General features: G+C 38.1%; 17 protein-coding genes and 2 long non-coding RNA genes across 35 annotated transcripts; 14 read left to right on the top strand and 5 right to left on the bottom strand.

Annotated features, from left to right (window-relative positions):
- Window positions 1–2,024: 2,024 nt before the first annotated feature.
- On the top strand, window positions 2,025–4,896 carry LOC143468128 (GDP-mannose 4,6 dehydratase-like). The gene is made up of 6 exons (XM_076965129.1): window positions 2,025–2,218; window positions 2,462–2,856; window positions 2,947–3,169; window positions 3,534–3,627; window positions 3,773–3,887; window positions 4,013–4,896. Exons 1-6 carry the CDS (start codon window positions 2,143–2,145, stop codon window positions 4,214–4,216), a joined length of 1,107 nt encoding a protein of 368 aa, XP_076821244.1. The 5' UTR covers window positions 2,025–2,142; the 3' UTR covers window positions 4,217–4,896.
- A 1,036-nt stretch (window positions 4,897–5,932) lies between these two features.
- On the top strand, window positions 5,933–9,778 carry LOC143468277 (phospholipid scramblase 1-like). Of its 2 annotated transcripts, none has more exons than XM_076965387.1 (8): window positions 5,933–6,110; window positions 6,208–6,352; window positions 6,469–6,546; window positions 6,618–6,694; window positions 6,892–7,022; window positions 7,612–7,838; window positions 9,237–9,295; window positions 9,436–9,778. In XM_076965387.1, the coding sequence occupies exons 1-8, from the start codon at window positions 6,057–6,059 to the stop codon at window positions 9,475–9,477; spliced, it is 813 nt and encodes a 270-aa protein (XP_076821502.1). In that variant the 5' UTR covers window positions 5,933–6,056; the 3' UTR covers window positions 9,478–9,778. The 2 variants fall into 2 exon arrangements, with proteins under 2 accessions (XP_076821502.1, XP_076821501.1); XM_076965386.1 differs by having other exon boundaries at window positions 6,202–6,352.
- A 169-nt stretch (window positions 9,779–9,947) lies between these two features.
- On the bottom strand, window positions 9,948–25,006 carry LOC143468275 (superkiller complex protein 2-like). 3 transcript variants are annotated; one of them, XM_076965382.1, is made up of 28 exons: window positions 24,823–25,006; window positions 24,129–24,360; window positions 23,639–23,711; window positions 23,465–23,561; window positions 23,081–23,155; window positions 22,343–22,399; window positions 18,164–18,267; window positions 17,931–18,040; window positions 17,754–17,847; window positions 17,558–17,648; window positions 17,249–17,450; window positions 16,959–17,043; window positions 16,057–16,240; window positions 15,478–15,641; window positions 14,988–15,200; window positions 14,635–14,745; window positions 14,256–14,367; window positions 14,061–14,137; window positions 13,710–13,889; window positions 13,444–13,544; window positions 13,235–13,373; window positions 12,956–13,099; window positions 12,681–12,793; window positions 12,221–12,434; window positions 11,769–11,879; window positions 11,477–11,698; window positions 10,707–10,887; window positions 9,948–10,412 (listed from the first exon to the last, which is right to left on the bottom strand). In XM_076965382.1, exons 1-28 carry the CDS (start codon window positions 24,827–24,829, stop codon window positions 10,252–10,254), a joined length of 3,654 nt encoding a protein of 1,217 aa, XP_076821497.1. In that variant the 5' UTR covers window positions 24,830–25,006; the 3' UTR covers window positions 9,948–10,251. The 3 variants fall into 3 exon arrangements, with proteins under 3 accessions (XP_076821497.1, XP_076821498.1, XP_076821499.1); XM_076965383.1 differs by lacking the exon at window positions 22,343–22,399; XM_076965384.1 differs by lacking the exons at window positions 22,343–22,399; window positions 23,081–23,155; window positions 23,465–23,561; ... (1 more) ...; window positions 24,129–24,360; window positions 24,823–25,006 and adding an exon at window positions 18,489–18,549.
- Window positions 19,411–22,344, top strand: LOC143468276 (neuroserpin-like). Its single transcript, XM_076965385.1, has 8 exons — window positions 19,411–19,641; window positions 19,742–19,861; window positions 20,214–20,390; window positions 20,501–20,648; window positions 20,826–21,030; window positions 21,233–21,372; window positions 21,528–21,660; window positions 21,808–22,344. Exons 1-8 carry the CDS (start codon window positions 19,415–19,417, stop codon window positions 21,972–21,974), a joined length of 1,317 nt encoding a protein of 438 aa, XP_076821500.1. The 5' UTR covers window positions 19,411–19,414; the 3' UTR covers window positions 21,975–22,344.
- A 3,426-nt stretch (window positions 25,007–28,432) lies between the features above and the next one.
- LOC143469188 (alpha-catulin-like) lies at window positions 28,433–38,006 on the top strand. Of its 3 annotated transcripts, none has more exons than XM_076966792.1 (18): window positions 28,433–28,635; window positions 31,228–31,308; window positions 31,492–31,603; window positions 32,245–32,360; window positions 32,434–32,706; window positions 32,912–33,031; window positions 33,636–33,725; window positions 34,337–34,533; window positions 34,623–34,803; window positions 34,905–35,021; window positions 35,880–35,930; window positions 36,004–36,183; window positions 36,293–36,394; window positions 36,522–36,719; window positions 36,802–36,954; window positions 37,024–37,170; window positions 37,293–37,514; window positions 37,615–38,006. In XM_076966792.1, the coding sequence occupies exons 1-18, from the start codon at window positions 28,504–28,506 to the stop codon at window positions 37,948–37,950; spliced, it is 2,808 nt and encodes a 935-aa protein (XP_076822907.1). In that variant the 5' UTR covers window positions 28,433–28,503; the 3' UTR covers window positions 37,951–38,006. The 3 variants fall into 3 exon arrangements, with proteins under 3 accessions (XP_076822907.1, XP_076822905.1, XP_076822904.1); XM_076966790.1 differs by having other exon boundaries at window positions 36,799–36,954; window positions 37,024–37,167; XM_076966789.1 differs by having other exon boundaries at window positions 36,799–36,954.
- Window positions 38,007–38,152: 146 nt separating this feature from the next.
- On the bottom strand, window positions 38,153–45,637 carry LOC143469187 (SPRY domain-containing protein 3-like). 2 transcript variants are annotated; one of them, XM_076966787.1, is made up of 13 exons: window positions 45,494–45,637; window positions 44,518–44,621; window positions 43,088–43,201; window positions 41,977–42,086; window positions 41,788–41,884; window positions 41,570–41,720; window positions 41,287–41,481; window positions 40,739–40,888; window positions 40,393–40,502; window positions 40,019–40,134; window positions 39,426–39,652; window positions 39,115–39,261; window positions 38,153–38,883 (listed from the first exon to the last, which is right to left on the bottom strand). In XM_076966787.1, the coding sequence occupies exons 1-13, from the start codon at window positions 45,620–45,622 to the stop codon at window positions 38,749–38,751; spliced, it is 1,785 nt and encodes a 594-aa protein (XP_076822902.1). In that variant the 5' UTR covers window positions 45,623–45,637; the 3' UTR covers window positions 38,153–38,748. The 2 variants fall into 2 exon arrangements, with proteins under 2 accessions (XP_076822902.1, XP_076822903.1); XM_076966788.1 differs by lacking the exons at window positions 44,518–44,621; window positions 45,494–45,637 and adding an exon at window positions 43,499–44,250 and having other exon boundaries at window positions 38,155–38,883.
- Window positions 45,638–47,151: 1,514 nt separating this feature from the next.
- LOC143469212 (uncharacterized) lies at window positions 47,152–49,959 on the top strand. Of its 3 annotated transcripts, none has more exons than XM_076966824.1 (6): window positions 47,152–47,389; window positions 47,472–47,500; window positions 47,665–47,742; window positions 47,849–47,920; window positions 48,101–48,151; window positions 48,592–49,959. In XM_076966824.1, exons 1-6 carry the CDS (start codon window positions 47,325–47,327, stop codon window positions 49,491–49,493), a joined length of 1,197 nt encoding a protein of 398 aa, XP_076822939.1. In that variant the 5' UTR covers window positions 47,152–47,324; the 3' UTR covers window positions 49,494–49,959. The 3 variants fall into 3 exon arrangements, with proteins under 3 accessions (XP_076822939.1, XP_076822938.1, XP_076822940.1); XM_076966823.1 differs by having other exon boundaries at window positions 47,849–47,926; XM_076966825.1 differs by having other exon boundaries at window positions 47,849–47,926; window positions 48,126–48,151; window positions 48,592–48,757.
- Window positions 49,960–51,653: 1,694 nt separating this feature from the next.
- Window positions 51,654–54,322, top strand: LOC143469217 (uncharacterized). Its single transcript, XM_076966834.1, has 5 exons — window positions 51,654–51,817; window positions 51,900–51,928; window positions 52,096–52,170; window positions 52,355–52,405; window positions 52,905–54,322. The coding sequence occupies exons 1-5, from the start codon at window positions 51,753–51,755 to the stop codon at window positions 53,786–53,788; spliced, it is 1,104 nt and encodes a 367-aa protein (XP_076822949.1). The 5' UTR covers window positions 51,654–51,752; the 3' UTR covers window positions 53,789–54,322.
- Window positions 54,323–55,851: 1,529 nt separating this feature from the next.
- On the top strand, window positions 55,852–56,407 carry LOC143469039 (uncharacterized). Its single transcript, XR_013119057.1, has 3 exons — window positions 55,852–56,015; window positions 56,102–56,130; window positions 56,298–56,407. It is a non-coding gene; the product is annotated as an uncharacterized LOC143469039 (long non-coding RNA).
- A 286-nt stretch (window positions 56,408–56,693) lies between these two features.
- LOC143469038 (uncharacterized) lies at window positions 56,694–59,359 on the top strand. Of its 2 annotated transcripts, XM_076966572.1 has the most exons (3): window positions 56,694–56,765; window positions 56,940–56,990; window positions 58,088–59,359. In XM_076966572.1, exons 1-3 carry the CDS (start codon window positions 56,741–56,743, stop codon window positions 58,975–58,977), a joined length of 966 nt encoding a protein of 321 aa, XP_076822687.1. In that variant the 5' UTR covers window positions 56,694–56,740; the 3' UTR covers window positions 58,978–59,359. The 2 variants fall into 2 exon arrangements, with proteins under 2 accessions (XP_076822687.1, XP_076822688.1); XM_076966573.1 differs by lacking the exon at window positions 56,940–56,990 and having other exon boundaries at window positions 56,704–56,765.
- A 1,206-nt stretch (window positions 59,360–60,565) lies between these two features.
- On the top strand, window positions 60,566–63,447 carry LOC143469037 (uncharacterized). Its single transcript, XM_076966571.1, has 5 exons — window positions 60,566–60,741; window positions 60,828–60,856; window positions 61,021–61,098; window positions 61,294–61,344; window positions 62,292–63,447. Exons 1-5 carry the CDS (start codon window positions 60,677–60,679, stop codon window positions 63,179–63,181), a joined length of 1,113 nt encoding a protein of 370 aa, XP_076822686.1. The 5' UTR covers window positions 60,566–60,676; the 3' UTR covers window positions 63,182–63,447.
- An 843-nt stretch (window positions 63,448–64,290) lies between these two features.
- Window positions 64,291–67,572, bottom strand: LOC143469840 (uncharacterized). The gene is made up of 5 exons (XM_076967692.1): window positions 67,497–67,572; window positions 67,189–67,341; window positions 66,915–67,016; window positions 66,671–66,721; window positions 64,291–65,638 (listed from the first exon to the last, which is right to left on the bottom strand). The coding sequence occupies exons 1-5, from the start codon at window positions 67,570–67,572 to the stop codon at window positions 64,746–64,748; spliced, it is 1,275 nt and encodes a 424-aa protein (XP_076823807.1). The 3' UTR covers window positions 64,291–64,745.
- A 167-nt stretch (window positions 67,573–67,739) lies between these two features.
- On the bottom strand, window positions 67,740–68,569 carry LOC143469839 (uncharacterized). The gene is made up of 4 exons (XR_013119228.1): window positions 68,484–68,569; window positions 68,146–68,310; window positions 67,856–67,994; window positions 67,740–67,768 (listed from the first exon to the last, which is right to left on the bottom strand). It is a non-coding gene; the product is annotated as an uncharacterized LOC143469839 (long non-coding RNA).
- Window positions 68,570–68,913: 344 nt separating this feature from the next.
- Window positions 68,914–71,343, top strand: LOC143469178 (uncharacterized). 6 transcript variants are annotated; one of them, XM_076966772.1, is made up of 6 exons: window positions 68,914–69,013; window positions 69,161–69,326; window positions 69,400–69,428; window positions 69,590–69,640; window positions 69,804–69,878; window positions 70,008–71,343. In XM_076966772.1, the coding sequence occupies exons 2-6, from the start codon at window positions 69,253–69,255 to the stop codon at window positions 70,832–70,834; spliced, it is 1,056 nt and encodes a 351-aa protein (XP_076822887.1). In that variant the 5' UTR covers window positions 68,914–69,013; window positions 69,161–69,252; the 3' UTR covers window positions 70,835–71,343. The 6 variants fall into 6 exon arrangements, with proteins under 6 accessions (XP_076822887.1, XP_076822888.1, XP_076822885.1 ...); XM_076966773.1 differs by having other exon boundaries at window positions 68,932–69,042; window positions 69,593–69,640; XM_076966770.1 differs by having other exon boundaries at window positions 68,932–69,042.
- A 312-nt stretch (window positions 71,344–71,655) lies between these two features.
- LOC143468266 (phosphatidylserine lipase ABHD16A-like) lies at window positions 71,656–77,609 on the top strand. Of its 2 annotated transcripts, XM_076965368.1 has the most exons (15): window positions 71,656–71,809; window positions 71,922–72,123; window positions 72,802–72,925; window positions 73,356–73,442; window positions 73,849–73,937; window positions 74,160–74,409; window positions 74,475–74,515; window positions 74,617–74,693; window positions 74,808–74,988; window positions 75,129–75,240; window positions 75,397–75,513; window positions 75,590–75,709; window positions 76,152–76,322; window positions 76,566–76,708; window positions 76,883–77,609. In XM_076965368.1, exons 2-15 carry the CDS (start codon window positions 72,049–72,051, stop codon window positions 77,039–77,041), a joined length of 1,746 nt encoding a protein of 581 aa, XP_076821483.1. In that variant the 5' UTR covers window positions 71,656–71,809; window positions 71,922–72,048; the 3' UTR covers window positions 77,042–77,609. The 2 variants fall into 2 exon arrangements, with proteins under 2 accessions (XP_076821483.1, XP_076821482.1); XM_076965367.1 differs by having other exon boundaries at window positions 71,750–72,123.
- A 424-nt stretch (window positions 77,610–78,033) lies between these two features.
- On the bottom strand, window positions 78,034–81,437 carry LOC143468263 (toll-like receptor 7). The gene is made up of 2 exons (XM_076965364.1): window positions 78,495–81,437; window positions 78,034–78,392 (listed from the first exon to the last, which is right to left on the bottom strand). Exons 1-2 carry the CDS (start codon window positions 81,410–81,412, stop codon window positions 78,161–78,163), a joined length of 3,150 nt encoding a protein of 1,049 aa, XP_076821479.1. The 5' UTR covers window positions 81,413–81,437; the 3' UTR covers window positions 78,034–78,160.
- Window positions 81,438–82,607: 1,170 nt separating this feature from the next.
- Window positions 82,608–86,491, top strand: LOC143468264 (mucin-5AC-like). 2 transcript variants are annotated; one of them, XM_076965366.1, is made up of 9 exons: window positions 82,608–82,693; window positions 82,789–82,862; window positions 82,937–83,218; window positions 83,293–83,568; window positions 83,698–83,976; window positions 84,299–84,583; window positions 85,060–85,341; window positions 85,549–85,833; window positions 86,022–86,491. In XM_076965366.1, exons 2-9 carry the CDS (start codon window positions 82,811–82,813, stop codon window positions 86,348–86,350), a joined length of 2,070 nt encoding a protein of 689 aa, XP_076821481.1. In that variant the 5' UTR covers window positions 82,608–82,693; window positions 82,789–82,810; the 3' UTR covers window positions 86,351–86,491. The 2 variants fall into 2 exon arrangements, with proteins under 2 accessions (XP_076821481.1, XP_076821480.1); XM_076965365.1 differs by having other exon boundaries at window positions 82,646–82,862.
- Window positions 86,492–90,978: 4,487 nt separating this feature from the next.
- On the top strand, window positions 90,979–101,352 carry LOC143468595 (mucin-5AC-like). Its single transcript, XM_076965920.1, has 17 exons — window positions 90,979–91,113; window positions 91,199–91,301; window positions 91,372–91,653; window positions 91,728–92,003; window positions 92,133–92,411; window positions 92,563–92,847; window positions 93,587–93,868; window positions 94,145–94,429; window positions 94,618–94,939; window positions 97,835–97,911; window positions 98,136–98,411; window positions 98,601–98,885; window positions 99,310–99,594; window positions 99,681–99,968; window positions 100,094–100,378; window positions 100,541–100,825; window positions 100,971–101,352. The coding sequence occupies exons 2-17, from the start codon at window positions 91,226–91,228 to the stop codon at window positions 101,246–101,248; spliced, it is 4,146 nt and encodes a 1,381-aa protein (XP_076822035.1). The 5' UTR covers window positions 90,979–91,113; window positions 91,199–91,225; the 3' UTR covers window positions 101,249–101,352.
- Window positions 101,353–102,136: 784 nt separating this feature from the next.
- Window positions 102,137–105,879, top strand: LOC143469335 (glucan endo-1,3-beta-glucosidase-like). The gene is made up of 9 exons (XM_076966993.1): window positions 102,137–102,291; window positions 102,402–102,564; window positions 102,635–102,763; window positions 103,190–103,394; window positions 104,009–104,084; window positions 104,322–104,464; window positions 105,037–105,211; window positions 105,322–105,524; window positions 105,614–105,879. The coding sequence occupies exons 1-9, from the start codon at window positions 102,237–102,239 to the stop codon at window positions 105,827–105,829; spliced, it is 1,365 nt and encodes a 454-aa protein (XP_076823108.1). The 5' UTR covers window positions 102,137–102,236; the 3' UTR covers window positions 105,830–105,879.
- Window positions 105,880–109,347: the final 3,468 nt, after the last annotated feature.

Genomic DNA, 109,347 nt, shown 5'->3' with positions numbered 1-109,347 from the left:
AGGAAAAGTAAAACTTTTCAGGAACATCCACTTGCGAACAAAGATGCAAAGTAAAGTGCGTGCACAAAAAGGAACCGATACCGACCACATATATAACGCCATGAATACTACACTTACGAAGGCTTACAACAGTGTTGAGTCCAACCAGTAACAGCGCAGGAATTTAAGTTGTAAGGTCGGTAGAATGAGATATGCAGCCACGAATTGTTGATTGATCGATTGATTGACGATTGCAAATATGTTAATCAATTTTCTAACGTATTGCATACGCTGTATCGTATTGCGGTTCTAAGCCTGGACCAACTTTAATCAAGAAGGAGAGAATAAACCAGAATTGAGGTAACACGGTAAGAAAGTCACCTGTGTAGTGCACCGTTGTTATATGATTTTGCATGAATTAGCCCCTCTACTTACTGCACAGTATCTTGCATTGTGTGATTTGCAAAACGCTTGGTGTCTGTTGTGAGGTAACAATTCCACAAAACGTAAAACGCAACGTAGCAGGTAACAGCTTGAATTAAAAAAGGCTAGTTCCAAAAATCCGGCGCACAAATGATTGGATAAACTGGTGTATTCGTATACGCCTAAAAACGCCTGTCGTATATAAGCATCGGCCATGCACATACATTAGATATAACAAAAGATATAATTGTTTAATGTGGCATTACAATACATTACATTATACAGTAAAGGCACACACTAAATCATACAATCATGAATACCTGCGACACCCATGTGACGGCTGATTCACGGCATGTAAGATACAAACTCGGCTGGAGCAGGAGAAACTTCTACTTTTTCAACGAGAAAGTTGGCTGATTGATACAAACGTAAAAACACAAGAGTATTCGGGTGGAGCCAACTCAAGCGACCAACGTACGTTGGGCGCTGATGTGAGTGTTTTGAAACCATTTTATGGGTAATGCATTTGTGCGCTGAAAACAAGAACGTACTTAATCGTGAAAGTGCAAACAACGCTATAACGAAAATGCACTCTTGTGACCTGGGCTGCCCAAGTAAACGCGTAGGGCGATGTAACGACTTTGCATGACTTCGTTTAATAATAACAACAGTAAGACGAAAAATAAGAAGAAAAGAAAAAAGAACCAAATAAAAACTTGTGTTAATCATAAAAACTAAATTTTTAGTTTTGTTTTGTTGCTAAGCAACGCTGGGCCCAATAGAACTGCATCGCCAGCAACAGCCTATGAGCCCGGCTCTACGTGTAATAGGAAACATTGGAGCTGTCGTGATTTGCGAAAGACAAAGCGCTTGAGGAAATGATCGAACAATAATGATATCAAACCAGAATCGGATTTTTGAGTCTCGGCAGCTGACATAAAGCTATGAGGCCGATTCAGACGCAATACTGTGTTAAAATTTGTGGTAACGGTCGGTATTACGAGCGTTGTCATATGTGGAGATATGTAGCCCCACTGTTATTAAGCAATAAGATATCTTGAAACGATCGAGCATTTGAGCTTGTTGAATGTGATGTTAGCACTAAATCTGGATTAATCGGGTCCTCCTGAAATTTTTTCCTGAGAACTAGACCCCAGAAATGTACAAGATGTGTGAATATTTGACAGTTAAATCTTATAGCTCTGATACGGTAAAGGGCTTACCTATAGGCAGTCAAGTTATCAAATGGGCTTAACCATGGGCTTAGCCACGTCAAGTGAAACGCGTTCTCACTGCGTTGTGAAATATTTAGCTCAACAAGTTTAAACTGTGTTTATATGGAGTGGTCGGGACAACAATGATGGCCTCGGCCTGTTTACGCCAGTTACGAAAAGGTTTGATAACACCATTGGCATATCACAGCCAAAACAAAAATGTTTTTTCAAAAGTAAACGTAAGTCGCTTAGAAGTATTTGTGATGACGACAATGGGTGACGCCATAATAAACTGTAACTGGTAAGGGTTTTGTTGTAACACGATCTTACGTTGCAATAGATGACTATTACGTCAGTGGGAACTGATACCAACCGGGTAAGAGTTATACAATGGGATTTATCAGGTACAGTCTAACAATTGTAACACGTTGTTGTTGGTGTAGAATTCAGGGCTGGCTAATACGGCCACAATACATTTTGAATAACCTACTTGAGGCGAACATACCTGTAAATACCGTTCTCAATAATGTCTTCTGAAAAAAAACAGCAACAAATTAACGGAATCGGAGAAGTAACTAAAAGCAAAGTTGCCTTAATAACCGGTTAGTATGAATGCAATTGAATTAGTTAGTTAGTCAGTTATTTTATTTCAATCAAGTATTGATAAATTCAGAGAACAGCGCTTTTGCTGTTTATTAATATTGTATTCTTATCTAGTCAATAATAACCACAATAAACAAACCTAAATGTAGGTTATAAAGTACAGCAGCTACTGTTATAAGTAAATTGTTACTGCGCTGTTTCTTTTTTGTTAAGAATGATTTAAGTTTGAAAACTTATTCCAGGTATTACCGGTCAAGACGGTTCTTACCTCGCCGAACTGCTGTTGGAGAAGGGGTACGAAGTCCATGGCATTGTAAGGCGGTCAAGCCAGCCTAACACTGGCCGCATAGAACACCTTTATGCTGATAGAGCGACTCACGCGGAAGGTCGAATGATATTGCATTACGGAGATCTGACCGACAGCAGTTGCTTGGTGAAGATCATCCACCAAGTGAAGCCGTACGAAATCTACAATCTGGGAGCAATGAGCCACGTCAAAATCTCTTTCGATTTGGCGGAGTACACAGCTGATGTCGATGGCGTTGGAACCTTGAGGCTGCTGGACGCCATTAGAACATGTGGCATGGCGGACAAGATTCGTTTCTATCAAGCGTCTACCAGCGAGATGTACGGAAAGGTAAAATGGGTTTTAAAGTGATGTCACTTTCTTTTGTTTGTTTTTCTACGTTGCTGTATTTTTATGGACATTACTAAACACTTTTCTAAGGTCCAAGAGATCCCACAAAAAGAAACGACGCCATTTTACCCGCGGTCGCCATACGCAGCTGCCAAGGTCTACGCCTATTGGATCGTGGTTAACTACAGAGAGGCTTACGGTATCCACGCCAGCAATGGCATTCTCTTCAATCATGAAAGTCCGAGGAGAGGTAACAATTTTGTGACGAGAAAGATAACCCGAAGCGTGGCCAAGATACATCTAGGATTACAAGGTATTCAAATCGTACAAACACCTGGAAACAATCGTTACGTTTATGACGAGAAAATTATTCCGTCATAGTCGCCGGTCTGTGTCAAATGTTGAGGTAATTTTCCTTCTGGTTGTTATAAAAACTTATTCTCCCAGCAAAAGAATTGCTAAGCTACTGCCTGTGCCAATTTTTGGTTGTTTGGGTCGATTACAATCGTCTCTCAGTTGCGAAATTTTCTATTTTGATTCAAATAGCACGGAGAGCCATATCCATCGCCACCTCGTGGCGTGTAAAGTGCAGATTTGTTATCACTTAGTGTTTTCAGTCTTTCAGTAATTTTTATCAGTAATTATTATCCATTCCCAAACCTATTCTTGTCTCGTAGAAACATTTACTTTGGGAAATTTGGATTCAAAGCGTGATTGGGGTCACGCTCGTGACTTTGTGAAGGGGATGTGGATGATGCTTCAACACGACAGGTGAGCCTGACACATAGGCAAATATTTCTTTAAAAAAAATATTTATGCAATCGCCCTGAGCGTTGGTCAAACCCTGATGACGATCTTAAACACTAAGAACGACTGTTGACTTTGAACTTTTCAATAAACACCGAATTATTCACAGACCTGATAATTATGTGCTCGCCACGAACGAGACACACAGCGTTCGAGAGTTTGTGGAGAAGGCGTTTAACCATGTCGGAGTAACAATCGAATGGAGAGGCAAAGGCGTTGACGAGGTATGTATAGAAAGCGAGCCTTGTCTTATAGCCCGTGTAAATGAATGGAGTAACTAAACGCTAGTATTATGGCTTGCGCACCGGTAAGTCATCAGGTGGGCACCTCGATGTATTTTGGTGTTTAGTGCGGGTACGATGCGGCTACTGGTGCGAAACGGGTCACGGTGAGCGAAAAATACTACAGACCGACAGAGGTTGATTTGCTTCTGGGCGACTACAGCAAAGCCAAGAAAGTACTTGACTGGGAGCCGGAGATAAAATTCAACGCACTCGTCCGCGAGATGATGGACGCCGATCTTGAATTGATGAAGAAGAACCACAGCGCGTGAGCACTTTATCTACCTGTTGCTACGTCGAATCCCCGGTACAGAGCTTAAACGCAAACTCGTAACGCGTTAAAAGAGATCTACACGCCCTTCTTATATGTAACATAGACGTGTGTAATCATAGTTTAGTCTTTATGCTTTTGTGTATTTCATGCGAAACGTTACACTCCGCTCTTTACAAATATCACATCTACTTGCTTTGGGTTAACATCTTTAAATTTTCTTTCTTATTCAGAGAGTTTTTATTTTATTTCGTTTATTTTATTTTATCGACCTTGCGCTGAATTTATACCTACCCAGATTGTAATAATGGGATAAAATACCCAGATTGTCTTGCAAGTGCAAGGGATAAATATCTTGATTTACAATTACACAGAAGAAACTTTTTTTATCCCAGAAGTATCTTATGATGTCACAATTATCCATGTGAAAATATCGGTGCTCGTCAAACTATTGACATTGTACCGAGACCCAACTACATGACAGTACTGTAGTTTTTCTATTGCATGTTTAGTGGCCAATAGGAAAGCATTGCGTCCCAATTTAACGTAATTATACTGTAGGTGTCCATCTTAACACGTTTCTTATTGGCGTGATCAATTGTTTCCTGTTTTATTATGTTTTTCTGGTGTCTTTCTGAGCAGCAACATGGAAAATACAAGTCTACTGTGTGCGCACACATATTCCCGTTGTCCTGCTGTGGAACATTTAGTAACTTAAGAATGCTTTTACACAAATGCTTTACCCATAGGCATCAATGAACCTCACGTAGACTGTATAGTATATACGGCATAAAACAAGCTTTAGCCCCTATTAAATGCTTACACTTCAGTATTATTTTAACATACCCCTTGTTTGAAAAAATGTCGTTACCAATCGCCAGCTCCACTTGCCACGAGTTGAAATCTAACTCAGTAGCGCCGTCTAGTGCAAGTAGCTCTACTCCATTCTCAGAATTAATGCGAATCATTACGACTAAGTTTAGAAGTGGATTAGCTTGAGGCCGAAAATGTTTATAGAGTAAAAATTGCAAGCACTTACCGGCTTTACTGTCTTGTTATGGTTTTAGGATGACGCTTAAACTAACAACTCTCATAAAAATTGTAATGATAAACATACGGTACCTGCGACAATAGGCAATCAACATAAGGCTAGCAATATGCAAAACCTTGAGACCATTTACCGCAAATATCACCAAACGACGCGTGCTGAGTTCTACTATGAAGGAGAAAATAAATTTTATGAGGATTCCAGCCTATGTAAACAACAGTAGTCAACATTGATTGATCAGCAATTTCACAACTGCTCGTATTCTCTTGTTTGCCTATCCTGAAATATTCCCTGCTCAAGGTGCCATGACAACCAAGGGCTTCTTTGCCGTCTGCCCCATGCGCTTTATAAATGTGGATGGAAAAAAATATAAAAGAAATTATCAGCTACGTCATCGATTGGTCAACATTAGTGAAAGAGAGCGTAAAAGGTTCAACTAGATAGCCTAACGTTTTTGTTGCTAGGACCATTTCAGGTCACATGTTTGCTTTATGTGTTTGTACGCCCGTTTAAACCAACAATAGACAACCCGTCTACTTTGCAGAGCAGAACAAATGACTTTATATTGAGTCACGAGTTAAGGATCCGTATCAGATGACAGACCAGTGAATCAATATCACAAGTGAATAGGCTAGAAAAAGCAAACCAATCCCAAGAGTTTACAGCGAGTAGCAACAACTGATTGTAGCATTTAAAAGAAGGCTGTTATAACAAGTTACAAGCTCACTTTGTAGGGATAAAATTAGGAAGCAATTTACTTAGTTAGGTTCAATAAAAAGAACACTGATTGAACATGGATCACAACGACGAAACAAAAGCCACGCTACAGGCGCAACAACCTATACCGGTAAGTAAACTTATAAAATATCACATCCCAGTTGCGTTCATGGCCAGTTAGACTTTTATTGTATTAAATCATGCTTGTATCTAATTCTAAGACACAGTATGGCATGCAAGGGCTAGTAGCTCAGCAACCCCCGGCACAAAACTGGATGCCTATTCCTCAGGTGAGTGGATGCCCTCCAGGACTGGAATATCTAACTCAGCTTGATCAAGTACTCATACATCAGCAAATTGAACTGTTGGAAGGTATAGGCTAAAAGAAAATGAAACCAATACAGATGTCATCTTGTTCATTAGGTACCGGTATTTGTTGTTATTTAAACTTTCGTTTCTTACAATCTTGTGTTACTTTTGTTGAACAGTTATAACTGACTTTGAAACTCAGAACCGATACATGTTGAAGAACAGCTTGGGGCAACAGTGCTACTACGCCCATGAAGGTAAGATCCATCTCTTTAAACCCGAAGTTGCTTTTTAACTTTGAGACATATTTTAACTGTTTGTTCTTTAGAATCCGACCTTTGTATGCGATTGTGCTGCAAGAACGCGCGCGGCTTCGTCATGCATATAGATGACAACACAGGCAAAGTATGTCAATTTTGGTTAATATTAAAAACGCGCTTCATATATCACTGTCAACATATCATAGCTTACGCAAACAGTTGCTTGCTGAATGTACAGTAGCCTACATACCAATCAGTTAAAATACATAGTAGCTCTCTAGTAGAAATCATTCTCAACGTTATTGTTGTCTCGTCGTGATTAAAAATGGAACTTTCCCACAGGAAGTTATTCGACTTACTCGGGAGTTCAAGTGCTGCGCAGGCTGCTGCTGGTGCGCCAACACAGACCACTGCGCTTTCATGGTCAACGTGGAATCACCAGTCGGCAATCCCATTGGACAAATACGACAAGAGTAAGATACGTAATAATAGCTATTTGATAGAACAATCTAATTTGATCGGATTTCCTTTATGTTTCCACCCCACTTAATACCGCGATCGAATACATTGTTGACTGGTTATTACGTCATAACTACTTCTCTATTACCTGTTAATACTTTCCCCATGAAGCTTTCATTTTGGAGTGCATAGTTAAAAGTCCCTTTGATCTGACTACACTAGGTAGACCTACATTTTTTACAAAACAGCTGTTGAGGCCGTTTTGTGGAAAGTTGAGAAACTCAAAAATACGAAACTCAACCAATCGGTTTGTTTGGTGCTGGTTTTGAATGCAACATGAATAAAATTTTACCGCTTAACTCAAAACTTAGCAGTAACATTTGGCCTAAACTGTAATTGAAAAACAGTTAATTTGACCTTTGTTTGTCGAACCTTGGTTTAAAATAACTTATGTTTTGATAAATTAAAAAACTTCAAAAAAACTTACACCGTAAAATCTGGCACAAGAACGAAAGACCAAGCCGCTAAAAGCTACAGCCCAAATTTTCTTATAAAGTGAGTTTATTTCAAAGTTAAGCAGGAAGCTTTTATTTAATTTTCTAGCCACTACCTCTGGACTCCCTATTTCAACATTTTGGACGCAAATGGCGAGCAGATATTTAAGATCAAGGGTCCATGCTGCATTTGTACAGGTCCTTGTTGCCCCAATGACGTACCATTTGATATTCACCCCAAAGATACTTCAAACCCCCCGATTGGCAGGATAGCGAAGCAATATGGCGGATTTCTCAGGGAAGCCTACACGAAAGCAACCAACTTTTCAGTCAGCTGTGAGTATAATTTATCTTGCAATCAACACGATCTTCTCTATGATTTAACAGCTATCTATCCCACATGTATGGAAACTTGAAATGTCTTGTAGGCCTAAAGCGAAGAACAACTTTCTGTTTGATCCTGTGATAATATTGTGATTATAACCAAAACTAATATACAGATTATGTGAGATTTACAATTCTAATACTTATGTGTCGTTTTAGCAAAGAGTAACACGACCCGCAATCATTTCCTGTACCATTGTTGTGACGCAATATTTTGCCTTTCTCGCATGCGTTCAATTTGTCGAAAATAAGTTTGTTGGCGTAGGGCAGTAAGAAGTGACAAGTCTGGGAATAATTAGCAATCAGCAATTTAATGCAGTTGAATATAGCTAAGCCAAAATGCTATTACATTGACTGTTGAATGAAGTGTTGTTGATGTGCCAATGTTCTGTCAATTTGTAATCGTATAACGAAGAAACAATATAACCAGTTTATACAATCAACAAATTTGTGCAAACTACTGAACAATACAACTTAAGATAAGCTCAGTGTTAAGTCAGACAACTCTGCTTGTCGGCTTCACAAGACAATCAGCTTTTAGCTGAACAATCGAGTCTAGGATTGATTAAGCAAACAACGACCTTGAGGCTCATTATATCGATGACAATAAACATTCAGACAATCAAAGATTGTATTGATCTTGACTGCACCAGTCACTCCAATACAATCTTTGATTGTCTGAATGTTTATTGTCATCGATATAATGAGCCTCAAGGTCGTTGTTTGCTTAATCAATCCTAGACTCGATTGTTCAGCTAAAAGCTGATTGTCTTGTGAAGCCGACAAGCAGAGTTGTCTGACTTAACACTGAGCTTATCTTAAGTTGTATTGTTCAGTAGTTTGCACAAATTTGTTGATTGTATAAACTGGTTATATTGTTTCTTCGTTATACGATTACAAATTGACAGAACATTGGCACATCAACAACACTTCATTCAACAGTTAATGTAATAGCATTTTGGCTTAGCTATATTCAACTGCATTAAATTGCTGATTGCTAATTATTCCCAGACTTGTCACTTCTTACTGCCCTACGCCAACAAACTTATTTTCGACAAATTGAACGCATGCGAGAAAGGCAAAATATTGCGTCACAACAATGGTACAGGAAATGATTGCGGGTCGTGTTACTCTTTGCTAAAACGACACATAAGTATTAGAATTGTAAATCTCACATAATCTGTATATTAGTTTTGGTTATAATCACAATATTATCACAATCCGTTAATTAAAACCTGCTGAATTTTGTAAATTTGTTTCTTTTTACTTCGCTATCATATCAGACATGACATTTTGCTACCGGTTAAAATAAGACTTGGTGCATAACAAACCCTTTCTATAATGCTGCAGTTCCCATGGATTTGGACGTGAAGATGAAAGCAGTGTTGATTGGAGCGACATTCTTATTTGTAAGTGTTACTAACTAAATGTGAAACTGAATACTTAAAATAGGCAAAAATTTATGCGTTAAGGTATTAGTATCATAGATATGTCAATGAATTCCCTTACAAACATTAGATTCAGAACTAACTTCATTTATTTTTGACAGGACATGATGTACTTCGAACAACAAAAAAACAACAATGGTTAGGTTGCCAATACCGGAATCTGTCGCTCTTTGTCTACCGTTACTGAAGATGATTTTAGAGATTATTAATTTTTTACTAATTGCTCATTAGCTTATTATGTTTGTCTGGTGAAAGTTTTAATAAGTGTAATGATTTATGCAGAGAATTTAATTTTGAAGAGGTGTTCACATTTTACTCAACTGCAAACTTATTGATTTATTGTACGTGCGCTTGCACGTAAGTTACACAGTGCACAATCGTAGCCATTCAAATCTTTCTGTTTCAGCATTGTCGCTTTGAAATCTCAATATATACTCCACTGTACTCTGTTAATGCAATGTTTTGCAGGTCGCTAGATAGCATTATTGAGCGCTTTTCAAATTAGCAAGCACGGACTTGACTTGTTTACACGCCAACACTTGGTGGCGATAAAGAGCTTACAATGTCGACAAAAAATGTGACATCGGTGACGTACAAAAAATCGAGATCGTGATGCATACCACGACTTAATTCCAGTCAGGGCTTGTTTTATTGCACGCATTTGTAAATAGGACGAAGGCCATCCAGCTAAGTTACACTAAAAGCTTCTGGCAGAAACATAAACCAAGAATTTTAAAGCCAGTTGTAAATTCGGCAACCAATGCTTCAGCAAAGTGATCGTAGCGTACATCTTCTTAGTTGAACTCAGAAGAAAATTTCCTCCTACACTATGGAACGCTACTAAAGTACGCACGCTTGGTCGGCTACAGGGCAGACCATCAAGCATAATCACCTATATACGCCACACAGATATTCCCTCAGTGTATGTAAAGACTAGCGGCGAACACAATGTCTCTCTTGATGAGCTCGGAACACTTCTCCATCTTGGAATAAAGCACAGGATCGCCGATGACACGGGCAGCATTTCTCACGTCGCGACATAACTCGTTCAGCCTCTGTATGGTGCGCACGATCATTCCTGCGTGGGCATAACCAAGCAAATAGCAAGTTAGAAGCAACGATGTGGGGGTTAAGCTGTCACTTATGCAAGAACACGACTCCCGTGATCTTGTCATGACACCATTAAGTTAATTAACTTCGACTTAGGTTTCGAAATGGCAGAGCGGTGGTCCCCGACATTGGGGTTCCTGAGAAAGGAATTATTACAGCCGGGGGTCTGCAAGTAGGAAGTGTTTGGAAACCACCGCCATTGAACATGCAAACACCTGTTCTCGTAATGACGTAATAATAACAGTAAATTATGACGTTTTACCTTCTTGTACGTCGGTGAGGTTCGTTATGTCTTTGAAAGAGGTTCCTTTAGCCCACTCATACACAACTTCGACCAAACCAAACTTCAAAACAGATACGAAGTCGTCCACCGACTGACGTATTTCCACGTCATACTGAGTCTGCCCTATCATGGTGGCAACTTCGATGATGCGATTCATACCCTGCCAACAAGATTAAACAAAATAATAACACAGTTATTTAAGTTCTGGGTTACGGCAAAATTGCTGAGATTTTGGGGGCCACGACAGGATCGCGGAGTGACCTTTTGGGCCTCAGCGCTGAAAGAAACTTCATTATCAAGCGCTTCAGGCTTTAAGTTTAAGCATTAGTGGTCCCCTAATCTGGGGCTGCTTTTTACGAAACGTGAAAATGTGAATGGAACGTTTAGTGACCTACATGACCATAAGCTATAGTATATATGCAGAGGCCACATTGCACTTTGTTTGCGTTGTTTGAAGATACGCCCAAGCTTGCCTTGAGGGTCCCTGACGTCATGGTTCATGGACTCCACCCTGAATGTCCCCCGCCAAGCACGCCCCCTAACGACCAAGGAAACACACAGCCAAATTAGTGATGAAAACGTATACGGTTGGGCAAGGACCAAGGTACAAATCTGCGCCAATTTGACTTTGGTTTTATCTCTACGCCAGTCCCATTGCAATATTAGTCTCAGTGGAAGGACTGCGGGTCCGTTTCTTAACAATTTCAAGATGTGATTGATACGAGATTAACATTAGCACAAGCACTAACCTCCTTCAGGCGAGCTGTCAAGGAGACCGCCTCCATGTCGATCTTCTGTTGGAAGACGCAGCAGGATAGTAGAGCGACAATCTCCGTCGGTTCTAGGTGGGAAAGAACGTTCTCGAACACCAGTTCGGTGAGGATGAGTTCGTGGGTTGAAATTTCGCAAGCGACTCGACCCTTCATCTGTACGGCGCTGTTGTCATCAACGTAGCGCAGTTTTTGCAGAACCTTGAGACAAAAAGTCATTATGCCCTAACAGACACATACTATGACGAACAATTGACGTCATGATACCTACCATCACCCGCTGTTGATATTCAGGCAGGAGGAGTAAGCTCTCATCGCTGAGTAAGAATTTTATCTTGTTGTATTCTTCCTTCAGCTTCAGGTAACTTTCGACTTCAAGAATCTAAACTTTATTCGTTCCAATAAAAATGAACGAAACGCAACCACAGCTACAATGCTAGTGAGGAAAGCACTTAACAATCACTGTAAGTACACCTGATGAAGCGAGCTCATGCTTGCTAAGGTCTGTGTTGAGAATTGACCTTTAACCTTAGAGTTCCACCTCTATTCTGCATTTTAAATTTTTATTTACTGCGGTTTGAAGCGATTCAGTTGCAATCAGCAACGTTTGAGGAAGTTTTATCGTCTTAACAGCAACATCTTACGCAGGGACCTTACAAATTGCAGGACCCATCTTGGGAAAACTTTGAATTCTGTAAACCTTAAACTACGTCATGTTCATACCTGGCTTTTAAAGCTGGGTCGCTCCACGCATTGAAAGCAACTGTCAATCGAACTTTCCAACGACTTCATTCTGGTCACGTCCTCGAACATCTGAACTTGATTGACCCCCATTTCGGAGATGACGTCAACGGGAGAGAGACCTTCGGGATTTGAATCGACCAATCGCAGCAGTTGCTGACATGCGATACTGGTGGCTTGGTCAGGTGAGTCTGATCTGAAGGAAAAAGCGGAAGATCATCGAAACCGATAAATGGCGAAATGAATTTGTTGTTTGACAACAGAACGCTCCAAAAACGTCCTTTAATTGTTCAATTCGGCTTCGATCTATTTCATTGGAAATTTATTTTGACAAATTTTGCTTCATTTAAAAACAACTCAAATTAAAGTGGAGCTTCTTGTCAATTGTAAGTCTCAACGCAAACCGACACAAGAATGACTATGTTTAAGTATGAAGCCCCACCTGAACCGAGGAACCTGTCTCCGTTTGCAATCAGCGATTATGGTGTCGGCTTGCACGCGAAGTGTTTTGTTGGTGATGTGAGATATTTCATTGAGAGTGACATCGACCAATCCCTACAAATGAAACAAATTATCGTCAACTTTAATGGACATTATTGGTATCAACACAACTACTCAGTAATTGATGTGGTAAATAGTAACAAAGATAATGAGGTGCTATGAGTTAATAATTAAGTTTAATGAAGTCACAACGTACTGAGTCAATTATCAAGTCACCTGAGTCACTGACTCCGGTCGATAGAGTTTTCTTCTAAGAATGGACGCGGGATGCCAGATGGCGCCGGCATCAACTGAATCACTGGAGGATTTATCCAGCAGAGCCAGCACTGAGAAGGCCACGGTCGATTTAGCCGTGTTGGTCTGCGTTGGTTTTAAAAACAAACAAACAATATTAACAGTGTAACTAATCGCTAAAGACACGGTCGCATCCCGAGGGATGTGACGAAGTGATTACGTAACACGTTGCATCATTAACCATAGAAGTTGGTTTCGAACCTTGAGCGTAATGGCGACGTGGTGTTGGTACTTGCCGGCCAATACCACGACTCTCCCAGGGTTCATGACCTTTAGCGTGGCCGCGTTCGTCAAAGTTTGCTCCAGAATTCGATGACGTAATTCCATGAGCTCCTGGCAACTGCGCAAAAAACTGTGATGTCAACGATTCCAGAAAAGAGGACAGAACAGCGCTCGCCATGACGTCATACCATAGGAAGTACTGCTCGTAGTCGGTGAAGCGCAAAAGAGCCTCAACATCACTCCTCCGAGCAAGCTCCTCATTCAGCCTCCTCAGCTCTTCTTCTTGCGTCTGCAGATGTAAAAAAATCGCGTCAGGGTCATGAAAATGAGAACGAACAGTGATTAGCCGATCAAGTTAAGTAAACTGATACAATCAGCAGGAACGAGTGAAATGAAGCAACAAACAACAAGTAACCACAAAACAGATCGATCAAACACTTCACTTAATGTTTACTTTCGAGTCTTTCCTGGAATGGAACTCCGAGAAGCTTTTCCTCATCACTTCCTCGACGCGGAGCTGTTCGACCCGGAGCAGGTTGAGGATCATGCCGTAGGTGAGGCGAAACTGGGAATGAAGCTTGGTAACTCTTCCCAGCATCATCGTGTGAAGCTCCGATATGTCCGGGATGTCACCCTTGGTAATAAACAATGCCCGTTTTCAGAAGAACAAAACCCTCTATGACGTCATCATATTCTGATGTAATAGAAGCTTTTTGTTTTTCATTGAGTTTACTTAAGCTATGATTAATTTGAAATGAAACTGTTGTTGTCGGAACAAAAATTAGCAGGGAGTAGGAAGATTTACCTTGCACAGCAAGATGACGTTTCCGGTTGAATCTAAACCACGTCTTCCCGCTCTTCCAGCCATTTGGATGTACTCCCCTGAAAATGCAAGGCATTGTCAAAAAAACAAAAACTAAAGGAAGTCTATGACGTCATAATCATTTATCGTTGGGATCAATTTAACAATGACGCAACATGCTAAAGAGCTCAAACAAACCTGGCAAAAGATTCCTCATCTGCGTGCCATCATGCTTTCTCAGGCTGTCGAACACCACAGTACGTGCGGGCATGTTCACGCCCATTGCAAAGGTCTCGGTGGCGAAGAGCAACTTAAATTAGCACAAAAATAAACTTTAAAACCTCTCACAGAGGTTTTCGTGGTGAAACACGGTTTCTATAAATGACTGCGGGATGATTTAATGAACGCAACATAACCACAAAACACGTTAATCACATTTGATACCAAAACGCCAACACCTATCACGAAAAGTTTCAAAAACAGGATATTTTTGGGCATTCGACCTTAAAACACCTACGACATAGGTCCTACGTCACATTAATTTCGAAATCTCTTCAGTTGTTTTCCAGGTACTTACTTTCACCATTCCCCTCGTGAAGAGCATTTCAATCACTTCCTTCAGTATTGGAAGTACCCCGCTGTGGTGGACCCCGACACCGCGTTCCAATAAAGACGACATCTGAAGCACCTGTGTTGCGTCATAAACAAATAACTTGAAAACAAGCACCGATGTTACATTGATGATTACGTCACATTGTTCTACAGAAAAAGTGAAAAATGTAGCAAAAAGTGGCGGCCTTGTGACGTCACGGTGTTGTGGTTAACGAACTCGCTGTTATTGGCTGGTAAATTCGTGAGATTTCGACACAGGCCTAACAGCGCGGCACGTATTGCGTGTTATTTACAGTTGAAAAATGGCGCGTGATTCACCTGGGGTAACGCCCGGTCGCTTCCTGACAGCCTTTGCACACATTTGCGGAAAAAAACTTTGATTTCTCTTTTCTCCGAGCTCGACGTCAAGTCGAGCGATTCAAGGGAGGCCGCGTTTTCATCGCATCTTCTGCGGGAAAACGTGAACGCAACTACCGGGAGCTGATTTAATTTTCTCAGGCGAGTGATGAGTGACAACCATACACCTTTGTCCTATAGAGAAAGACAGTTTACTTTAAAAAACTGCACCTTAAAAAATTTAGAAAACATGAAAACAAGAAACTGGTGTCGTGATACGTCAGCGCAAAAATACCCTGAATCATAAACACGTTAAAAGAGAAATAACATATAAATGTCCTTGATGCCAGGCACATATGTAATAAAACATATTTGTGACCACACCATACGTGCGAAATTAATAAATAGACGACTAAGCCACGCGCCTCAAGGCTGGATTAACTTTAAAATATCGAACAACGTCAGATCTTACCGCTGAGGGACCACCGCCGCTGCGGTATTTTGCGCCGAATGATTTGTTGTATTTGCTCGTCCGCTGGTTCTTGGCATCTACGGCTTGCTTGTGACCAGATGTGAGGAATTTTCTGTTGCCGTCTACGATCATGAACATCTGGTCGCTGGTCTTGTTACTGTTGCCTGTGACGTTTGGAAATTAGAAGGTTATTCACAGGTGCGGTTGATATAATGAAGTAGTGGTCAAATAATGCGAACGATGACGTCATATCAATGCAAAACATATCTCCACCGCTTAGTTGTGTTCTGAAGTTGAGAGATCTGAGACTGGAGCGATGAACAATCATCGCCGGGTTTAAGTCGCGCAAATGCTTTCCTCAGTCCGAGGATAAAGATTATATCAAACCACACCATACCACCAAGCCGCTTAAAAACTTTGTGATACTCAGGTATAATAAATAAATAAAACGCGGAGTTCGAAACCCCTGGGATCAAAAACGCTGAGTGTTGCAAAGCGGTCTAAAGTAATTCAAGCGTGACCGGCACGACATCACGTGACCGACTGGATAAACTCACGTACAAGCGCGCACGCACACACCTGTGTAAAGGAAATGTTCGAGAGGAACCGGTCTCTTCGGAGTGCTGATGACGTAGATCTTCTTCTGCTTGGTCCGTCCGATCCAATTCGCGAATTCGAACGCGTTCGGGACAGTCGCGCTGAGGAGGATGATGTTGCAGTGCTCCGGGAGCATAATGAGGACTTCTTCCCACACAACTCCTCTCTGGAAGGAAGACAAATTAATTTTTTGGGAGTTTGATGGCTTCCGGAGTAGGACTAACAAGTTAATTGCAGCGGTTGTCAGACGGAAAGCGAACTCGTTTCAAATTAACGATCAGTGACGCAGACAACAGCACGAACGACGTGGAAATAACATTTAAAGTTAAAACTTGTTGCAAAATCTTCTGCCTAATACGAGAATACTAAAGTTGCGTTTTGAAAGTGATTTCTCCAAAAAGGACAACTACAAACCGGAAGTTCCACAAAATAATTATTTAAAAGTTAACCGGATTAGCGGATCTCAACAACGTTTAACATTTAAACTCCACAATATGCCCTGCTTAAGCGTACTAGCAAGTAATAAGGGAATTTCCAATACGTCATCAAGCGCACGATTCTTAATTAAAACGAACGCGCTAACGGATTATTCCGCAAAAAGATTATTATCTTTCGACGTCAGCATGAGCAGGAACTAATCTGTCAGGCAATGAATGCCACCACGTAGCAAACGAGAAAGCGAACTTTGCTTAAAATAACCAATTTATTTCATTTCAAACTCGCGCGCAGAGGAAGCGGTACTCGCACACGGTGTGGCAAAGCTTAGATTTGACTAGAGTTCGGTGAATATGTAAAGGAGGTTGTGAGGTTTTCTACAGCACGCAGATCTGGCAAGTCACCGCTGTGAAGGGAAAGTTTGTCAAAGGTGAGGACATCGGACCTACCTCTGCATCGTTGATGTAATGAACTTCGTCGAATATGACCCATTCCAAGTCCCGTATGACATCGGAACCGTTGTACAGCATCGATCTAAATTGCAGCAGTGTTACCTGTTTCGAGCTTAGAAAGTCAGTTATAGGGCTGTACGTGACGCTATGTTGATGCCAGAAGCAATTACGATTCACGTCAAAAAATGAACAAAAACAACAGGTCTGGTGGATCGTGACTTCCGCTTAATCATACTTGGGCAGCGCTGGAAAAGTAAAAAAATAAACAAAGTCTTCGCCTGGCTGACCTCAAGATCTCGGTGGTCATGATAAGACAGAAGGCTTCTGGATTAATCTGAACGTCACCGGTGATTAGGCCGACGTCTGAGAAGGTTTGCTTGAAATCTCTGAACTTCTGATTCGACAAAGCCTTGATAGGACTCGTGTATATGACCCTGGTCACGTGCTTCGCGGTCAGCGCGATTGCATATTCGGCAACCACGGTCTTTCCTGTTTGAGATGAATAAAAAACGCTAGGGCCAGATAGAAAAGGATTTGATACATGGGTGGTGCTATAGACTAGTGGGCGAGCTTATGTAAACGAGAAAGCCAAATACCTGCAGAGGTGTGAGCGGCCACAAAGACGCTCTGATGATCTTCCAGCTTGAGTACGGCGTGCTTTTGAAACACGTCCAGTTCAAACGGGTACTGGAGAAAGGAATGTAAAAAGTTAGTTGTGTGATGTTTTAGCATTGATGTACTGGACGGCACGTTGCTATGGGCGCTAATACAACTGCTGAATTTTAAACTTACCTTGTGGGCCATGCTAGGGACGGCTTTATGGAAATTAGATACAGATGTTTTCATGTCTATTTCCTCAGCCCACGATTCTTCTACCGGGCTGTCACTGCGAAATTGTAGACAAATTTATTCATTTTTAAAGTTACGGGAAGCTTTATGCCAATTACTCTGCACCACTGTCACAATAACCTGGGTTTCTTTTGATTTTTCGCTGTCTCTTTTTCGTCCGGTTTTGCGGCTGCTTTATTCACAGCTGGTAGTTCTTCTTCCAACGTTGGCAGGGCTTCCAACTCATTTTCCTAAAAGATGAAGTAAAACAAACTTGGGGTTGAAAATTGCACAGACAACGCAAATAGACAGAGATTTAAAGTTTCCATTTAAACCACAAGGCAAGAACGACGGCACTTGAATAATCCACCTACTTCAACAAGCACTTCGTCTGTTTGTGGTTGTGAGCCAAACTGTTCCGTGAATTCTTTGTTGAAAAGAACGCTTCCAAGATTGAAAGCAGAACTGGATTTCCCACCTGAAAAGGGGTCACATTAGAAATAAAGTGCGACAAAATTGACGACACTTCAATTTAATTATTTTCTTGCGTAAATAGACAATGCATAGAAGTATGTTCACAACCACGTATAAAATTAGTAAAACCTACTGCGTTTATTTAACAATAACAAATCAGTTCAGTATATCTCACTATATCAAAATATTTCATTAGTTCTATTTTGAGCCACATAGAAGAATTACTTCTGAAAACGCAATAACAACAACAGCTTAAGGCATCCCCCTCCATTTTATGCACAATATGTGACTGTACAACACACTACTGTGAGTCACACAATGCTTAAGTATTTAGCCTTTTAGCTGAAACCTTGTCAATTAGTATTTTGATGACGACCTTTGATTAGCCTGAAAGTATTTCGTCACGAATCAGGTTTTTATGAAATATCGTCATCGATTTAGGTTAGCAAAGCTTTAAAAAAGGACCTAAAAATTTCAGTGAGTCTTTAAAAAGCTACAGGCTTGGTTACTAGTTGATAGTCAAAATTTGTTCAAACTCTGATCAATGTTTTGTGCCGTAATAATCTAAAGGCATGAATAATTCAACTTTTTCATGCAAAGGAGCAAGACATGTTACAGATATGTCTCATGAATAGCCCCGAGCAATGCAGTTCCATTCAAATGCACAAGACCACCAAATAGCAACAGGGCAAACAAAGTAAGGTTTCGTGTCGATTGGTATTCAATCACTTCCTGAATTGAAACTTAGTTTAAGACCAGGACCAGGCCATTACAGAGCAAGCGACCTTGTACAGACTATGACAGCAATGGTATTATAAGAACTGATGAGTTAGAGGTAGGCTGTTGTCATGGTTACCTTTACTATGGTAACTTGCAGCAGCGTAGGAATTCACAGAATAATGCTATAACGTTACGCTATAGTAAGTATAAGCTAATACCTATTGTTGTCTATTCATGTTTATTCACAAAATGAATTTAAAATGTAAGAACAAGCTGCTTGAAAGTAACCTTGTACAAAAATTATCAGCAAGCTTTGACAATTCCTAATGTTTGCAAATTTAGGAATAACTCAAAATTTCTATTAGGAAAGGACCAAATAACAACAAGAGAATGAAGTAATGGCCTGCTAACACCTCGAAACATTTACATTCATGTTTTCTATAATTGCAGCTTTTCACCAAAAACAGAAATCTCAAAACATGAAACTGCTTATCATAGCAATTCTCTGTGCTGTTGCATGCTCTGGGCGTGCTCAAGATGAAAACGACAAAGAATGGAAGAAACAATTCACAAGGAGACTGCTAACTTTCTCCAACAACCTCCACGCACAATTCACATATCTTGGTGCTCAGGAGAATATCATCTTCTCACCAGTGAGGTATACAAACAACAAGGAATTGATTTAGACTCTGACAAGCTCACTTTTTGCAGATAAATCAATCTTTGATGATAAAATAACTCGTCTCATAACTTTTCAGCTTATACGAGGCGCTTGGGATGTTGTTGGCCGGAGCTGAAGAGACAACAGAAAAACAGCTTTTAAGAGGAATGCAATTGGAGCCGCTCGTCTTTCAAGATAGGGTGAAACGATTGATGAGGTAAGAAAATGATCTAGGAATTCTAGGCTGAGCATAAAAATGTCAGCTGCTTAGTTTTTGTTCATCTTGATCAGATGATATAATACATTCATGTAATGAACATATTCTAATTAAAATCAAGGAAATGTAATAAAATAACCTATTAAATAAATAATCATGTAATTGTTTTAAGACCACCATAGTAATGCTAGAAGCATGATAAAGTTTCAGAAAAATATTTCAGAATCATAAAAAGTAAGCAACAAATACCAACCACAAGCAGTCAGCAAGAACAAGCAATGTTTTCATTCGTGTGGACCATAAGATTCTTAACAGTGCTTTTGTTTACAATTTTTTGATTTATATTTTACAGCAAATTGCACTCAAATGCTGTAACAAGGAGTGACGAAGCAGTGATAAGAATGGCAAACGCCATGTTTCTTCAACATAATTATGATCTATTCCCAGAATTTAATAAAACGATAGTGGAAGATTATCAGGCATTGGTTGACCTTGTCGATTTCGGAGACGCACTAAATGCAGTCGAAAGGTTTGAAGACGATTTAATTAATTTAAAGATAACAATAAGCTATGTATGTATATGTAAAACTAAATGATATATCAGTAATAGTTCACACAAGATCTATTTTCACAAATTAGAATTAATGGTTGGGTTGAAAGTAAGACTGAAAACCGAATCCAGGATCTGGTGACACCAGGTATGATCACCACTCTGACAAGGATGGTCCTGGTCAATGCAGTTTATTTTAAAGCCAACTGGAAGACACAATTCTCACCTATGAATGAGGTAAAGTGGTGACAAACAACAGGTTACGCCTAACAACTATTACACAAAAGGACAAAATGTAGCGGCAGACTAATTCTTAAGACTTGTTAATTGACATCTATTGCAAAAACATCGTTTCTGTGTGCTAAACACAACAACACAAATCAAATTTAAAAAATGTTTTTTTTTTATCTTAAGCCACTAGAATTTACACTCAGTAGTGGTGAAAGGACAGAAACGAGTGGAATGCGAAGTTTATCAGCCATTAAAGTCCACCTACATGAATCAGACAATGGAGATGAAAGTTATATTGCGATAGAGTACGACTCTCCATACACAAAAAGGGAAGACGATAACAAGAAAATCTACTTCATAGTCGGAATGTCAAAACGTAATCTTCCAGGTAAACATTGTAGCCACCACATAATAAATTCGTGCATGGCATAGGACTGTCCTATAAGCACTGATAAACCTGTTTGTATTATTAAACATCTCGATGCTTTTGAATGCAAAGAAATAAAATAACCAAAAAAATCTAAGACTAACTAAACCTAAAACAACAAACTTGCTCTAACAAACATAACACGTACATGGTGTCTATGCAGCACCTAAAAGAATGCCAGACAATGTGTTGGAGCTTGGATATGAGAATGACAAAAGTCGTCGAGATAAATCATGGAGAAGATCAAGTGTTCTGCTTACTCTGCCCAAGTTCTCCATGACGCAGAGATATGACATGAAAAGTGTAAGTTAAGTCAAGTCATAGCAAATTTCTATCACTTACCAATGTGTTAGTTTTGTGTGTTCATGTTTGTTGAATCAATAATGTCTTAACAAATGCAAAGCGTTTGTATGTTAAAGTAAATAACCATAATTATAATATAGATCAACTTTTTATAGGTTTTGAACAACCTGGGCATCAGAAACATATTCGACGCCGGCACCAGTGAACTTTCTCTAATAAGTCCTGTAGAGAAAAATCTTTACGTTTCTGACTTTGTGCACAAAGCTTTCATAAAAGTCAACGAAGAAGGTACGAGTCAACTGAAACAAGTCATGACTCAAAATAACTTCAATTTTATATCAGATTCTTTGCAACTTCGAAATTTTTCTTAAAACAAAAACCTGAATGTACACTGAATTTTTCAAAAACATTGAGTTGCAATTTTTGGTATTTCAGGATCCGAAGCAGCTGCTGCATCAGCGATTGTTGTCAGTGGAAGATCAGCAGGACCACAATCAATTACAGTGGACAAGCCATTTATCTACGGGATTTACAGTGCACGGGCGAAAGCATTTTTATTCATGGGCAAGATAGAGAGACCAGAATACGAAGTTGATGAGTAAGACACAGAAAAGCAAGACTGGCTTATTCACTTCAGAAAATATATAGAAGTTAATTGGAAAAAATAGTATTTAAACAGAACTTGTTTTATGTAAATTCCATGCTTGGTTATTAAATGAAGAATCTTAAAGGCACTGAATAGAGTCAAGTTTGAAATTAAGCTTTTCCTGCGAATCGCATCGTATAATTTCTGAACTATGTCAGTTTTTGTTTTGTTTGAAAACAAAATTATGAACATTCTTATTGTCATTGCACTGATTGTGACGATCTGATTGATAAAATCTGTGTTGAGCTCTCTATGTTCTTCTTAAGTCAGAATTTGTACTTTTCCGTTTGCATTTACACTTTTACAAATAAAACTTGTACATACTTTTCTTTGCTTCAAAATGCATTCCATCGTCAAATCCTGGAGGACAAGTTAGAAAATCTGAACACGAAATAATACAACTTGAATGAGAAAAAGATATGATACAAGATGTCAACGTGCAAGCAGTAACATTATCTCTAGTCGTTTAAAACTCATTGCCGAACACGTATATACAGTTTATACGCTTCGGTTTAAAAGAAATCACACAGCTATGCATAACGACATTAATAATTATATAATTAATTACACCGTTAGCAGTAACAAGTGCGGATAGTATATGAAAACAGGCAGACATCCCTCTAGTTTTAAACATGCCATGCGCGGAAGACATGAACACTCTGTTGTGGATTTGGAAATGCATACACACCTCCATACAACATGAAACCAAACGGGAACATATTTGGGGGGTTTCCAGCACACAGTATTAAATATAGTTAAATGACTACAAATAATCACGAGATAAGAATGGGAGAAAGGGACCCAAGGACATGCACCATAATTCATAAATATATGAAAAGTGGGTCAAGCTAAGACAAAGTTTGGCGACAATCATTCTAAAGGAAACACTGGAAACAAGTTTGTGTTATCTGAATTATAAAGTCTGTTCTTAAATTGAATAAATCAGGTTGAAAAACACCAGGACCCAGGATACATGATACGCCTATAGCAATATTTGTGTTAAACATTAGCTTAGAACTATAAACGCATTCAGCTCATACTAAAAAAGCACAAATATTTTACTTGTTTCAAAGAGATCAGAATTAATTTCGTCAGGTTTCACAATGGTTTCCATGCTGCCACTTCCCATGAGAAAACCTGCAAGATCACAATCTTATTAAAAATGTCGCAGTTGTCATTTCTACGAATCAGAATTGAATCCTTAAGTCAATGAGATTGTCCTTTGCAACAGAATTACTTTTCAGGGATTTCGAATCATACTTCACTACGTGCTCTATGGTTGGGTTCAAACTTTTGACTTGGGTCTCTCAACTTGGAAGATGCTCTCGTACCCAGTGCGCCAGTTAGTGGACAGTAAATTGGCCAGGTAAGACCAAGGATACTTTATTTTCTTTTACTTCTCAAATTGAGCGCAATTAAAACAACGATCCGCAATAATATACTGACCGTCATCATAAAGCAGCTTCTTCCCAACCACACCTTCTTCCTTTGCCTCGGCTTCGTAAAAACCAAGCAATCGACCGTTTGTTTCATTTCTCTCAACCTTGAAGTTGAAATGAGTTAAAGTGTTTAACTGAGCAAGAAACAACCTAGGTCACACCGAGTATCCATTATTTTCACCTGTATTGATGTTCTCAGAGGGCAAAGGTCAATTGAGTTTAGTGAAGAGATGTCAGTCAGCCTTGTCCACACCCTGGATTGCATAAAATTTTTATTAAACTTCTCAAATACATTCAATGGTTAGCCTAGACAAAATTTGCCAAAATCACTATTTCACTAACAATCGCAGGGTTCAATGGTATGGTGTGGTCCTAATCTTAATTTTCGAACTGAGGAAAGTCTTTGCACGATTTAAACGCCATGATTCCTCATCGCTCGAGCCTCAATTACCGAGCTAGCCTGTGGGCAAGTTCCGATCGTCACACATATTTATTTGCTTTTTTGATCATTTTTTATATAGTATTGCCCAAATTTTGATCTATTCAATTGGACCACTGAACTGTGGCAAGCATCGTAAATATCTTGCCCAAAAGCATCATGCGCCGGAGGGTATCGAACATGGGAGTCATTATTGTAAACCCAGCACTAAGCGCAACACAATACAAGTCACCTTTTAACTGATGACGATGATACAAGATTTTCCTCGTTGTTTAATTTTTCATTAATTTTAGCTTCGATTTGATCTGGGACGAGCGAGTCCAGCACAGGAGGTATATCGAGAGGAAGTAACGACGGCGGCAAATTATAAAGTTGCTTCTTTTCTTCTTTAAATTCAACAGCAGCAAGGTTGCACCTGCGTCCATTACTCACCTCCAACAATGTGAAAGGGAACTCCAAGTTATCTGAAATAAAAAGAAAAGTATTAGCTTAATGCTGATTTCTTGCAGTGAATAAAGCCACTTCTTTCGGTATTCTCTGTGGGCTTTTTTGATAAGATTATTATAAGAAAACTCAATTATAATACATGAGAGAATGGATCATGCATCACCAAGAAAAGTTTAGAAATGCAAGAATTTCATCAAAGTAGAATTTCGGTAAATTTATCGATCGAATACTTAAGAGGTTATTGTTCCAAATTTCACAAGGCCTTTTACAAGCAGTCTTCAGAACAGCATTAACCTTGATGAATACGTATATTCATGATAGCATGATATATAGGAATTTCATGATAAGAAATTCATGATAGCATGATATATATTCATGATAGCATAGGCGTTTGATAAATAAATAAAACTAGAGCGTTTGATAAAATAAAAAAAAATTCAAGCAGAATACAATAAGTAAAATATTGCATATATATATACCATTCATATTTTCTGTTTTCAGGCATTCAACTCCGGGCTGTTATATTCTTCCCACGTTATGCCAAGCTGGTAGCTAACCATAGGTTGGAAACAGAATCCAAGTAAACTATTAAGTTGGCAGCAGAGATTTCTCACATATTTTCTACTTGCCTAAGCCTAAATCAACAAACTAATATTTTTGACGACTGGTTTATTTACAAACACCGCATCACAGTGGAAAGCATTGCAATTGCAACTCCTGATTAAAACAAAAGTTTCACTGCACTCCAATGCTGCTTCTGTAAGATCTCATTAAAAAGTGCCAGCTTATATACATATTACTGAGTCTGACAATTTAGCAGAAGATCCTAAATTTAAGTCATTACCTGGCGGACTCGACACCGAGTTATACTGTCAATAAAAGTTTGGCTCATTGTAGGTTGCAAAAACCACTTTCACTTCGTAATGCACTTATATTACTTCATTATATTTCAGTTAAAGTTAGCAAAATTTATTTCTGTAACAAATCCTGAGTGCCTTTATATTTTGGGGCAAAATTGGTGTAGCCTGCCAATTCACATCATGCCCGTTCTGCCATGAGCATAACTTTACTTAAATTGTTAAGACATCACATTATTTTGACACAATAATATCTGAGCAGACACAATTTGAAATTAATAAATCTGCCATAAAAAGTCATGAGAAAAACTGCCCAGTACCACCATGACCATGGTATTGTGTTGCATATTTGTCATCATTCTCAGTGGAGAAACGAATATTAATGCTACCCTATTATAGCGTGATAAAATAATAAATTCACCAGCAAACAATGAGCGTGAAAAAGCAACAAAGCCCAAAAGATCAAAACGTGCATGAATAAGTTTACCGAAGTTGCTGAATCATAATAAAGTGAACGGAAAATTTTCACTGAAATGGGTTTATCACCAACGTTTTAGATGAGGAGAAGAAAGCAATACGGTGGCAAAGTGGTTAGCGATGGGGCTCATATGGTGCCAGACAGCAGAGTTTGGCATAGCTGAGCTAGCGTGACCTCAAGTGCCGCACTTAAGTTACATTATTTTGTACTTAATGGCTTGGACAGAACTTATGTGCACTCAACTTTCAATTGATTTAAAGATTGAGTAAATTAAACTGTTTACATTTCTGTGTAATTGCGCAATTCCACTGCTTCTAAGCATTTTTGCGCACCGCATTTGTCATTTTTGGATGTTTGGCGCACCCAAGATTTTACTGAAAACGGCGATACTCTGCAGTCCAGTTATGGCTGAGGTCCCGGGTTAAAATCTTGCTATTGTTTGACTTCCTTTTATGTCCAAATTATTTCTGATCTAATTTAGTCATGAGAGGTGAGAGTTTGGGTCGCAGGGGATTAGTTTTAAATTAATTTATACTTTGTAAAAAAAATGTGATTTTAAGTTGAAAATAACATTTATTTCGGTAACCGGTAGCTGGTGAAATAGACTGACAGACGCCGCCATGCATAAAGTAACCAAATGATAAAGACATAGAGACGAATACTCGTCAGCACGGCCACCAAATCCAACTATACAATGCACAAAGCTTCAACAAGTCTTGTGCAAGCACAGTTTTATGTGAACGTATGAAGCTAATGAGCATTGAGAACCTTAACCAAATCAGCAACAGCATTTAGCAATCAACTCTTTTACAGCATCAGCAATGGCCAACTCCAAAATTCATCAAAAAATTGGAAGTCAGCAATATGGTATAGGTGATTCCCCAAATTAATAACCTCACTGTCAAAAACCAACCCAACAAAATCAAGTAAAGCGGCCAGTTTCTTTTTTAAATACATATTCTCTTCGGCATTATTTCTACTTGGAATGGAGAAGTCACTGGGTCTTGCTGTCATTTAAAAAACGCACACCTTGTATTCTGTGGAGGAAACGCTGCAAATGAGGCGATCAAATGTAACATAGTCTGCGGTTATCTTCTCCGGGTCAGACTTTCAAGCAGAAGTTTACCACTCTCCACTTGAGAGCTGACCAAAATCGGGCGACGCCAGGCCGAAGGTTATTAGAAGCTATAATTAGATTTTTCTTGAAAGCGATATTTCGAATTTGCTAACGTAAGGGTAGGTTTGCCGATTGTAAACTTTTTTCGGAACATCTTTCGAATTTGATATTGTTGTCCTCTGCTAACCTTTCTGAGACGATCAAATGTCCCGTAATCGAAGTTAGAGAAAGAAGTGACGTGGTGTGACAGTTAGGGCGACAGAGAGTTTTTTGGGGCCTACAGAGGTTAGAATTTTTTGAGAGGGGCCGACTAGAAGCATGAATTCTATTTACAGTTGTTACAACAAAAATAAAAAAGTTTCTAGCGCATTTAAGAGACAGGAAATATTGAGAAAGAGATGATCCATTAAAATTACTAACATTATAATTATCTAACATTTTTACTATACCACGCTCTCATGTGCAAACATAGCTTCTTCTAACTATAGCTTTCATTCATGTTTATAAGTTATAGCGTTATGAAAATAAATCGACACGGGTGGGCGTTAAAGAGCTATGGATTCCTGAAGGTACATGAGCGAGCTTGAAGAGAGAAATCGTCCGTTTGCTCTTGTCGTGGTCGTTTAAGAAAAAAGGAAACAGCAGCAAGTGAAATAGTCTAAGAATCAGTCCAATCTCTTGACACAAACGGATGGTGTTTGTCGAGCAGAATAAAAACAAAAAGACTGATGCGGTAACTTTATAGACAGGGACAGCTACGAGAGAGTTAGCCTGAAATACTTTCGCGTGCAACCTACAGGAGACATTAACAGAAATAAAGATCATTGTTTACTTAAATTACGAAACGGATAGAACGAAGGATAGAACGAAAGATAGAACGATAGAAACGATAGAACGAAACCTTTACATAGACAGTTATTACTATCCAACGAAAACGGAGCCAAAACAAGAAACAAACCGCCTAAAAGTTTATAACCTGGTTAATGTTTTCAAAAACATGCGATTTGTTTAATAGCTTACTAAAAGGCTAAATTATGTAATTTTAGTTGCCGTTAGCTTGATAAAAATCAGCGCATGCCAACCTGAAAATAAGCACTATCGATCGCCATCTAACTTATAGTAATCGATTAATTTGACAATCGACCCCTCTATTACCCCATATAAGATTATTTGATCAAACATGCATTTGCACTCTAATATTGACCAGACTGTTTCCTGAAATCCAGTTCGTTGATAAGTTTTGGTCCAGCGACTACAGATCTACGCCGCAAAATCCTAAAACGTTTCCAAGTACCGTATAATTGATAAGGTTGTAGTAACAGCAAGTTTAGACTGTGTTAGCTGAAGAAAATCAGCCTTAGAACCAGCGATCTTTTTACGAAATCTGTTCTCCATTTCTTAAGCTTTTTGACATTCACATGACAACTGTAGTCTACAGTATTGTAGAACATTCTTAAAACAAGTTGGGACAAAAACAGCACAAATATTTTTATGGAAGTACTTACCGTAAACTTTGTAACGTTAGTCAATGTAGAAAATAACGTAGCTGACTAAATTTTAAAGCACAATTCTTATTGAAATATTTAAAATGAAAGCAGCAAATTCATCTTATATACCTTGGCAAACGGCTACAGGACAGGTGCACTTAATGCGTGCAAATAGAACTGGTCTGATATATTCAGCGGTCTGATCGATTTTCGCTGTAAGCATGTGGCAAGAGACAAACATTGGAACTTCAGAGATGTCAAACAAAGACAATATTCGCGATGAAATAAACAAATGCATCGAATCGATTCCAACCAAGCCAATAGAAAATACCGTTCGACCAATCCTGCATCAGGTGATGTATTTCAACGAATGCTGTGCATGGGTTATTGTCATAAAAATAGTTCACGTGTGACATAGAGCTTGTTGTTTTTCTTAGAAGTGTTCTATGATATAGTTAGAAAGAACATTAGGTATCGTGATTTGCTTTTAGAATTACGTCTCGTTAATAAGGTTGCATTTCAAAACCAACATATTGTGTCCTTTAATTCGTATGATTGACGTTTCTAACGACATGTTTTTTGCGAAATCGGCAAGAACCGAAGGTCAAATGTAATTTTCTGCTCAAATATCATGCCAATAACCCGGCTCGTATAACATGCGTTGGCTTTGGTAGCTTTGTACTGATAAGGCCGAGATGTAAAGACTTTCTAAGGAGATATTTTATATTAATGGACATGTGATGCAGTTTGTTGTCAGTTTTGACATTTAGAAGACGTCACTTCTGAGGTAATGTGGTCGTTAACAAACAACGATGTTGACACATTACGCTGTTGATTCATATACTTCAGGGATTTGCTTAATATCGGAAAGTTACAACTTTATTACTTTGTGACTTTGTTTTCAAAGATTTCGTTGTAGCCAGTTGCAGCAACTTTATGACGTAAGCGTCGTAACATCTTGTGATAGGTCACAACGGGACAGCCCCGGATATAGGAGTTTATTATCTGTTTTTATTTCAACGCAAATTAGATTCCAGCGGGACAAATTTAAATGGCGTTTTCGGAAGCAGTAAATCGATATTTCGAATTTGCTTCGAAACGGCCTTCTCCTCTATTACGTCATAAACTCACAACGAAAATCGTCAAGAATCTTTCGCTTAAAGTTTTTCCAATTCACCTCACGGTAGTAAACGTTCATTCGCGTCGATTTAAAGGTAACAGCTGGTCGCAATAAAACAGAGAGATGTCTCGACCTGGCAGGTTTAATTCAGTCAAAGAGTGACAAAGGTCACGTGACCTGACGATTCAAAACCACTCCTAATGGAAATCACATGTCCGTTTTTTTCACATGACCCGGCAATCATGTTTGTGACGATGCAGCGGGATTATTACATCACAAAGCAGAAATCCTAATAGCGCACAACATGCGTTTGAACGATTTTCTTGATATGCATAAATAATGAAAACTAGAATGAGAGTTATGAGCTACCGGTACAAGCATTAATTGACCTTCTAAGCATACGGGGTCGTGTTATTACTGTTCATTAGTTCTGTTTGTAGCCTATACTATATGCTTGAAAATGTCGGGTTTGCTGCATATGAAAAATATCAATTAATTCTTAATCGGATAAAAGTTGAGTGTATATGTTGTCGTTATTTAAATTCAAATTGGATTAAGTGTTATAAGTAACATAATAAGCTTAAATTAAATAGGTTGTGAGAGAAACAATTATGGGATACTTTACGTACGCTCTCACTTACGTACGCCTAACTGAAATAAGAAGAAGCAATTTATTCAAGTGTATGATGCAAATACAACAGATGAATAGGCCAAGCAAGATCGGACGTAGTTAAACTTACGACTCCTAGAGAATAATCGTGTGACTCGTGTCGTCACAATTAAAACTTGAAAGACCATTTTTAATTGTAAATATCTTCGAAGCGCATTTAAAAAGCAATCTACTGAAAATCGATAAAAGTAATTCGAACTGGATAGAGACAATTATTGTCAGGTGAAAGTTACTTGTAATTACGATATTTCAAAAATGTCATCGGTTGAATTTTGTTATTTGAATTTGAATTTTGAATTTTGGAATAAAATCAGGGAAATATTTTGCTTATATGAAAATAATGGAGAATGGAAAGTATTTAATGAATCAATTAATTCTCGTTTATCACAGCGAACAAACAGCGGCTACAGCAGTTATACGATTATAACTGTCTTTTTGTTTTACTGTTGTGTACTTTTGAGTCAAACTTTATAAACGTTGGAACGAAAGGGTTCTGTTAATTTTTTTGCAGCTTAGAATAATCAACGTTCGCGCTTCTTCCAAATCACTTTACAGAATTTTCTTTCAGCGGAAATCCACAAAATCTTGGTCGCCTTTTTGTCAGAATCTCTTCTATTTCTTGTCCCGCGCTCGATTTTAACTCGTTTGTTTGCAAAAGTCGATTTTTATTGACGCAATAATCCCAATTCGAGCATCAAAGTATAAATGGTTTGTCAATGGCCAGGAAGCCGAAAAATTTGTGACCTAACATTTGTGTCTGTCACGTCACAAACCATCCAAATTTTGTTCTGCTCTCCATAAATCAATATTTTCGATGAAAGTAAAATCAAAATTTTTCCATAATTTTAAGTCGAGCCGACAAAGCGCAATGACAAACGTAAAGCTGGAAATTGTGAAATCAATATTTTCGAACTTGGCGCTTTCGTAAGTGGCGACAACACAACCACCACAATATATTTGTTGTAAATCTGTCCATTTTCTGTGCTCTTTCACATAAATAATAGATAGGTTTTATTTTTGGAGCAGCGTTGGTCCATAACATTTGAACTTGTTTGAAGAATGCAAAATAAAATAAAAACTAACTCGAAAAAATCTCTGAAAACTTGATTATGCAAAATAATTCTACAAAAATAATGCTTCATTTGTTATTTGTAGATAATAGCTTTATTACGTCAAAGAGGATGCATTGACACAAATCTTCCAATCAAGCCAGTCTCGATCGACCAAACAATTCATGTGAGTTTGAATAACAGCTACTGAAAATATTATAAAAAATTCTGTGAACATTGTTACGTTGACGTTCGTAACAAACAAATCCTTCAAGTGTATATAAATCTCCTTCGCGTGTGCCAGAGTTTTGTTCTTAAAACGTCATCATTTTTCTTTTAATTTGTGGATTGTGATCTTTTTGACTGACAGGTGGTGTCAAAAACGGTTACTGAAGTCATTCAGAGTGGGAGGAAGGCGGCCAACTCTGCCCAAAACTTGAAGCAGGAATTAGAGCACGCCTGTGACGTCGTTCAGTCGTCAGGTGCCGCAGTTTTATATCAAACTTTTCAATTTCATAATACAATTTCATTTCCAACCAAATATTGCAACAAAATTGCTTCACTAAACCTGCATTTTTTTTGTTTAATATTTTTTTATTCGTTCTACCGTCAGGACAATATATTTGATGTCATTTGAAGCCGCAGTTGTCGGGAGCATAGATCGCATGAGTTGTCAAGTAAAATTTTGCCGAAATGATTCCCAATAATGCTTCAAATACTGCTTAAATCAGCAACCGACAAAACCATTAAAAATTAACGCGTAAGATAATTTTTCCGTGTATCATGCAGTCCAATCCAAGCAACGGCTCTTATCCATGCGCACTTAACTCCTGGTAAATATTTACATCGACCACCGGGACATGTCCCCTCCCGACACCGTAAAATTCTGGTTTCGTTCCCAGGAGTCGAACAGGAGTTGATTCCCGCGTATGCTCGTGTGTTGTCCTAGCGAAGTGTCATGAATATTTTATAAGAGAGTCGTATTTCTACACATTTGATATATGGGCTCTCATAATGAGACAATTTACTTCAAGTCTTCTTGGAAATTATGGTTTTAAGTGATCACTGGTTAGCCTGTAATATCGAAATAACGCAGAAACGTGCAATTCTTTGTTTGTGGCAGGGGATACTTTGTGCCGTTTCTTGACTCAGAAGCCACGCCAGGGTCTCAGCCCAAGCAGCAGCCAGACCGGCACCGACAGCGGAGTGGAAGATATTGATGACGAATACGGAAGTGAGGTAATAAAGCGACATTGTTGAGTAATAATCAATCAACTGGGCAGAAATCTTACATTATTTAATTTTTAATAAGATTCTGCGCTATCTTTGCAAGGATGGGGAACGAAACAGTGTAAGAAACTGGATTTTGAACGAATCTAAAACGTCATCAAGACGTCACAACGCCGATTCTTTACTGAGATCGTTGAGTCGCGACGACGCGTCATCAACTAGGTCATTCTCCGACGACGATATAAAGAAGTCGGAACTCTCTTCCGTCTGCTTGAGTTTGATGACGTCACTAGTAGACGTGCTCATACTTGCAGACCAGAGTGCGGTCCAAGATGTCGTCACTTCCGTTAAAAAGGTGACAAAATATCGTGACTTCCGTTAAAAAGATATAGAAATGTTGGAAAGAAGCATTTTCCTGCATTGCACCGAGGCCAAGAGAGAATGAATTAGGGTCTTGGCTGCAGCATGAGATTTTCGTTCTCAGTCTCTCATAACTTGTTTCAAACTGCTGCTATATTTGCGTGAAAGTTCAACAAATTTACTTTCAAATTCTTCCCCAGGTGGCCAATAGCTTGGAACAGATTGAACAGAGTCGCGACTTTCACGATTTTATGGCGGAATTTCGCGAATTCGGGAACCGGCTTGTCACGCTGGCTCATGAGACGGGAAGCCGACAGAAGGCAAGTTCGTGTTAGCGGCCACAGATGGCGTGCGTAATCGATTTTCTAATAAGGAACTTGTCCGGCGAAGATTGGCCGTAATGCGTATAATTCGACCGACAGGAAACGAATGAACTTTTTACGAGATTCAAGAGTTAGCTGCTGCTTTATAGACCACCTCCTGCGAGCGAATTAAGGTCACTGCGATGTATCAGGGAGGAAAAGGATCTTTCTCTATCGTTGTGTCGTTTCTAACTATATACGGAAGCAGACACATCTGCTATTAATGGAGAATTTTGGTCCAACGCGATAATTGCTTCACTTCTCCCGTTTTAGACCTGTTTATCTCACCAACTCGCATTGTTTCGTCGTGTTTATTAGAGGGCTCGCATCCATAATAGCGAGACCTTTTTAAAATTTCATGGCCAAGGTGATTTTTTCCACCACATACTTCGCCTGTGATAGTTCAATGAACTTTAGTCGTTCGCCATCTGCGTTAGAGTCAATGCAAGCAAATTTTTAGATCATATGATTGACAAATTTGCCCGATCATACCTTTCCCGAGTTGGTATACAATCAAAACTTTTAGATATGTCTGTGTTGTAATGGCGCCAATTATTTTCAGGAACTTCGTCGCGACACTGACAGAGTCCACATGGAAGGTTCGAGATCGGTTTTAGAGAAAGGAACTTCTTTGCTTCTTTCAACGTCCAAGGTATAGTTTTTCGTGCTAAACGTCTAAGCCATAGCGGGCCGTATTTTGCATGACACCTTTCCACTTAATCTCGTCCCTGCTATTGATTTTCGAGATGTCCATAATACAGGAACGAATGACGTAATATAAGCAGGCGTGCATGGACCTAATATGACTGAAGACTAAGTTCTTTATTGCAGTTTTCGCGTTTTACTCCCGTATCTTGTACTCGCGCGTCACCTCGATTTTGTATTGGTACTATTTTGTGATAAAGTAGTGACGTCAATGCTTGTGTTACATCACAAAGTCAATCCCAGTTGGTTTTTTCTTTTTGCTTTTAACTAGGACATTGTTAAACAACAAAACGCGGGACTACAGTGAAATACGGGTTTAGGCATATTATAGTAGCGCACGCCACAAATCATCAACCGTTTTAAACATAACATTGGACCAAGATATTTTTTGTACAAAATATATTTTTAAATTTTTTTGTTGGTTTATTTATTGTATCACATTTAAACTTCTTATCTCAAAATCTTCCCAACAAACAGTTTAAAAATTTTGAGGTGATGGGTTTAAACTTGGAAGTCAGCCACTTTTGATTACGAAATCGTTGTATTATGATGTCATAGATATGCTTCAGACACCCAAACTCATGCCTGGCTCGGCAGTGTCGAAATCAATGCTTGGAACGAATGAAAACTGCCCTCGTGCGGATAGAAAATATAGTCTTATTGCCCGTCAGGGACCGTCAAGAAGAAGTCACGCCATCGTCCACAAAGAGGAAACTTTTGAAGATGAACAACTCGTTGACAAAGCAAATAGCAAAGTGATCTGTGGTTTTTAGAATTTTGCGAGAAAGTTTTGAAAATAAATTATATTTATCTAATATTTCCCAACTTTATATTTCTGTTGTAGATGCAGCATTGAAAAAAAGACTAGTTTTGTCGAAATGAATTCGGGAACTGCTTTTCAACTAATGACACAATTACAAGCTGAGATCAACCGAACGTCAGATGAAAGAATGACCGACGATTATGACCTCACACAGAGAAATGCGCCCTCGAAGTTTGTGCAAATCGAAAATCTTGTCCGAAAGGTTGGATTTGACAAATCACACAGATTTGACTTACGGTTGTCGGTCAGTAGAAAGCTTCAGAAAAAGCGAGAGAGATGATGCAAAAATTAATTTTTTGACAGTTGTTGGAAATTGCTGACGACTTTACAGACTGCGCTTACACAAGACACGAGCAAAGATTGCAAATCCTTGAAGCATCTACCTCCATCAAATCAGCTTTGAACAACTGGATCAAAGAGGTGGTGAACTTTATTGGAGTTACTTTAAGTCTCAGAGTACTCTTACTCTCTTTATAAAAAGTTTTGGGTTGAAGCTTGTGGTAACATGGCTTTTAGCGGTCTATAAGTTTCGGTGTCGTATCAAATAGTGACCCGCTGCCAAATATTTACCGCCCCCCCCTCCCCCGCTTTGTGACGTAATAATTTTATTCATTCAATACGCAATAAGCTCTATACACGAGTAACCTACAGAACTAACAGTTACAAGTAAGCCAATACCTGTGGCCTATAAAGTTTATAGGTATGTTTATACAGGTATGTGGGTATACTGGCAAACAAATTACCGTATAAACGGTAATTTGTTTGCCAGTATACACACATTCGCAAAAGTTACAGTGTCACATTATTCCGCCACTGAATAATTGCACGTTTTCTACTGAGTCAAATCCTTTATCAGACAATGACTTTATTACGTCATAGAGGGGATAATTATTTTGCACTACACCGGCACAAACTCCGTAGCATGAATTTCGGGCATAGTTTTTTTTTAAATTATCCAGACTTGATTTAATTTTAAAACTGAAATTTACCGAGGAAAGGATGAAAAAGCGGTTTTAAGTCAAGAAAACAACAAAATCAGAAGTTTCCAGAAAAGTGAAATGGTGAAAAAAATTTATACACAACGTGTTTAAACTCAACGCAACAAACCCACAAACGCATACGTCACAAACGAGAAAAGCTTCTCAATTCAGAGCTGACCCAATGAAACGGTTTCCAAGCTTTCCGAAATGAGGTCTCTGTAGTTTGCTATAAAGAGTTTCTGTATAAAAAAGTGGTTGTGTTCCTATTGTCTGATGCTGTTTATGTTTCGCTGTGCAGCGCGAAGAAAAAGCCGCGTTCCAAGACGCTTTGCAAGATTTCACAAATTCGGTGAGTTTATTCCGTATTCGATCTATGACCGTTAGCACTGACCACTTAGTTATTTTGTCTGTATCATTTTTAGTTGCAAATTGCCGCTCTTGTTCAACTAAACGAAGTCAACAACAAACTTAAAGTGAGAGGCACGCCAAATTGCGACGTCATAAACGCAATTGACCAGCTAATCAGTCACGTTCAAATTCCCGGAAGTAGAAAGAAAGGGTCAAGGCAGTATTTCGAAAAATTCCGAGAATTTACGAACGAGGTAATCACAACTTTCAAACTGATGGGACCTAATCAAAAGCAAGCATGGTCTATGACGTTTGCGAGCCCTTTATTGGGTAATAACCAGAGGTGGCATCGTGTATTGGCAGGTGTTCGAAGCTTTCTCCTTGGCCAGGCAGTGTTTGTCCAATCCTGCTGGATTAGTGGCAGCTGCTCACGTGATTGATTCGATCAACTACCTCAATCAACAAGTGAGTGACGTAACAATAAACCTGAACCTCGCCTGACCTCAAACCACCAACAAAAATCAGTAATTGCGAGAAACGCGTCCACCTTATGTCGCTTTCAAGCTAAGCGGTGACTTCTCATTTTTCCCAGATAACAACTTCCTACCACATTGTCCAGTCGTTGCCAGATAGCACGCCAGCAGTGGAACAGCTCTTGGACATCATCCAGCGGTATAAATCCACGATTGCGAGCGAAACTGTTTCAATCGCTTCTTCGATAACAAAACATAACGGCGAAGAAATTGTATCTTGTTCAGAAGGAAGCTCTAAAATTGAAGAATCAACAAAGGTATTTGTGACGAAACAATCACGTTGTCTGCTGCACGCAATCGTTGTCACTTTTTTCACTACAGCAAAACATCTTACAGCAGATTATTTCAAGCAACACCAACGACCAGGCAGACGCCGTAAAACTGGGCCTGGATATAAAACTCTTGTCTACTCAGTGCAGAGTCGAACATAGTCACTGGACGAGTCTACCAAAAATCGAGCAGACGACGAGTCTACTGCGACTCGTGCGGAAGGTAAGAGGCGATTGGCCGTGCTCGTCCAAACATCACCCGCGCAAGCTCGTTTCAATCGTTTAACCTTAGATTTCAGCCTCTGCATGGAGCGTCTACCATTTCACAAGAGGGGATCCCCCGCTGCATACAACTGCGGATCTTTTCCACTGTGCTTCCGAGCTGATTGCTGACGCCGAAGAATTCAGCCGTTCGTCTCGGCGCTATCTAGAAGAGGTGGTACGAGAGATCTGGTGGATCATTAACACGACTGACCGCGAATTTCTAACTATTTGAACGATGATAGTTAAAAGTTATGATATACGTTTAAGTCAAAAGTTGTGCGTCCTGTTTCTCCACAGAAGGAGGCCGCTGTCCGTGTACCGGCTTTATACACGGACGCGATATCCACGGCCCTGCTCATACCGGTCACGTGCCACCGATCGCAGGCCTTGATTTCGCGAATGAACGCGACCAACAAAGCCGCCATTTTTAGCAAGGTGATCGGCACACTGCAAAATGTGAAGAAGGTTCTAGAACTGGTTACGAAGCTGGCGATGTCTTCGCATTCCGTCGCATTGAAGGTAAGTTCAGCTTTACACAAGGAATTTATCTGTGTTGGTTGTTCGAGTGCATTAGCGTTATTTTCGTGGCATATTCTTAGACAAGCCTATGTCTTCCCAGCTTACCTTTTTGCCATCTCTTTCTGAACATCGAGCCAAGTCTCTAGTGACGCCACGTCGTACGCTATCTAGAAGTGGATCAGCCACGCCACGAAGTCGAACACGGAGCCAAAGTCGAGGGCGGCCAGTTCAATGCCAGTGTCGTATGGTGAAGTTAAACCAAAAGTGCACACGACCGAGCGAGCAGAAATGCGAACGCACGACCAAAAATGCGAACAAAAGCACCGGGCAGGGTTCATCTAGAAGTGCGAGGCTTCTATCGCGGTCTCAATCTCTTTCACACTCACAAAAGATGAGCAAGTTCCTCACCTGCGTCAAACTTTCCGCCGACGATTAAGCGCTTTTCGCCAAACTACCTTTTTCTGTTGTTTTGAAATAAAGTTATAGCAAATCTTTAAGTTATAACTATAAAACCGGTGTCGAATGAAGGTGACTTTATAAGTTTCCAGCAGAAATTAATGAATTAGATTTGATGATTATGCGGCCGATCAGGTTTTCAATGCACAGATGATGGGGCTTCATCTGACCTGTAGCAAAGTTGCGTGTTCTTGGAAGCGCAACCAAGCTGCTTCTACACAGAAGCGTGTTGGCCAACGAGTAAGAACTGATATATGTAAAATACGGCACTGAACATAGTACAAAACGCAACGGTATATAAAGAAAAGTAATTAACATAAGGAATGTAAATCAAGGAGGAAAACGGAAACTTGAAAGGAAAATGTCCAACACGTAGCACTTGCCGTCACAATTAGCCCATGCTCGATATGTTGAGGTTTTATGCAGCGGCACCAAAACAACAGAAGATTTATGAGGCTTGAAATATTCTGTCAAGGTCTTGTAACTAAAGTAAATGGCGAATCTAGTACCATTTGCAACTTCTCGGCGTTTGAAGTGGAAAGCAATCGCCTAATCCTGCAAGTTTTGATAAACCCTCCCCATGCTTCAAAAGCGGCGTTTATTATTATAATTATTTATTACGCAGAAGAAATGGGCACAGTGAATAAAGGCAGGTTTAGAGCAGATGAAAGAATCCATCAATAACACGTGGAATCTCAATGGAATCGCTGAGTTGTTGCAATGGTCAGAGATCCCCGAGCACAATCTAATGACGCTGGTCATTGTCGTGATTATGACGTCATCCTGACAAAGGTCGAAGGTCAACTTTGACTTTCTCGTTGTTGCTTAGCATGCCAACTGCGGGGTAGAAGCCACTCTTTGGCATAGTTACTTCTCTCTGACCGATGCGGCGGCCGTTCCGTGTGAAGAAAACCTGCAGAAAGCGGTTTGAGTTTAGCGGTCCAGCTAGTTGTTGTCAGCAAGTTAACACCATCAACAGTTTCATGCAGGTTTCAAGCCTGGATTTGTCGATTAATTCCCAGTGCACACCATTAACAACTAGCACTGATTTTTCGTCCCCACCGAGTCAACGACGAAGAAATTTAATAACTGGTTCAGTTGTATGTGACAATCCCTAGTGAGCCCAACAAGTCCCGCTGTGTACCTTGACTAACAAGCCTTGGCCTCCATCTTTATGACCATATATGGCAGGAGGTCTTCGATCCATGTCCCTGAGCGGAGGAGGAGGAGGAGGGAAGTCTACTGGGAAAATTCTTCTCTCGTTCATTCCTCGTCCACCTCCAAGCCACCGCTAAATCATAGAACTCTGTTGTTACTTGTGATTTTTATGAAAAAGTAAATGTTTCACTAGTACAATTCAGTCACAATTTCGTTTGTTGCATTGAAAGATATTTTTAAATTGCAAGCTTTGAAGCAAGAAAGGTTCCGGAATCAACAAAATCGACTGATGCATACCTCCATGTATCTTCTCCCCATGTCTGGATAAAGGACAAAATCCATCGGCACTGGTTCTTCCCCATCGACCACCCTCGGAGCCCAAGGTGCCTCAGCAAATCTTCGATTTCCCCCCCACAAGAGGTCCTCTTCATCCCCGGAGCCCCCGAAATCATCATTTAGCGGGTCGATGGGTTCCATGTCGTCAAGCAAATCCCCCAATATGTTGGGGTCCAAGGCATTAAGGTCTGATATAGAAGCATTTGCTTTGGATTAGCTGAACGATGTCCAAGGAATATTAAGCCTCAGAAAACTGACAATTCAATACCTCGACTGTTATTTTAAAACTTGCACAATTACGCCATCTATGAATCAGTAAGAAGGTTAGTTTTAATGAGTTTGCATTCATTTCTGTTCAGTGAAATTTCAATGTTGCTAAAGTGTGATGGAAAATTAACACGACATGACACTGTTTTATAAAGCCGCAAAACCCATTAATAAATACGAGATGAGAAACGTGGAACGGCTCTCTCATGTCTGATCAAAAACAAAACGTTATTTTGGTGGAACAAAAATCATCACGAAACATGATCAGATTATATGAGGGGATTTACCTGGAGCAGCCATCGGCCTTTGCTCAACTTCCTCATCCTCATCCTCGTCGTCACTCGGTGTTACGTAATCAAAGGGATACTGGATCCCGCAGCCCATTACGTCACCTCGGTAACATCTGGAAAATAACCAAAGAGTCATAATGAATCTCACGAGTTAAATGGACGTTGCTTTGAAATGAAGTGACAGTGCTATGATGACATCATTAACATACTGGAGTCCTCAGCTGTAATAAGGATATCAGTGTCATTGTGTGAAACAACCTTCTTGCCGTCATTAACAGTTATTGAAAAAAAAAACGAAAATATTATTTCACCACATCGAGCATTGTTGGTGACAATGACACAACAATGTTTAACTTTCTACACGAGCATACTTTGGCCCAAAAGCAGTTCCTTGCCCTCGACCTACAAATATCTTTCCATCGTCAGCGTGATACGCGATCGACCCCATATTCCACCCCGGGTGGCGATGTAGTGGATAGTTCTGCATAATACGCCAATTATATATCATTAAGTTGGCTTTAAAAAACAAACAGTCATCTCCATACATTCCAAGCAACTGTGCATCCAGTATTGCTTGGCTTGTATTGCAGTCTAGTTGCTATAACAATGGGTGACATAATTATGTACAAATATGAAAGTATCCAAAAATGTTGAATAAACCAGTATATCAACAAGAATAAATAACTTTGTTACAAAGGTGTAAACATTCTGATGTACCTTGTGTATAAGTCCAATGGCAATGAAGCATTTATCACCAGGTTCTAATATTTCAATCTCAAAGTAATGGTATGTCGTGGAAAGGGGATATTTGGCTTGGGCCAAACCAACATCGTGAATGTGCTCCCCTTTTCCGGTATATTCTATGATCTGCTCGTAAGGAAAATATCGTGAAATGAAAAAGAAACTTTAGAAAATGCATGAGAACATGGTCTTATCTCTCATATCTCATAGTATCTCATATTATCTTATCTCCATCAACCAGCATTTGTTGACAATGATAAGTAATCTTATAAATAAAACTAAGCTGCTAGTGCTAATATCAAGTTCGTTTTAACTTTAACACAGCCATGCACTTTAAGTGTCAGAAATAGTAGAAACAGGTAAGACAAGTCATTGCACAAAGCACAGCGTCAGATTTTATTTTCCAAAAAATGTATTTAATGTTTACGATATGTCAATAATGTCTGAGCTTGGCTGCTTCAACAGCATCTTTCCCACTCTTCCAGAGTTCACATTGTGCTTAAATTTTATAAATAGAGAAGTACCTGCCCATTAATCCTAACATCGTGCGTTTTTATCCAATCCTCTTCAGAATCTACGAGCATGAAGTCATCAATAGAAGAAATGCGGACAACAGCACTTGGTCGAGCAGTGATCTCGACAGTCTCACCTTCAGAATGCAAACTGATTGCCGGATAGAAGTCAAGCACTGAGTTCCGCCTGACAGTCAATGAGGCAATCTGCATAGATGACCACGAAGAAATGATAAAACCGAAACGACCATTGTAAAGTAAAATGCACATGCAAATGAAAAAATAAAACCGCAACCTGTTTGCCATTTCTGGTGAAATAAACGACGAATGGGGAGAGTGGAGATTCAAAACCGTTCTTTGGTTCCTCCCTGACACCACATCCTATCCTGTCCCCTGTTCTGTAACATGGCCCGCATCCTACGTGTCGCTTTGATGAATAATACAATCTGAGAAAATTAGGTTGCTATGAGTTATCGTAAATCTGCATTTACAAGTTCATCCAAAAAGCCCTACTTTCCATCATGGCCATGATATCCAATGGATGTAGCTTGATGACCAGGTTCTTGGTCAAGAGGGTAATTATATGGCACCAGTCCAATTGAAATACGCCCTGAAAGGTGATGATGTACACAACACTGGGAACTTGTCGTTAATTATGGATTTGTAATTTTATTTCAGCAACAAACACAGGGAGATATTCACCTGCTTTGCCACTATCTAAAACCTTGACTTCGAAGTGATTATTCTTGGCACATCCTATGGGTTGTCGTAGTATCACGCAACCAACTTGGGTACTTTCCCCGGGATCATACCTAGAAATAACAACAACCAAAAGCTGGGACGTACAATCATACAAATGCATTCATTAACATAATCAGGCTCAGATGTTGGGTAGATAACAACATAACACACAGATATCTGGATAATGGACATAGGATGTCTGTTTTGCCCCAAACTGCGAAGTTAATCCATCTTAACTCAAGCAAAACTCTACAAGGTTCTCCTGCAAGAAGTATGGTTCATAAATTGAGTCAGATTAATTGCCTAAGATTGCATATTGCAGTAGCAAGGTATTGCAGATATACAGACTTCACATTACTTGTAATTAGCCTATAACTTCACTACAGAAACTAGATTATGAAATGTGCTTATGTTATCTTAACCGCCAGATAGAGTTGTTATATTTGTATAGAAAAGCTATAGCTGTGCATAAATAAAACAACAAAATTTGAGCTAATGACACAAAAATTGCCGTTTAACCCGGACTGTATAGATATATGATACCCAGCATGTAATGCCTATGTTGTACACTACTCAGATTAAAATGGGGTAAACAAACTGAATACCAATACCATGAGAACACACTGTTCCACAGCACTGAAATCTTCGCTTATACTGTTATTTATTATGAGATTTTTAAGATCAAAGGATGATCATGAGGCTACTTCCCATTGCAAATTTATAACAGACTGCCATATAATCAATAACCCGACTGTCAAGTATGGCTGTTTTTGATGAGAAATCGTATGTGCAAAAACACAAATGCCAAAGCGACCACATGCAACGAGGCTTCAATTGTTGATTTATTATAACTAGGCATTCAAACTCGCCAATTTGCACTAAATTTATTATCAAATGGCATGAAAAAGAAAAAGTTTATCGAGTAATTTTCTGAGTCTTGTTCGTGCGTTTGTTATATTTTACAGTACGACCTATGATGTTACATGTACGCAACAATGAACATATGTCACCGTACTTCATTATTACAGTCTAGTAGTTTTTAAGCAACAAAAAACACGGCAATGTAACTCACTTTAAAATATCGCCAACAACCTTTATTCTTGCACACCTTGTTTGAACTTCCTGTCCGCTAGATGCCATTTCGAATTTCACCAGTACAACACAACTCAGAATTACACCTGCATAACTACATACATTTTGTAGTTATCAGCAATTAGCACTTTATTTTAAGTCAATTAAGATATACATATACAGTACACATATTGTATGTATTGTAACATTAATATATGTTTCAAAGTGACTATTAAAGAAATAATCTAACTCTGTCTCGTTTACAAGTGCACAAGTATCGCAACCAACTCAAAGTCAACAAACTAAATCGTCACTAAGAAGATATTGTTTTGGGGAAGCTAAAGAATTGATGTCAGAAAAAATCATCATCCTATGTGTACTAGGCTTACACCACAACAAACATAAATCGTACTTTCTTTAGGTATTAAACGAAGAACTCGGGCCAGGTGGCGTCTGATTCCGCCAAAGGTGCATTCCATACAATGTCAAAGGTGAATTTACAAATACGTAAAAGACATTAACAAACTGCAATCTCTAAAAACGAGATACTGTGCTCTCTTTTGCCTAAACAAGAGAAAAACGAAAGAGCAAAATTAATTTGCAATTTCCGTGGTTGTGACAAGAAGTGTAAGCCACACATATTCCATGCAACGCTGAGTTCAAACCAACTGTTTTGAGCATTTTTACAAGTCTACACTTGTCATTTTCGATTGTTCGGCACATCTGAAATGTTGCTGAAAATGTCTATGTGGTATGGGACTGGATGCATTTCAAATGAGTCCGAGTGAAAAGTGCGGGAGAGTTCGACACGAACTCGTTCAACCAAAGCCACAAATTTGTTGTGACGACGTGCACTGAAGCCTCAAAACTTTGTTCATTTTTATACATATGGCGTTAGAGCGAAAAGTTTTTTTTTATTTATAAATAATAATCCAGTTTGAAGGTAAAAAGGTTTAGCGGGCACGTTGATGAACTTCGTGCGTGCAGGCACTACAGTTTCTACTATGGCACATGAGTTCCGTCAAAGAGCTTTGAAATGATCTAGCCTACAGTCCAACGGTGTAAATGCAGCGTGGCACGAAGCAAAAACATGTCTGGACCAAACCGTACATTGAAACCAAATTCTGCCGTTTACACTAAAAAAGAGCACAGTTAGATTTTTTAGAAATTGCAATTGGCGTGTGGTCTTTGGCGTAATCATAATGTATGTCAAAATGAACTTTGGTGAATATCACACGGAATGTACCCAGGCGTGTATGCTGTATAATTTCTAATTCAAACTGACATATTACTTTTCCAAAGTCTGAATTCGTCTTAAGCTAATCCACTCTGATTAAAACTCTCACCTCATATGACTGCTATTACCTTAAAAATAATTTTACAATAATTAGGCTAGCCAAACCTTGGCAAGGTATAAAGATTGAGCCTAACCTGTAGGCCAACGCCCTATAGCCAAGGCTGTCATCCATATATACATGATCTTTTGACAGGGTTCGCCTATCCATCTGCAGTAGCCAGGGTTTCTTACTCCAAACCTGTAGTTTCCAGCAAACTAGGCTTAGGCCCAACGCTGTGGAATTAACTTCTTTTTTCACGAAAAAATAAGGGTGATAAGTTGATAAGCTATCAGCAGTAATTTGCCGGTTACTGGAAAGTACTCTAGCCCATAGATATCTTATATATAATAACTAGATATCCAACTCTCGCTGAAAAGTGAAGCAAGCCTGCGATGACACATGCGCCCAAAAGCGTCGGGAGAGAGTGAGTGAAACGCTAAAAGCCGATTGTAAATTCGTTCTGTATATGCCTAATTCTATTGACGTTTTTCGAAGAGCCGAGCTCTTTGCACTGCGCTATCACCGATTGTTTTTGTAAATGTTTGTATTTTAGCTGTATCAATGAGTAAGCTTGCCTAGGCTAATTGCCTACCGGTACCGTATAGGCCTAGCATAAGGCAATGTGGTTGCCCTTCATTTGAGTAAGAGTTACATGATCCAAAGCAAATAATTAATACATAAATAATTTCTTTCAACAATTTATTGCCAGAAACATCCTACCATTCGCACAAACTGCTCGCTAATGATACCGGTACGGTACGGGCCGTTCCAGTATCTGGGCCCATATTTAAACGCCAAACACCCTTTAACTATGCAATTGAGCTTTAGCAATATTGCTTAGCATCGTCTGCATCAAAAAACGTCTTTCCATTTCATAACTAATTTCCAATGTCACATAATCTTTTCATATGTTGCATTCATCACATATGCGCCAGAGCATTTCTGGTCGCATATGTTGACAAAATGGCGGACCCATACTGGCTTCACTTTTTAAAGCGCAAGGGCAAGGTAGTTGGATATCTAGTTATTATATATAAGATATCTATGCTCTAGCCTAGTTCTTGACTTACGTAAAGGGAACTCGGCGTTCTTCTCATGAACAGTGACAAGAAAAGGGGAATCCTCAAACAAGATCCCATTTCCCGAGACCCTAAATCCCCATCCCAGAATCCCCTTGTGTACAAGTAAAGCCATCTCATCCTTGGACAAAAGATGTTAGTTTTTTCTCTCGTTAGTTGTTCTTTGCTGCCGTTATTGAAGATTGTACTAACTTCTGTTGAAAACGGTTTTATGATGCTTTGGAATGATAATGATGGTAAAAAACAATTGATTAAATTCATACTTAATAAATCCGTTTTAAATTGTGTTTCGAAAATCACTACAAAACGTTAAAACGTGTTGCTGCATGCAAGCAATTCCGCATGTTTTTTCTTTGCTATTGCTGGTTCTACATTACTCCAAGCTGTTCACCTTGTGCCTCCAATTGATCACGTTAAATAAATATATTTGTGTCTTTGTTGCGATCCTTCCAATTTATACAACTAGGCCTACAAATTTTTCAAGCGACACAAGCAGTTTCATTTACAAAACACATCAGCAACGTGTTGTTTGCTTTATTATATCGAAACTTTGGCTAAAGTTACATACTTTTAAGCCAATCATATTCAACTTCTCCTATTGTAAGATAATCTTCATACTCATCAAGATCTTCTTCTAATCTTTCGATCTCTGATCATCTTCAATGTTCATCTCTAAGTTGTACCTGGTTGCATTATTTGCTTCAATTTAACAAAAGCATTAACTGCATTGGTTCAAAGCACCTTGCAAAAATTGGAAAACTAACACTTTTAATCAAAAATAAAGAATAAGGTATACGGGAGAAATTTTAAAGATTAATGCAAAGTTATTTATAAGTTAGCTTAATACAATGCAGAGCTCATCAAAATAAATTGTGAGGAAAAAATTTCTAACTTTTGAATGTGCGTGGAAGCTCCGTGATGCTACAAAAGGAGTTGAAAATATATGATTTGAAACTTTAAAGTGTTGCAGTTGGACAAAATATTAACATCTTCGCGGCTTCCTATTGTTGAAATAAGCCAAGCTTGTATTTTTGCATTTATTTTAATATGCTTCAGCGTAGAAAGTTTATGAAATACGTTAAAAGGTTTGTAAGTTTTGCTAAAATTGTAACAATCACATTCACAAGCAGCAATATTGGCAACAAAGACTTTATTTGTTGATTGGATAACTGCTATATTTTTGTTTATTAGTTCATTGTGTAAGTGAGGTTTTCAGGAGGGTAAAGACTAAATTAATACACTTTTGCACATTTTATTCCTTTGTTTTATGTCCGTTATTTTTGACCAATATTTTGTCTAATCCGTTGACTCCCTTTCATATATTAATATTATTTTGTTCAACTTCATTAAAGTTTTGTTTGATTCTCGACTTTTTGTGTTTACGCAATGCCAGATGTTTTGTCGTGGTCATTGCTGGTTTTCAAAACTTTTCATTTCACGGTGTTTCATTAATTCAAGCTTCCTCGTTGTGCCGCCAGCTGTTCCCGCTGATTAATTATTTGCGTCCACAGTCGCGTTTATTACAAAAATTTGAAAACCTTGTACAGTGGCAGTTGAGAAATAAGTGCTGGCAAGTAAGTGTTGGTAGGAGAAAAGGTTTTTATTTGATTTCGTTTGATTTATTTTTGGAAAAGTAAGTTACATGTAGTAGCTGTTTACAAAAACTTGATACAAGATAAAAGCAAAGAATTAAAATGAAAAGTGCATTCAACAAAGTTTTGAAAATTATATTTTGCGTAGAAGTTATGTTAGGGTGCTATGATTTGAGCAGAAACATTTTGTTGAAAGTTGTTAACGAAACAGTTGCAAGAGTGACATCACTATGGCAGAAGACAAACAACAAATCAATATACCACTGGATTTTGTCGTCAATAAAGAGGACAAAAAGTAAGTTGGATGAATTGAAATTTCTTTCAAACAAAACAATTCTTTGACTTATTGCACTTCAAACACGATTCTCTTTATTCAGATCAAAGAGTGTGCGAGCACCACCTACTGGTAAGTTTTATTTATGTTTAAATAAAAAATCCTTACACCACACAAACAAGAACTTACAGTTCAAGTCTAATCCGGACTGTCATGATGAAAAGAGTTTTATATTTTAAGAAAAAACACAAATTGTTTTTTCTTTCATTGAAACGTTGAGTATTGAATTTCTTTAGAAGCAAATCAACAATGTTGTGATCAACCAGACGTTTCACAGATAACGTCATCAATGCGTGACGTAAACGTCAGTAGAGGTTTGTTGTGACGAAACTAAAAGTTTGAAAATTACAAAAATAAGAGTCTGAAGGTCGGATGTAACGTTGTTTTAAGCTTACTGCGTCTTTTACTGACTTTGTTTAGAAACATTCCATCGTTGTCATGAGCAACCGAGTGTACCAGGGATAACGTCATCCGAGCGTGACGTAAATATTAGTGAAGGTTTGTTGTAACATTTGTAAAATTACAATCATAAAATGATAGATACCGTGGTTGGTTAACGTTGCATTAAGTTCGTATCTTCAAGCAAATTGTTTGCACCAAAGCCGCTAAGTTACAGAGTTATTATTTTTGTTTTAAAATACTTACAAACTGCATTTCGATTGACGTCATCAGTGCCTAGAGGTCAATGCAATTTCAGGTTCATGGAGATTTTTACTGTTAATGGTAAGTAATCTATTTATATGGTTTTTACTGCAAAGGGCAAGTACGTGAACGCAACGATTCTGCGAACAAAGATAATGTGATCATCTCTGAACAACTTTAAGTTGTTCTAAAATGATTATTTTCGACTGTACGTCAATTTATTTGCCATTGCATCACCTGTAAATGTATTTTTTGAACGCGCTCTGCTTTCAAGTTTTTATAAGACCCGCATGTAAGACTCACAGCTGTTTTGACGCAATTCAATTTTTCACTGATTTTTTGTTGCACGTGTTTTCAGTTTATAAAAAAAAGACTTAGGTTTATTTTGACACGAAACAAAATCATAGCTGGATGACTAAGTTAATCTTACACTTTGCAATATATGCAAGTTTATTTGTTACCACAGCAACGTAAACCTTATTTTCTTGTACACTTTGTGAAAATTAATTTCGTTAATATAGATCCAAAAGAGGAATATTTCAGTTTTATGAGAAGACGCAAATATGATCAAGCTCATGAAGTTGTACATCGACAACATATTTCGGGTTCTCTGGGACTTCAAGCGAATCATTTAAGAAAATATCACAAAATACTCCTTTTATCTGGACAATCTGAGCAAGCCGCCCATGCTCGATGCATGATGATGAGATTGATTGTAGAAAATATCGAAGTAACTGCATCTGAAATTAAAAAGTTTGCTCATCAACTTTTACAATCGGATAAGTTCCTCGATGCGATGCTGTTCTACTCCATCGCTGCCGTCTTCTACAAATCTACTTCACCCTCCATTAAAAGGTTCAAAAAAATTGATACTTGTCTCTTTCAGATGTCACAATGCATCAAGTTATTTTTGGTGGTAGAAACAGAAGTCATAGAAGGAATGAAAAAGTCCTATTTTGCCATGTTGGAAGCGGAAGAAAATCTGCGTTACTTAGTCACCCGGCAGCTTATACCTATGATTGCAGAAAAGAAAGACTTGATCCAAATCTCTCACGACGTGACAAAAGAACAACGATGTTTGTACGTCACCTCGTGTGCGCATCGCGTCGAATATTGTTATGGTCTTGTCGACGATTATGAAAGTCGAATACAAACAATAAAGACAATGCTAAATTTATTGGACCAATGTTTCGGCCCCCGAAAAACAGTGTATAATATAGTCGGCGTTCTACTTAACAACCTTGCTACTACTTATTTCTACAGCTGGCAATTGCAAGATGCATTTGAGTGTTATAAACAGGCATTAATTGCTTACAATGAAGCCGTAGATTATTCGAATTCTGAGCTCCGAATTTTACAAAATGAAGTGACTGAAACTAACTTGCAGAAGGTAAGAACTGCGATTCTTCGATCTGCTAAATAAATTTCTATTTCTTTACATCAGTATTAAGCATTACTGTTTCATATAGTTGCTGTTATAGCCGTTTAATACATTGAAGAATTCTCATTTCATTCGTTTGAAAACGTTTTGGTTTAAGTTTCTTCAACGTTAATTTGATATGAATTAAAATGATGATTAAAATTTCGTGTCTTCACCAGTTGGTGCACAATTAAACCGTGTTTGTGGCATAGCATAAAAATTTGACATTTGCTATTGTAGTTTTATTTTCTCGATTCATCTAGTTTATCACCAGCGCTTGAATACTGATCGATTTGTATAACGTGTGTTTATGTTTATGCGTTAACTATATATACGGCACTCACGCATGCTTTTACTGTATTGTGTCTATACTTATCATACAACTTTAAAGTAATCGAAATGTAAATGTAATAACTATACAACTTACACTGTCATACAACAAAGTAACCTGAAGGTAAATGGATTTGTGGTAATGCTTCACCGAAATAAATCGTTTGAATGAATGTCTAAGTTCAATTTACTTAGTAGCAGTCTTACAAGAAAAGTATAACATACATCAGATAATAGCCCAGAGGATATTATGGCTGTGTGTTGACGCATATAAAGTATAAAAAACTTGAAGCTACAAATATGACTTCATGTATAAACAGGTTTACCCATCGGTCTGCGCTCAAAAATAAGAATGACTAAGAAACGAAAAAAGAATTCTACCTTAAACACTGCAAAACAGGAAAAGGCAATCAATGTCCATAAAAAAGACACTATTTGCATGTTCTTAATTTTGGTAACTCTTTGGTACAAAATGGTATACTAAAGGAAGCGAAAATGCCTAAAGTAGGAACCTCTGACCTTAAAAATATGTGAAAATGGACGCAAGTGAAAACAAGGAATAACTTGAGCACAGAATGGTAACCCTGTGTATAGGCACTTTGTCATTATTACGGGGTCACCATAGCAATCAACGAAAATCTTTCTTGTTGTCTAGGTTTCTACCAAGATTTGTTCAGTTCTTTGTGTCATATTAATGCAAATAAGATTTGAATAAGCTGTGAGGTAAACAATTATGACCTTTGAATTTGTCCCGGGAGCTTTGTGATGCAATAAACTGAGCTGAAAAAATATGATTTTACCCTTTAACGTGTTGTAATTAGCGAAAATATTACACCATTCTCAGCGACTATTTTACCATATGTAAGTCACCTATCCTTTTTTTGATTAGAGGTTGTGTTTTTTTTGATAAGTTAGATTAGAAGATAGATCTACGTTAGGTTATTACTTTAAACCATTTAAGTTAGGTTGACAGGGTTGGTTTTAGGATCATAACTTTCATAGAATAAATAGTTTTCAATGTACAATTTTTCAGTGAAATAGCGGCAGACTGAAACATGTTGCAGCTTCTTATTGCAAAACGGAAAAACTTCCTTCAAATTTCTATTTTAATAATTTTCACTGTAAAATGGTTTATTAATTTAAATTCAGAGGTGAGCAGTCGGTACTTTGAAAGTACCGTCGGTAACGGTACCGGTACTTGTCAAAAGATCTACCGACTGTTCCGGTATTCGGTATTATTTTAACAAAGTAGTTCGGTACTTTGTCGGTACTCGGTACCGGTCTTTTTTTCGTAATAGATGCTGCTGCAAATGAAATGTTTGCCGCCATTATGCCCCCGGTAAAGGTTACTCCAGGTCAAAACATATGTGATGTTAATCGCTTGCAATTTTAATTGACATTTCTAGATTAAAAAAGATCAACAGAGGCTAAAATTGGAATCAAGAATTAACATTATTCATTAACATGTATTTTGTGTCAAAATTATTAATAAAAATATATTATATTTGTATGATTCTTTCTTAGCTCTTTTTATATTGTTTTCGTGGTCATTGCTGGTTTTCAAAAACTCCTTTTCATTTCACGGTGTTTCACTAATTCAAGCTTCCTCGTTGTGCCGCCAGCTGCTCCCGCTGATTAATAATTTGCGTTCTTAATCGCGTCTCTTGAACAGATTTCAGTACCTTGTGCAACGGTAGCTCAGGCGTAAGTGTTGGTAGAAGAGACTGCCAACAATATTAATTTAAAAGCGGAAAATGCAATAAACTTATTTACGAAAATTTAATGCAAGATGAGAACAAAGAATTAAAATAAGATGTTTTTTTAACAAGATTTTGAAAATTATGATTTGCTTCTGTGTAAAAGTGCTGTTATTTAGGCAGCAAATAGTTTTCTGAAAATTATTTACAAGATAGTTGCAACAGTGACATCACTATGACAGGCGAGCAGCAACAGATCAACATCCCGCTGAATGTAATCGTACATGAAGAGAAAAACAGGTAAGTTGGATGAATTAAAATTTCGTTTAACAAAACAATTCTTTTGATTTATTCCGCTTCAAACATGATTCTCTTTATTCAGACCAAAGAGTGTGCGAGCACCACCTACTGGTAAGTTTTATTTATGTTTAAATAAAGAATCCTCAAACGACATAAACAAGACCTTACAGTTCCAATTTAATCCAGACTGTCATGATGAAAATAGTTTTACAGTTTAAGGACAGAGAACGATTGCTAATTCTATGTTTGAAACGTGTTTTACTGAATTTGTTTACAAGCAATTCAACGTTGGTACGAGCAACCGAGTGCATCGAGGATGAAGTTATCAATGCGTGACGAAAAAATCAGTGGAGGTTTGCTGTAACAGATTTTAAATTTTGAAAGTAAAAACAAAAAGGTTATAAAGGTTGTGTTTAATGTTGGATTGATTTGGTATCGTTAAGAAAATTGATATTTGCACTAAAAATGCTGAGTAATAAAATTAGCATTTTACTGTTTCAAAATATTTACAAACTGCATTTGGATTAACGTCACCAGTGCCAAGAGGTCATAGCAAGCTGAAGTTTAGCAAAGTTTTCACTGTAAATGGTAAGTGCTCCAATTATATGTCATCGTGTAGGTTTTAACAAACGTGTAAGATCAAACGTCATGTAGCGCTATCTCGTTCACCAAAAGAGGTTGGAGAATTGTTCATTTTGATAAACTTTTGCTCAATTGGGCTGTGAAGTTAAATACCTATATGAAGTCAAAAAGTTCAACAGTTTTTGTTAAGGTGCCAGATCATTGAAAGTAGTTTTCATAAAATTGTTTCATAAATAGTTTTCATAAAATTTGTTGAAGTCTTCAACGACTCCCGATTTTCAAACATGTTATTGCAAACAGTACTATTTATCGATTAAGACTAGGAATGCAATAGTGTACCTATAATTTATGTTGGCTCACACCCTTTCCACACACATACATGATATTTTCACAGCACCAAGTCATACGACTTGGAATGTATTTCACAATCAAAAGTGGATATTTCTATCAAACTTCAATAAAAATTTCCTTGTTTATATTTACTTTATGCTTATTTCATTTATAGATCTAACGGAGGAATATGTCAATTCCATGAAAGAACAAAATTTTGAGCACGCTTATAACGTTTTACTTAAACAACAAGTGATGGGTTATGTTGGATTTAAAGCAAATCATTTGAAAAATAGTCACGAAATCTTCCTTTTAACTGGAAAATCTGAGCTAGCTACCGAAACCCGAAGAACGATGGTAAAATTGATTGCAGAAAATATGGAAGTGAATCCGGATGAAATTAGAGAATTCGCCGATCAACTTCAAACATCAAAGAAATACCTTGATGCGATGCTTTTCAACTTCATCGCTGCAGTATTTTACAGATTTACTTCAAATTCTTCCGAAAAGCTAAAAAAGATAGATCAATGTACATTTAGGATGGCACAATTCATCAAAATGTTTTGGGAACTAGAAACTGAAAGAATAAAAATTAAATCCTGCCCTGGGAAGTTGAAAGCGGAAAGCAATCTGAGATCCTTGGTCAAGAACCGGCTTCTTCCAATGCTCCATGAAATGAGAGAGATAATTAAAACCATTAAACAAACCACAAACCACGAACTATGTTTGTACGACACATTGTGTGCTCATCGCATCGAATATTGTCTGGGAATTATCGAAGATCACGACATTCGAGAACGAATGATACGGGGTGCGATCCAGGCAATGAGCGTGTGTTTTGGTCCACAGTCTGAAGACTACCAAGTAGTCGGCCATCTACTTAACAACCTTGGACAAACTTACTGGTGTTTGTCAAAATACGATCCTGCAGCGATGTATTACAACCAGGCGATCGATGCTTACAAACAAAGTAAGAATTATTTGAGTTTTCAAAATAAGAATGAAGATATTGAGAGGAGTCAAAGGAATTTGAAACTTGTGAAAATTAAGTTAAATTGATCTGTTACGTAACACGCTATTACATTACTTATCATTAATAACTACATTTTTATAGTCGCTGTTACCATTCGTGTTACAATTGTTACTATCATTATTTAATACATTGTGATATTGTCGTAATTCCATTTGTTGAAAATAATTTGGGTTTTTACATCAAAACTTGTGCTTTCCAAAATCAATCACTTACATTAACCAATTTTGTTAAAACCCTTAATTGTTTATATTTTTGTTTCCAAGGATTTTTGTGTCTATACAAGTTTGTGCAGAATTAAGCCTCGTTTCCAAACAAGTTTAAACATTTGAAATTTGCTCTTACACTGTTATTTCAGTTTAATCACTCGACGCATCAAATTTTATCCTCACCTGTGCTTGTATATTGATCGATGCTTAATTATAGCGATTGTTTAATGTTTATGTTTATGCGTTAATTATATATACGACACTCATGTACGCTTTTACTATATTGTGTTTATACTTATCATACAACTTTAAAGTAATCGAAATGTAGATGTATTTGTGTTAATACTCCACTGAAATAAATCATTTAAATAGAATCTCTAAATGCAATTTACTTAATATGTGTAGCAGCAGACTTATAGGAACAGTATAACATATTTCAGATAATAGCCCACAAGACATTATGGCTATATGTTGACGTAATATAACCTATCACAGAGTTATAAAATCAGTATAACTCATCTCAGATAATAACACATACGATAAATCGGTAACATGCAGACATAGCGTATAACAAACTTATAGCTACGGATATGATTTAATGTAGATACGTAAGAGCAAGTTTGTCGTTATTACGGGGTAACCATATAGCAATCAACGGAAGTCATGTGGTTGTCTGTTTGTCGGTTTTTCATTCAAAATTGGTTCTGTTCTGTTTTTTTCATGCCTGACAAATGCCATTGTTAAACAAAAGGTCTAATTACAAAAGAGTCAAACTAATTCAGCAAAATCTTTTTACATCTTCCAGACTCCGGGATTAAATTTCAAACAATAAAGAAGTGGTTTCATACAATACACATCGGCATAAAGTTGTTTGATCAATAATATTCAAAGTTTAATGGTTAGTTATTGTGGAATTCATATGATGACATGTTTTTTGAAGAAAAACTTGTCTTTTTGAATCAAATAATTGTTAAAACGATAAAGTATTCACCACAAAGCCGCTATTATTTTACGGCGTCTGAGACACATTTGTAAATTGTTCAGATGATATGAAGAAAGTTTGATAACGTTCTGAGGTAAAAGTTAGGGCTTTTAAATGTGCATGGAAGCTCTTTGATAGAACAAGTGAAGTTGAAAAAGTATGATTTAAAACTTCAAAATGCCAACTTTGCCAACTTCAATTGGCAAAAAAAGTAAAATATTTTGCAGCTTCCTAATGTTGAAATAAGCTTAATTCGTATTTGTGCATTTATTTTAACATGTTTCAGCGTAAAGTTTTTATTAATTGCATTTAGACTTTTGTAAGTATTTTTAAAACTGTAATAATATTGTACAGAAATATGCAACAAATACCTTTGCTTGATAAATAATTAATTATATCAAACATAATTAGATTGAAGATAAAAATTATCAAACTTAAATAGATTGCACATAATTATAATTAGATTGTCATATTTTTGTGTTTATTACTTTGTTTTGTAAGGTAAAGTTCTGTGCAGACAAAAGTCGAAATTTCTATTAACTTGCGTGTTTTCTCCTTTCCCTATTTGTTTTGTTTTGTTTTGTCTTAATTATTACCAATCCGGTTTTTTTTCTGCTTCAAGTCATTTATATGTCCTTCTTTCACTTCATGCTTCCTCGTTGTGCCGACAGCTGCTCCCGCTGATTAATTATTATTTGTGTCCACAGTCGCGTTTCTTACAAAAATTTGAACACCTTGTGCAGTGGCAGTTGAGAGATAAGTGCCGGCAAGAGAGCAGGTTTTTTGAATGATTTCCTTTCATTTACTTCGGTTAATGACAACTTACACATAGGAAATGTTTCAAAAATTTAACACAGAATGAAACCAAGGAATTAATATGATTCATATTTCTAACAAGGTCTTGCAAATTATATTTTGCCTATATGTTAAGGCGCTGTTATTTCAGCAGCAAAGATCTTCTGAAAATTGTTCACAAAACAGTTGCAACAGTGACATCACTATGGCAGACGACAAAAAAAAAACGAACCCATCGCGGAAAATTGTCTGGCTTGAACCAAACAAGAAGTAAGTTGGAAAGTTTGAGAAATTTATTTTTTACGCAAAATAATTTTTTGATTTATTGCGTTTGAAACACGATTCTGTTTATTCAGATCAAAGAGTGTGCAAGAACCACCTGCTGGTAAGTTTTATTTATGTTTAAATAAAAAATCCTCTAACGACATAAACAAGACCTTACAGTTCCAGTCGAATCCAGACCGTCATGATAAAAATAGTTTTATATTTTAAGGAAAGACAAATATTGCTAATTCTATGTTTGAAACGTGTTTTACTGAATTTGTTTGCAAGCAAATCAACGTTGTCATGAGCAACCAAGTGTATCGGGGCTTTCGTCAATCATGCGTGAAGTTAAACTTAATGAAGGTTTGTTGCAACATTTTTAAAGTTACAATAATAATATTATTGAGGCCGTGATTAACGTTGCAATAAGTTCGTATCTTCAAGAAAATTGATGTTTGCACTAAAATTGCTGAGTAATAAAACCTACATTTTCTTTTTCAAAATATTTACAAATTGCTTTTGGGTTCACGTCACCAGTGCAAAAAGGTTATTACAAGTTCAAGTTTAGCGACGTTTTCACTGTATATGGATTGTCATGATGAAAATAATTTTATATTTTAAGGAAAGACAAATATTGCTAATTCTATGTTTGAAACGTGTTTTACTGAATTTGTTTACAAGTACCTCAACGTTGTCATGAGCAACCAAGTGTATCGGGGCTGTCGTCAATCATGCGTGAAGTTAAACTTAGTGAAGGTTTGTTGCAACATTTTTAAAGTTACAATAATAATATTATTGAGGCCGTGATTAACGTTGCATTAAGTTCGTATCTTCAAGAAAATTGATGTTTGCACCAAAATTGCTGAGTAATAAAACTTACATTTTCTTTTTCAAAATATTTACAAACTGCTTTTGGGTTCACGTCACCAGTGCAAAAAGGTTATTACAAGTTCAAGTTTAGCGACGTTTTCACTGTATATGGTAAGTACTCCAACTATATATCATCATGGAGGTTTTAACAAACGTGTAACATCATGTAGCGAAACATCATGTAGCGATGTAGACCTGCAAGCTCATTTACTAAAAAGAGCAAATTAATAAGGTGATGGCCAAGTTTATTTTAAAACGATTGAAATTATTTGTATAACACATTTGTGAATTGCTTATTTTGATATGCATTTTGCTTAAATATTTGTTACCAAAGTTTTATAAGCATGATACAAACAAATTCCGAAAGCATTTTTATAAGAGCACTGAAAATATTTTTAACAAAATCGTTTTTCAATTACATTTACTTTTTTGCTAACATTGGTTCGTTGAGTTCTTAAACACCCCTGTTGTTGCCAATTATATTATTGCAATCAAAATTACTGATTTATTGAGACCATACTTATGTTGGCGGATAAAGTTTTTCGTTGTGCGCTTACAAGACAATTAGACAACCTTGTTTCCTAATTAATTCATTGCTTGAGTTCAATCTGGTTCAAGTTTAAACTTGCAGCTTGTTTTTCTACCTTTTTCTTTTTTGATTTTCTATTTTTTTTATTATTTCTCATAAACTGTAGTTGTTTGTCAGAAGCAGGTGATAATGTGTACATTTGACCACGTCTGATTTACAACAATCTAAACTTTCTCATTTATATTAATTTGGAGATGATAAAACAATTAATTTTCTCACAAAATCACCTCTAAGTACATTTCGTTGAACATTCACTTCTTTTCAAGTCTTTAAAAGACCCGCCTGCCGCTGTATAACTGGAATCATGGTCGTTTTCAAGCAATTAAAGTTTTCATTGATTAATTGTTCTATGATTTTATAATAAAGTTTCTAAAAATACGATTATTTTTGATATAAAAATTTGTTGAATGGAATTAACTAGAAAAATTTTATCTATTTGTCTTTGCACTCTTTAGGTGTCAGTTAAATATTACAGTGACAATTGCAGGCTGTAGGCCTGTAAGTTGATCTTATACTTCTGCGCAAACTTTGCTACAAGCAAAGTTATTTTGTTACTATGTGAAGATAATAATCTGTTATTAAGTTACTGAAATGTTTAAAAACAAATTTTTGTTTACAGATCCAAACGAAAAATATCTCGATTTGATGGAAAAACGCAAATACGAAAACGCTTTTATCATTTTACATCAACAACATATTTCGGGCTCCGTGGGACTTCAAGCGAATCATTTCAAAAATTTTCACGAAATTTTAATTTTATCTGGAGTATCTAATAAGCAAGCTTCCGAAGTCCGACAAGCGATGATAAGTTTAATGAGAGAAAATATCGATGTGGATGCGGATGAAATTAAAGAGTTCGCCGATGAACTTCAGCACTCGTTGAAGTTTCTCGATGCGATGTTGTTCTACTTCGTCGCTGTCGCCTTTTACAGATCTTCTTTATCCTCCAAAACATGGAAGATATTAGATCGTTGTGTCTTTATGGCAACACAATGCATCGACGGCTTTTTAGTGATAGAGACCAGCGTCATAGAAGGAATGAAGAAATCCCATGACGCAATGATCGAAGCTTCGGATAATCTGAAATCTTCGGTGGAACACCAGCTCATTCCAATGATTAAAGAAATGAAGGAGATGGTTCGAGACACTGATGGCACCATGGAGCAACAAAAATGCTTGTACGACAGTTGGTGTGCACACCGCATCGAACATTGTCAGGATCTTGTCAAAGATCACGACGGTCGAATTAATACAATAAATGAAGCGATAAGTGCGTTAAGGAAGTGTTTCGGCTACAAATACAGAGAGTACCAAGTAGTCGGAATTCTACTTAGTAACCTTGGGCATTCATACTCCTGCTTGTCGCAATTTGAGCCTGCAGAAAGGTATTACCAACATGCGATAACTGCTTACAAAAAGGCCAAAGATTATTCGAGTCCCAAAAAGAAAGCTGATGATATTGAGGCGAGCTTAAATAATTTAAAGGTGGTACAAACTATGCTTCATTGATCTGTTACGTATTAATATCATTAATTAAACTATTGTTGTTATTATTATTGCCACTTATACATCGAGAAATTCTTATTCTTTCATTTGGATGAAAATGTTTTAGTTTAATTTTTTTTTGTCAAAGGTTTCATGTTTCCCAAAATGACGATTTAAATTTATCGATTTCGTCAAAATTTAAATGTGTATATTTTTTTCGCCAAGAAATTTTTGTGTCTAACAAGTTTGTGCAGAATAAAAGAGTATTTGGAAACCAGTTTAAATATTCGACATTTGCTGTTTTTGTTCTACTTGATCACTGAATGCATCTGGTTTTATCATCACCTGTTCTTGTAATACAACTCGATGCTTATAACTGTGTTTGATGTTTATGTTTATGCGTTGACTATATATACGACACTCGTGAATGCTTTTCTTGTGTTTGTATAGAGCTTGTGCTCCGCTGAAATAAATCATTTGAATTGAATGTCTAAGTGCAATTTACTTAATATGTGTAGCAGCACACTTATAACGACAGTATAACATGTATCAGATAATAGCCCACAGGATATTACGGCTATATGTTGACGCATACAACGTATCACAAACTTGTAATTACAAGTATGACTTTAGGTAGAAAAAACGTTATGGCTTTTATTATGGATTTTGAATGTGTCCCGGAAGCTCTGTGATGCAACAAACCTAGTTGAAGAAGCACGATTTGACCCTTCAAAGTCTTGGAATTGGCACTAGCAGTAAAACATTTTAAAGCTACATGTTGTTGAAATACGCTGAATTGTGATTTCTATTTCCATATTTTTAATGTAAACAAGTTCATTGCATGCATTTGAATATTACGCAAGCGATATATCGACATGTCAATGATATGCGGAAATTTTCCACAAATACTTTTATTTGTTAATTAGATTGTAACATTTTTTTGTTTATTACATTCTTTTCTAAGGTAAGATCGTTTGCGGGCAAAAAGTATAAATTACTTCAAACTTGCATTTTTGTTCCTTTCTCTATTTGGTTATTTTGTTTTTGTTATTATTCACCAATATTTTCGTCGAAGGCGGTTGACCCACTTTTAAATATTAATACTATTTTATATATAAGTCCAATAAATTTTCGTTTGAATCTTTTTACGTTTTGTTTATATTTAATACTTTGAAAATTTCTCTGTTTGTTTGTATTATGCTAGATGTTGTCTTCGTGGTCATTACCGGTTTTCAAAACCTCCATTTCATTTCACGGTGTTTCACTAATTCAAGCTTCTTCGTTGTGCCGCCAGCTGTTCCCGCTGATTAATTATTTGCGTCCTAAATCGCGTTTCTTACAAACATTTGAACACCTTGTACAGTGGCAGTTCACAAGTAAGTGTTGGTAGGAGAGAAGGTTTTTATGTGATTTCGTTTGATTTTTTTGTATTTTTTGCATTCTGTACAGTGGCAGTTGAAAAATAAGTTCTGGCAAGAGAACAGGTTTTTGAATGATTTCCTTTCATTTACTTCGGTTAATGACAACTTACACGTAGGAAATGTTTCAAAAATTTAAAACAAAGTAATAACAAGGAATTAATATGATGTTTGTGTGATGAAGCGATGCTTTAACATAATCTTGAGAATTATATTTTGCCTATGCAGTATGTGAGAACACTGTTATTGGGTAGTAAAGTTCTTCTGAAAATTGTTTACAAGACAGTTGCAACAGTGACATCACTATGGCAGACGACAAACAAAAAACGAACACATCGCGGAAAATTGTCTGGCTTGAACCAAACAAGAAGTAAGTTGGAAAGTTTGAGAAAGATGTTTTCTAAACAAAACAATTCTTTGATTTAGTACGTTTCAAACATGATTCTCTTTATTCAGATCAAAGAATGTGCGAGTACCACCTGCTGGTAAGTTTTATTTATGTTTAAATAAAAAATCCTCAAACGACGCAAACAAGAACTTATAGTTCCAGTCTAAGCCGGACTATCATGATGAAAATAGTTTTACAGTTTAAGGAAAGAAAACGATTGCTAATTCTATGTTTGAAACGTGTTTTACTGAATTTGTTTAGACATGCTCAAACCTTGTCATGAAGAACCAAGTGTATCGGGTCTGACGTCATCCATGCCTCCCATTAACCTTAGTGAAGGTTTGTTGTAACATTTGTAAAGTTACAATGATAAAATGATGGATACCGTACGTGGTTAACGTTGCATTAAGTTCGTATCTTCAAGCAAATTGATATTTGCACTAAAGTTGCTGAGTAATAGAATTTAAAGAGTAATATTAACAAAAAATTGTTTTTCAAAATATTTACAAACTGCATTTGGATTGACGTCACCAGTGCCAAGAGGTCATAACACGATCAACTTTAGCGAAGTTTTTACTGTATATGGTAAGTGCTCCTATTATATGTCATCGTGTAGGTTTTAACAAACGTGTAAGATCGAAATACCATGTAACGATATAGACCTACAAGGTAATTCACAAAAAAGAGCATATTAATAAGGTGATGACCAAGTTTAGTTTGGAACGAGTAAAATAATGAAATAATTGTGAAATAATAGTAAAAATAGAGTGAAATAATTTGTAAAACACACGTTATTGTTGCGTTGTTTGCCTTGATAAGAATTTTTGCTCCATTTTTGTTGCCAACATGGTGTCAAACATATCAAAATTTTTTAAAGACATGCTCACTACACTCTGCTGTATAAGAGAATTGAAAATATTTTTTCATAGAATCGTTCTTAGTTGGTCCTTATTACCGCAATCTACTGACGCTAAAATAGTCGCCCTCCATGAGTTTATGAGTTTCCTGCTCAGTTATTTCATGAATTACAAATGAAATGAGCTTAGATATATTACCACATTATTAATGTTGTCATTTTTTAGCTTTTTATGTTTTTGTGTGTTTTGTATAAAATCCCGTTTTTTCTCGGGTTAAAGTAGATTTTATCTGTTTTTCATTTCTTTGCAAACGTGGATAAGTGGAAACCAAAACAGCAAACTGCTGCAAAACACATGGAAGTACAAAACACGACTCGGAGCTAAATTGACACGTAACAAACTTTAATACAGTCAATTCTTATTCCTTTGATTTTTAGCTGAAAATAAACTGAAATAAATCTGCAACTGCTCAGCAGCAGATAAACATTTTTTTTAACAGCTGATAAAATTTTCTATGGTTTTTTCTTCCCACTTTTATGACGCCTCAATTTGTCAATAAAATGCTATAATGATTTCATAATTGCAAAGGATGGTTCAACACCTCTGTGCATATGTTACCACATGCAACTTCATTTCCTTGCAACAAGGCAATGTTTATCCATTGTATACTTTTAGATCTAAAAGAGGATTATGTCAACGTTTTGAAGAAACGCAATTTTAGGCACGCTTATGACATTTTACTGATGCAACAGACTTGGGGTCCTGTTGGACTTCATGTGAATTATTTGAAACGTTATCACGAAATCCTTCTTTTAACTGGAAAATCTGAGCTAGCTGCCAAAACCCGAGAAACGATGGCGGATTTGATGGTAGAAAGCATAGAAGCTGATCAAGACGAAATCATAGAATTCGCCCGACAACTTCAAAATTCGAGGAAATTCTTCGATGCGATGTTGTTCTGCTACATTGCTGCGGTATTTTACAGACATAGACATTTGACAGACAAAATGTTAACAAAGATAGATCACTGCGTATTTCAGTTGGCACAGTCTATCACAATGTTTTGGCAACTGAAAACTGAAGATATACAGAGTATGAACAAATCTTGCCTTACTAAGTTGATAGCGGAAAGCAATCTTAGATGTTTGATCAAATACCAGCTCATTCCCATGCTTTTTGAATTAAAGAAAATGATCCTGAAAATTGACGACGAAACAAAATACAAAAAATGTTTGTATGGTACATTGTGTGCCCATCGCATCGAGTATTGCCAGGGATTTATCGGAGATCAAACCGGCCGAGAACGAACCATACGGGATGCGATCCAGGCAATGAGCGTGTGTTTTGGTCCACAGTCTGAAGACTACCAAGTAGTCGGCCATCTACTTAACAACCTTGGTAATACATACGAGTGCATGCACCAATATGATTCTGCAGCGATGTATTACAACCAGGCGATCGATGCTTACAAGCATTGTAAGATTTATGTGAGTATTGAAAACGTCGTTCGAAGCATTGAGAAGGCTGAAAAAAACTTGAAACATGTAAAAACTATGACAAACTGATCTGTTACGTAACATGCTATACATTACTTTATTATTATTAATAATTACATTATTATAGTCGTTGTTACCATTCGTGTAACAATTGGTATTATTATTATTTAATACGTTGTAATATTGCAGTAATTCTAGTTGCTGAAAGAAATTTGGGTTTAAGTAATGCAGAGACCCAAAACCAGATTGACCTAAAAAGAGCTGTAAATGTCCTTGTCAAAGTATTTGTTGTTTGTTAATAATTTTTTGATTTGATTTGTTTCGAAATAAATGAATATATTACTATTGAGTTTGGGTAACACAAATTGATAAAAAATTGACTGTATTTGATAAACACTTTCACACTAAAAATATTGAAATAGAAATTCGAATTTAGCTTACTAGGTGAAACTGCATAATGTTTTGATATTTATGCCAAATGCAAGACGTTAAAGGGTCAAATCATACTTTTTCAGCTCAGTTTATTGCATCTCAGTGCTCCCGGGACCCATTCAAAGGTCATAATTGTTTGCAACACAACTTATTCAAATCTAATTTGCGTTGACATGACACAAAGAACAAAACAAAATTTGAATGAAGTCAATTAAGATTTTTGTTGATTGCTATGGTGACCCCATTATAATGAAAAACTATATACAGTACATTCAAGTCATATTTGCTGCTGCTGCTGCTGCTGCTGCTGCTGCTGCATGCTTATACGTTATGCACGTTAACATATAACAACAGAGATGAGCAGCCTGTACTTTGAAAGTACCGTTGGTGACGGTAACGGTACTTGGCAAAGAATGTACCGACGGTTTCGGTATTCGGTACTAGTTTAAAAACGTAGTTCGGTACTTTGCCGGTACTCGACACCGGTTGTGTTTTTATAAAAGATGCTGCTGCAAATGAAATGTTTGTCTCTATTGTGCCCCCGGTAAAGGTTACTCCAGGTCAAAACATATGTGATGTTAATCGCTTGCAACTTTAATTGACATTTCTAGATTAAAAAAGATCAACAGAGGCTAAAATTAGTATTAAGAATTAATTAACAGGCGTACCGCTGTTATACTTATGCTGTTAAACATATTTCTATTAAGCTAATTGCACTTAGACATTTGCATTCAAACGTGGTTTATTTTAGACTTTTATTTAAGTGGAGCACACAATCAAAATTAAAGCATACATAAGTGTCGTATACATAGTTAACGTATAAACATAAACATCAAACGCAAGCTATAAGCATCTATCAATATACAAGCACAGGTGATCATGAAAGTAGATATACATCAGGTTATTAGTCAAGCAGTAAAGTAAATGCCCAATCTTCAAACTGGTTTCAAAATACCGTTTAATTCTCTATAAAGAAAGGAAAATGTTTGGTAACAAAAATATACACATTTAAGCATTTCGAAAAAACTGGTACATTTACGTATAATTACTCCTAATCATTTTTCGAAAAAATATCTTTAGACAAAAGAATCTTAAACCAAAACAACCGAACTGCAATAACAACAAATCTATGAATAGTAAGGTAATTAATAATAACAAAGAAATGTGATAGTAGCAATAATTCGTAACAATACGGAGCAGATCAGTAAAGACTTCTATTTTGGGCTTCCTTCATGTATTTTGCAGCCATCTCAATATCTGTAGCTTGGGTCTCAGGATTCGAATAATCTTTGGCTTTTATGTAAGCATTCACCGCAAGTTGGTAATACTTCGTTGCAGGTATAAATTGTCTCGTACAGAAGTATGTATGACCAAGGTTGTCAAATAGGATGCCGAGTATATAGTAATCTTGTGCATTGCTGCCGAAACACTTCTTCAGCGCATTAATCGCTTCCAATATTATTCGCTCCTGATGGACATTATTGTCGACAAGACCATGACAAAATTCGATGCGATGTGCGCACCAGGCTTCGAACAAACATAGCTGTTGCTCTGTGGCGCCTTCCGTGGATTGAATCATACCTTTTATTTCAACAGCCATAGGAATGAGATAACACCTAATGCAATGTTTTAGATTCCTTATCGCCATCAACGTTGCAGATAAGGATTTTCTCATTATCTCCAGGGATTTTGTTTCCGTCTTCAAAAGCATGCCCATGCATTGCGCCATCTTAAAGAGACAAAGATCTAAATGTTTTAACCTTTCGAAGGAAGTTAAAGTGGATCTGAAGAAGTCAGCAGCGATGAAGTAGAACAACATCGCATCAAGAAACTTTCTCGATTCCACAAGTTTTTCGGCGAACTTTATAATTTCATCTGGAACCACTTCCATTTTTTCTTTAATCAATTTTATCAGAGTTTGTCGGATATTGGCAGCTGGCTCAGGTTTCCTATTTATAAGGAGAATTTCGTGAAAATTTTTCAAATGATTCGCTTTTAGTCCCACAGAACCGGAAATATGTTGCTTCCGCAAAACTTCATAGGCGTGGTCAAAATTGAGATTCTTCATAAACGTGACATATTTCTCTTTTGGATCTGTAAATGAGATAAATTTTAACGAAGATTCTTGTAATAGAAAGGTCGTCTTTGGTAACAAATAACCTTGTACAGCTAAGTTTAAATAAAAAGTGTTAAACCAACATATGGGCTGTGCTGTTATTATAGTATTTAATTGATAATTTTTGTTTTATGTTATAAAGAACCTAAGTCGTATTTTTATAAACCGAAACATTTAGAACAATAAATAAATGAAGAATTTAATTGCGTCAAAATGGCGCGGGTCGTTTAAAGTCTTGAAAAGAAGTGAATGTTCAAAGAAATGCACCTACAGGTGATTTTGTGAGAAAATTAATTGTTTTATCATCTTCAAATTATCATTAATGAGAAAGTTTAGGTTGTTGTAAATCAGATGTGGTCAAATGTACACATTATCACCGTTTGCTGAGTCATTCAATTTGTTATTTAAATTTAATCTGAACTAATTTAATTTAACCAGAACGCAAACATTTGCTTCGTCAAAATGTACAATCTTAGCTCAAGTATTTTTTTCCAAAACTTCAATTTAAATCTAAGCTTATTAGTTTTGCCAAAAAATTACAAACAGTTCATAAATGTGTTACACAAATTATTTACACATTATTTATTAGTTACACAATTATGTGAATGAGCTTGCAGGTTTATAGCCAGGGTTGCCATACCGTCCTTATTTCTAAGATTTGTCCTTATTTTAAAGGTCCGTGTCTTAGAAAATATGTTTGTCCTTTTTTCTAAGAAATGTCCTTATTTTCACTTTCGTCCTTATTTTTAGGGCGGAGGTGGGCACTTTTGTCCTTATTTGGGCATTTTGTCACCTTTACGATACCATTTTGTACCAAAGAGATACCAAAATTATGAACATGCAGATAGTGTCTTGTTTTTTTTTTTTGTTTTTTTTAGGAACATTGGTTGCTTTCTCTTGTTGTACACTGTTTAAGGTGGTATTCCTCGTTCGTTTTCTAGTCGTCCTTATTTTTGAGTTGAGACTGATGGCAACCCTGTCTATAGCGCTACATGATGTTTCGATCTCACCATATACAGTGAAAACTTCGCTAAACTTGAGCTTGTAACGACCTCTTGGCACTGGTGACGTCAATCCAAATGCAGTTTGTAAATATTTTGAAAAGAAAATACTAATTTTATTATTATTTATTTTATTATATCAGTAATTTTAGTGCAAACATCAAGTTGTTTGAAGATACCAACTTAACGCAACTTTAAACACGACCTTCATAATATTATTATTGTAACTTTCCAACTTCGTTATGCAACAAACCTATACTGACGTTTTCTTCACGATTCGGTGACATCATCTCCGATTGATTCTGAAACGATTGTTGGCTGGTTGTTATTTGCTCATGACGTCGTTTGATTGCTTCTAAACAACATCAATAAAAACCGCTTTAAGCATAGAACAAGCCATCAGTGTCTTTCCTCAAAATGTAAAACTACATTTAACAGGTTTGATAATTAACTTAGTAACAAAACTTTCAGTTCAAGCACCGAACAGTGGTTTTAAACATTTAGCGTCACGTAGTTGAAGTACTTACTTTTTACATTGACAGTATCACTAACTTTTACTTTTTCTTCACTTTTTACTTCTTCATTATTTATACTTTTTACACTGACAACATCACTAAACGTGACCTTGGTAAGACTTCGTGTCGCTGGTGGCGTCAGTCCGATTGCTCCTTTTGAGCTCTCTGGAAAACAAAAATAACGTTTTTAGAATTGAGAGATTTGGGCCGATGATGTCGGTTTTATTGAGGTTATGAAGTTATGCACTCTTAGCACCACGGCAATCACGTTCTTCAGGATATAATTGCTTTAATTTTCAACTTTCAACTTTCTTACAAACCTCCACTGACATTTACTTTACGCATGGATGACGTCAGCCCCGATACACTTGGTTGCTCATGCCAAGGTTTGAGCATGTCTAAACAAATTCAGTAAAACACGTTTCAAACATAGAATTGGCAATCTTTGTCTTTCCATAAAATGTTAAACTATTGTCATCATGACAGTCCGGATTAGACTGGAACTGTAAGTTATTGTTTGCGTCGTTTAAAGACTTTTTTATTTAAGCATAAATAAGACTTACCAGCAGGTGGCGCTCGCAAGCTCTTTGTTCTGAATAAAGAGAATCGTGTTTGCAACGTACTAAAATAAAAGAATTGTTTTGCGTAAAAAATAAATTTCTCAAACTTTCCAACTTACATTTTGTCTAGTTGATCGCAGACAAATTTCCGAGGCGAGTTGGTTTTTTGTTTGTCGTCTGCCATAGTGATGTCACTGTTGCAAATGTTTTGTGAATAACTTTCAAAAAACGTTTTGCTGCCCAAATCACAGCACCTCCCTTATTTAAAGAAAAAATATAATTTGCAAGACCTTGTTTAGAACATGAATCATATTAACTCCTTGGTGTCATTCTGTGTTAAATTTTTGGAACATTTCCTATGTTTAAGTTTTCATTAACCGAAGTAAATGAAAGGAAATCATTCAAAAACCTGTTCTCTTGCCAGCACTTATTTCTCAACTGCCACTGCACAAGGTGTTCAAATGTTGGTAAGAAACGCGACTGTGGACGCAAATAATTAATCAGCGGGAGCAGCTGGCGGCACAACGAAGAAGCTTGAAGCAGTAGAAAACCATCATTGTCCACCACTAAATATCTGGCACAATTTTAAGAGATCGAAAGAAGTATCAAACAAAACTTTATTGAAGGTGTTTAAAGTTTTATCAATATATAGACATGGGACAACAGTCTTGGACGAAAATATTGATAAATAAAGACAGACACAGAACAAACAATTAGTTGTAAATTGTAGTAATTTAATATATTTACCTCCATAGGACGTCACCTACAAACAAACTTAACAAAGCATCTTTGTGTTAACAAACATCCATCATAAATGTACCCTACTTTCTTTCTAAGAAATTACTCAAATGACTTGTCTTAGGTTTTGTTGATTAAATTTTGTCAACAACATTTCTGTCATATTAAATTTCGTCATAACTTGAAGAAATTTCTGTTTTGCTTTCTCTAAACACATTAAAATGTGGTTTCTTACACTTGACTTGACTTGCAACTCGAATTTTATGACTTGATTATACGACTCTAATTATTAGCTTTGTTATCTGTTTCATTTTTCATTTATGTCAGGTTATCTATACTGTTAATTAAAACCTGGCAATACCATGAATAGTACAAACTTGTTCACCATTTGTTCGTTTTTATTGTGTTTATTGTTTTTATCCTCTCATGTGTCTGTTGACCGGCAAGCAGTGTTGGTTTCTTGTCAAGCTTACACGTCTTGCCGCCGGTTGGTCGCGAGGTTCTCCTACTTACCGCGCCTTTTTCTAACGTCTTGCAAGGTGCCAGTTCAATTGTAGGTTTTTACGAGGTAGCGTTGTATTTAATGATCTTCTGCAGTTCATTTTAGTTGTCGTCAATTTAAATAGAAGACGTTTTGCAAAAATTTTACAACATAGCTAAACTGAAATATTTCTTTAAAATTCTAGAACCTACTTTGAATTGAAAACAGCTTGTCCTCTGTGGCAGTAAAAGCTTTAAGAAAAGTGCTTTTTAAAGCAATTACAACAGTGACGGAACAATGGCAAACGAGGAACAACCCATCAATTCGCAGTTAAATGGAACAGTTGATGAACATCACAATATGTTAGTTGGGTAAATTGTGGAAGTTTTAAATGACTGTTAATTAAGTTTAATGCGTATTTCAATATGACTGTTCCTTTCACAGATCACTTGGAATGCAAGCAGAACATTCTAGTAAGTGTTGTCCATATTTTCTAACTATGAAAATTTTATTCCCTAAAAGTTTTATTTCCCCTAGGTTTGAATTTATGAAAAATAATTTACCATTTCTGGATGGACACAAGTTAATGTGGTGTGGCTTATATTAAGGCGTCATTTAGTAAATATATTTTCAGCAGGTTTATCTGAGATGACGTCAATCACGCCTGACGTAACTATCAGTGAAGGTTTGTTGTAAAAATTTTAAATTTTGAAATTCTCAGAAATGCAAATGACTTGTAAAAAATGGTGACGTGTCATTAAGCATCTACGCATCACGTAAAGGCAATAAAACTTTTCACCAAAATTGTTGAAAATATTTTGTGAAATTAATATGTTTAAATTTTTAAGCTTCCGTTGATATCACTTCATCAAAGTCAAAAGATTGTGGAAAAGTAAAGTTCAATCAAGTATTCTACTTACGGGGTAATTATTCCTATCATGACGTCGTACGATGTTTTGCTGCGGATTTTATTCCATCTTGTTGCATTTTATTACAAAACAAAGGGATTACTGTTTCAATGAAAGTGTTTGAAAACTTTCTGTTTTTTGTAGATCCAAAGGAAGAATTTGTTGAATTTATGAAAGCAAACAATTATGAAGGAGCCTATGACGTCATGCACAAGCAGCAGCTGTCTGGTTTAGTGGGAAGCGAGGCGAATCTTTTGAAAGATTATCATCAGATCCTGTTCTTGACTGGAAGGTCTGAGCAAGCCGCAGAGATCCGACAAACAATGATAAGATTGATGAGAGAAAATATGGAAGTGGATGCGGATGAAATTAAAGACTTCGCCGATCAACTTCAGCAATTGAATAAATTCCTTGACGCGATATTGTTCTACTTCGTCGCTGCTGCTTTCTACAAATTCAGTTCAAATCCCGGTCGAGCTGTAAATAAGATAGCGCTCTGTGTAGGGGAACAGAAGAAATCGATCCGAGCGATGTTGAAAGCGGGACTGAGCGTCCATTCTCTGGCCGAACACCAGCTCATTCCTATGATTCGTGAGATGAAGGATATGATTTTAACCACTGATCGCGCCACAGAGCAGCAACGATGCTTGTACGCCACCTGGTGCGCACACCGAATCGAATTGTGTCAAGCCCTCGTCAAAGACTACATCAGCCAATCGCAAACAGTACTAGAAGCGATTCATTCTATGCGGCAGTGTTTCGGCGAAAACTTTAAAGAATACCGAGTAGTCGGCCATCTTTTCAACAACATTGGTACTACGTACGAGTGCAGATCGCGATTAGAAGATGCAGCGAGATATTACCAGTTCGCGATAGATGCTTACGAACACGCCACAGATTATTTGAGTCCTGAAGGGAAAATGGATGATATTAAAAAATGTGAAATTAACTTGAGAAGAGTAGAAAAATGAAGTAATGCTTTACATTATAGGTACATTTTGTTACATTGTTTATCATTGGTTCAAATTTGCTTTTTAATATTCCAATTGTCTAAGTGCCCACTTGTTTTGCAGGAAACCTGTTAAACTTGGTCGAAGTGCCGATACTTATTTTCAAAAGTAAAGAATGAAACTTAATTTTATCAAACACATTGATTGTGATACATTTCCTAGCTTTAAAGTTTTTAGCGCTTTTTAGATTTTGTGCAGAATTAAATTATGTCTGTTTCGTAAAATATGAACATTTTCTCTTTACTGTTATCTTTAATTACTTGATGCACCTGATTTTATTTTCAACTGCGTTTTTCTATTTACCGATGCTTGTAGCGTGTGTTCATGTGTATATTATGTGATGTGTGATATAGCTTATTCGATATTTATTTCTAACTTAGATAAGTTTAAAGTAATCAATAATAATAGATGTATTTTCACAAATGCAGGATATTTTATGACAATTGCAGGCTACTGTAATCTTGTTTTATTCAAATACAATAATTTAAGCTTACCAATAGACTTCACATACCTGTTTAAAGACTATGAAATAAGTTCGTTTCAAGAGTAGTATTTCTTAACTTCAGGTCTCTAAAGACGAGGACTGGTTAGATCGTTAGGTGTTATCAAATATTTAAACAGGATTTTTGGATATTTTTTCTTTGAACGATTTCTATGCGATTTCACGCGGGTAAAATCTTTTCTAAAGTTTATCGAAAGCTTGCAACCTATTGCATCAAATATAGATTGTTTTAAAGTTAGCAATAAATGCTAATTAACCATAGAACACTGAAGAGAAAAACTTGCACTGTTTTTTCTCACTTTCCGTAAGTTTGTGTCCCCTTCCTCAGATCCCAAAATTTTATTACTCCGTAAACTATTGTTGCCGATGAAGAATCATAAATTATGAGAATTCGATATCCCGTCGATTTGCTCACTCGCTTCTACTAGCATACGGTGGGTGTGATAGCCAGTATTTTGTCCTATAAGAACGGTTTCTTGTCTCGTTCTGACAAAACAAATCAGCCTGGATCAGTGGGTGGCCGGAAAATATCCTTTTGTTTTCCAGCACACTAGGTCTAGCCAGAAGCCAGGTTCTTTAGACAAGACGGACAGGAGTTAACCTCTAGGTGAGCCGTGGCGATATCATTCCCTCTGACGGAACGCTATTTACAAGGCCAGATAGCTGAAGGGCAATGGCAACATTTTGGAGATGTCTAACAGGCCCATTTTTGCGGCGAATCCACAAGTCAAGGGACGGGAACCACAGGGTATGTATTTTTCTAAACCATGCGGTTTGTTGCCAGACTGCAGAGTATGCAGGGCAGGTGCAAACCTAAGAATTTTCAATCAATACGGCCTTTCGCACCAGTGCATTCTGACACTCATAGGCTAACATGATTTACCAAAATTTTCTTTAATCGGAGAAGTCCACTCTCTCTTTAAAAAAAAACAATGATTTTCCTTGAGGCTAATTTCCTTTTGAAAATTGCTATTGGCTCGCATTCAAGTCAATCTTTTTGATTTTTTTTGACTATTTTATGTATACAACAATGAAAAGTGTGGCACTTAACCACACGAGGTTCATCAATGTGCATGCCAACTGTTTTTAACCTTATGTCGATTTGTAATAAATAAACAAAGAAAAATTGGTTGCTTGAACGCCAATTTGTAATAAACAAACAAAAAAATGGAAGCTTCAGCGCATGTTATCACGCCAAAATTTTCATCTGTGTATGCACGAGTTCTCGACAAAAACTGCTGTGCTTTTCAGTCCGGTAAAAATGTACAGCGGTCGTTTAGTTAGTGACTGCAACTTTCGAATATACATTGGGTGAAATACTGGGACAGTTTAACTGCAAAATGTGTTTTTGACGTGTTACTAGTTAGTCAGTTGCGGTTTACTCAATCTTTGTTACATACATGACTGTAATCAAATGATTTTATAGGCATATGAGTACGAACCAAATAGCATTGAGGAAACTACTCAAAAAATTTTGAGTTTTGTCAATACAACCAAGTCCATACTTCTCTATGCATCCCCATTATGGGCAAGTTTTCTCTACAGACGAGGTAAGCAATAAATGCTCTAAGTCCGTGAAGGTTTGACTTGTTGATGATTGGACATTAAAGCTAAGTGTACGTGAAATTAATCAATGCATGATGATGAAGTTTTGTGATATCACTTTTAGGAGCAAATAGTACAACATCCGGATAAGAAAGTTACCTTGTAGCAATGACACTCTATATATTTAGAAGTGTTTAGAAAAATTTGCAAAGTTTCAGTATGCACTGTGTAAATGTGGCATTTGAAGTTAAATGTTTGTGGTAAAAACTAAAACTGTTTGAAAACTTATCTCAGCGCAATGTTTTATGCCAACATTAAAAAAAAATTTTTATGGTGTCTTTGTATTTAAATAAATCATAATTCACATCATATATTTGATATTAAAATTTAACTTCTTTGGGAAGAGAAAATTAACATCATTTCATCATATTAAAGGGTATTGCACGCTTGCATACTTTTTGGAATTCGGGAAGCTGGCATGTTGGCCTGTTCTCATGTTATTTGGTGTCTACTTCATTCGAGGTGAGACGAATTGTACCATTATGCCTGCAACTACTGGTATAACGTTTACTGTGTAAGCTGATGTACTGTGCAAAAGTCAAATAGTGTATTGCATAAATATAATGTACTACAAGACTAAAAACATCATACTGTTGATTTCTGCAATGATAGTTGATGTAAATGTTCAAGTGTTTCTATGTTTGTAAATTCACGTTTCTTAACAAACGTGATTAGATATATTTTTCGGTTAGATCGATAGACATGTAAGCCAAAAGTTAACTCAAATTGACAAAGGCTTCATCTATATATATTACGTTTTACAGCAAGTTTTTTTGACTTCCATGTTTTGCAGACATTTTCTTTAAGCATGGATATCGTCGATTAATAAACTTTACCATATGTCCTGATTGTTTCTAACAATTTACAGGTTACGGGAGATCTAAGAATCAAGAGTACATTGACTTCCTTGACATCTTGCATGGGGTCATAAAATCTCCTAAAGACTCTTACAGAAGAGTAAGTCACATAGGTCTATATATGGCAGCAGCTGTACACAACGTACAGTTATGTATATTCATAGTAAAACAGCCTATCTTAGCACATTTATTGATGCGTATAGTATCATGTAAAATTATTTATGTATCTTATGTTGATTTCTTGGCTGTGTGTAATAAACATTTCTTAATATATGCTACGAATGATGCCTTAAACTCTTGCCAATTACTTTCATTTCTCCAGAGATTGCTTAGGACTTACGATTTTGACTTTCGGTATTGGCCGGTTGACTTCCAAACTGACCAAGTCGAGGTCAAGAAGACGAAGAACAAAAGTCGTTCAACATGGGGCAGGTTGCGAGCCCAAAATAGCAATTTTCTTTCCACAATTTTTATCGGATTTCCTAAAGATTTTCTCGCTTATTTCATCTCTCACTGCGTTGGCGTCTGGCTCGTATATCCTGGTTCGACTTCCTTGATGCAGGCTGCCATCGGTGAGTGTGAAGCAATAAAACTCTTTTTTGAACGTTGCTGTCAAAACGCATCTTTTTCATTCTAGGTTTGGCCTTGGATGATGCAAGGAACAAACTCGTTGAAGAGGTTTGAATTTATTACCGTTCAAATCACAGAATAACAGAAACTGACAAACTAACATTAATTTTTTAAAAGATGGACCATTTATCGCATTTTGCTCTTTTCAGCACACAGGTTTGCGGGCAAAACTTCTTGCAGAAGACAAAAATGAGATCGATTGCATGTTTGTGGACAGAAGGCAAAAGTATATAGTCTATACAAATCTAATAGAGACGGTGTTAACTATTGGATTAAATACAAACGAATCGTTGCTAAGTTTTGTCAGTAGACGTGGTTGTAAGATTTCAATTTCCTGCAGAGATCATCCCCATCGCCTGGATTCAGACGTCGGTCCAGAGGTCACGACCCTGCACAGCGACACACTCGTTATATGCTGCGAGGGGAATGCCGGTTTCTATGAAGTGGGTTGCATGTGCACCCCCCTCAGTGCTGGGTACTCCGTGCTGGGGTGGAACCACCCCGGGTTCGCAGGGAGCTCGGTAAGTCACAAGATATTGTAAACTTCTGCGAAACAAGTTTGTGGAGAAAATTTCATTTTGCACCAAAACATTTCGAGCTTTGCTGGGGAAAATCTTCGATTTCAAAATAAGGATATTTGCCTGAAGTTTTAAATTTTCAGGGTAAGCCATTTCCCGATGCAGAGAATAACGCCTTGGATGTGGTGATGCAGTACGCAATCCATAAGTTAAACTTCAAACCGGAAAACATTATTCTATTTGCTTGGTCCATTGGTGAGTTAGCGTATGGTATCTTTATTCTGCGGTAATGGTATGGCCACCATACCGTTGGTGCATAAATTTGAAAAAGAAACCAGCTGACCATTCCTACTGCATTGTGTGGTCTCGTTGGATTCGATATTGCTGACTGGATGCACTTGGTCCATACAGGCGCATACACAGCAATTAACGCAGCTGCCTCATATCCTGATATTCGAGGTCTTTTCCTTGACGCAACATTCTATGATATTATGCCATTCGCGAGGAGAATGATGCCAAATTTCATCGGTGAGCTTGTTGCTTCATAAACCCAAGCCAACTTGAGATTTTGACAATTTTTTATCACGAGATTTGCTGTTGCTAGAACCTCTTGTGGAGTACACGATTCGAAATTACCTCAACCTCCACAACAGCAAGAATTTGGACGAATACAATGGGCCAGTGGCATTCATAAGACGGATGGATGATGAAGTGATGAATCTAGGTCGATTTTCCGCTTTTATTTAACCAATCAGAAGTATTTTCTAAACCAGCTATGTCCAACCTGTGGCCCAGTTGCAAATTTGTGCAGTACATTGGAAGGTTGTTGTCCTTCTGCATATATAATTTTGATGAATGGTTTAAAAATCTCTTGGCCTATGAGAAATCACCAAAACAGTTCTAGTTAATCTTATAACATTATACTCACCTAGTTTCTTTTGAAACTTTCATCGAAAAACACGAAGAAGGAAGTAATGTTGTATCTATGACCAACATTAAAATTTCACTTCATTTTTGGGGTATTTTGGTTGGACTTGGCTGGCTTAAGTAGAATTATCAGGATAACAGCTCTCCATCCAAGCAAAACCATTATCTTATTTGAGACCAGATTGTTTGTTACGAATATAAGCATTTGAAGCATTGCAAGGTATTTTCTTGATTAACAGAGGGTCCTAAAAGGTATTCAAGTAACCTAGGAAACTTGCTTCTTGAGGAATTTCTACGACATCGTTTTCCTAATCTCTTTGAAAAGGAAAAGAACCCCGATGTACAGGGTGAAGGGCCACAGTCCGAGGCATTGTGGGAATGGCTGCTGGCACCTAGTGACCAAGTTCGAGGTGATGAATTAGTCCATCTTTATGATGTCACAAAGCAATGTTAGGGTTTCCATTACTTTATACAGACTGTGCTTTCCACAGCAAAATAAGTGAATCATGGTGTTTCGTCAAATTCTACTTTCAATATTTGCCAGTTCCTCTAAACATAAAGTTGATGGTGTTTGTTCCATTGTTGGCATTTTTGCAGCGTTCCATTTAATTACAGATTTTTTTGCCTTATCAAACTTTGCATAAATATTGCAGAAGCGGTCTTGAATAAATGGGCGATTCGATCAACAGAGTGCACCTCATTTGTAAAGTCTGTGTTTTCTTTTCAATCAAACATCCCATCGTCTGTGGGGGAAAGCTTCAAATCTTATGAGAAAACGCAGCTTGTCTTGTACCTGGTAAGTCGCCCGTCCGCTCTAAATTGTTGAAACATTTCTTGCGTTTAATACACATTCCTTTTTGCCACATTAGCAACTGTTTATTTCAGGTTACAACATTTGATTGTCAAGTGCCGTTATCAGCACTGTAATTATGACCTCACAATAATAATTATGATTTTTATTACATCATAGGCTGACAAGCACATGCAACATTATTCATCTACCCACTGCACCCCTCTACCCTCGTCCTGGTTCGCCCCACCATGGGGTGTACTTGCCAGCTGTGGCAACGGCAGCGATTCTGATAATGGAAGCGATTTTGAAGTTATCCAACATTCCCCAAATCTTTGATGAAACCAACCCCTTTGCATTGTATTCACCTGACCTATTTTAAATGATCCAACTTTAGTTGTTTTTCATTAGCTAGGATATATTACAATCCCTTTCGGGCCAGTTTTATTGCTTCCTGTGCTAAAATTTTACTGTGCTTGTGGTTAGAAATTTTTACCCAGGTGAGTATTTTGAACCTATCTGACCTTCTCTGTCATAAAAACGGTGCTGATTGACACCATGTTAAAAAAGATGATCCCCATCTAATTTTACTTCGAGCAACCTGTGTTATGAGATGATGACTGGAAATTGATCCCACGCTTGTTTGATGACTTTGCACCAAATAGAAGCTGATGTAGAAACTTCAAAAGTTTTAACAGAACTGTTCTACGATAGCAGTGCGCTTGTGTACAAAGCATTGCAAAAACATGCTGTCGTATGAACGTTGGATGTGCTTGCTTTACTTTCTTAGGTGTTTTACAAGCTTTATTGTTTTATATGTATGATGGAGCTATGTTGAATGTCTTTAAATGACGCGTGTGACACCTCTGTCCAGCTGCTGTCCTCAAATATAGTTTAGAAGTTGTTACGAGTCCGTGATATCTTTGCTCGAGAAAAAATAATTCTATCGACGTCATACTAAAGAATCCGTTCCTTGCCTTTGACGAACTTGTGGTAGCTACCAATCCTATTGTTATGGTACTTAAACGTCCAAATTGGATGTTCATCAAACCATTGTTTACAGTTTAACAGGAAAGCTATAAGTTAACTACTAAGTAACAATCATTTCCAGCATCTGCCAAGTCGTGCCCAACAATCAATCTTTAACTCAAGCTCTCATAAAACATGTCGGCCACGCTGCGTTGATCACAAATTATATGAAATATTCATTGATAAACTTGCAATCACAAAAGCAATGAAATTTGTTAGCAGCTTGTCTTTTTGCCTGTTTGTAGATAGATGATTGTTGGGCCGTGCCAAGTATTCAACTGTTTTGTCTTGTTTCCTTGCGGACCTTACCACAGTTCTCCTTTTTCCATTCAAAAATATTTTATTGTCGCAAAAGCGCGGTCGAATTTACAATTCAGCAAAAACTAAAAAAAATTAAAATAATGCTTCTGTTGGTTTGCATTTAATAACCTATCTTACATTTGGTCGCCAGCTACACAGCAAGGCTGTTTTCAAGGTTTCTACAAACATCAGTTCGTCATCGTTTGTCTGATCAAACCTTAGATAATTGTAAAATCGTCTGTTAAAGGTTTGTTGAATGGTTTCTGGCACACGAGCTGGCTCTTCACCGCGCCACTCCACTAATATCAACTTGTCCTTACCCGCAGAGTGTTGAAGTTCTTGAAGCACGTTCATCATGAACCTAACGAAATAGCTTGGTTATTTTTGGCCACCATCTCACTGACTGAAGCCTAATTTTATGCTGAACAATGTATCATGTATGTGAACGAAAGTACGAGGATACCTGCACGTCGGCGTGTTGCAGAAATTTCCAGATAAGAAAACGATCGTTTTGTGGCTTTTGGTAACAAGTCGAATGAGTTGTTGTGTTGGAGCGGCACCACAAGCATTGTCACGTCCAATCAGACGCACTTCGAATGAAGGTTTTCGTTCTTCCAAGCCAGGTACCAATTTGTAATCCACCCAATCCCCAAGCTCATTGTTTTTAAGATCAAAGAAGACAAAGACATTACTTGGGTCCTCCCGGCCTACTGAGTTCTCCCGAAGTGACTGGACTCTGAAGAATTCATTCACTTTGCGAAATATTTTTCTCTTAAACCATGTACTGTATCCAACGCTTCCACTTAACATAAATACGAGAATGATTGCCGTGAATGACAACATATTAGCAAGGTTTGCGTAGAAATCACACGACGTGTTGTATCCGTAACGAGACACTGAGAGTCCGTGCAGGCCTTGCGGAGATTGGCAGGCAACGCAGCCGCCATAATATTTATTCATTTCCGGTGTGCAAGTTGGCATAATCCCATTCAGTATAACATGGTTACTAGCATCGGAAATGTACCACTTGTAAAACTCTGTCCAAATATAGCAGGAACAGTCAAGTTCATTCCACCTTAAATCCACTTCCTGCAGGGAATAAAGCATCGACTGACTGAACATATATGGATCTAACTTTGATATATAATTGTAGCTAAGATCAAGTATATGCAGTCGTAGACCTTTAAAGAAGCCTGCTTGAATGAAGTTGATTCTGTTGTTGGAAACTACCAAAGATGTGAGGTTAGGAAGAAAGGACAGGTTCCCTTTCAATTCGGAAAGCTTATTGTGATGTAACAAAAGGCCATTGAGCCTTGTTAAATGCTTCATAGGCTCTGCTGGAAACTGATTTAAATTGTTGTAGCCTAAGTTCAAATTTTTGAGATAGCAAAGCCCGTCAAAAAAATTCTTCGGGAGAGGTGATACGAGTTCACAATTCTGTAGCTGAAGAACTCTAATGGCTGGAAAAGCTTCAAAAGCTCGCACCCATGGAAAAAGCATGAGCTCTAAGTTGTTTTGTGAAATATCCATGCTTCCAATAGACGTGGCGTTACAGTTTTCGCCCTTCAACCAAAGTGCCAAAATTCCGCCGATAGAAGTGTCTGCAGCACGCATTCTTGCGTAAACCAACGTGGATGGATCCAGATTACAAAAAAACGAAAAGTCATCGAGTCCGGTTCCGATATTCCTCAGATCAATCTCATGCAGATTTGACAAGGTCTGAAAAGAACCCGCGTCAACATTCTGAAGTGGATTGTTGGACAAATCAATCCTACATAAAGATTTAGTCTGGTTAAGATCGTCTTTCCTAATAGCGATTATTTCGTTGTGTGATAAATCAAGTACTGTGGTGGTCGACAAAAGTTGCGTTTTAGGAATTGAAGTGATGCGATTGTTAGAATAATCGATGACATTCCTCACTTCACATGCGATGTCTGAAAGAACCAAGGAACGACCTTCCTTCTCGAATGTTCTTTTAAAACCATCCGAAAAGATGATCTTACGTTTTTTGGTGACAGTTTCCCCAAGGTTAAGGTAATTGTTAGAGGCATAAACCGATTTTACAAGTGGTAAGTTGCTCCAGGCATCGGCAGAGATGTGATGAAGTTTGCATTTCGCGAATTCAACGACCGATAAATTTTTGAGGCTGGCAAACGACTCCGAGTCGATCCTCGGAATTTCCACCGAAAACTTTTCCTGGGAAACGAGGTAAACTTTATTATTTGAACCAAGAATGAAAGTGCCCAAAGAAGCCAGAGTTGAATAAGCCGGCCCAAGTCGCAAAGTACTAGACACCACTTGTTCACCGGCGGGCGTATAGTCCAGACAATACTTGTTGAATGACAGGTCGAGGTGTCTTAACCAATACAAATTAGTTAAATACGTTCCTTCAAATATCGTCCGCTTCAAGCAATTTGCGGAAAGATCCAATATCTCCAAATGCGAGTTATATTTAAAAAAGTCGTTCGGTAAAAAAGTAATAAAATTCCCGGAAAGATTAAGAAACTTTAAGCCGGCAAGATGATCAAATACTCCAGTTTCTACTGTCAATTCTGCAATAGCGATAAACGATAGGTCTAATATTTTTATATGCGGAGACCCAAGGAAGTCGTCTCTTCTTAGATTGGCCACCAAGTTGCCACGGAAAAGGAAAACCGATAAATCACGGTTCAAGATCTCTCCGGGAATTCTTTCCCAGCTATTGTAAAGCAATGAAACAAACTCCATTTTCGGAGGCAGCCGCTTTGTTAGGGTAAAATTGCCCTGACATAAAGAAGCTTCGTAGGGGAAGCAGTTAGCGGACGCAATCAGTGACTTCAAGTTGCTTAATTTCTCCAGGTCGGAGCTGATATCCGGCAAATTTGCGCTGCCCACGTCTAGTCCTATTATAGACGGTGGCAAGCGCTGAGGAAATTCGCGAATAAAATTGTGGCTAATTTCCAGCCATTTTAGTTTACTTAAATGAGCCAAAGCGCCAGGTTCAATGTAGAAACCTTCCTTGCACTTGGGTGCTTGTCCCGAGTCGAACGTAACGCAATTCCATCCCAAAAGCAAAACCTCAATTTTGCTGTAACGCGAAAGGTCTTCGCTTGCCAGACGTCGGATCATATTATTCGATAAATCCAGGGCTTCGACGTCACTATTTAAGATCTGGGGTACTTTGATGAGAGCTCTTCCGCTGCAAGTCACGAAGAAAAATTCCCTGTGTAGCCAGTGGAAAACTTTCGAAAGTGGAATGATTCGGTCGGGCAAATAATTTTTTAAATCCAGTATTTCTGTGCCTCTGCGGAATAGAGCGGGCTCGCAGGGATTAAGCAAGTTCTTCGCGTTGACCGCCTGTAGCACCAGTAAGCCTAATAAAGCGACAAAAAGCGTTGGCATTTTGTATATAACAACAAGTCTACACTTAGCTGTAAAACATTCAGTGAATAACGATAAGGTTTGAACTGACGTCAACTACAACTTACTGCTAAAAAGGAATCAAGACTTCGTTCTTTCTGCAACAATGTAACCTACTGTGCCCTAGGCATAAGTTGAAACACTTTCCAAAATTTTTTACACCGATAACAATGTCTGCCAGAGGTGGTTACGCAGTGGCAAATTGCGATGTATCACGTCGTTAATAAATGCTGCTTCAATTAGCAAACTTTCCGCGCACGCTTCTGCAGCATGCTGCTGTGTCATATCTTGCTAAAACGTCGCTTACGCGGAAGAAAGACGTGTCCAAGGAAATTGCATCACCGAACGCAGTCGATTGATATAGAAACTGAAATGTTATTTATAAGTTGAATCATGGCTGGCGATTTCGTCACAATAGCAAGAACTTGAGGTACTTTTGCGTGAATCAGTGGAACATATTTTCGAGCAGTGTATCGAACTTTTAATCCGGTTTGAACAACAAATATTTGTTTGGAAAATTGAACTTAAACCCAATATGTTAAAACATACTGAATTGCTAAAGGAGAAAAAGCGAAATTACGACCGAAGTCGAACCTCCCTTGGCTATGGACACTTATTGAGTGCGGTAACTTCAGGCTTTTGAAAACATGTGTCTTACTATCATTAACTAGGCCTATATAATCTTTTAAATGTGAAATGTCTTCAATTAATAAATAATTGCTTCTAATACAATTTTCTGAGCTGCATGAGCGTATATGCACTATAGAGTGAATTAAGGACGATCATCGGCATAATGCAAACCGACTGCGTTTTGACATCCTGTTTTCAAGTCAATTTTTGTCGTTTCAAGGAATCTTGCGGCTGTGTGAAAATCATCAACTGATTTCCTGTTTTGAAACTTGTGGTTCTAGTTTTGGGTAATTGCATACTTCAACTGAAATGAGAAAATCGTTTTTTCCGCAGATTTTTGGAATTTTAAGATTTTTGCTTTGTTAAAGAAAATTTCCCTCATATGCACTACACAGTCTGCAGAATTTTCGAAATATTTCTCTGCCAAGCTCATAACGAATTTGCCCGGAGGTGATGATAAAACACAGTAAATAATGTCTACCAAAAATATTTTCATGGTGAGACTGGTTTCAAGAAAAAAGTATTTAGAAAAAAATCCCAGGTACTTGTTCAGTTTTCGCTTAAAAGTCTAACGCTGAGATAGATTTCAACAACTTTTTCTGGCTCCGAAATTTTGCTTCAGTTTTGCTAGAAGTGAGTGGTAGCCTACGTAGTAAAGATAGATAGATTTGGACGTAAGGCAATCTTGTCCAATACTAACCTTGATTGTTACTGTCCATTTCCAATAGATCTTAGAAGACTGCAGTCGCAATGCGAGGAGTCTCAGTTGTGCTGTTCGCTCTTCTGTTGTGCCAGGTCAAAGGTGAGTGACACAGAAAATTTAATAAACGAAGCTATAAGTTTCTAACATCATCATCAATTTCGCTATGACGTCAGCTCAGCAAGGTTCCAGATGTCAAGGCAAGTGGACCCAGTGGTTCGACCGCGACAATCCCGACGAAGATGGCGATTCGGAGACTCTCGCCGATCTCTGGAACGAAGAGTACGGCCTCATCTGTCGCTCACCGACCCTCATAGACGCTCGAATCCGCGGTACTGAGATTCGCTACAATAGGAATGATGACGACATAAGTGCATACCCGTTGACCGGGTTCAGATGCAGGAATAAGCCGAAGAAACGATGCAGAGATTACGAAGTTCGGTTCTGCTGCGAAATTGGTAAAATTTGATGCGAAAATCTGTCGTTTCGACGATCGCTAAAATTTCAACCGTTCTTCTTTGTTGCGTCACAGACCCACCAAAATGCAGAGGTCACTGGACGGAGTGGTTCGACAGCGACAACCCTTCCAGGGAGGGCGACCACGAATTAATCTCGAACCTTTTGCGACGACATCCGGGAAAGTTGTGCTATCAGCCGATCGCGATTGACGCCCGACTTGCTGAGACTGAGATAGGATACGACCACGCTCTACCCAACGTAGAAATCGACACGGAAATCGGCTTCAAATGCAACAACGAGGAAGGGAGAAAATGTCCCAACTACGAAGTCAGATTCTGTTGCCAGGAAGGTAATGGCGGATGTGACGTACATAATAGCAGTTGTGTTGTTGCCTTTACGAAGGTTTTAATGATTCATTGAACAATCAAGATCGGTTTTCTTGTTTTGCGCTTTCACCCTTGATGTATTTTGCGAGCAGCTGTCGTTCCGAAATGCGCGGGAAAGTCATACTGGACGCCCTGGCTTGACCGAGATAATGCGACTGGAGGAGGCGATTATGAACTCATTAAAGATCTAATTTTGGAGGAGCCGAAAGTCTGCTTCCGTCCGATCGCGATTGACGCGAGAATAGTGGGGGGGAGAAGATACGACCCCCATTTCCCCAGGATCACCGTCAACAAAGATGTCGGGTTCCAATGTAACAGTTCGAAGGAGTTGCCCTGTGCAGATTATGAAGTCCGATTTTGTTGTCCTGAACGTGAGAAGATAACTATGATAAGTTTAAATTTGCCTCTAAGCTGTGTTTGTTTTTAAACTTGTTTTCAGGGATCGGATCGATCTCTAAAATTAACTTTTAAAAAGTCGTGGTCTCTTAAACTTATTCGCTAAAACCGAAGATAGTGCAGTCTGAAACTGCCGCTATAAGTTCATCGCGGATCAATGAATCGATGGCCAAATACAATTTTTTGACGCTTTTCTGTTTAAAAACTGTAGTTTGCCCCCCTTGCCGGAGGTTTTACATTTTTACAAACTTCAGTTTCAATTTCAGAACTTCAATTAGGTTTTCGTCTTTTTTGCAGGTCGTTTGCCGAAATGTCCAACCGGGCGACGTTGGACGAGTTGGTACGACATTAGTGACCCTACAGGACGGGGCGATGATGAATTACTCGAAATAATGCGAAGGCGACATAGAAATCAAATATGTTACAGCCCCTCGGTGATCGACGCAAAATTGGTCAATTCGTCTCTTCGCTATGACCACACCTTACCCAATGTCGCTGTGTCGCCCAGTACTGGCCTGAGATGCACAAACAAAGAAGGTCCAAGGTGTCGCGACTACGAAGTCCGATTTTGCTGCAGGCAAGGTATCATTCTATAGGTTAATTACTCAAAAACTATTCTTAAAAAGCAATATGTCCATAAACAAAGCGTTCATGAGCCAAGTTATTTGCGCCTCGGCAACTTTGAAAGGTAAAACAAGTTAAAACAAACTTAAATGAATCATATTCATGCGATCTTGTCTATTGAGGTTGTTGAGTCAAAAGCAAATCATACGCAGTAGTTTATTAAGAAAATCTGTTTATCCACACATCCGCTCATACGATTATGATTTGAAGTTAAACTCATCAACGCCCAAGGCGACGTTGAAGGCTCTTTGTTTTAAAACACCTAGTTGGTTTGTTTATTTATGACAGATTAACGCTGCTTTCACTAAACAGTTTTCAGGCATCAACAACTTCAATTTTCGCGGCCTGAGGCAAATATAACTAAACAAATTAAAACTACCACAACTTAGCAGAGACTCTCTTGACGAATAAACCGTTTCTTTGAACTTTTTCAGCGCCCAAAATATCTTGCACGCGATGGACGCCTTGGTTTGATTCGGATAAACCAAACGGACAATGCGACTGCGAAGACATTGAACAGATTGTCAATCGTAACCCTGGGGTGGCTTGCTACCGCCCTACAGCGGTAGACGCTCGACTGAAACTAACCAATGAAACTCTGAGATATGATCCCACCTTGCCCAATCTGCTCCTCGATAGAAAGGTCGGCTTCAGATGCATGAACCGCGATGGACTAAAATGCCAGAATTACGAAGCAAGATTCTGCTGCCCGCGTGGTGAGGAACGTCTCATTTCTTGCAGTAACAATTATACATTAAGCTGCTGCTTGCTGCCAATAGCATGTCTCTCTCTCACACACACTTAGGTTTTATCAAACTTAAGAACACCAACTTTTTCCTCTTTTTTGGTGAAACCAAGACATAACTTAAGTCTGCCTGTTACACAATAAATGTTTACCGAACTTTTTATTCTTTTTTCTTCAGCTCCGGTTAAAAAATGCCCGGTCGCAAAATACTGGACCCAATGGTACGACAATGATGACCCCCAGGAAAATGGAGACGAAGAGGCACTTGATGCTTTAAGAGAGGAATACCCCTACGAGGTCTGCTTCAAGCCCCACATTATCGAGGCGCGATTGAAGGGAAGCAACTTAAAACACGACCACACCCTCCCCAACATCGTCATCAACAACAGACTCGGTTTTCGATGCAGTAACGCGGATGGTCCTCCCTGTAGTGATTATGAAGTCAGACTCTGCTGCGTTCCAGGTTAATTCTAGCCGGCCATTTTTACTCCCAGTTTGCAGTAGATGTCAGCATTCTCAGTTTTTTATAGATGTACATAAAGTATACATTCTTACAACTACTATGAATTTTTACATTATGCACAAGTTTGACATTTAACGTGTGATTAAGCCAACTAATGAGTCGTAACGCGATCTCGTTCCGCTTTCCAGCTCCAGAACCTTCCTGTCCTACCAGGACCTACTTGGGATACTACAACAGGTACGCGTATTACTCGTGGACAAAATGGTACGATCGAGATGACGGCGACGGCACTGGTGACATAGAAACCATCGCGCTACTCCGAAGAGAACTTCCCGATGACAACATCTGCGCGACTCCATACGCGGTGGATGCGAGATTGAAAAGGAATCGAATCCGACACGATCCGAACCAGCGCAATATCGTAATGGACACAAAGATCGGCTTCAGGTGCAACAATAGAGAACCTTTCCCTCCCTGCAGAGATTATGAGGTTCGATTCTGCTGCCGGACTTCGTGATTCTGCTCCTCACTGGCTCATCCAACCAGCCGCGTCATTTGCTGCAACGTCGGTTACGTATCTTTTTGTTTAGTTAAACCTGTCCAAGTCCAATGGTTTTGTTGGGGTTTAAGAAATTTTGTTTCAACCTCGCGAGTTTGTTGAACCTTTTAATAAAGTTGTCCAACGGGAACTAAAAGAGGATTTATTGCGCAATCATAAGTTGCAGGAGTATACAGCAAATTAGCAGTGGTGATACAGTAGTCGCCGCTTATAAGATCCACCTCCGTTCCAGGAGAAATGGATCCTATAAGCGGCGGATCCAATAAACGGCTGATCTACTTTAGGTCTCCATATGACTCAAACAAGCTCAGTGTGCAAGGCTGTTAATCATCCAATGTATATGAACGTCGGAAATAACTCTAAGAACACATAAACATAAATAACTTAAAAAACATAAAGAAAGCATTTAAAAAATCTGTCTAGAGTCTATTTATCACTACGACAGCCAATGTTTCCGTCTACAGCTAGTAGGCCTATTCACTCCCTGCAGTTTCTTTCCTCCTTTATTCCAACGAAATTCATACTCACACAAACTTCAGTGTCTATTACATCACAACGGCTCACTTGTCTGAGCCTACAAGGTGAAAAGAGACGTTATAACAGCTGGGGGAAAGCATTTTACTAGTTTTTTTACTACATTTTAGCATTTTACTACGTGGTCAGACGTTGGAAGTGGATCCACTAAACGAAGTATTTTGCAGTACGTTAGTATGTAGAAATTCCGTTCCACGGGATTTGGTTCCAATAAGCGGTTGGACCCAATATCAGTGGATCCCATAAAAGGCGACTACTGTATTATATTTGTAATGCAATATCTTATGTGAAAAATTTACGTGTTATACCTAAACTTCGGAAGAGCAAAACTCTTACTGTAAATACTCATCACACAAGCCCTTTTTGGTTTGTGGTATAGAATGTCGGTTCACAAAAGTTTTAATTGTAATATCTATCGACACATTGCAGAGGAATCGGCGGATGTTTGAGCATGATATTGCGGCAAATAACACAATAGGTCACAATATGTTTGTAAAACTTGTTGAGCCGCTAATCGAAATCGATTACTGCTGCAAGTTTCTGTTCCGACGTGGCAGCAAATTTAAACGCTATTGGCGCTGTCACGTGACACTGAAGCCTAATGTACGATGACACAAATTCAAATTTGTCATCATCAAAGTATATTATAATATGTCTAATATAGCGATTTTATTTCATTTATGTATCATTTTAGTTCGGGCCCTGGCGCAACGAAGTGGCTTGAGTCCAGGCTCTTTAGAACGTTAGAAAATTTCTGCTTTGTTTCCAAGTCGGCCTTTGAAACGGATGTGACAATTTTTTTAAGTTACCAAATTATCAAATTTATTTTAAAAAGTTTGATGGTTTAACGCTTTTATGTATTTCATGTTTGGTTTTTCAAACAAACTTCCTTTGTTTATCAACGTCAGGAGAAGCGAGAAGCCAGTTATAGAAACATTAGAACGTTAAAAGTTGAAATTTTTTACTTTAATTTCCTTTTTCTTGCACAAACTCATTCTTGAAACGATGGAATAGACTTACAGTACTTTCCTTGCAAAACATCTCACGAAGTGTTAGTTAGTTTGACGGATGGAAATATAAAGTCGCTGGCTCACTGTTGGCTACAACGTTGCCTACATGACCATGCCACGAAGCAGACAAGGAATGCTTTTGCAAATTATGTTGTTTCGAAAACAGCTGTACCTTGTCGATCTAAATTAAACAGTTTTTCCGGTAAACTTTGAAATTAAATTTTGATTTGGTGAAAATTATCAAAATGACCTGCATTATTTCAAGTGTAACATTACAGGTTTTACCAACACATTCAGTAAATCTAATTCGACATGGAGTTGTTTTATGCGGTCACAGCATATAAAAAGCAATTTTGATTTTTGCTGCCTGAGGCAAATGAAAATAAACAAATTTGAAGCTAACACGACTTTCTTGACGAATAAACCATTATTATGAAATTTTTCAGCGCCGAAAATATCTTGCACTCGATGTGATCACGTGGTTTGATATAGATACTCAAACAAACGATGCGTCTGTAAAGACGACAGACAGCATTTTACCGTGACAGTATTATTTCTGGTGACCTTTAAGGGAATATCGGGGCGCCTTCGTAGAAGACCTTGTCACAGCCATTCTACCTTAGCATAATCTGTTTGTCTTTGTGGAACTACGTTAGAATATTATTGGCTTCACATTTTCGAAAGCAAGTTTATGAAGTCGCTTTTATGTTAGTCCGTAGGTCCTAGCTTCCGACGCTTAATTGACGTGACATCTCATATTGCATAGGCCTAAACACCCGCGATATTTCACGCAGCTTGAGTTGACATTTTAATTATTATTAGTTCGACTCTAAGATACTTTTGAATGATAGTCAACTACATGTGCAAAATATTGAAACCATGTTAGTATTCAGCAAACTTTATACATAGCCTACAATAGGCTATTGCAGGGGTGGGCAAACTACGGCCCGCGGGCCGCATGCGGCCCGCGGTCCCATTTTATGCGGCCCGCCGGCACTTGCAGAAACTCCTACTCATCACTTATTGTTTTAATTAAACAGGTTACATGACAAATTATTACCCTTTACGAGTGTGTTTTTCTCTTCACTTTCAGTGCGTAAACACACACACGTCAGTCGCGCATGTATTGCAACATGCTTTCAGCAACTAGCCGTACACTTCTCATGCATTGTTTGATTCAATTGTTGATCATAAAATACAAATACGGTAGCGGCTACCGTAGGCCTTTGGGATGAAGATTGCGTAGCTTTAAACGTAACTGAGTGTGAAATGCAAAAATTGTGTTTAATATGAATATGCGTTTATTTACACACCGGGTAAATTTTCCTACTTTGTAATGAGAGTGTGCGGCCCGCCGGCTGCAACATTTTTTCTAATGCGGCCCGCAGTACAAAAAGTTTGCCCACCCCTGGGCTATTGCTATTGTTATTCCATCATTGCATTAGGCTAAGTTAAGAAACTAGTATCAAAGCAGCAGAGGTCCAATTTACAAGAGGGGCGACTTGCACCAATTTCCCCTAAATTGTGTATAAATCAATCGGGCCTATTTCCAAGTAGTGTGTCGAACCTGAACTTTTAAACCGGTTTGAGTAAAAATATATTTGTTTGGAACACCAAATCTGGACTTAAAACCAAATGTTGCCTTATGGTTATGGCAAAAGGACTGACTAGAGAACCTTGGCAATGCAAGTAGAAGCTTACAGGGTACTTTGACAGGAAATTGGTAAGGGCCTTAAACGCACTTCGCCTGGACACCAAACAAATCAGACTTAAAATTAAAGATGGGCAGACGATTTTCGTTTATTCTTTAGAAGAAGAAAATCAGTGGCGAACACAAATTCGCGATCCAGAGTTGCAGTGGTTTCTACACATTAAAGCCAGTATAAACAGAGAATTCATTCGGTAAACAAACGCTCGCATAATCTGCAAATTCTTACAGAGCTATTAATCACTGAATCAGAGTCAGGTTTGGTGAACAGGATTAATAGCTTCAAACTATAAATTAACAGTAGACCATGAGTAACAGATAGTGTTATATATAACATAATATGATAAGGTCACAAATTCTAAAGCGCGTTACAAATTTCGAATCATTAAACTTGTGCTTACCAGTTCGTTCAAACGAAATCTGTTTTAAATCTTCAGGCACAGTCTACAAATGTAATTAAACACAAACAAGAACCTTACTACGGTACTTCCCTGCTTCAAATAAAAACAAATAAAGCATCAACTAACTCCATAGCTCATAACTACAGCATTTCCCCAACGACCCCGAGGAGTTTGAAACTACAGTATTAATTGATCATTCACATTAGAAAGTTTAAAATTTAAACTTTAAACCAATGCTCAATGTGTGTTGCGTCACAATGGCGTTGTGGATTTGTGGTTATGGAACTTTTAAAAGTGTCGCTTTGGCATACCGGCGGGAAACTAAACAATATAAACATGGCGATGTTACGTACAATATGTTAAAGTTTTCCGAACCGGACCACAATTGCTAAAGGTGAGCAAGCAAAATTCCGAACCAGAGTCGAACATCTCTCGCCGATGAACATTTGTTGAGTGCGGTAACTTCAAGGAAAGATTTTTGAAAACCTGTGTCTTATTGTTACCAAATATAGGTTTCTACTTTTTCTTAAATGTGTGAAGACTTGAAAGTAATCGGAGTTTTGGTAAAATTCTTTGAATTTTAATAAAATATAAGTTAGTGGGTTAGTACTACACTGATTCTTGAGCAATGCTGTTGACGTAGCCTACACAATGTTGACAATCAGCTGAAATAAGTCGTTTGATTCTAAAGTGAATGTTCATGCTCAACAGAGCAAGTATGCCCAGCTATAATAACCATGAGGCTAACCGACTGCGGCTCAAAATCCTCTTATCGAGTTATTGTTTTGGACAAAAGGAAATCTTACGGTTGTGTAAAAGTCATCAGGAAACTTTTTCTTCTGAAACTTGTTGTCGTTATAGCAAGTTTATAGCGAATTTGCCTGGAGCTAATAATAAAACACAGTAAATCATGTTTACCATAAAGTTGCTTTCACGATGGAGACGGTTTCAAGAAAAAAGTATTTAGAAAAAAAAATGCCTAGAATTTGTTCAGTTATTGCTACAAAGTCGAACGCAGGGATAAACGTTAAAAGTTTAATTGACAATAGAAACTCGCATTGGTTGAAGGTAAGCGATGTACAGTAATACAGTAGATGTAGGTTTGGACGTAACACAATCTTGTTCTAATCTTGGCTGTTATTGCTGCCTTAAGGTCAGATTTTAGAAGATTGCAGACGAGATGCAAGGAGCTTCTGCTGTTTTGTTTGCTGTTCTGTTTGCTGTTCTGTTTGCTGTTCTGTTATCCCAGGTCAAAGGTGAGTGAATGATGTTAAAAATTACAGTTATACATCGCTGACATCATAATCATTTTCGTCATAACTTCAGCCCAGCAAGGTCCCACATGTCAAGGCAATTGGACCCAGTGGTTCGATCACGACAACCCCAACGATGACGGCGACTCGGAAATCCTTACCGATCTTTGGAACAAGGAGTACGGCCTCATCTGTCGCTCACCGACCCTCATAGACGCTCGAATCCGCGGTACTGAGATTCGCTACAATATAAGTGACGTCGACATAAGTGCATACCCATCGACCGGGTTCAGATGCAGGAATAAGCCGAAGAAACGATGCAGAGATTACGAAGTTCGCTTCTGCTGCGCCAATGGTAAAATTTGATGCAAAAATCTGTCGTTTCGACGATCGCTAAAATCTAAACCACTCTTCTTTGTTGCATCACAGACCCACCAAAATGCAAAGGTCACTGGACGGAGTGGTTCGACAGCGACAAATCTTCCAGGGAGGGCGACCACGAACTAATCTCGAACCTTTTGCGACGACATCCGGGAAAGTTGTGCTATCAACCGATCGCGATCGACGCCCGACTTGCGGAGACTGAGATACGGTACGACCACGCTCTACCCAACGTAGAAATCGACTTGGAAATCGGCTTCAAATGCAACAACGAGGAAGGGAGACAATGTCCCAACTACGAAGTCAGATTCTGTTGCCAGGAAGGTAATCGCAGTTGTGACGTACATTATAGCAGTTGTGATGTCACGTTCACGAAGGTTTTAACGATTCCTTGAACAATCAAGATCGGTTTTCTTGTTTTGCGCTTTCACCCTTGATATATTTTGCGAGCAGCTGTCGTTCCGAAATGCGCGGGAAAGTCATACTGGACGCCCTGGCTTAACCGAGATAATCCGACGGGAGGAGGCGATTATGAACTCATTAAAGATCTAATCTTGGAGGAGCCGAAAATCTGCTTTCGTCCGATCGCGATTGACGCGAGAATAGTGGGGGGAAGAAGATACGACCCCCACTTCCCCAGGATCACCGTTAACGTAGATGTCGGGTTTAAATGCAACAATTCGAAGGAGTTACCCTGTGTAGATTATGAAGTCCGATTTTGTTGTCCTGAACGTGAGAAGATAACTATGATAAACACTTAAACTGCTGCACCTACAGTAGGAAAAATAGCAGCCGCTCTTTTAAAGTTGAATCCCTCTTGTCAGTGTAGATTTTAGATTTTTGCAAACTATTAAGTTGCAGTTAAGGTTTTGTTATTTTGCAGGTCGTTTGCCGGAATGTCCAACCGGGCAACGTTGGACGAGTTGGTACGATATTAGTGACCCTACAGGACGGGGCGATGATGAATTACTCGAAATTATGCGAAGGCGACATAGAAATCAAATTTGTTACAGCCCCTCGGTGATCGACGCAAAATTGGTCAATTCGTCCCTTCGCTATGACCACACTTTACCCAATGTCGCTGTGTCGCCCAGTACTGGCCTGAGATGCACAAACAAAGAAGGTCCAAGGTGTCGCGACTACGAAGTCCGATTTTGCTGCAGGCAAGGTATCATTCTATAGGTTAATTACTCAAAAACTGTTCTTAAAAAGCGATATGTCCACAAACAAAGCGTTCATGTGCAATTATTTGCGCCTCAGCAACGTTGAAAGGTAAAACAAGTTAAAACAAACTTAAATGAATCATAATCATGCGATCTTGTCTATTGAGGTTGTTGAGTCAAAAGCAAATCATACGCATAATCAGTACGCATCAGTATAATCAGTACGCATAATCATTCTATAGATAGATAGGCCTAAGTCTTGCGTTCATTGCTGAAAACCTGTTCTTATAAAGCAATATGTCCATAAACGAACTGTTCATGAACCAAGTATTTTGCGCCTCAGCAACTTTGAAAGGTCAAACGAGTTAAAACAAAATTGAATAACCGTGATTTTATCTACTGAGAGAAGTTGAGTCAAAAGTAAATAAGCTTATAGTTGTAATCATAAACGTTACCTTGTTAAGAATATTTGTTTATCGCAGATGTGTGGATAATGCGACTACTACCTGATTACTACTTTATGCGATTACTACTTGAAATTAAACTCACCAAACCCCAGATAACTTTGAATTTTTGTTATATCAAAACAACCAGTCATGAAATGTTTATTGTGACATATTAACGTTGCTTTTAACAATTCTTTAAGTTTCGCGGCCTGAGGCAAATAAAACTAAACAAATTAAAACTACCACAACTTAGCAGAGACTCTCTTGACGAATAAACCGTTTCTATGAACTTTTTCAGCGCCCGAAATATCTTGCACGCGATGGACCCCTTGGTTTGATACGGATAAACCAAACGGACAATGCGATTGCGAAGACATTGAACAGATTGTCAGACGCAACCCTGGGGTGGCTTGCTACCGCCCTACAGCGGTAGACGCTCGACTGAAACTAACCAATGAATCTCTGAGATATGATCCCACCTTGCCCAATCTGCTCGTCGATAGAAAGGTCGGCTTCAGATGCATGAACCGCGATGGACTAAAATGCCAGAATTACGAAGCAAGATTCTGCTGTCCGGGTGGTGAGGAACGTCTCTTTTCTGGCAGTAACATTTATCGATCACGTTGCTGCTTTTGCTGCCATTACTCAAATATACCTCTCTTACAAATACGTTTAATCAAACTTAAAATCGCAAACTTTTTTATTTTCCTTTTTCTTTTCTCTTTTCTAACTTCTTTTTTTTTGGTTAAACCAAGATATAATTCCTTCTTTTTGGTTAAACCAAGATATTACTTTACAGTAAGTCTACCTGTTACACAATAAATGTTTATCAAACGTTTTATTCTTTTTTCTTCAGCTGCGGTTGAAAACTGCCCGGACGCAAAATACTGGACCCGATGGTACGACAATGATGACCCCCAGGGCAATGGAGACGAAGAGACACTTGATGCTTTAAGAGAGGAATACCCCTACGAGGTCTGCTTCAAGCCCCACATTATCGAGGCGCGATTGAAGGGAAGCAACTTAAAACACGACCACACCCTCCCCAACATCGTCATCAACAACAGACTCGGTTTTCGATGCAGTAACGCGGATGGTCCTCCCTGTAGTGATTATGAAGTCAGACTCTGCTGCGTTCCAGGTTAATTTTAGCCGGCCATCTTTACTCCTAGTTTACAGTAGATGTCAGGAATCTCAGTTTTTTATAGATGTATATAAAGTATACATTCTTACGACTACTATGAATTCTTACATTTTGCACAAGTTTGACATTTAACGTGTGATTAAGCCAACTAATGAGTCGTAACGCGATCTCGTTCCGCTTTCCAGCTCCAGAACCTTCCTGTCCTACCAGGACCTACTTGGGATACTACAACAGGTATTACTCGTGGACAAAATGGTACGATCGAGATGACGGCGACGGCACTGGTGACATAGAAACCATCGCGCTACTCCGAAGAGAACTTCCCGATGACAACATCTGCGCGACTCCATACGCGGTGGATGCGAGATTGAAAAGGAATCGAATCCGACACGATCCGAACCAGCCCAATATCGTAATGAACACAAAGATCGGCTTCCGGTGCAACAACAGAGAACCTTTCCCTCCCTGCAGAGATTATGAGGTCCGATTCTGCTGCCGGACTTCGTGATTCTACCCCTCACTTGCTCATCCAACCAGCCGCGTCATTTGCTGCAACGTCGGTTACATATCTTTGTGTTTAGTTAAACCTGTCCAAGTCCAATGGTTTTCTTGGGGTTTAAAAAATTTTGTTTCAACCTCGCGAGTTTGTTAAACCTTTTAATAAAGTTACCCAACAGGAGCTAAAAGAGGATTTATTGCGCCATCATAAGTTGCAGGAGTATACAGCAAATTAGCAGCGGTGATATTATATTTGTAATGCAATGTCTTAAATGAAAAATTTACGTATTATATCTAAATTGCGGAGGTGCAGAAGTCTTGTTGTAAATACTCGTTACAGAAGACCTCGTAGGTTTGTGATAAAGGATATTATTTCACAAAAGTTTTAATTGTCATATCTATCGACACATTGCAGAGGAATCGGCCGATTTTTAGTCATGGTATTGCCGCAAATAACACACGAGGGTATGGTATGCCCCGAAAACTGTGAAGTCAAGTCTACTTAAGAAAACAACGAAAAAAAGTATTCTTCTGTAAAAACACAGTTTTGAAATAATTAAAATATATTTTCTGTTTTTTTGTAAAAATTAAACCAACAATGGTTGGTGACAATGAGAAACCTCTCGTGGTCACTTGTTTAGTCGTCACAGTTTATGGAAAGCAATTTATCAAAATCACTTCATAGAACAAAAACAGGAAATACTTCACCGGTAAAGAGATTTCTTTCTAGGTTGATGTTATTTTAAAACGTTTAAAAGCGTTGAAATCATTTGGCTCCATATACTTCATCAGCACAGAATCGTATTGACAGAGCGAACTCAACTCAAGTTCAAAGGAAATTTTATTGTCTTTCATTAACGTTTAAAACTCTGAAAGCAGAAGGTTATGAAGGTTATATATACTGTATGTTGACGGCGATTTTATGTTTTACGCATCTGTCAAGAATTGTTGATAGCGAGTAAAATGTGTAAGTTATGTATACAGCGAGAGTAACAGCTAAAGTTCCGAAAATTTATGAGAAGACTTGCGCCGTTTATTGTTAAGTAAAACAAATTCCATGGTTTTATACAGTGTAGTTCATCGCTCAAAACAAAGTCAGTTTACGTCATCGCAATTGACCTTCGACCTTCATTCATTCGTCCACATGGCACATCAGACTCTGATCTGATTCAGCAGCATCTACATATTGTAAAGAGTGAAAATCATACAATATCACATAATCAGTTGAAAAGTGCTTTCACAACTAACTGTAACAGTTAAAGTAAAGTCTTGTTACCATCTCTATCGGTCAGTAAACGACGTTGCATCTCTTATAAACATTGCGAAAATAAAATAAAATGCAATAAAATCAAAAACATGTTTTCGACCGCTTTTTAGTGTAACTTGATAACAGCATTTTGAAGTATTAATCGAGTTTAAGCTATGCGATTGGCGTGTTTACTAATTGAACTTTTCTTTCCACGCAATCGTTAGAATACTAGCCGAGTCAGATAATAAGCGGTATTAAGAACGGATTAAAAATTTTCTGAAAATCGGCGGAGTAAAGGAAAAATACTGGTAAAGGTAGCTTGCTTTAGGATTTAATATGGTTTTGACATTTCCCGGTGGTAGCGAGCCAGGACAACGCAATACGTCATAAGTATTGTATTTTCTCATCAGTACTGGAAAGTTCCACGCTGAAGCTTTTTTCTTTGCAGCGTGGATATTACAAAAACGTGACTTGATTCTTCGGAAATTTCAGAGAACACAAGTTATTATTCGACAAAGTTGGGCTGAAATATATTTGGAAATAATTACACCTTAGTGATCACGGCTTAAATATCAGATGTATACTTTTTAATATAACTTTGTTTGTTTCAATCAATGAGTTAAAAATAATATTCTCATTCAAACAGCTATATTTGATGAAATCAATGCGAAAACAGCATCGTACAACGCACGCTGGAAGATTTTTATGGTGCTAAGTGATGAAGAAATTATTAAACTTGTTGTTGTTGTTGTAATTTTCAATTCACCAAACGATGATTTACGTTCGATGCATCCGTGATACAAGCTTGCCGTCAAATTATAGAAATTTTTTCTACATATAGGATAAACCATTTTTCAAATATTTCCATAATATCTGGCACGTTCTTCAAACGGATTATCCGTAAATACAAATTTCTATCCATGCTCTTGTGCATTGGAAATATTTCTCGGTATAATACTTTAAAGCATAATTAATAGTGACATGTATTTTGGCATGCACAAAAAATATGGGTATACCGTATGCGCATATGGAACATCAATACATAATATTTTTTGCCACTCGAAGGTTGTGTTGCAACAGAACAGGATATGGCTATTTTGCCATATTTTAAAACCAATCAGTTTTACAAAACTTGTGCAAAATATGCAGTTTTGCACGTGAAGCATTGCAAGTCATCATGATGATATCCATCAAAACCCAATCCTAAAATAGTCCAAATGAAGTTTTTGACTCGTTTATCGGTTTTTCTGTTTATGTAAAAATTCCCGCTTGGGCTTCGTGGTATAATATGCCCGGTGGGTTTTAACGGCATGCCCTGAAGTAATGCGGCGATACTTAAAATAGTTCATTGAAGCAGTCAGCCGGTGTGTTAATTAAAAATCTAGGATTATATAAACCCTGTCCAAAGTCATTGTTTCAAGCAGACGACAACTTGACAGATTGCAAAGTTAGTCTGTTGGTTTAAAATCTGAGAGTTGAGAAATAATAACTCAATCTTAACGAAAGCGTCATAATTGTCGTTTCGTTCACATATTTTCATCCCAGAAAATAATAAGTTTTAATATTTCCTTTTTACAATCATAAAAGTTTAGTTGAAATAAAATTTACATGCTGTGTGTCAATTTCAATAGAACACACTTTTATTTTGCTTTTAGGCTTGCAATGAGCTGCTCAAACATGATTCTAAAATGCTCTGTTGTTTTTCTGGTTGCTGTTTTTGGAAGCACGCAAGGTGAGTAAACACAAAAAGCAAATGTCGTTTAGAGATAATGTAAACAACAAGTTATTTATTAACCGTTGCTTAGTTTAAGTCGTGTAAAAACTTCCATCAGTCCGAGAGTGAATATTGTAAGCCCAACCCATACCGTATTAGTATTTAGCATACAGCTAGATCTGTCTTTTGAGCCTATCAGCTTTCTCAAGCAGGTCAATAAATTATCTTTCTGGTGGCTACAGGGGAAATACCAAGTTGCAGAGGAAGGTGGACGAGATGGTTCGACCGAGATGACCCAAGTGGAAGGTGCGATTGCGAAAGTCTGGCTGACTTCAAAAAAGAAGCCCCCTACGAAATCTGTCGCAATCCAATAGGTTTAGACGCTCGCATCAAGGGCAGTGAGATCCGGTACACGCACGCATCCAATATCGTTGCCAACACAAGGGACGGATTCCAATGTTGGAACCGAGATGGCTATAGATGCCTCGACTACGAAGTTAGATTTTGCTGCAGAGAAGGTACTTACGTCATCGTACGGAGATGGTGTGATTACTATTGAATGGTTTGTTGCGATAAATTTCAATGCTTGAAAAGTTATTTTCGCTTCAAACTATTTCCATGATTTTAAGAAAAGCATTGCCAGGGGAACTCCCGTTTTACCATAATACATTTTACTTTTCAGCTGACTTCAAATCTTGTTTTTGCAGAAGCTCCGTCGTGCCCGGGTTACTGGAGCCCTTGGTTCGACCGAGACAACCCCTCCGGAAGTTGCGACTGCGAAACCCGGGTTGATCTTTTGAAATCCCATCCAGGACAATTGTGTTACGAACCACTTGCGGTCGACGCTCGATTCAAGAAAAGCCAGATCCGTTACAACAAAGCTTTGGTCACACAATCAAATATCATCATTAATCCTGACGTCGGATTTCGTTGCAACAACGACAGAAATACAAAATGTCAGGATTACGAAGTTCGATTCTGCTGCGCGAGACGTGAGTTCTTCTTCTTCATATTTATTTTTATAAAATTTGGTGGGACTTAATAAATTCTTAAGAGTATATTAATGAGGTAAATTTTCTCAATTGTCAGCATGAATAAATAGTTGTAGTAGCCAAAATACTTCTGCGCATGTTGGTAGCAGACGTTTTTTCAATCTAGAAGCATTTCTAATGCTTGGCCCCGCTCGTTGTTACCAGCGAATTTATACAACCGGTGGCGTTTTAACGCAGGTATCAGGTTGTTATGCTGGTTGTTATCCAGGCATATTTTAAGGCTTTTATTTTAGGCTTTATCACTTAATTATCACACGCTAGGTAAGAACAACAAGTGCTTTTCCCACCGTGCCAATGAATAAAAATAAAACGATCAATTTCAATAACAATTAATTGGCTGAAAAAGGCAATTTTCTAAATGCAGCAAAAGTGCCCGAATGTCCAAGAGGTTATCACTGGACGACCTGGTTTGACCGCGACAATCCATCTGGGAGTTGTGATTGCGAGACCAAGGAGGATTTAGTTAGCGAGCGACCTGCGGAGGCCTGCTACAACCCAGCCTCTGTAGACGCGAGAGTGAAAAGCACGAACACTCCTTATGACCCGACCATGCCCAATATCATCATCAGCAACAGCGTAGGCTTCCGGTGCAACAATCAAGACGGTCTCCCGTGCGCGGACTACGAAGCCAGATTCTGTTGCCCTCCAAGTAGGACGGAAAATCTGTGACTTCAAAATTTCCTTGTTTGAATCGTTTGAACAAAAATGATGAGAAACGATTGTTTATTTTTGCAGGACCGAGAGAGCCGCCGTGTCCAAACGGACACTACTGGACGTCTTGGTACGACCGCGATGATCCTACCGGTAATTGTGATTGTGAAACCTTGAAGGATCTTCGCAAGGAACAGAAACATAAAATATGCTATCGCCCCACCCAAGTTGATGTGAAAATAAAGGGCACGGGGGTCAGATACGACCCGTCATTGCCGAATGTCGTCAAGAACAACGTTGTTGGGTTCCGATGCAACAATGCCGATGGACCTGATTGTGTTGACTACGAAGCTCGATTTTGTTGCGAAGAAGGTCGGTACACTTGTGTAAATGTGTCACAATATACAGTATAGAGTGATGAGCATTTACTAAACAACACACAGACACACGCACAACAAAATATTTCACAAACGAAAATGTTAGTAATTTCTTTGCAGCAAAAGTGCCGAGTTGCAGAGGCAATTACTGGACCCAGTGGTTTGATCGCGATAATCCAACGGGGACTTGCGACTGTGAAACCCTGGACGATCTTGTCGAAGAACACCCAGGCAGGGTTTGTTATCGCCCCACCGCGGTTGACGCGCGAATCAAGGGAACTCTCCAACGATACGACCCATCCAACCCATTCCACATCGCGAGCACATCAGTTGGTTTTAGATGCAACAACCACGACGGCGAACCACAATGTGCCGACTTTGAAGCTCGGTTTTGTTGTCCGCCACGTACGTCACAATAGGCATTTTAGTCTTTGTATATTTACTGCGTCCAGTGAAGCGCAACTACTATACTCTTTACCCCTTTAAATATTTTCCTTCTTCAATAAGACTTAGGACTGGGGCTGAGACACATGGGTTTAAGTAATTGACTTTGCTTGATGTATGCAGCTCGTGAGCCATTCTGCCCAGGTAACTACTGGACCAAATGGTACGATAGAGACAATCCTTCAGGCACGTGCGACTGCGAGACTCTGATAGATTTGAGAAAAGAAAATCCGCACCAAATTTGCTACAAGCCCTTTTCTCTCGATGCTCGGTTGAAGAGCAGCAAGCAGAGATATGACCAAACCCTTCCTAACATCATAGCAAACACCGACATCGGATTCAGATGTAATAAACAAGACAACGCGCCCAAATGCAGTGACTACGAAGTCCGCTTCTGCTGCGTACCAGGTTGGTATAGAGCAACTTAAGCCTATAACAGTTGCATAAGTAACATCGTCGATCACAATTACAGTAATAAGTGCATTTAGCATTTCATTGGTTTTCTGGTGAAGATTTCGTTCGAACAAATGTTATTCCTTATTTTTTGCTTTAGCTGAACTCCCAAGATGTCAAGGGAGATGGACCCGTTGGTACGATCGTGATAACCCTTCTGGAACGTGCGACTGTGAAACACTTTCCGATCTAAGAAGAGAAAATCCTCATCAAATCTGTGCCAGGCCATCAGCGCTTGATGCCCGACTGAAGGGAACTGAGGATCGATTTGATCCTTATCAACCAAACATTTCAGCAGACACCAATAATGGATTCAGATGCAATAATCAAGATGGATTTCCAAGATGCCGAGATTATGAAGTCAGGTTCTGTTGTTGAGATGATGATGACAATGAAACAGAAATGATCCTCCCAAATCGTTCTTCCTATTAAATTTACTGCATCTTAAAATGTAACGAGTTAATAAAATGCTGCTCAATGCTTTTGTGATTATTTTCTATCTTCGTCAAAGATATGCAAAAATATAGAGGCCTGAGGCACGCCTTAGCATAGAGCATTTAGAATGTTGCTGAATCAAACAGACTCCAGATTTAAACGCCTTTAACTCCATGTATAAAGCAGATTACAATTGATATGAAATAAAGCTATATTCAGGGTTTGAAATGATGCCAAGATCGTTAAAAGAAAACACAAAAGGTGTGATGCAACATAACAAATGTCTCTGGGGCTGATCTTTCCAAAACCCTTTGAAAGAATAAAGTAAAAGTGCTGAAGAAGAAAGTGGGAAGAAAAAGAGCAGATTGCCGAGTAAGCAGAAAACAGAAAAGAAGCGTTTCTGTAATTTATAATTCTTGTAATTTTGTCACCAAGTCTATAAGCTGGGGTCTGCTTTGTAGCTTACGTGCAGCATTGCAACAAACTTGTCTGCAAAATGTGTTTTAGGAATGGCTCACAAACTTTACTCGTTGCAGAGAATACGTGAGACGTGCCTAGCATTCGACTTGTATTGACCCTTGACATTATCCGAATATTGACATAAAACATATGGCATAAGTTTGATGAGCCCACATGCAGGTGTCGGTATCACACGTTTTATGGGTCAAATTGGCCTGGGAAGGAAGCGTTTGAAGTGTCAATATAACACGATCTGGTTTCTTTTTTGAAATTCTGGGCCAACCTAATAGACTCTTATGTTTGACGAAACTGTAATTGTCCCAACATTCCTTTCATTTTAATTTGTTATGTTGTTGGATGCATTTTCCTTTCCTCCTTCATGAATTTGCAATGAACGCTCCCTGAAGGAAAATGGTTAAAAGACTGCGAAAGAAATGTCTTCTACACACAAGTGAGCAAGTCACAGACAAAGATGAAGGCTTTATTATTTACCCTGATAGCAGCAGCGTTTTTCCTGCTTTCACACGGTAAGAGTTAGGTTATCTATGCGGTATAGTTGACCAATTCTATAGTTTCTAAGTGTTACTGGCATACTCCCGCAAATTTATGCTGCGAGAGTTTCGTTTTTTGGCAACAGGGATCGAACCAATCTACGTGGAGGACTTCAGCAACGGACTCGATGACTGGTACATTGAGGTGGTGCCCAACCCTAACAATAACGAGCTGCAGTACTACACAGATCGAAGCAAAAATATTGATACTGAAAACGGCCACCTGACCATAACCCCGCTAAAGGAAAAGTAAGAATGTGGGCAAAATACAACGGAGTTGTTACAAAACTCGCGTCGTTCTATTGTGACTCAATTTCAGCTATGGTGGGAAGCAATATACCTCTGGAAGAATGCACAGCAAATTTGCCTGGAAGTACGGTAGAGTCGAAGTTCGGGCAAAACTGCCAAACGGTTATGGGCTCTGGCCAGCTATCTGGATGATGCCGAGGTGAGCAAGGGATAAATGATTTGGTGACCTCGCAAGTTGTGTTAGACTTTGTGATGGAAAAACGCAAACCGCCTATGAGTTTGCAAGCGCTGGTCTGGGGCTCCAAGTATGCCAGACATTGGCTGCGCACATGCCGGTTTCCCATCATCAGTTTACCGTTATAATTACGTTTATTATCGATTCTACAGTAGATAACACGCCCTCTCCTAAAGTTTTACACTCTTTACATTCGGTTTGAGGATTCTTTATGGTGTATTGGACAGGTAGATTTCACAAATATGTGTTAGCGCGTGCTAATAGCATATTGGCTTTGTTTTTCCACCGCGTTGTTAATGAAAGATAAAGCGATTGATTGGTTGAAAACCGTCCTTCACACTTTTTTCAAAATAAATGGAATTTCTTGGTCAATTTTGTTCGCGACAACAGAGACAGCGTGTACGGGGGGTGGCCCCAGAGTGGCGAGATCGACATCATGGAAGCGAGAGGACAAAACCTGAACGAATTCGCGAGCACGATCCACTACGGGATTTGCTGCGACAACCACTACTGGGAGTCGAGTGGGGATCTTCCTACGCAATGCTCCAACGACCAATACCACGTCTATACGCTTGACTGGACACCAACCGAGCTCGTAAGTTGCTCATCGTAGCTATTGGTGGTTTTACCTGGTAGCTTAGTATATTGTCCGTAGTCCGTACATTCATTTCTTAAAAAGAAACTTTGTGCTGAAGCTCAAAGTAACTTTGTCTTCTGTTTATTAGAGTTTGGGCACTACTAATAATAAAAGTACCGCTAATAATACCGCTTAGGTCTAATAAAAATACTTAATAATAATACCGCTTGTTAACTGCAGGTTACCAAAACACAAACCTGTTTTCTACCAAAAATTCATAACAAAATACAATTATTCGCCTTTATCAATTAACATTACTACAGTTGTATGGTTAAGTACAAAATTATAAGAAAATACAAAATGTGAAAATCAGGCGAAATATTTTCCCTGCTTGATTTTTCTTCGGATCGATGTTAAACTTTCTTAGCTTATATAAGTGAACTATATCTCCACAGTTATAAGTTTACTTATAAAATATGCACAAAAACGTGGACTAAAAAAGTTTTTGCTTGTTTGGCTTTGAGTCAAAGCTAGATTTTCTTAGTAATAGCGTTATGTTTTAAGAGAAAGTTTATATTCATGTGTTGGTAATTTTTCCACTCTGTGATGATTGCAAGCGTTTTTGTTTCTAGGTTTATAGATACGACGGCAAGGCTTACTTCAGTCAGAGTCTGGACCGAGTAATAAGCTGGATGTACTCAGCACCCGGTACGTGCGCATAGCTGTGTCCCTGACCACTCTTCACTTGTTCAGTGTCAACAGAGATCGTTAATTAATGTTAATTAATTTATTGAAAGTATTTGATGAAGCTCTGTTTGTGCAGACTTACCCTCATCCCTAAACAAAATGTGGATCGATTCTCACGACTCTTGTTCATAACTGCGAGGTCTTACTGTGCAATGCATTTGCGTTTACTTAACAGTTTGAACTTATAACTCTTTCCAGGCCAACCATTCGACCAATATTTCTACATGATTCTCAATGTCGCTATTGGCGGCGATTATTTGGACAACCCAAAGCCGAGCACGACTTGGAATTATCCTGACGCCGAGATGTTGGTCGATTACGTCAAAGTTTATTCTTTGGAAGTGAGTGCAGTTTGGTAACTGCTTTCATTCCTCAAAAGTATCTTTTCGGTGCTATTTTTCTATTTTACTTACATCAAGTCCCTGCAAAAGCGTGCTATAATCCTGTAGGAACTATATTACTCTAATCAATGACTTAACTTAAGTACGAGTCGAGTTACGTTTTCCAAAGATTTAACCTGAGTCGAGTCAATTTTTAAAATAAGTCTGTTAGGCTCGTGTCAATTTTTATTGCTCCACTTTCCGTTGATAGACAAAAAAAATTAATTCAAAGTAGGTATAATCTACTTACTTTGCTACCTTACTTGTGTGCAATGAGTTAACCTCTGTTTGATTTGGTTTCACTTGTATTAGTTGACTTGACTCGATCTCATTATTGCCTACAGCCATACACCATACTACGACTAGACTTACTAGAGTCATTTTTTCCAAAAGACATGATTTGAGTCTTAAAAGGAATAGATTTTAGCTGATTTTATTGTGACTTAGACTTGCAAACGAGGTTACGTAACTACTGTAGTCAAGACCGCGCTACGTTACCATTGTGGTGATATGTGACGTAACTTCTTTCCCAGGACATCTCCACGTACCAATGCGCTGTCAAGGACGACGCCAACGTGAACGACGTTTGCGGAAACGTCGACTGGGCTTGCAATAGTCAGAACTACGCCGACGTTTCAGCGCAGTGTACGTCAAAGTTGACGTCATGCTGCAGTTCGCCAAACACCTGCGACCAGGAGTCCCTTTTCTGTGAGACACTTTGATTGATGTATAAAAAGGCTTTTAAATTGGACTAGAATTTAGGTAATCTCCTATTTGGGGATTTTCTACGTTTTAATACTTTGTTTTGGAATTCTCAGCCATGGCAAGTGCCGTTTATAGTTCATACGACGATCAAGTAAATGACGCCAGCTCATGCGATTTCAGTGGAACCGCCGAGAGGAAATATGAGCTAATCGATGGTGGAGTGCCAGAAACTCAGTGCCTCATAAAAGACAACGCCGCTGCCAGCGATATCTGTGGATCAATGGAGTGGGCTTGCTACTCCCAAAACTACGCTGATGTAAGAAAGCTTGTGGAGGCATCTTTCCATGGCATGTTGAAGGCCTAGCCACATAATATAGGGATCTAAAAGAATTTGTTTTCGCGCAGGTGTCCAGCGAGTGTAACGCGGGCAGCGATGTCCTAAGCTGCTGCGGTTCCTACCCTGACAGCTGCAATTACGACAGGCTGCGTAGTGCAGCAGAGACTGTATTCCAGTCGTACTACAACCAGTTGCCGTCCTCATCTTCATGTGATTTTGGGGGCGTTTGCTACCTTGACAATTCGCTCACTCCATTGGAGTGTACTGATGGTTATGGTGGTTAAAGCCCACGAGACAAAAAGATAAAATAACATAAATAAAAGAAGTTAATCCCGGTGTGTGGTGGAAATTCTACAATTTCAAACTTGTACGAAAGTGTAGCATACAACAGCATGCAAAAATCAGTCACGTGTGCAGTCACTGCATTGTGCACGTCGAGCTACTAATTGTCAGTTCTATTAAATAATAACGTAATAAACGCGATAAAGGTTACAATATTTCACGATGAAGCAAACCTAAAAAGTGCAAGAAATATTGTGTCTAAATGTTGAATAATACCGTGCTACTTGCATATACAGATAAAGCAATTTTTTTCCTTTTGTTAAAAAAGAACGATAAAAAAGCGCTTTGGCTGATTGTTAAAAATGCCTCTGTTATGAACTGGTCACGTTTTAAAGTAACTTCAGGTAACTCGTAACTTTGGAAAGTTCATATTATCTATTAGGTCCCTTTAAACTTGACTTAACGAGCTCATGGAGCTGCACTACTGAATTATGCATCATGCCATTTCTAGAATATCCCTTTATAAGTTTTAAAAAGTTTTCGTGTTGTATGAGGGGAATTACTTTTCTGTTGCAAAATTATCATTCCGAATCCGAATTCCGAACTGTAATCTGCTTATGCCACTACCACCGCTACTACTGCTCAGATTTAGACTGGTTAAAAGTGAGTTCATTTTTCAAACCTAGTAAGTTTTCTACACGAATTAATACCTAAACTGCTGGCATTGTGCTTTAGCTGCCAGCACAGCATTGATGAATTAAATTTGTTTTTGCTATTTGGCATTTCCAATTCCACTATGATACAGCCATAGGCTATAGCCTATATTAGTCAGTAAATGTAGCCTACATGCAACACTAATGTCACTCATCTACGGATTTACTGAAGTATCAATTTACTAATTTACAGAAGTGAGGAAGTTTTGTGGGTAGCATGTCATGGAAAGTTAGGGTTAGTTAGATTTAGGGTCGTTGTATAGTTTAGTTTTAGATTAATTTAGTGTTGTGACTTTTTTAGATTAGCGTTGTCCACTTTCTGTAAAGAAATAAATTTTCTTTTCAAGAGAGACGGAAAGACTTGAGTCACTGACTTGACTCAGCTCAGGTTTTTGGAAAGACTTGACTTTAGTGCTTAAAAAACTCGACTTGAATTGTGTTAAAGTATAAATTTTGGTTGTTTTGACTTAAGTTTCATATATGCAATATGATACATTCTACTGAATGTGCAAAATCGTCAGAAATGGATGAAATAAGATTTTATGCTTATATTGACGTTACAAGTTTTCGGAAAGATGTTTATGTTTATTAGATGATGACCTAAAACGAAAAATAAATTGTAAACGGTGACTTGTTTGTGACTCAGCATTTGTTAAGATATGGAATTGATAAACGTTACTGACTCGACTTAGAAATGTAATTAAATGACTTGACTTGGACTTGTGCTGTTAGTGACCTGATTTGTGTCACGACCCATGACCATTAAGACTTGTTTCCAACGCTACCTTCAACACATTGTTTAGTTTTTGTTGCATGCCCCCTTGTAGCCTTTACTAACAACTAATGTTAGCTATCCCCAGCCTACCCATTGACCTGACTGGACAGTATGGCAGTTTTCGACGATGAATCATGCGCGCAACAATGCAAGTTTTGTGTGATATCAAGTACAGTAAAATTTGCCTATAGTGACACCTGAAGGGACCGCGGAAAAAGTGTCACTATAAGCGAAGTGTCACTATAGACGAAGTCAAGGTAAAATGGCCGCAGATGACTACAGTAGAACTCGCATATAACGGACCAGTCGGGACCAGTGAAACTCGTCCGTTATATGCGATATCAGTTATATACGAGGTATTTTACATTGTTTTCCTCAAAGGGACTGGAGAATTAGTCCGTTGTATACGGTTATCCGTTATATACGTGTCCATTATATGCAAGTTCTACTGTACATAGCGATTGTTGAATCAGCTACTTCAGTATGATACAATACAAAACTATACAATAGGCTACTGTCAGAATATACTGTGTACAAACCCAAACCAGTAAACAAACAAAACAAGCCGTTTATTACAATCAACACATCAAATTAAGTTACCTTTTAAAAAAATACGAAATTGTTGTTTGCTTAGATTTTGATAGACATTTCTCATTTTATTACATCACAATTATGAAGCCTGCTCATAAACCTTTTCTATCATCTTGCTTGCGCATGGATAAAGTATATATTATTGCATCACAAACTAACGAGTGTCCTTATACGGAAATTTTTGAGCCCAAGGGACAGAAATGTGGTGTCACTATAAGCAAAGTGTTCTTATACACGAAGTCACTATAAGCGAAGTCATTTCTATGCAAAACATATGGTTTGCAAACGGGACTTTGCAACAAGTGTCACTATAGGCGAAATGTCACTATAGCCAAAGTCACTATAGGCGAATTCTACTGTACTAAAGGTTTAATGCTTTGCTTATATATTATAAATTGGCGTTCAAACTACCAGTTTTTCTATGTTTTCTTATTATAAATTGGCGTGTAGATAAAAAAATCGGCGTGTACGTTGATGAACTTGGAGCGTGCAGTTGTCTTACTTTCCACCATGGCCCATTGATTGAAAAGCAAGACCACACACTCTCAAGACATTTTAAGACTCAGCTTAACCCATGAACTGTCAAACTTTAGAGGAAAGTGCAAGAAGCAACTCAAAAACTTAACCCCTCCTGTGCCAGGTACATAGAGTTGATATTGGGATATAGTTGAGTTTAATCATAGAAAAGTAAGAGCAAGAAATAAAATAATAACATACTCTCAACGATACTTAAGTAACATACGTACTTATGTTGAACACAGTAGAGCTTATGAAGTTGTAGGCTGGTAATGGTTATTGCAAAGCACTGCTGTAAAAGTGGCAGAGGTTAACATGTCGTTGTAAGTATTTGCCCATTACTTGAGGTACTTAAGTTTGATTTTGCATCTAAAGCTTTTTTGCAGTTTGTTACAATTTTTTTTGGTACGTTTGTCTTGTAGGTGCCTCTAGTTATGAAATATATGCTAAAGACAAACTTCGGAGAGTATATAGATATGTGTTATGGATAGTAATGATAGCTACTACCCTAACACTACATGTACTTGCTCCATTAAACGAAGAATTTGTTATGTACTTCAAGATCATAAAAACGTTGTTGAACACAACAACAGTCAAAATTGTAACCAGTACACACTGAAAAAATGCTTTGTTCAATTGAAAAAAATTGATGTATGCAAGCAATGTTCCCTCTAATTTTTCACGAGTCTGAGCAAACACACTAACTCCCTGAGCGGTCCCTTGGACCACTGTGAGCAACATCAGACGTGTCACGTGCGCACTGTGGCCATTATTATGCGTTTATTTTATTTTCAATTCAGCTTGGATTTTTTTTCTTGTGCGCAGCACAGATTTTCTGTGCGCGGAGACCGTGTCAGCAGTGCGCATTTGCGCACGCGCGCAGCTTAGAGGGAACATTGTATGCAAGTATAAGGCATCACAACCT

The sequence above is a fragment of the Clavelina lepadiformis genome, chromosome 8 (genome assembly GCF_947623445.1).
Source record: "Clavelina lepadiformis chromosome 8, kaClaLepa1.1, whole genome shotgun sequence".
NCBI lineage: Eukaryota > Metazoa > Chordata > Ascidiacea > Aplousobranchia > Clavelinidae > Clavelina > Clavelina lepadiformis.
This window is presented reverse-complemented; position numbering and strand designations above follow the sequence as displayed.

Excerpts from the sequence above, each read along its gene's own strand:
- LOC143468128 (XM_076965129.1), top strand. The coding sequence starts at position 2,143 with ATGTCTTCTGAAAAAAAACAGCAACAAATTAACGGAATCGGAGAAGTA. Across the intron at positions 2,219-2,461 it reads CAAAGTTGCCTTAATAACCG|GTATTACCGGTCAAGACGGT; the intron begins GTTAGTATGAAT and ends AACTTATTCCAG. Across the intron at positions 3,170-3,533 it reads GATACATCTAGGATTACAAG|AAACATTTACTTTGGGAAAT; the intron begins GTATTCAAATCG and ends CTTGTCTCGTAG.
- LOC143468277 (XM_076965386.1), top strand. The coding sequence starts at position 6,057 with ATGGATCACAACGACGAAACAAAAGCCACGCTACAGGCGCAACAACCT. Across the intron at positions 6,111-6,201 it reads AGGCGCAACAACCTATACCG|ACACAGTATGGCATGCAAGG; the intron begins GTAAGTAAACTT and ends TCTAATTCTAAG. Across the intron at positions 7,839-9,236 it reads AACCAACTTTTCAGTCAGCT|TTCCCATGGATTTGGACGTG; the intron begins GTGAGTATAATT and ends ATAATGCTGCAG.
- LOC143468276 (XM_076965385.1), top strand. The coding sequence starts at position 19,415 with ATGTTTTCTATAATTGCAGCTTTTCACCAAAAACAGAAATCTCAAAAC. Across the intron at positions 20,391-20,500 it reads GCACTAAATGCAGTCGAAAG|AATTAATGGTTGGGTTGAAA; the intron begins GTTTGAAGACGA and ends TTCACAAATTAG. Across the intron at positions 21,031-21,232 it reads GTCAAAACGTAATCTTCCAG|CACCTAAAAGAATGCCAGAC; the intron begins GTAAACATTGTA and ends GTGTCTATGCAG.
- LOC143468275 (XM_076965382.1), bottom strand. Across the intron at positions 23,562-23,638 it reads CTCTGAGAACATCAATACAG|GTTGAGAGAAATGAAACAAA; the intron begins GTGAAAATAATG and ends TTCAACTTCAAG. Across the intron at positions 14,746-14,987 it reads GCGACCGGGCGTTACCCCAG|GTGCTTCAGATGTCGTCTTT; the intron begins GTGAATCACGCG and ends GACGCAACACAG.
- LOC143469188 (XM_076966789.1), top strand. The coding sequence starts at position 28,504 with ATGTGGCAAGAGACAAACATTGGAACTTCAGAGATGTCAAACAAAGAC. Across the intron at positions 34,804-34,904 it reads TCGAAAATCTTGTCCGAAAG|TTGTTGGAAATTGCTGACGA; the intron begins GTTGGATTTGAC and ends ATTTTTTGACAG. Across the intron at positions 36,720-36,798 it reads AAATTGAAGAATCAACAAAG|CAGATTATTTCAAGCAACAC; the intron begins GTATTTGTGACG and ends AACATCTTACAG.
- LOC143469187 (XM_076966787.1), bottom strand. The coding sequence starts at position 45,622 with ATGAGATGGCTTTACTTGTACACAAGGGGATTCTGGGATGGGGATTTA. Across the intron at positions 40,889-41,286 it reads ATGTTAGGATTAATGGGCAG|ATCATAGAATATACCGGAAA; the intron begins GTACTTCTCTAT and ends CCTTACGAGCAG. Across the intron at positions 40,503-40,738 it reads CCATTGGACTTATACACAAG|AACTATCCACTACATCGCCA; the intron begins GTACATCAGAAT and ends CGTATTATGCAG.
- LOC143469212 (XM_076966823.1), top strand. The coding sequence starts at position 47,325 with ATGGCAGAAGACAAACAACAAATCAATATACCACTGGATTTTGTCGTC. Across the intron at positions 47,743-47,848 it reads TGACGTAAACGTCAGTAGAG|AAACATTCCATCGTTGTCAT; the intron begins GTTTGTTGTGAC and ends GACTTTGTTTAG. Across the intron at positions 47,927-48,100 it reads TGACGTAAATATTAGTGAAG|TGCCTAGAGGTCAATGCAAT; the intron begins GTTTGTTGTAAC and ends TGACGTCATCAG.
- LOC143469217 (XM_076966834.1), top strand. The coding sequence starts at position 51,753 with ATGACAGGCGAGCAGCAACAGATCAACATCCCGCTGAATGTAATCGTA. Across the intron at positions 51,818-51,899 it reads GTACATGAAGAGAAAAACAG|ACCAAAGAGTGTGCGAGCAC; the intron begins GTAAGTTGGATG and ends CTCTTTATTCAG. Across the intron at positions 51,929-52,095 it reads TGTGCGAGCACCACCTACTG|CAATTCAACGTTGGTACGAG; the intron begins GTAAGTTTTATT and ends TTTGTTTACAAG.
- LOC143469038 (XM_076966572.1), top strand. The coding sequence starts at position 56,741 with ATGCGTGAAGTTAAACTTAGTGAAG. Across the intron at positions 56,766-56,939 it reads TGAAGTTAAACTTAGTGAAG|TGCAAAAAGGTTATTACAAG; the intron begins GTTTGTTGCAAC and ends TCACGTCACCAG. Across the intron at positions 56,991-58,087 it reads CGACGTTTTCACTGTATATG|ATCCAAACGAAAAATATCTC; the intron begins GTAAGTACTCCA and ends TTTTGTTTACAG.
- LOC143469037 (XM_076966571.1), top strand. The coding sequence starts at position 60,677 with ATGGCAGACGACAAACAAAAAACGAACACATCGCGGAAAATTGTCTGG. Across the intron at positions 60,742-60,827 it reads TGGCTTGAACCAAACAAGAA|ATCAAAGAATGTGCGAGTAC; the intron begins GTAAGTTGGAAA and ends CTCTTTATTCAG. Across the intron at positions 61,099-61,293 it reads TCCCATTAACCTTAGTGAAG|TGCCAAGAGGTCATAACACG; the intron begins GTTTGTTGTAAC and ends TGACGTCACCAG.
- LOC143469840 (XM_076967692.1), bottom strand. The coding sequence starts at position 67,572 with ATGCTCAAACCTTGGCATGAGCAACCAAGTGTATCGGGGCTGACGTCA. Across the intron at positions 67,017-67,188 it reads TGATACTGTCAATGTAAAAA|AAGCAATCAAACGACGTCAT; the intron begins GTAAGTACTTCA and ends GATGTTGTTTAG. Across the intron at positions 65,639-66,670 it reads CGAAGTTTTCACTGTATATG|ATCCAAAAGAGAAATATGTC; the intron begins GTGAGATCGAAA and ends TCTCATTTACAG.
- LOC143469178 (XM_076966772.1), top strand. The coding sequence starts at position 69,253 with ATGGCAAACGAGGAACAACCCATCAATTCGCAGTTAAATGGAACAGTT. Across the intron at positions 69,429-69,589 it reads AATGCAAGCAGAACATTCTA|CAGGTTTATCTGAGATGACG; the intron begins GTAAGTGTTGTC and ends ATATATTTTCAG. Across the intron at positions 69,641-69,803 it reads TGACGTAACTATCAGTGAAG|CTTCCGTTGATATCACTTCA; the intron begins GTTTGTTGTAAA and ends TAAATTTTTAAG.
- LOC143468266 (XM_076965368.1), top strand. The coding sequence starts at position 72,049 with ATGGCAACATTTTGGAGATGTCTAACAGGCCCATTTTTGCGGCGAATC. Across the intron at positions 73,938-74,159 it reads CTAAAGACTCTTACAGAAGA|AGATTGCTTAGGACTTACGA; the intron begins GTAAGTCACATA and ends TCATTTCTCCAG. Across the intron at positions 76,323-76,565 it reads ACCTAGTGACCAAGTTCGAG|AAGCGGTCTTGAATAAATGG; the intron begins GTGATGAATTAG and ends TAAATATTGCAG.
- LOC143468263 (XM_076965364.1), bottom strand. The coding sequence starts at position 81,412 with ATGCCAACGCTTTTTGTCGCTTTATTAGGCTTACTGGTGCTACAGGCG. Across the intron at positions 78,393-78,494 it reads TGCAACACGCCGACGTGCAG|GTTCATGATGAACGTGCTTC; the intron begins GTATCCTCGTAC and ends CTATTTCGTTAG.
- LOC143468264 (XM_076965366.1), top strand. The coding sequence starts at position 82,811 with ATGCGAGGAGTCTCAGTTGTGCTGTTCGCTCTTCTGTTGTGCCAGGTC. Across the intron at positions 82,863-82,936 it reads TCTGTTGTGCCAGGTCAAAG|CTCAGCAAGGTTCCAGATGT; the intron begins GTGAGTGACACA and ends CTATGACGTCAG. Across the intron at positions 83,977-84,298 it reads CCGATTTTGTTGTCCTGAAC|GTCGTTTGCCGAAATGTCCA; the intron begins GTGAGAAGATAA and ends TCTTTTTTGCAG.
- LOC143468595 (XM_076965920.1), top strand. The coding sequence starts at position 91,226 with ATGCAAGGAGCTTCTGCTGTTTTGTTTGCTGTTCTGTTTGCTGTTCTG. Across the intron at positions 92,848-93,586 it reads CCGATTTTGCTGCAGGCAAG|CGCCCGAAATATCTTGCACG; the intron begins GTATCATTCTAT and ends GAACTTTTTCAG. Across the intron at positions 98,886-99,309 it reads TCGATTCTGCTGCGCGAGAC|CAAAAGTGCCCGAATGTCCA; the intron begins GTGAGTTCTTCT and ends TTCTAAATGCAG.
- LOC143469335 (XM_076966993.1), top strand. The coding sequence starts at position 102,237 with ATGAAGGCTTTATTATTTACCCTGATAGCAGCAGCGTTTTTCCTGCTT. Across the intron at positions 102,764-103,189 it reads GCTATCTGGATGATGCCGAG|AGACAGCGTGTACGGGGGGT; the intron begins GTGAGCAAGGGA and ends TCGCGACAACAG. Across the intron at positions 104,465-105,036 it reads TCAAAGTTTATTCTTTGGAA|GACATCTCCACGTACCAATG; the intron begins GTGAGTGCAGTT and ends CTTCTTTCCCAG.